The sequence below is a fragment of the Macaca nemestrina genome, chromosome 2 (assembly GCF_043159975.1).
Source record: "Macaca nemestrina isolate mMacNem1 chromosome 2, mMacNem.hap1, whole genome shotgun sequence".
Classification (NCBI taxonomy): Eukaryota; Metazoa; Chordata; class Mammalia; order Primates; family Cercopithecidae; genus Macaca; species Macaca nemestrina.
The window spans coordinates 181,921,306-182,032,330 of record NC_092126.1 but is presented as its reverse complement, the minus strand read 5'-3'; the positions used below and the strand labels follow the sequence as shown (position 1 = coordinate 182,032,330).

Below are 111,025 nucleotides of genomic sequence, written 5' to 3'. Positions count from 1 at the left end.
GCTCTGCTGTCTACAGATGGCGTTAAGTGTTAACTAGCTCAGTGCCCTCTTAGTACCTGGGTTCTTGTCCAGCATCCAGGAAGAATCAGGTCACATGGACAAACTGAAGGATGGTAGATGCGGGGGATTTTATTGCCGGATAAAGATGACTCTCAGCAGGATGGATGGGGAGCTGGAAAGGGGATGGAGTGGGAAGATGATCTTCTCCTGGAGTTTAGCTGTCCCATGGCTGATCTCCTCTCCCGCCGTCCCCAGCTGAACTCCTCTGGGCATTTAGATGCTCCTCTCTTCTCTCCTTCTCTGCCACACCACTCTTCTGCTCATGGAGCCTGGGGTTTAGGGTTTATATAGGTACAGGATAGGGAGGCATGGTGGACCAAAAGGCAACATTTGGACATCGAAACAGGAATGCCTGTTCCCATTTAGGGCCATGGGTTTCCAGGCTTTTGCTGGGGAACTGCCCTCTTCTACCCATTATTTCCTTGCCTCTTGTCCCTATCAATTATATTTAAGAGTAAGAAGTTTTAATATTAAGTGTTCCTCCAATTGTTATTTTTTAGTGTTTGATTTCCTTTCTCTTTTAAAAAAAAATTAACACATCAAGTAACAACTGATTTATGAACTGAAAATAGTAACAAGCTCAACTCCAAAGTCCATGCTTTTAAACAAGATTCAACATCTTTTATTTACATGTTTATGACGTACATTAATGGTCATATACAATTTTTAAACTAAATCTAGTAACAACAGAGAATGGAACATAAAAGACACAATTCCAAATTTTAGTCAGGTTGAAATGCTTTTTCACTAACTGAAAGATAAGATAAATGAGCAGCCATTATAAAGTTAAGGGCTGTATGTCAATTCACTTCTTAAAATTGAAAGTCAGCCACACAGCTGGTAAAACAATGGGAAATTTGCAAATGCAAATATATAATGCATGCATAGCTATCACATTTATTCTTTATCCTTAAAGCCATTTTTAAAGTAAACTGGGAGAGGCATCTTAATAATATATGTACATCAAGGCACATTCTTTTCTTGTGCTTTAGGAATGATTTACATGTGATCTGCTTATGTCTTAATTTTATACTTTATAACAGCTTCTAATACCTAAAAGCTTAATTTTTAACAATTATACTTTGAGTGGTAGTTTCCCAGAGAGAAATGTGGCATCTCTCATGGTTATTTTCAAAATCAGAAAATAGGATAGCTTGAGGAGGTGGGACTTAAAAATCAAACATATGAATTAATATAACTCAGTTTTCGTAACCTTTAAAAATAATTTATCTTCAACAATTTGGTGGAACTGTAATCAATTTCTTCAAGTATTATACTATGAGGGCTGCACTGAATAATTTTCAATATTCTGAAATTACCTGACAATTACATGGTATCCACAGAGCCGCTGTGAATATCTATATTGCTATCCGATTTCTCAACTGCAGTTTTTCAACCAAATTAAACAATTAAACATGATACAAAAGCTGAAAACATACCAAACATAGCTTGTTTGTTCATTAACTTGTTCATTCTTTGCAAATAATGAGAATTTTTTTTTCCATTAATTGTCGTATGTTATCAAGGAGAATTTTCCCATCAACAGTGTTAAATAACTCTGTTCTTTTCTCATGGTCAATTTGCTTGCCTTGAAGAAATAGTATAGTAAGGTTTTAATAAGCATTTCATGCATTTTAATGGCATTTTTAAAATTAGCTATTCATTTATGGGTTCCTCATATAGATAAATATATTGTGCAAACTTGATTACAACATGTAACTCATTAAGTGCTTTAAAACAGAATAAAGAATCCCTGACTTAAAAGGGGATAAAATAAATAGTCAAGAATCACAGATCTAAAGCATTTAAAAAACGTAATATACCTATGCATCCTATTGAAATGCTTTATATTAGAATTTTCTTTTTAATCCATAAACAGGGCAAATAAATCACAGAATCTCTATATTTTGAGAATAAAACAGAAGAAAAGCCAACTGGTACAGCCTTTTAAATGCAAAATGTATAATAAAGTAATGTCAAAATGCAAATGAAACTGTACAGTTTTAAATTCAGTACAGTCATTTATAAACATTAATTCATAAAAGGTATATCATGATAAACCACTGCCATCAAATATTAGGTTGCTGCAAAAGTAACTGCACCAACCTAATAGATTTGTTTTCAATTTCTTTACACTAAATGGACTTTTCTATAGAACCCATTGGCCAGACAAAATGTTTGGAAATGTTACGTTACCAAACAGCCGAGCTTTGATATGTAAACTCCAAGCAGACAGTCACATAGAATTGTAAACAAATGTTCTGTGAGTTCAGTGTACAAGAGATGTCACTTCTTTTTATCTTCATTAACATACTCATTCTCCTTCTGAAATATGTGCTACCTCTACTTTAACAGTTTGAATAGCTTCTGCAACTTCAGATAGCTTCTGTCCTTGCTGTTGTGCCAATACATAATTAACCACTTGCATAATACTTTGGTCAGAAAGTGTAGATACCGATGGATACTCTTCAGTAGCTGCAACAGCTTCCAGAGCTTCCATAGTTTCTCCTGTCACTACCACAGTCTCAAGTTCTTGAGGACCACTGCTTTCTTGTTCCTGCATGTCTGCTGTTAAGATGCTAACAGCATGTGCCACTTGAGTTCCTTGGTTATGAAACTGAAGGGTGTCTTTTTCCAGCATAATTTTGCAAGGCACATAGTCTCTGTGGAATTTTGTCATATGTTTACGGAGTGTTCGAGCATCTATGTAGGCTTCACTACATACAGGACAGACATAGGGCCGTTCACCAGTATGTGTTCTGACGTGGCGTTTTAGAGATCGGGCATCAGCCCAAGCAACTCCACATGTTAAGCACTCAAATGGCTTAACTCCTAAAAAAAGAAAAAAAAACATGTGTAGTGAGGTGCAAGCACCAAAATATACTTAAACTGCCTACCAAACTTCCTTTTATTAAAAAGTACAGTAGCTCATAAGCCTTCCTATCTTGACTGTGGCAATCTTTTATTTAGGACTCAATGGCTTTCCTTGGAATAAACAAGATTCTGGGCCGGGCGCGGTGGCTCACGCCTGTAATCCCAGCACTTTGCGAGGCTGAGGCAGGTGGATCACCTGAGGTCAGCAGTTCAAGACCAGCCTGACCAACATGGTGAAACCCCATCTCTACTAAAAATACAAAAATTAGCCTGGCGTGGTGGCGGGCGCCTGTAGTCCCAGAGGCTGAGGCAGGACAATCACTTCAATCTGGGAGGCAGAGGTTGCAGTGAGCCAGGATCGCGTCACTGCACTCCAGCCTGAGTGACAGACTCTGTCTCCAAAAAAAAAAAAAGAATAAACAAGATTCTGAACTATAAATCTCTCTAAAGATCTTCCTATGGACAGATGTGATTGAGACAAATTTTAGTTTCTGTGCATAATCTCATTTATTCCTTCACTCTTTCAAAGTAGAGGTTTCAAATAGTTTAGTTCAGCATAACAATGTGGATACCAATAGCAAAGACTTGGAATCAACCCAAATGTCCATCAGTGACAGATTGGATTAAGAAAATGTGGCACATATACACCATGGAATACTATGCAGCCATAAAAAAGGATGAGTTTGTGTCCTTTGTAGGGACATGGATGCAGCTGGAAACCATCATTCTTAGCAAACTATCACAAGAACAGAAAACCAAACACCGCATGTTCTCACTCATAGGTGGGAACTGAACAATGAGATCACTTGGACTCAGGAAGGGGAACATCACACACTGGGGCCTATCATGGGGAGGGGGGAGGGGTGAGGGATGGCATTGGGAGTTATACCTGATGTAAATGACGAGTTGATGGGTGCAGCACACCAACATGGCACAAGTATACATATGTAACAAACCTGCACGTTATGCACATGTACCCTACAACTTAAAGTATAATAATAATAAATAAATTAAAAAAAAAAAAAAAAAAAAAACAATGTGGATACAGAATTCAGCTCACTAAAAAAGGAACCTATTTATATATACACAATAATTAGGTACTCAGGTTCAGGATTACCTCTGTCATTTGAATAAAGATATGAAATTAATCTTTTACCAAGGAAGGTGAAAGAGCTGGTAAAGGGAGAATCACTACTGGATTGGATTTTATTCTATAAGGATACATATAATACCAAGTATAGTTACCTTCATGGTTGTTCATGTGTCTCCTATACTCTCTTAGCTGAGTGAATTTTCTTCCACATTTTTCACACACCCGTTCCAGGTTTTGCTTTGCTCTTCCTTTTTTCCCATGGGTAGCTTTCTTTACATGCCTTCTGAACAAAGCTTTTTCATAAAATTCTTTGCCACATATATTACACCTAAAATAGGGGAAAAGACTAAATTATTTTGTCCAAAGAAGCAGCAGTCATAATAATCAGAGTACACACATGTATCAATTAAGTTCAGCTCCTTCTCAAATTTACCCACCTATAAGGCTCAGTGACAGAATGAGACTTCACATGGGAATACCAATCTTTCTTCCAACTATAGCACTTATCACAAAATTGGCACTGGAATGGCTTCACACCAAGATGTTTGTTCATGTGCTGGCGAAGATCTCTAGCTTCAAAGAAACTTTTTTCACACCTGCAATAAAGTTCAGTTACCCAATTGGATAACCTTATTCCTTCAAAACAAGTTTCCAAGAATGCAGTAACTATTTTTAGTTTTTTAGAACTCCAAAAGATGATCTCAACTTAAAAGAATTCCCTAATTTTCCAATCTTGCATAAAGGCTACAGGGTTTTAGGTTCTTTTCATCTTAAGGCTACTAGAAATGTTTTAGAAAGAATCATGCATAGTTCCCAAAGGTTATTACAGAGGAAATTTACTATTATCTCTCTCTCCCCTAAGTGACCCCGCTTTGAGATCCCTATTCAACCCTCTCACTCTCAGTCCATGTGTTGAGGGGAGGCTTTACCTTTGACCCTAGGGATACAGCAAATGACTTGGGCCTAAGTTAACCACAACAAAGCATTCCCTTGGCCATAGTGATTAACTCAGGGATGACTGACTTAACTTGATGTAACTGGAGTAATCCTCAGGGCTTTGATGAACTACCAGAAAAGAAGTTTGACAATTTGGAATCTGAGAGGATGTGAGACTGAAATCACTGCCACTGTCTTGTCCATAGGGTGCCTCAGAGAAAACAAGTGCTAATGAATTTGAATCCAGTTTACATTAAACCACCCAGACTCCCAGACTTTATATTTAATTCAAACCTGGTCGGGTTGAGTGTACTTTCACTTATAACTAAAAATGTATTGATAACAAACTACCTTTGTTGCAGAATAAGACTAATTAGAGTAACATCAACAGATATGTCAAGTAGGAAGCTCCAAAAGCCCATCTCTCCACAAAAGCAGAGGATAAACTGGCAAACTGTTACAATCAACCTTACCAGGAACTCTGAAAACTAAAAGCTTACAGTGACCAGACATATGTTTAACAAAGAAAAAAAATTGTTGAATCTCTGTTAAGAGAGCTTTCTGATGTACCCCTGAACCTAAAAGTTAAAAAAAAAAGCAAAAGAGAGCTTCCTGGCTTTTTTTTTCCCCTAAGAGACAGGATCTTGCTATGCTGCCTGCCCAGACTAGTTTTGAACTCCTGGCCTTAAGCAATCCCCCCACCTGTTTCCCGAAGTGTTGAAATTACAGGCATGAGTCACTGCGCCCACCCTAAAATGACTTTTTTTCTTTTTCTTTTCTTTTTTTGAGGTGGGGTTTCACTCTGTCGCCCAGGATGGAGTGCAGAGGTGCGATCTTGGCTCACTGCAACTTCCTACCTCTTGGGTTCAAGTGATTCTCCTGCCTCAGCCTCCCAAGTAGCTGGGACTACAGGTGTGAAATACCACGACAGGCTGATTTTTGTATTCTTAGTAGAGATGGAGTTTTGCCACATTGGCTAGGCTGGTCTCAAACTTCTGACTTCAGATGATCTGCCCGCCTTGGCCTCCCAAAGTGCTGGGATTACAGGCTTGAGCTGTTGTGCCTGGCCCGACTAATTTTATGTTATATGAATTTTACCTCAATCATAACAGAGATTTTAGGAGGCTCTGGAAAATAAAGAGGACCCGGGAAAAGAAACTGGCTGGCAGTGAGACTTTTCTTTCCCACACCCCACTTCCAGGTAGTACATCTGAAAATCTTAACTCACTTTAAATGAGTGATTTGTATGGTAAATGATTTACATCTCAAAGACGTTAAAAATAGTAACCCTCAGGCAAGAAAAAAAGGACATTAAAATCAAGAGTAAACTGAAGTTACAGTTTAATATTATCTTCAAATATTTTTTGAAAACTAAGTAAAAACGTAATTAAATTAATTGAATGCCTCACATATTGAATACTTACTGAGTACAATGATAGCCTCGAACCTCAGGCTTTGGTTGGTGTTTCTTGAAGTGCTTGCTGAGTCCAGAGCCCCTATGAAAAGACTTTCCACAAACTGAGCAAAGGTACTTGGACTCTCCTATTAGAAAAAATCATAACCCTGTCACATATCCAGCAATCAGTCTTCTTTTAACAGAATTCTTTTTTTTTTTTCTTTTGAGATGGCATCTCACTCTGTTGCTCAGGCTGGATGGAGTGCAGTGGCGAGATCTCGGCTCATCACAAACTCCGCCTCCCGGGTTCACGCCATTCTCCTGCCTCAGCTTCCCGAGTAGCTGGGACTACAGGCACATGACACCACGCCCAGCTAATTTTTTGTATTTTTAGTAGAGACGGATTTCACCGTGTTAGCCAGGATCGTCTCAATGTCATGACCTCGTGATCTGCCCGCCTTGGCCTCCCAAAGCGCTGGGATTACAGGCATGAGCCACCACGCCTGGCCTTTAGCAGAATTCTTTATGTTATTTCAGAAGTAACTTTACCAAAGGGACATGGAAGCTGTAAGATTTGGCAGACATCTAAGAATAACAATAAACCATGTCAAAATCCCCATTTCCTCTCAACAACTATAGTACTATCAGAAGGTATGATCCAAAGAATGTGATACAGTTGTATGATCTACGGATTGTAATAGTAATAGAGTTGAATACAAGTTGCAGCAGATATCTACCCTTCATTGACTATTCCCACATTTTTGCTTTAAAACATCTAAAAATAAGTATGCATGGACAAAAAATATAAGCCAACTACTATGTTGACAATTATGTCTGCCTACCATTTAACTTTTTAAAAGCATGATCATTTCTTTATGCCTGGATTTAAATTACGCATGATTTTAATACTTAGTACACATTTTTCTACACTGAGGGAAACAACGAATATTCTATACACAAACACAGCTGTAAAACCAGATCTAAGAAAACGCTTTTTAAAATTAATTAATTAATTAATTTTTTTTTGAGACAGAGTCTCGTTCTGTCACCCAGGCTGGAGTGCCGTGGCGCAATCTCAGCTCACTGCAAGCTCCGCCTCCTGGGTTCACGCCATTTTCCTGCCTCAGCCTCCCGAGTAGCTGGGACTACAGGAGCCCGCCACCACACCCGGCTAATATTTTGTATTTTTAGTAGAGATGGGGTTTCACTGTGTTAGCCAGGATGGTCTTGATCTCCTGACCTCGTGATCCGCCCGCCTCGGCCTCCCAAATTGCTGGGATTACAGGCGTGAGCCACCGTGCCCAGCCTATGCTTTTAATTTTAAATACTGTCTCATACAAAATTGAGTACACATGACTATCAGTTTATGAATGCAATTTCTGGTATAATTAAAGCATAATCATTAATAGTTTATGAAATGTAACTATGTCAATATAAATTTCTCATTACCTGTGTGAATACTCATATGTTCTTGAAGACTCCGTTTGGTAACAAAAGACTTAACACATAGTTCACACTGGAACTGCTTTTGGGATTGATGAAGACTCTGATGTAATTTTAGACCATGCTTATAGATAAAAGTCTTTCCACAGACCTAAGACAGAACAGGGGTGATTAAGTCAAGAAAACAAAAAGGGAGATTATTTCTGAAGAACGAGGACAGAGAAAATGAATATATTATTTTAAATAAATATTTAAATTATTTAACTTAAACATAATGACAAAGTGAAAGTTGAAACCAACTTGAAAGCTGACCCCTCTTCTGATTCAGTATTCAACATATATTGTTATCTTAAAACCATGTGATTACCAGAGACTCTCAAAATAGTAAAAATCAGACAAATCTCATGCTATCCTTGAGACCGGTAAATAGTATACCTTATATTAAGGGACATGGAAGCTTAATCAAGAACAATGTATCATTTCCTGTTCCACCAACAGTGCTTTTCAAACTGTGATGAAGAACTAATTATTTTTTTCCTTTTCCACAATCCACTGGGAGAAATTTTTTTTAAACACAAAAATTTTTGTTAAAAATGATGTGACAATGCCAAATTGCTATGACAGTTTCTACATGCTTACTCTCTATTTCTCTACTTATCGTCCACAGACCACACATTCTAAGTAGTGCCACATGGGAAGACAAGAGGCCCAACTCATACTTGGTATTTAAATTTATGGCTGGGTGTGGTGGTTCACTCCTGTAATCCCAGTACTTTGGGAGGCCGAGACAGGCGGATCATTTGAAGTCAGGAGTTCGTGACCAGTCTGGACAACATGGTGAAACCCTGTCTCTACTAAAAAAAAAAAAAAAAAAAAAAAAAAAAAAAAAATTAGCCAGGTGTGGTGGCAGGCGTCTGTAATCCCAACTACTTGGGAGGCTGAGGTAGGAGAATCACTTGAACCCAGGAGGCGGAGGTTGCAGTGAGCCAAGATCGTGCTACTGCACTCTAGCCTTGGTGACAGAGCAAGAATCTTTCTCAAAAAAAAAAAAACAAACCCATAAATTTACAAATAAAGTAATCCTTAGGACTTGGCTTCAAAATAACTGGTGGAGCCAGGCACGGTGACTCATGCCTGTAACCCCAACACTTTGGGAGGCTGAGGTGGTTGGATTGCCTGAGCTCAGGAGTTCAAGACCAACCTGGGCAACATGGTGAAACCCCATCTTTACTAAAATACAAAAAATTAGCTGGGCATGGTGGCGTGCACGTGTAGTTCCAGCTACTCAGGAGGCTGAGGCAGGAGAATTGCTTGAACCCGGGAGGGGAAGGTTGCAGTGAGCCAAGATCGCACCACTGCACTCTAGCCTGGGTGACAGAGTGAGACCCTACCTCCAAACCAAACCAAACCAAACCAAACCAAACCAAACCAAACCTGGCGGAGTGGGGGTGGGGGTGGGAGTAGCGTAGTGAATAATAGTATACATAAAACACATGTACCATGAGCTGGTAACTACTGAGGTTGGGTGAAGGGTACATGTGGGTTCAGCCCATTCTCTTATAAAATAATAAAAAGGTATAAAAGAGAGAAATATAAAAAAAGTCTCACTGGAGGCCAGGCACAGTGACTTATGCCTATAATCCCAGCACTTTGGGAGGCCCAGATGGGAGAACAGCCTGAGACCAGGAGTTCAAAAGCAGCCTGGGCAATATAACAAGACCCCTGTCTCTATAAACATTAAAAAAAAAAAAAAAATTAGGTGGGTGTGGTGGCATGCACCTGAAGTCCTAGCTACGTGGGTGGCTGATGCAGGAGGATTGCTTGAAACCAGGAGTTCGAGTTTACTGTGAGTTAAGATAACGCCACTGTACTCCAGCCTGGGTAATAAAACAAGGAAGACCCTGTCTTTAAAAAATCTCATTGAAAAAGATACTTGCGGCCGGGCGCTGTGGCTCAAGCCTGTAATCCCAGCACTTTGGGAGGCCGAGGCGGGTGGATCACGAGCTCAGGAGATCGAGACTATCCTGGCTAACATGGTGAAACCCCGTCTCTACCAAAAATACAAAAAACTAGCCGGGCGTGGTGGCGGGCGCCTGTAGTCTCAGCTACTTGGGAGGCTGAGGCGGGAGAATGGCGTGAACCCGGGAGGCGGAGCTTGCAGTTAGCCGAGATCACGCCACTGCACTCCAGCCTGGGAGACACAGCGAGACTCCGTCTCAAAAAAAAAAAAAAAAAAAAAAAAAGATACTTGCACATGCATGTTTACAACAGCACAATTCACAGTTGCAAAAATATGAAACCAGCACAAATGCCCATAAATCAATGAGCAGATAAAGAAAATGTGTATATATATACCATAGAATACCACTCAGTCATAAAAATGAACAAAATAATGGCATTTGCAGCAACCTGGATGGAATTGGAGACCACTACTCTTTTAAAAATTAAGTTTTTTTTGAGATGGAGTCTCATTCTGTCGCCCAGGCTAGAGTGTAGTGGTGCGATCTTGGCTCACCGCAAACTCCGCCTTCTGGGTTCCAGCGATTCTCCTGCCTCAGCCTCCCCAGTAGCTGGGATTACCGGTGTGTTCCACCATGCCTGGCTAATTTTTTGTATTTTTAGTAGAGACTGGGTTTCACCATGTTGGCCAGGATGGTCTCGATCTCCTGACCTTGTGATCCGCCTGCCTCGGTCTCCTAAAGTGCTGGGATTACAGGCATGAGCCACTGCACCTGGCCAATTAATTCATTTTTTTTGAGATGGAATTTTGCTCTTGTTGTCCAGGCTGGAGTGCAGTGGCACCACCTCGGCTCACTGCAACCACCACCTCCCAGGTTCAAATGATTGGAGACCACCACTACAAATGAAGTAACTCAGGAATGGAAAACCAAACATCGTTATGTTCTCACTCATAGTTGGGAGCTAAGCTATGAATGATACAATGGACTTTGGGGACTTGGGGGAAAGGGTGAGTTGGGGGTGAGGCATAGAAGACTACACCCTAGGTATAGTGTATACTGTTCAAGTAATGGGTACACCAAAGTTTCAGAAAACACCACTAAAAAACTTATCCAAGTAAACAAACACCACCTGTTCCCCAAAAACTATTAAAATACAGAAAGAAAAAAGAAAAAAATCCCATTGGTTCCAAACTGTTTTTTAATAAAAATACTGAGTCAGGCCTGGCATAGTGCTCACGCCTATAATTCCAGTACTTTGCGAGCCTGAGGTATGAAGACTACTTGAGCCCACGAGTTTGAGGCCAGCCTGGGCAACATAGTTAGGCCCCATCTCCACAAAATATTAAAAAATCAGCCACGCACGGTGGTGCACACCTGTAGTCCCACCTACTTGGGAGGCTAAGGTGGGAGGATGGTATGTATAAGCCTCTGAGAGAGGGAGGCTGCAGTGAGCCGTGATCATGCCACTACATTCCAGCCTGAGAGACAGAACAAGACCTCGTCTCAAAAGAGACAAAAAGCCCCAAACTGAATCATACTCATATATAAGGCTACAAATTTCTAGTGCGACTAGAAATTTTTCACTGTTCCAAACAGCCCAAAACTGGCTAATCACAGGATTCATTGCCCTTGAGTAGTATTTTGGCATTTAGGTACTCTCAATCCTTAGCTCTAGAGAGGAACACAGCTTAGGCAGGACTTTTACGGACCACAGAGATTTGTTTAAGCCATGGGTTTCTTCCCAGTCTGGGTTGGTCCAGTTGAAGGTTAAGGAATGATGGGGGTGATAAATTGGTTATTTTTCACCCTATACATCTTCTGGACCCTAGTTAAATTTTCACAAACATCTTAAACAGATTCAAATTACAACTTCAGAGAGCAAATTAAAAAACACAATAGGGAATCACCTTTGGTCTAGGCAATAAAGAAGTCATAAATTTCCCTGACATTTTACAAAAATGAGAGTGACTTGAGAATACATATCCCACCAGTCTCTTTGGCACCCATAGTTAAGTTCTAATGTTTTTTAAATAGCAAAATAAACGTTATAGCTTTACCTGGCATGCATGTGGCTTTACACCTGTGTGCTTTAACATATGTATTCGGAGAGAATATAACTTAGGTAATGTTCTTCCACATATGGAACATATAAATTCCCGCTTGGTTCTGCCCTTCTCAGATGATGTTCCCGATGCTTCATTAGATGCAGAATTGGACGAGGATGAAGAGGGTGCATCTTTTCTGGTATGACGAATAAGATGTGCTCGCAAAGAGGCACTGTACTGAAACTGTTTTTTACACAACTAAAAGAAAAATAAAATTATCTCTAAATGTATTTCCATTACAAAATGTTAACTGAAGCTCAACTCATATTTGAACTTTTTGTTACAATTATATAAATCAATAAACACATATACTATGTAAAAAACAATAGGTACTAGATTGTAAAGATAAAAGGGGTAAGACTCAATTCCTATTCAGGAGAGGCTAAAGTCTAATGACAGCACAAGATTTGTATCAACAAGGTTGGGCTTGAAATGGGTCTTTCAGGAGTGGTAAAACAAAGAGAGAAGAATATTATCATTAGCATGAGTACTAATAGTTGTCAGGTGGAACAGAAGTAGGGGCTAGAAATAGAAAGGTAAGGCTGTGATTGATGGCCCTTGGATTTTATCTCATAGTTGAAGATTCAAGAAAATTTTATTCTTTTTAAAATCAAAGTTATATATGCTTAACCTGTGCAAAACCTATTTTTTAAAACAATAAGTAAAACTGGTCTCCTGGCCAACCATCTCCACCATATTTTGCTTCTCGAGTTATCTCTGACTTTGTTTTTAAGTGCAGCTGTGTTTGTATGACTCTCTCGATGCTTCTCTTTGTAACTCTATGTAACACACATAACGGAAGTTGATTTGCATTTTTACTCCTCTACTCCCTACTTAGATATGTAAATGATTTCCATTACCCCTCTTCATCAATATACCTATATCATATTCTTGAGTAGACCAATTTCAAGGCTTACATTTTTAGGATGTAAATATTATTACCACTGGGCCACATACAGTACACTGTAATTCTTTTTCCTTTCTTGCTTTTTGTTTTATTTCTCTTTGCACTTACTAATTTGCCAAACCCTGCCCCCAACGGCACTGGGAGGAGATTTAAAACCCATCACCTTTTTGGAAATCTCCGTCAAATCATTATGTCCTCGTCTGGGTGTGGTGGCTTACGCCTGTAACCCCAGCATTTGGGAGGCTAAAGAGGGTGGATCACTTGAGTCCAGGAGTTTAAGACCAGCCTAGGCAACATCGTAAAACCCTGTCTCTACAAAAAAAATACAAAAAGCCAAGAATGGTGGTGCATGCCTGTGGTCCCAGCTATTTGGGAGGCTAAGACAGGAGGATCGTTTGAGCCCGGGCTGTGGAGGTTGCAGTGACCTGTGATAGTGCCATTGCACTCCAGCCTGGGCTACAGAGCAAGACCCTACCTCAAAAAAAAAAAAAAAAAAAAAATTATGTCCTGGGCTAATTGTTCCCTATACCTGATACATAGCTTCATCCTGGGATCTCCCTTCACTATTGTCTTGATGAATCCCTTGGACTCTGTTGAACTGGATGCCGTGTTTTCCATTTAACATGTCTTGCTCATTTTAGTGAAACTGTCTGTCAACAGCTTCCTGAGAAAATTTGGGAGGTAATAATTTTGAGACCTGGCATGTCTGAAAATATTCTTACTCTACCATCATAAATAACTAAAAGTTTGACTGATTGGCTATAAGAATTCAAGTCAGAAATCATTTCTCTTTAGATTTTAAACACATGGTGGCTTTGTCTTCTAGTTTCTGTTGCTGTTGTTGAAAAACCTAAAGCCATTCTGATCCTTATCCTTTTTATGAGATTGACAATGTTATTGTTTTCCCTCTGGCAACTTATTTTATTTTTGTCCACTGATTCTGAAATTTTATAATGTACTTTAATACAGTTTGATTTTCATTCACCGTTCTGGGCATTCAGTGTACTCCTTTAACACAGAAACTTCTATCCTTAAGTTCTGAAATTTTTCTTTATTTTCTTTTCCATGTTTTGTTTGAAAGTAATACTTGTATACTGAATATCTTAGGCCAATAATATTATTTTCTTTCACTCCCAATTTCTAACTTGTCTTTTTGCTCTATTTTCTGGGAGATTTCATCAGTTATATTTTCCAACTTTTGTGAGATTTTTTTATATGCTATATATTTTATTCCTAAAAAACTCTTTAGTTATTTTAATGTACCGTTCATATTAATAATTTTTTTAGGCTTTTTTTTTTTTTTAACACTAGTCAAGTGCAGAAGTGAGAAGCGGGTAGAGTAGAACAAGGAGTTTGATCTGTAACTGTGAACAATCGAGATAACTCACTAACTTTGGACCAGCCAATATGACCATTTAAAAAAAATTTTTTTTGTAGAGACAGGGTCTCGCTATATAGCCTGGTCTTGAACTCCTGGGCTCAAGTGATTCTCCCATCTCTGCCTCCCAAAGCGTTCGGATTACAGGTATAGGCCACCACGCTCAGCCTCAATGTGTCCTTTTAAAAACATAGTACCGCTGGGCGCAGAGGCTCATGCCTGTAATCCCAGCACTTTGGAAGGCTGAGGCAGGCAGATCACCTGAGGTCAGGAGTTTGAGACCAGCCTGACCAACACGGAGAAACTCCATCTCTACTAAAAATACAAAATTAGCCGGGTATGGTGGTGTATGACTGTAATACCGGCTACTTAGGAGGCTGAGGCAGGAGAATTGTTTCAATCTGGGAAGCAGAGATCGTGCCATTGCACTCTAACCTGGGCAACAAGAACAAAACTGTCTCAAGAAAAACAAAAACAAACAAACAAAAAAACCATAGTACCTGGCTGTTTTGTAAACTTAATTTTTTCATTTATCTCTTATATAAATCATACGTTCTGAAGTTTTTTTCTTTTTAGTTTTTTTTTCTCGCTAGTCTTAGATTCCTCAAAGTTGCCTTTTTTTGGTTTGTTTGTTTTTTTTTTTTTTGGAGACAGGGTCTCACTTTGTGGGGCAATCTTGGCTTCCTGTAGCCTTGACCTCCTGGGTTCAAGCCATCCTCCTGCCTCAGCCCCTCACAAGTAGCTGGGACTACAGGTGTGTGCCACCATGCCTAGTTAATTTTTGTAGAGATGGGGTTTCACCATGTTGCCCAGGCTGGTCCTGAAATCTTGAGCTCAAGCAATCTGCCTTGGCCTCCCAAAATGTTAGAATTATAGGTACAAGCCACTGCGTCCAGCCAAAGTTGTTTTTCTTGAAATCTTTTGTCATCAGTCAATAATCCCTAATATCTGTTCATATTTCAGAATAAGACATTAAAAAATTCACTGGAATTTCCATGTAAATGGGGAGGGGACTGTTGTCAACCATGAGCTTTAGTCATTAGCTGTCTTTTGTTATTGGGCTTCAGACTTTTCATCTCTGAGAAATCTTTTTGCTTTATGGTTAAGGGTGTAGATGCCTATACCTTGGGACTTGAGAAAAGAACGAACTTGGGCCAGGTGCGGTAGCTCACGCCTGGCATCCCATACCTTGGGGAGGCTGAAGCAGGTGGATCGTTTGAGCTCAGGAGTCTGAGACTGGCCTGGCCAACATGGTGAAACCCTGTCTCTACTAAAAACACAAAAAAATTAGCCAGGCATGGTGGCTCATGCCTGTAGTCCCAGCTACTCAGGAGGCTGAGGCAGGAGAATCGCCTGAACCTGGGAGGTGGAGGATGCAGTGAGCCAAGATTGCGCCACTGCACTCTAGCCTGGTTGACAGAACAAGACTCCGTTTCCAAAAAAAAAACAACTTAACATTCAGTATGCTTTTACTCTTCCCTGTTTTGAGTACAGTACACTTAGCTTCACTAATTATAGTACTCCCCAGTGGAGTTATGGTTTTATCCTTTCCAGGGAGAAGATGGATCTTTGGCTAAGGGGACAGGGGTAGTGATTTAATTGCTCTACTTTCAAGGTAGCTAGCACTACTAATTCCTGAGACATTTTGGTGGTTCTACAATTCAATTTGGGTTGATTCTTAGCTTTCCCCACTGAAAACCTGGAAATGAACCCTTTCAAATCTGCTGAATAAGTTACTCCATCTATTTATTTGTATCCAGAATTTAGTTGTTTCAAGATTTCCTGTTCTCTCTGCCTTTTTATGAGTTACATTTTTAAAATGATCTTTTTACTGTTATTTTACTATGGTATCGGGAGGAAGCAGAGACAAGTTACTGAATATTTTGGGGAGGCAAGTAAATGACATGCATATTTAAATCAAAAGATGACTCTTATAGTCATAAAAGACATAGAATACAAGTGAAAAGATAACCAAGCAGTAAGCTGGATTCTATATATTATGAATTAGAGTTATCTTCAATTAGCTTTCCAAATACTTACCGGACATTTGTAATCTCTAGCTCTTTCATGTTTCAGTTTGTGCATTATAAGGGCGTATCGTCTCTGAAAAACCATTCCACATTCCCCACATTTATGAGATGCTTCTTCAGTGTTCTCTTTAGCATCTCTTTTTGGCTGTTTCATCTTCTTTCCTCTTTGAACTAACTTCTGAGCCACCTAATAAGGGATAGAAATCACAATCTAAGTAAATCTACTCAATTTTAATTTTGAAAGTCATGTTGTAAATTTCTAACAAAAAGATTTCAAATTCACATTATCTTATTAATACTGGCATTTAAAACATTAAGTTGCTACCTTGTACCTGTCTCACCTCCCAAACAATTTTCACTATAGCCGTAAGTTCATCAATACAATGCTTTCAACCTAAAGCTAAAACTACAAAGGCCAACCCTTCTTACATCATACCTGTTGAACTGCTGACTTGGGAATGGCTTTCCGTTTCTGCAGCTTTTTCTCCATTCCCTTGTGTAGTCGAATATATGCCCCTTCATTAACGGAACGTTGTCGAAGCCTGCTTCTGTAAGTATCATCATCAGGGCCAAAGTCTGTCTTTGCTGTTGATGCAACTAGATTTTCCTGATCTTTTAAAGGTTGGTCAACATTCTGCCTACGTTTTGGAATGTCTTCAGCACAGATATCCTCAGCTGATATATCATTTCCCATACCACTATCCTCTGGTGAACTACTAATTACATTCTCTTTTGAAAGTTTCGGGTATATATTAGAAACTGTGTTATTGTCTCTGTTGTTTGAAGTTTCCAGTTTTGTCTGGTTGTTTTTTGTTATTAAATCAACAGACTTCATTGCAGGATGGGAATCAGCTATACATCCTACAGATGACAGGGCAGCTTCAGCCTCTGAAGAAACCTGGGGCTCAGGCTGTCGTCCTAACTCTCCATTCTGCTCAGCTTCTGGCAATTCTCCATTTACCAGCAGTACAATTTCACAATCTCCAAGTTCAGTAGATAAAGTTGTTGTTCCCTCATTGCTAGCCACAGGAGGTGCTGTACCCCCATTCTGTACTGGTAAGTCCTGGGTGGATGCAACTGTTTGTACTTCACCCTTCTTATATACTGTTAGCTGCTTCTCTTCCATTAGCTTATGTACACTTTCACAAATCTCTAAGACTTCTGACATGAAAAGATGACGAGCTAAGATGGCTACATCAGCCATGCTACAGAAGTCAAAACTTAGTACAGAAGTATAGGCAAATTCCAGTAAAGGAAGGAAGCTGGCCTTACAAAAACCTGTATGAATTCAAAGAAGGTAAAGACAAAAAAGTCAATTACCAATGACACAATACAGAATTATGACAATATAAAATATAATTCAAAGGCAAATATGACCACTTGTTCTGTAACTAATCATCCCTGGATTTGCATTTTGTTCTGGTTTCTTATTAAACCTGGACTAACTCATTTGTATGAGCTGCGTCTCAGTACCTAATACAGAAAATAGTAGCAGACTTACTACCTCAAGAGTTGCTGTAAGGCAGTGATTTTCAAACCGTACTCCTTAGAACCCTGGGGATTCCTCAAATTCCCCTCAAGAAACAGCTGCTGGAGGATGGAGGGTTAAAAAAAAGAGGAAGGCAGGTGAGTGGCAGGGTTCAACCAACCTGTCCCCTAATCTCACTTCAGTAAATATACCTGTACTTCCAAGTAATAGTGGTCCATATAAAAATGTTATTGAACAAAGTATTCTATGACTAAAAGTAAAAAAACAATACCTAAGGGAGAGGTCAGCAACATTTTTCTGTTAAGAGTAAGATAATAAATATTGCAGGCCATGAGATGTCTGCTAAAACTGCTCAGCTTTGCCACTGTAGCTGGAAAGCAGATGTACACCAATGGACGTGGCTGTGTTCCAATACAACCTTCTTTACAAAAAGGGAAGGAAGGCCGGGCGCGGTGGCTCAAGCCTGTAATCCCAGCACTTTGGGAGGCCGAGACGGGCGGATCACGAGGTCAGGAGATCGAGACCATCCTGGCTAACACGGTGAAACCCCGTCTCTACTAAGAAATACAAAAAACTAGCCGGGCGAGGTGGCGGGCGCCTGTAGTCCCAGCTACTCGGGAGGCTGAGGCCGGAGAATGGCGTGAACCCGGGAGGCGGAGCTTGCAGTGAGCTGAGATCCGGCCACTGCACTCCAGCCTGGGCTACAGAGCGAGACTCCGTCTCAAAAAAAAAAAAAAAAAAAAGGGAAGGAAGGGAAGAGTGGTCCTTGGGCTGTAGTTTGCCTATACCAGGTCTAAGAAATTATACGTGAGGTATTACATTCTTCTGTGGGAAAACAAAGTCAGTTTCTTTTCTAAAATTCTCAGTGATTCACTTTCAAAAGCCATTTTTAATTCTTAATATTCATATGAATCAAAAATCAGAAAAAAGATTACACAGTGATAATTCTATGTCCAAAACCAGAATGATTAAGAATTTGTATAGCTCTCCAGAATTTCGTTATACAGCCAAGTCAATATTTTTATGTATTTATGTATTTACTTATTTTTTGAGACGGAGTCTTGCTCTGTGGCCAGGCTGGAGTACAGTGGCGAAATCTTGGCTCACTGCAACCTCCCGACTCCCAGGTTCAAGCAATTCTCCTGTCTAAGCCTCCTGAGTAGCTGGGACTACAGGCACAAGCCACCATGCCCAGCTAATTTTTGTATTTTTAGTAGAGACGGGGTTTCACCATATTAGCCAGATGATCTTGATCTCCTGACCTTGTGATCCGCCTGCCTTGGCCTCCCAAAAGTGCTGGGATTACAGGCGTGAGCCACCGCACCTCGCCTTACTTTTTCATTTAGGTACTTTGAGACAGGCCCTTGTTCTGTCAGGTTGAAGTGCAGTGGATTCATCACGGCTCACTGTAACCTGGACCTCCCAGGCTCAAGCAGTCCTCCTGCTTCAGCCACCTGAGTAGCAGGGCAGGCGTGCACCTGGTTATTTTCATATTTTGTAGAGACGGAGGTCTCCCCATGTTGTCTCGGCTGATCTTTACCTCCCGGCCTGAAGGGCTACTCCTGCCTCGGCATCTCAAAGTCCTTGGATTACAGATGTGAGCCACCATACCCAGACAGAGGCAAATATTCTAATTCTGCCTTCTCACACTAGGTGTCATATTACACATATTTTTCTGCACTTTGCTTTTCTCATACAATAATTTATCTTAGAGATTTTTAAATATACAATTGAGAGCCATTTTTGCTGTAATTTTCAGTTCTGACTCAAGGTATGTAAACTGTGGTACTTTATGCAAAAGAACCTACGAAGGATGAACAAGCATACAGAGAAGCCTTAAAATGTGAGATGTTAGGACTCAGACTGAAAACTGAGGGGACTCCACATCAACATTATCATTAGGGTGAATTCAGCCATTCCTGGGAAAGCTAATTCTTTTCTTTTTGAGATGGAGTTTCGCTCTTGATGCCCAGGCTGGAATGCAATGGCACAATCTTGGCTCATTGCAACCTCTGCCGCCCAGGTTCATGCAGTTCTCCTGCCTCTGCCTCTCGAGCAGCTGGAATTATAGGCGCCCGCCACCACACCCAGCTAATTTTGTATTTTTAGTAGAGATGGGAGTTCTCCATGTTGGTCAGGCTAGTCTCGAACTCCTGACCTCAGGTGATCCACCCACCTCAGCCTCCCAAAGTGTTGGGATTACAGGCATGAGCCACTGCACCCGGCCGGGAAGCTAATTCTTAAATAGGCTGAAACCACATTAATGCTGCTATAAATTATGAGACCAAGTTTAAGGTAAATCATTAAATTCCTTTAAAAAAATCACATACTAACAAAATAATGTACCCAATACCCTTTAAATTTCTTTTTTTCTTGAGACAGAGTCCTGCTCTGTCGCCCAGGCTGTAGTGCAGTGGTGAGATCTCAGCTCACTACAACATCCACCTCCTGGGTTCAAGCAATTCTCGTGCCTCAGCCTCCCGAGTAGCTAGGATTACAGGTGTGTGCCACCATGCCCAGCTAACTTTTGAATTTTCAGTAGAGACATGGTCTTGCCATGTTGGGCAGTCTGGTCTCAAACTCCCGGCCTCAAGCGATCCAACCACCTTGGCCTCCCAAAGTGCTGGGATTACAGGCATGAGCCACCGTGCCTGGCCTACCCTTTAAATTTCTAAGTTCAAATTCATATGAAAAATTTTCCATGAAAACATTAGCATTGCTCCAAACAGCATTTTAAATAGCTAATACCATTTTTACAAAGATACTGGTCATAGGTTTATTTTAAATACCATAAAAGAAAAAGAAACTAAAACAAAACAAAAAAATCACTTACAGGCTGGGTGCAATGACTCACACCTGCAGTCCCAGAGCTTTGGGAGGGCAAGCAGGGACATTGCCTGAGATCAGGAGTTCAAAAGCAGCTTGGGCAACATGGTGAAACCCTGTCTCTACAAAAATTACAAAAGAAATTAGCCAGGCATGGTGATGCGCACCTGCAGTTCCAGTTACTTGGGAGGCTGAAGTGGGAGAATCGCTTGAGCCCAGGAGGTCAAGGCTGCAGTAAGCTGATATTATGCCACTGCACTCCAGCCTGGGTGAGAGCAAGATGCTGTCTCAAAAAAAAAAAATCACTCACAATCCTACCATCAAAAGAGAACAGGCAAGTAATTTTGGTATTCCATGTTTACCTCCAATCTTTTTTTTTTTTTTTTTTTTTTTTTTTGAGACAGAGTCTTACTCTGTCACCAGGCTGGAGTGCAGTGGTGTAACCTCAGCTCGCTGCAACCTCCGCCTCCTGGGATCAAGGGATTCTCCTCCCCCAGCCTCCCGAGTAGCTGGCACTACAGGCGCCCACCACCACGCCTGGCTAATTTTTTGTATTTTTAGTAGAGACGGGGTTTCACCATGTTGGCCAGGATGGTCTCGATCTCTTGACGTCGTAATCCACCTGCCTCGGCCTCCCAAAGGGCTGGGATTACAGGCGTGAGCCACTGTGCCTGGCCACCTCCAATCTTTTTACATACACATTCCCTGCAGAACATTTAAATCAAATGAAATGGACAATTTTGCAAAATAAAAAGATTGTCGAGATCTATTACAGGACAATGTGAATACAGTTAATACTATTGAAGTGTACACTTAAAAAAATCATTATGGCCAGGTGCAGTGGCTCACGCCTGTAATCCCAACACTTTGGGAGGCTGAGGCGGGCAGACTGCTTGAGGCCAGGAGTTCGAGACCAGCCTTGGCAACACGGCAAAACTCCGTCTCTACTAAAATTACAAAAATTAGTCGGGCATTGTGGTGTACACCTGTAATCCCAGCTACTCAGGAGGCTAAGGCAGGAGAATTACTTGAACCCAGAAGGTGGATGGAGGTTGCAGTGAACCGAGATGGTGCCACTGCACTCCAACCTGGGCGACAGAGCAAGACTGTCTCAAAAAATAGTAACAGCCGGGCGTGGTGGCTCACGCCTGTAATCCCAGCACATTGTGAGGCTGAGGTGGGTGGACCACCTGGGATCAGGAGTTCAAGACCAGCCTGGCCCATGGTGAAATCTCATCTCTACTAAAAATACAAAAATTAGCCGGGTGTGGTGGCGGGTACCTGTAATCCCAGCTACTTGGGAGGCTAAGGCAGGAGAATTGCTTGAACCCAGGAGGCGGAGGATGCAGTAAGCCAAGACTGCACCATTGCACTCCAGCCTGGGCAACAAGAGTGAAATGCCATCTCAAAAAAAAAAAAAAAGTAATAATAGTAATAATAATAATAATCATTATGGAACTCTTATACATTGTTGGTAAACATGTAAATTAGTACACCAGGATGAAAAACAGTATGGAAGTGCCTCAAAAAACTAAAAATATAACTATCATATGATCCAGCAATCCCACTACTGTACCTACCCAAAGAAAAGAAATTATATCAAAGAGATACTTGCACCCCATGTTTATTGCAGCACTACTCACAATGGCCAAGAAATGAAATCAGCCTACATGTTCATCAACAGATGAATGGAAAAAAATGTGGTAAACATACACAATGGAATACTATTCAGCCGTAAAAAAGAATGAAATTCTGCCATTTGCAGCGACATGATAAACCTGGAGGACATTATGCTAAGTAAAATAAGTCAAGGACAGAAAGATAAATACCAAATGTCCTCACTCACATGGGGGAGCTAAAAAAAATCCTTAGATTATACAAGTAGAGAGAAGAGTTATGGTTATTAGAAGATAGGCAGGGAGAAAGGAGGGGAGTGTAGGAAGAGGTTGGTTAATAGATACAAAATTACAGCTAGATAGACAGGAGGAACATCTTCTAGTGTTCTATAGCACTGCAGGGTATATAGTTAACAACAGTTTATGGTATATGTTAAAAAAGGCACAAGAAGCCTGGCATGGTGGCTCACCCCCTGTAATCTCAGTGCTTTGAGAGGCTGAGGCAGGAGGAGTCCAGGAGTTCAAGGCCAGCCTGGGCAACAAAGTGAGACTCCATCTCTATAAACAAACAAATCGAAAAATTAGTTGGACAAGGTGGTGTGCACCTGTGGCCCCACCTACACCAGAGGCTGAAGCAAGAAAATTGCTTGAGCCCAAGAATTGCTTGAGCCTATGACTGCATCACTGCACTCTAGCCTAGGGTGACAGAATGAGACTCTGTCTAAAAAAAAAAAAAAAAAAAAGATGAAAGAATTTTGAATGTTTTCAACAAAGAAAGCTAAATGTTTGAGGTGATAGGTATATCCTAATTACCCTCATTTGATCATTACTAATTGTATACATGTACCAAAATATCATTTTGCACACCAAAAATATGTACAATTATTACATGTCAACTAACAATAAAAGGAGGGAGCCTCTCTGAACCTATTCTGTTTCAGGCACTATCTAAAAATAAATAAAAAGGAAAAATCATGAAAAGGGTAAATTTTGTTTTTTTTTTTACAATTTAAAAACTTTACTAAAAAATCTCCTCTCTCTCAAATGAAATGGACAATTATAGCAGAAGGAAAAATTATGGGGGGGACTTCAATATCCAGGGATATGGCAGACTAAGATACCGTAAATGACCCACTTAAGATAAAAACATTTTGCTGTTCAGACAGGGTCTTGCTCTGTTGCCCAGGCTGGAGTGCAGTGGAGCAGTCTCGGCTCACTGCAACCTCTGCTTTCTGGGGTCAAGTGATCCTCCTACCTCAGCCTCCAAAGTATCGGGGACTACAGGCATGTGACACCATGCCTGGCTAATTTTTGTAAATTTTGGTAGTCACAGGGTTTCACCATGTTGCCCAGGATGGTCTCGAACTTCTGAGCTCAAGCAATCCACCTGCCTCAGCTTTGAAAAGCGTTGGGATTACCTGCGTGAGCCACTATGCCCAGGCCTTATCTACTTAATATTTAAATCAAACATATTTGTAAAATAATGTCTATTTCACCTATGATTGGCTCACATATTTGCTGAACAATATACAAAAATATGCATACGGAATGAAGATTAAATGATGTATTATGTTGGAATATTAGGATGCTGTGCCGTAGTTTTTTTCAGGCAGACATTTCATTTGCTATAAATTGCTGAGAAACCAGAAAAGAGCAACACTATGCTTTCAGATGCATGAACTATAGGGAAAAAATTCCAAAGCAAACATATCAAATGAATAACCTGTGATGGGTTTTTATATTCAGATGGCTCAGTGTAAGACGTATTTTCTCCTTTGAGTCACCAAACACAGAAAAAAAAAACAAATACCACAAATCTAGAAAGTAATGCCAACTATAAGCTACAAAAAGTTTTCGTTCATATGTACATCCCCTGAGCCTAGGCTAGTTCTTTGCATGCAGTGGATGCTTAATAAATATTTATTTATATAGAGAAAATTGTTAGTGCTTTCTTTTTTTTGGGGGGGGGGATGGAGTTTTGCTCTTGTCGCCCAGGCTGGAGTGCAATGGCGTGATCTCAGCTCACTGCAACCTCCACCTCCTGGGTTCAAGCAATTCTCCTGCCTCAGCCTCCCGAGTAGCTGGGATTACAGACATGTGCCACCATGCCCAACTAATTTTGTATTTTTAGTAGAGATGGGGTTTCTCCATGTTGGTCAGGCTGGTCTCAAACCCATGACCTCAGATGATCTGCCTGCCTCAGTCTCCCAAAGTGCTGGGATTACAGGCATGAGCCACCGTGTCTGGCCGTTATTATTGCTTTCTCTAAATATAAAGCCACTACTAAGAAAAAATGTATCTTCCCAGAAGAGATAAGACTAAAAAGAATAAAGCATAAAAGGATCAGTGGTTAAATAATTAAGAATTTACCTGAATAAAGTCACTTTTTTGTTTCAAAAAGGAAAAAATACTTCAAAGTGATGTACATAATTCAAAAGTTACAGCAAGTTTTATATTATGAGAAAATGTATAAATAATGCTACCTATTTTAATTCTTCCTAAATTTCATTTGTTGACTCATAAGCCAATATATAAATTCTAGTGAAGCCAAAAGAAAGTCGAACTATTTATTTACAACAATAAATATGATACAAACAAAAAACCTGGAATTTTGACTTTTCTATATTAATAATTTGATTATTGAACTTAAACTCTAATAATTAATCTTTAAAAACCAAAAGACTTATAAAATACTCTACGATTACATGTCCCACAAAATAAGACATAAACAGTCAATTTTTATTTACTTTTTATTTTTAGAGGCAGGGTCTTGTTATACTGCCCAGTCTGCAGAGCAGTGGCTATTCACACGTACAATGACACACTAGTCTGGAACTTCTGACCTTAAGCAGGCCTCACATCCCAGCCTCCCAAGTAGGTGAGACTACAGGCGTGCACCACCACACCTAGCTTAAACAATCAATTTTTAAATAACATATTCATTTAATGTAATAATTTTGTTGCACTTATGGATTAAGCTCAAATTGTTTTTAACAGTTTAAATCCCAGAAATTCTTTTTCTGCTATAACTGTCTCACTTAAGAGGTAGTGAAAGGAAATGACACCCTTTTCCATAACTCTACCACAGAAATCTTGCTAAAAAGAACCTTTTCAGTTCAGCTTAGTCTACTGCTGTAAGTGGGCTTCTCTTACTTTGGCATAAAGTCTGTGTGGAAGACACACATAACCCCCTCTTCTAGAATGTCATTACAAGCAAAAAGCAAGAGTAATAGAAAACCCTTACCAGAAAGATCCACCACAGCCTCATGACTGGAAACAGCTCCTTTCTCAATAAAAAGATCTCGAAAATACTCGCTATTTGCTGACAAAACAGATTTATGCGCTTTGTACTCTTCTCCTTCAATTAACAAAGTAACATCACAGAACTGGTTGGAAAGTCTCTGTTCGTTCAGCTGTTTTAAGACAGCCTGACAATGTTTTGGAGAAGAACGTTTTACCACTCCTTTGGTGTCAACCTGTCAAAATAAGTTTGAGAGCAGAAGTAATATATTACCTGTATTTTTTACCCTTAACAAACTTTAAAACAAGACACATTACATGTTACCTTTTACCAGGTATGAATAATTTGATATTTTCTTTGTTACCTATGTATTTAAATAAAAAGATATGTTGTCCTATTCTCTCTATTTTCTGCCATGTTCATTCTACCTGGTCTAATGAAAACCCGTATCTCACCTCTGGCTGCCTCTTCTTACTGATCAGAAATGTGATGATGTATGAAACTGATGCAGGTGAAAAACAAAGACTTCGCCAGATTAATTTTACCTTGGGGCATAAACCCAGAGACTGCTTCCAGAAATGTAAATCTGTCTACTTGCACCAAGATATCACCACAAAAGAAGGGAGGGAGGATAATTAACAGCAAACCAACAGGTAATTATTAGTAAGTTCATTCTGAAAAAATAACAGGAACATTTATGGTAAATGAAGAGGCAGTTCAGCTTATATAACACAGTACATTGCCATTTTGTCTTATTCAATAAGCAGTCTTAGTGGTTCGAGAAAAATAAGTCACCAAGGCTGCAAATACTAGTACACTAGTTACACATCTTAAAGCTGACTGGAGAGTACCACTTACAAACACAAGTTCATGTTTGGATACTGGCTTCTTTTTTACAGGCTTGGAGGCTGTAGTTGGAGATGAAGTAAAGTTGCTCAGGTCATCTTCTGATTCATTACTTTCTTCTCCAGATTCAAGGTCTAGTCCCAATTCTTCCAACATTTCTGAAACATCTGATATTGGACGGGATCGATCTAGTTTCTCCTGGCATTTGCTACACTGTTTGATGTAATCTTTGACTTGCTTCAATATACCTACAATGAAAATATTAACAAGTCAAATTTAATACTGTTAACTGAAAACAGTAAAATATATTAATCTGTGTACATTAACATGTTTCAGTATATATCCCATGAAATATGTAGAGTTTATTAGAATGTAAAATATACTTTTTTCCAAAAAATATAAGGTTAGAAATGACGTTCTCCTGCTGAGGTAATTTTTTTTTGTTTATTCCCAGTTATGTGTTTCTCCAATCATAAGATGACTATATAGCTCCACTCATTTTCATGTGAGTTGCAATGTTTTCATGCAAGAGGAACTACATGAAACTGCCAATATTCACCAGTTTTTGACCTATGCAAATTAACACTTTAGGGCGTGATGGGACACACCTGTAATCCCAGCTACTCTGGAGGCTGAGGCAGGAGACTCACTTATAACCCGAGAGGCGGAGGCTGCAGTGAACTGAGAATGTGCCACTGCACTCCAGCCTGGGCGACAGAGCAAGGCTCTGTCTCAAAACAAAACCAAACAAATTAACAATTTAATATGGCTCAAGCCAATACTTCTCCACCCCAGTGACATTAGGCTTGACCATATGATTTGATCTGCACACATTATGTGTACCATATCTGAACACAACCTTAAGAGGTACTGAGTATTTTGCACCAGTTCTCTGATCTTTGTCCCCTCTCACAAAGAACAGCATGTCCCAGAGGGATGTTGTTCTTAAACCTGAATTTCAGATGAAAAAAGCTGAAACCAATCTGTAGCCTGGAACAAGCACTACAACCAAAACTTGTAATGAAAGTTTAAAATAAATCTTTTGTTTCAAAAAAGCTATGAGATTTTAGGGTTGTGTGAAACAACAGCATATGCAATCTAACAAAGGTTGACTGTATACAAGCCACTCACAAAAGACGATTTTGAATTTCAACTTCTAGCTCCCGGCATGCTGGGGTAGGGGTGAGGGAGCAGGGATAAAGTTTATATATATATATACACATATACACACACCCCACTACCATCCTTGTAAGACAGACAATTAATTCCCATTCTATACAAGAGGAAAATAAAGCCCTAAGAGGAACGAAACTTGTCCAAAGTCACATCTAGTAAAATGGCAGAGCTAGGCCTCCAGAAGTCACGGGATTTTCAGTATATTATTCTACTTATACAAGAGCATGCTTGTCCATACCTAGGGCAGAAAATTACCCTCAAATCTTCAAATAGGTACAAATGAAAAGGTTATTAGCTAAAATGATAGAGGTATACACTATATTCCTGAGAAGTGTTTTAAAATGCCGAATTATACAAAGCTCCTTATACTTTTTTTTTTTTTTTGAGATGGAATATCTCTCTGTCGCCCAGGCTGGAGTGCAGTGGTGGGATCTCAGCTCACTGCAACCTCCACCTCCCGGGTTCAAGTGATTCTCCTGCCTCAGCCTCCCGAGTAGTTGGGATTACAGGCCTCCACCACCACACTCGGCTAATTTTTTGTATTTTTAGCAGAGATGGGGTTTCACTATTTTGGCCAGGCTGGTCTCGAACTCCTGACCTCAGGTGATCTGCCCGACTCGGCCTCCTAAAGTGCTGGGATTACCGGCATGAGCCACCTTGCCCAGCCACCAAGTTCCTTACACTTTCAATCTTCATATAGTATTCAAGCAATATTTTCCAAATTATATTATGTCCCACACTGATTATAAAAGTATACACTGAAGTCATAAATTCAGAAAAATTTTAGCTATATACAATTGATATTATCATATCAGAACCTCTGACTTCTACGGTGAGGAAACCTGTTTAACCTAGGAATTTGCCAAATTTACTGGTTTACAGAGACTTTTTGTTTTTGCAGAACATAAAGAAACAGTGGGGCTTGGGGCGTGGCTCACGCACGGGAGGCTGAGGTGGGCGGATCATTTGAGATAAGAAGTTCCCGACAACTAGAGTGGCCAACATAGCAAAACTCAGTCTCTACTAAAAACACAAAAATTAGCTAGTTGTGGTGGAGCGCGCCTGTAGTCCCAGCGACTCCGGAGGCTGAGGCACCAGAATCACATGAGCCTGGGAGGTGAAGGCTGCAGTGAGCCGAGATCGCGCCACTGCGCTCCAGCCTGGGTGACAGAACAAGACTCTGTCTCAAAAAAAAAAAAAAAAAAAAAAAAAGAAAAGAAAGAAAGAAAAAGAAAGAAAAAAGGAAGAAAGAAACAATGGGTTCGAATTAAATATAACTTTTCTCCAAAAAGCATTTATATGAGTGTAGATTTAGAGACCAAAAGAGGTTGTACTGGCCAGGCGCTGTGGCTTACACCTATAATCCCAGCCCTTTTGGAGGCCAAGGTGAGCAGATCACCTGAGGTCAGGAGTTCGAGTCCAGTCTGGCCAACATAGTGAAACTCCGTCGCTACTAAAAATAGAAAAATTAGCCGGGCATGGTGGCGGGCACCTGTAATCCCAGCTACTGGGCGTGGTGGCGGGCACCTGTAATCCCAGCTACTTTGGAGAATCGCTTGAACCCGGGAGGCGGAGTTTGCAGTGAGCCGAGATCGCGCCACTGCACTCCAGCCTGGGCGAGAGTGACTCTGTCTCAATAAATAAATAAATAAAACATCGTCTCAGGTTTTTGTCTTTTAAGACACCGCACACTAAAAATTAAAAAAACCAACAAAAAACTGGATTGGAATCACTCACAGATAATCAACTTAGAAAAAGAAAATTCTGAACACAAAATACCACATAACACTGGGTTAAGAAAAGTGTAAGATCACAAAGGTCAGCTGTGTGACTTTTGTTGTGTTATTTAACATTCTAGTGCTTTTAGTTTTTTCATCTGTAAAACAGATAGAGGCTGAAATGGGAGGATCATCTGAGCCTAGGAGGTCGAGGCTACAGTGAGCTGTTTTCGTGTCACTGCAGCAAGAAGCAAGCCGCCCTACACTCTGTCTCCAGGGAAAAAAGGAGGTAAGTATTAAGGTTTTACGAAGGTTAAATAAATGCCAAGTGCTAACGACTATATCCTGCATATATAAGCTTGCAGTATTACCTGTAGTTAAAATGATCATCTTTAACAAATTCTGAAGTATTCAGTGTGAGACATTTGTTCAACAAATGTCTACCCAAACCCATCCAAACAATGCAGTGATTACTTCATTACCTCAAATTTACTCTTCGCATTTGTCTGTCCTTACAGGAATTTAATTCAGATACTGGTTTAAAATGGAAAATAAATGGAAGAATTTCATTATCCACTAGTTCGTAAACAAATAAACTTGACGTTTATAAACCGAAAATAATTTAGAAACTATTCAGTAATTTCCTTATTCACAGACGAAGTAACCAAGACTTATGAATTAACTTTTCCGTAGCCATATGGAGAGTGACAGAACTGTTCCTAAAAAACTTTCTTAAATGAGACTGTAAACTGTTACTAATTCTGACAGTTTGAATATTCATCAACTGTGGAGAGGGAAGATGGTTGAGAAGCCAAGGCACTTGCTCTCCTCCCCTACAACTGGTTCCCAAAGAGTCAAGTAACTTTAGAACTCTATTTTTTGACAATCAAAAAGTCACAGTAATCATATCTTTTCTGCGTATATACAATGCTACACAGTTCCCAAACGCGTTTTTCACATTAGGGGAAAGATTATTAAAACATCCAGAGTTACGAATATCAAGCTGGGCGCCGTGGCTCATGCCTGAAATCCCAACACTTTGGGAGGCTGACGCGGGAGGATCGTTTGAGGCCAGATGGAGACCAACCTGGGGAACGTGGCGAGACCCGTGTCCACTCAACCAACCAACCTCCCCTCACCGCAAAACCAACCAACCAACCAACCAAAAAAAGAGTATCTGGTATCTTTTACATTTAATTCTTGTTCTTAAAAAAAAGCTCAAGGCGATTTCCCAATCACTGCTTATCACTTCTGCAAATAATTGTGTTATCCCTTATTTACGCGGCAGCGACGAAATTTGAGGAACACTACCGAATGTGTCCAGAGCAGCTCATACTTGCTCGCCAAAACCCAAGCGTAGCACTAAAGAAACGGGAGACCCGGCTTCGGGTGACTAGTTCCTCCCTCCAAACGTCAGCACAGAGTTGAAAACGTGCACCCCGCAGCCTTCACTGCCGCGGGCCAAACGCCACCTCCGGAGGGCCGGGGCCTCAGCCTCCACGGGCCGCCCAAGGAGGCGGACCTGGCGCAGCCCAGGCGTCCGGCCCCTCCCCGCGGCAGGCCCGGCCTCCGGGGAAGCCCCCTTGGTCCCACCCTGGGCCAGGACCCGCCCCCAGCTTCGCCGGCCTCCTTCCTGTGGGAAGTGCGGCTCCTTTCGCGTCCCCCACCCTCTCGGCTCCGCCTGGCAGCAGCAGCTCCGACGCCCAGAGGCGTCCGAGACCCTCCGACTCGTGGGTGCGCAAACAGGCCTCGCCAGCGACCCTTGCCCAGGCAACGAGTCGCCAGCCCGCCCCCTTACCGCGGGCCAGGTCTCACCTCGCCACCAGTACGTCTTGGACAGGTAGTGCCAGGTCTGATGCCGGGTGTGGTGAGTGCCGCCGGGACCCAGGTGCGCCGCCTCGATGAGGTCCCGGCGTCGCTCCGGCTGTAGCACCACCTCCAGCTCCGCGAAGGTCTTGCGGTGTCGCTGCCGCCGCTGGTAATACAGAGTCCCGCCGCGCACCACGTAGCAGGCGGCAGCTTTTCGGATTTTACGCTTGACATTGCCTTCGGTGCCCGGCGCGTATGGCTCGCGCTCGTTCGTCAGGTAACGCAGGATGGCCCGGTAGCTCTCCTCGCTTGACATCGCGGACCGCGGCTCCCTGAGGGCGCCTGTCAGGGACAGGTGAGAAAAACGGCCCACTACCTACGGGCGGCTGCAGCAGGAACGGCGGCACCGCAGGGAGAAACGGCTGCGCCTTTGGCGAGCACTCTTCGACGGCTCCCTTAGTCCGAAGGAAAAGGGGACGAATTGGTAACCAGGGGGAACTGCACTTCCCCAGCGCGCGGGATCCGCTGGCGACTGACAAAATGGCTGCTGCACCACCGGAAGTGACGCAAGCTAAGGGCGGGGACTGAGCCCTGATTGGAGCGCACTCTCGTTTTCTGGCTTGATGGAGCCGATCCAGTGACGTCAGGACTGCGGGTGGACATTTTGGAAGCGGGTAGGCCTTTCATTGCAACTCGAAAGGTCTTCAAAGCAGACATCTTAAGTCCTGGCAGTTTCTCTCTTCATTTTTCCCCTTTCCACGCTTTTTAAGGAGCCACGTGAAGGGGGAGCTGGTGGACAGTTGTGAGTTCATGGGAGACATCCGTAAGGGGTAAAGGAGTCCGTTTTTACGTTTACCTTGAGACTCCCGATATCATAAAAGCATATTTTCAGGCTTTTGGAAAAATATTAGTCTCTGGACAGGGGACCAGAGACAGCCCATTCACATGGAAATTTAGATTTCAGTTAACAGTTGTAACATTTTCAGTGCACCTGCTAGCTCCAGACTACTCAAGGAAGAGTCGAGATTTTTCTGGAATGATCAGCATATGTAGTCAATCTTATTGCGAGTGGAAAAGGGGGTCAGTAACACTATTATAAAGCTTTATTTACATATATTTTTACACAAACGTAGGGGAAAAGGTTCTCCATTTTGCACCAAATATATATAAGGGCACAAGAAGGGGAGCAGACTTGAACTGTGTCTCCCAGCGCGTGCTGAGGATGCTAATTCAGATATTTAGCTGGTGTTCCCGGAGCAGCGACCCCGGTCACCCTTCTCTGGAACGAATCTGCAGCGCTCACAGGAGCCCAGGGCTGACATCCCTCCTCGGGGACTGGGGTTGGACACTGTCGCCTCTTTGTTAAAGCCAGAACATTTTAGGCCGAGGGCTCCAGCTGCAGAAACGGCCAGTACACTTCTCCACCAGGGGATCTGTAGTCTCTGGGTGACGCCCTTTGACCCTTGTAGAAGTAGCTGACGGGCAGACAGGTGAATACAGTAGGCTCGAAAACAGAATGATACACCCAACCTCTGGTGTTAGGGGCGTGTTTCTGTGTGTGTGTGTACACGCAGCAGTTCCCAGATGGCCCGGACATCCTTGAAAAAGATTCCAGGTGCAGGGACATGAGCCATCAAGTCCCGAAAGAAAAACTACAGGCCTGGGACCTACTTAATTGCTGAGTTTGCCACTATAGCTCAAAGGAGGAATTTAAACATGGAGATGCACGTCTTCCCCCATGGGGTGGGGCGGTGAGAGCGGAAGACCAAATGCACCTTCTGTGCAGCTGGTCTACGTGTTGGGCCAGCCCCAGTCTCCTGTCATATTGACTGTCTTCAAATATTTTGGTCGGGCGCGGTGACTCACGCCTGTAATCCCAGCACTTTGGGAGGCCGAGGCGGGCAGATCACGAGGTCAGGAGATGGAGACCATCCTGGCCAACATGGTGAAACCCTGTCTCTACTAAAAATAAGAAAATTAGCTGGGTATGGTGGTACACACCTGTGGTGCCAGCTACTCGGGAGGCTGAGGCAGGAGAATCGCTTGAACCCGGGAAGCGGAGGTTGTAGTGAGCCGAGATTGTGCCACTACATTCCAACCTGGGTAACAGAGGGAGACTCCGTCTCAAAAAAAAAAAAAAAAAAAACATTTTAAGTTAATTGATATTAAATATTAAACATTTATTAAGTGAATACATTCAAATCTGTAAACAATACAGATAGGATGTAGAAGAGTTAAAAAAAAATCCCTTTTTTGCCAAACCACCACCTGTAAGCACTGACAAGCCTGCTGATGCACGCATTATCTCTTGGGCCAATAGAAACACACGTTTTAATAAAATGCTTTCCCAGTGGCCAAGTTGCCTTCCTGAGTAAAGCTAAACTTGCTGTAGTGAGAACAGGTAGTGTTTATTTCTAGCTTCTTCTGGGTCCCAGGTTACCTAAGACTCAAGGGTAATGAGAATGGGCAGCTCCACTTCCTTAAAAGCCAACATTTAGCCCAGAAAAGCAATACTTTAAGGGGCCATTTTATTCTCCAAATATTAGCAAGCATAGCTTTACATTCAAGTTGGGTATAATGACTTTATTTTCCCGGTAATTCCCTAAATAAAACATAACATTATTACAAAAAGATTCTTAACCATGCAAAATCTTAACATTTTGCTTTTATGAGCAAAAGCCTGTATTTTCCATTTCTTATATTGATTTTAGTTTACATTTTCATGTTCTCAAAAGGACTTACTCATTTTACCCATAACACTTGGACGTCTGAATGTTAACATGCACTAGAAAAAAAAAAAATTCTATCACCTTGGATAGGATAGGGATGGAGGAAAATATTGACATTCACTATATACCCTCACCTAGTATATGTGTAAAATCATGTTTCCCTATGGCCGGGCGCGGTGGCTCAAGCCTGTAATCCCAGCACTCTGGGAGGCCGAGACGGGCGGATCACAAGGTCAGCAGATCGAGACCATCCTGGCTAACACAGTGAAACCCCGTCTCTACTAAAAAATACAAAAACCTAGCTGGGCGAGGTGGCGGGCGTCTGTAGTCCCAGCTACTCGGGAGGCTGAGGCAGGAGAATGGTGTGAACCCAGGAGGCGGAGCTTGCAGTGAGCTGAGATCCGGCCACTGCACTCCAGTCTGGGCGACAAAGCGAGAGTCTGTCACAACAACAACAAAAAAATCATGTTTCCCTAAAGAGGACTGATTTGTCCACTGTTGTATCCTTGCAAGTTGGCACAGGTTGGCAGGTAAAAATGACTTACTTTCTGTAGAAGTAGAAGCCTATTCTTCACATGTAAGCTGTGATTACTATTTTATCACATCTTAAATATGTAAATCTCAGGCTGCGGGTGGTGGCGTACACCTGTTAATCCCAGCACTCTGGGAAGCTGAGGCAGGAGGATCACCTGAGGTCAGGAGTCTGAGACCAGCCTGACCAACATGAAGAAACCCCCTCTCTACTAAAAATAGAATTAGCCAGGCATGGTGGCACCTGCCTGTAACCCCAGCTACTCAGGAGGCTGAGGCAGGAGAATCACTTGAACCCAGGAGATGGAGGTTGCCGTGAGCTGAGATCGTGCAGTTGCACTCCTGCCTGGGCACCAGGAGACTCCATCTCAAAATAAGTAAATAAATATCTTGCATATCAGTTTATTCAGACATTTTTGTAATTTAACATGGCTCTGGCAAGCCCCCAGCTCAACAAACTACTCTGGGAATTTAGCCAAGGATACTTTTTTTTGTTTTTTTTTGGTTTTTTTTTTTGAGACGGAGTCTTGCTCTGTCGCCCAGCCTGGAGTGCAGTGGCCGATCTCAGCTCACTGCAAGCTCCGCCTCCTGGGTTCACGCCATTCTCCTGCCTCAGCCTCCCGAGTAGCTGGGACCACAGGTGCCCGCCAAGTTTTTTTTTTTTGTATTTTTTAGTAGAGACGGGGTTTCACCGTGTTAGCCAGGATGGTCTCGATCTCCTGACCTCCTGATCCGCCCGTCTCGGCCTCCCAAAGTGCTGGGATTACAGGCTTGAGCCACCGCGCCCGGCCAGGATACTCTTTATTCAAGCAGCAGTGCTTTTCATTTAGACATTACTTTCTGAAAGCAAGAGCAGATTAATAAAGCTGATAGTTTTTAGCACCTTCAACTCAGCTATTAGCAAATGGTAGGCGAGATAACAATGACTATAAGCAAACCAATATAAACTAAATTTGTCTATCATGGGAAAAGGTAGTTTAACAAGAGAATCATTTTTAAAGTACATCTTTCGGTTTTTTGATACAGGGTCTTGTTGTCACCCAGGCTAGAGTACAGTGGCACGATTTCAGCTCACTGCAGCCTTGACCTCCCTGGCTCAAGTGATCCTTCCACTTTCCACACTCCCAGCTTCCCAGCTGAAACTACATGCACTCTCCACCATACCTGGCTCACTTTTGTATGTTTTTGTAGAGATGGGGTTTTGCCATGTCACTTAGGCTGGTCTTGAACTCCTGAGCTCAAGTGATCACCTGGCTTTGGTCTTACAAATGCTGGGATTACAGGTACAGGCGTAGGCCCCTGCACCAGCAACATCCTAATACTTACAGCATTGTAACCAAAGAGTTAAGGCAATGAAGTTTTTGTAATGTGCCCTATACACCCCAGCCAAGCAAAGGTAGCATCTGACCATACCCATCTTCTTACATCATTTTGCTTAACCTCTCTCCAAGGAAGAGGCTTACTTTATAGGATGCATTATTCCTGAGGAATAGACTTTTTAATAAAATACCTATGTCTTACATTCTTTACTAGGTCACCTATGACCATGTAAATCCAACATGCCTGTTACAAGAAAAAAAAAAAATCCAGCACAACCTAGAGTTATAATGCAATCTTTATTTAAAAATCGAATCTGCCAGTTTAGCGTTTTCCACCAACTCGGGGAGCTGAAACTTTCACAGGCTTCACAATCTTTTGCTTAGGTGCTGCCTTTGTAGGTGCCTGTAAAAAGGTAACGTGATATTACTCCACAAACCTTGTTACCCCATTATTACCCATCTCTCACATCCAGATTGTTTATGTAGCTTAGATCACTGTCTTAGTAATTTAACTGCATTCCTAATGACAATCTTTTAATGTGACTCCCCTTAAATATTTAAAGCCCATCTTTACAATGAAAAGACAAAGACTAAGAGACCATCACAGATTGGAGGAAAGTAAGGAGACACAACCAAGTGCAGTGTAGGATCCTGAAATGCATCCTAACAGAACCTCACAGAAAAGTTCTCAGTAACAGTACAGTGTTTACTCAACTTTTCTCAATGTTATCAATGTAGATAACCATAGTAACTTTCAAAACCAGGCAGGGTGCAGGGGCTCATCCCAACACTTTGGGGTGCTAAAGCAGGTGGATCGCTTGAGCTCAGGAGTTTGAGGCCAGCCTGGGCAACATGGCGAAACCATCTCAACTAAAACACATATTAGCTGGGCATGGTAGCGCTTGCCTGTAGTCCCAGCTACTTAGGGGGCTGAGTCAGGAGGATCACTTGAGCCCAGGAGGTTGACGCTGCAGCAAGCCGTGACTGTGCCACTGCACTCCAGCTGGGCTACAGAGTGAGACCCTGTGTTGAAGGGAAAAAAAACCAAAAGCCAACCTTTATTTTTCCCAATTCCTAACAGTAACAGATACTTTGGCTTATGGAGAGGACGAGCCCTCTGGAGACCTGAACCAATTAATTGGTTACCAACATCATTTCCAATTGAGCCTTGCAATCAATACCTTAAAACGGTGAAACTTTCATTATCACAATTTAGATTGAAAACAAATTTTCCAGCTGGGCGCAGTGGTGCACACTTATAATCCCAGCACTTTGGGAGGCTGAGGTGGGCAGATCACCTGAGGTCAAGAGTTCAAGACCAGCCTGTCCAACATGGTGAAACCCTGTCTCTACTGGGAAAAAAAAAAAAAAAAAATTAGCCAGGTCTGATGGTGTGCACCTGTACTCCCAGCTACTAGCGAGGCTGAGGCAGGAGTATTGCTTGAACCCGGGAGGCAGAGGTTGCACTGAGCCAAGATCAGATCATGCCACTGCACTCCATATCCTGGGCAACAGAGCAAGACTCCGTCTCAAAAAACAAGAGAGAGGGAGGGAAAAAAAAAAAAAAAGAAAAAGAAATTTTCCTGTTGTATTGTTCAAGAAAGTCAAGAAACCCCATAATTACCTTAGCAGCAGCCATTGCAGTCTTTTTAGATGCTTGCTTAGCCTTTTTTGCTTCCTTAGCAGCCCTGTGGGGTAAAAATAACTTAAGGTAAAAGCACTTTACTCCTTAGTGGTACAACTTACTATTAGAGTTAGACTGTACTGGACAAGTACAATGACCATATTCCTTCCTTCCCCTCCTGCATTTATTTGTAGGCTAAATCCAAAGAGTTTGTCAATAATTTTCATTAACCACCAAATCACCTTAAAATATATTAGACTATATGGTAACTTTAATTACTGAAGACCCAAACCTAAAATCCATCCCAATAGGTGAAACGCTCATAATGAAAGCATTCCTCACCTGATAGCTTGTTCTCGTTGAGCCTTTCTAACTTCAGGTTTCTGATTCCTCTTGGCCATTATATCAGCAAGAGATGCACCAGTAATGGCCCTCTGGAATTTGACTGCTCGGCGGGTTCTTTTCTTTTGAATTTCTTCCTGTAAAACAAAGATGAGGGGCACACTTAGGAACCTTCCTTCAAGAATTTAGAGGGAGGAAAAATTAAGTCTTTTAAGACACGGCAAATGAAGTCTTTTAATATTCATATTCAACAAAAAATAATTCATACAATTATTTGAAAATAAAACATGTTTTCCACTTATGGATTAAGCTATTACAAATCCTAGCCATTTTTTACCTTAAAGAGACACACAAAAAATTGAACTCTAAGGAAAATGGTTATTCCATGAACTGCATAGTATAAATGAAGACTATTTCTACTTTTAATAATTTACTTATTGAAAAAAATTATCAAATTCAACTGTTTTATCTCAAAGGACTGTCACTAGGAGAAATACTCAAGTTAGACAATGATTTGACAGGAGAGGCACCAAATGTTAGGTAGGATATGTCTAAGAAGGCGTTGTGGAATCTAACATTTCCTGTACATTCTATATTGGAAACCTGTACTACAGTATTTATGAGAAAAAGATCTTGCAGTGCACCTTTAAGTCCAAGAACAAAGTATATGTGAAAAGTTGTTTATTAAGGCACAGAAATGCAAAAGTACCTTAAAAACTTTTAACAAAAATAAAGCACATTGGTTTACAGACATCCCAATTTTAAACTTTTTAGAAAGATGAAATCTTGTTTCTACAGTAAAATGGCAGTTTTTCTACAGTAAATGGCAGTATTTACCTGCTTAATATTTTTGTCTCAAACCAACACAAACATTTTTCTTATTGTGGTAAAAATGTAAAGTTGACAACTTTTTTTTTTTTTTTTTTAAAAAAAAAAAAAAAAAAAAAAAAAGACCAAGCCTTGCTCTGTTGCCCAGGCTGAAGTGCAGTGGCATGATCTTGGCTCACTGCAGCCTCCACCTCCCGGGTTCAAGCAATTCTGCCTCAGCCTCCCAAGTAGCTGGGATCACAGGCACCTGCCACCACACCTGGATAATTTTTGTATTTTTAGTAGAAACCAGGTTTCACCATGTTGCCTAGGCTGGTCTCGACCTCCTGAGCTCAGGCAATCCGTCCGCCTCGGCCTCCCCAAGTGCTAGAATTACAGGCATGAGCCATCATCCCCGGCCTGTTTTCTATTTTTTTAAATAGAAACTGGGTCTTCGCTACTACATTGCCCAGGTTGGTTTCAAACTCCTGGGCTCAAGCTCAAGGGATCCTCTTGCCTGGGCCTCCCAAAGTGCTGGAATTACAGGCGTGAGGCACTGCATTAGGCCCATTTTAACTTTTTTTTTTTTTTTTTTGAGACAGAGCCTCACTTCATCATCCAGGCTGGAGTGCAGTGGCACAATCCCAGCTCACTGCAACCTCTGCCTCCTGGGTTCAAACTATTCTCCTGCTCAGCCTCCCAAGTAGCTGGGACTACAGGTGCCTGCCACCACACCCGGTTAATTTTTTTTGCTATTTTTAGTAGAGATGGGGTTTCACTCTGTGGGCCAGGCTGGTCTTAAACTCCTGACCTCGTGATCCGCCTGTCTCGGCCTCCCAAAGTGCTGGGATTACAGGCATGTCAGCCACCATGCCTGGCTTCATTTTAACTTAAGGTATAATTTAGCCGTGCAGGATGGCTCGCACCTGTAATGCCAGTACTTTTGGCGGCCAAGGCAGGAGGATTACTTGAGCCCAAGAATTTGAGACAAAACTGGGCAACATCGCAAAGATTTCTGTCTCCTCAAAATATATTTAAAAAATAGCTGGGCCATGGTGGCATGTGCCTGTGGACCACTGGGTAGGCTGAGGTGGGAGGATCACTTAAGCCCAGGTTGAGGTAGAGTGAGCTGTGATCCTGCCACTGCTCTCCAGCCTGGGCAACAGAGAACCCGTCTCAATAAAAAAGTATAGTGGCCTTAGGTACATTCATAGCGCTGTGTAGCTATCACCATTATCCATCTAAATAACTTTTTTTTTTTTTAAAAGGTCTCCTATGTTGCCTCAAACAATCCTCCCACCTTGGCCTCGGGAGCAGCTAGAGTACAGCCGCTGCCACCAACCCCGGATTTGCTATGACAATGATGTACAAGTTATGAGTCCCCGCTTTCAACTGTTTTGGGGTATAACTTACAAGTGGAACTGCTGGGATAATTATGTTTACCCTTTTGAGAAAGCACCAAACGGTTTTTCACAGCTGCCACATATTTAGCAATGCACAAAGGTTCCAATTTCTCCCCATCCTCATCAACACCTGTAATTCCTGTTTTGTTTTTTCTTAATAGTCACCCTAACAGGTGTGTCATATGCACTTTTAAGTTTCTCCTTCCTCTGAACTTTCAACATATTTTATGTCTGATGGCATTTATTTCTCACAATACCTAGAAAAGTCCTTCATACAGAAGGTGCTAAGTATTCCCAAGCCTACTGAATACTAGTCCCACCATGGCACTCAAACTTGTTCTCATGTATAACCCAGCTAAAAGGACACTTAACAAGGACCAGAAAAACCACTGTCTTGAGAATGAACCAGTATGGTGGACTGGCTACGTTAGGACTAATCCTGTAAATACTCCAATCAACACCAAATTATGGTTAAGTTCTCAATTTCCTCCCACTGGAAAACTAAGCCTTTCCACCCTGCCCTATAACCCAATGTGCTTAACGTAATTTATCTGACTTTAAAATTTCAACTTGGTGTTGCTGCTAGCCTAAGATGTATAGAGACAGTTTATAATATCTTTTGCATTTCGCTGATGCTTTACAGTTTAAGAATTCTTTCGCATACAGTCTGATTTAACTTTACAGAGCAGAAAACCAACGTTCAGAGAGCTCAGACAACTTAAGAGATAGCTCCCAATATCAAGGCGTATTCCACTTACCGACTGACCCTTTTTGTGCTTCCTTCTGTAGAGGACAGTCCAGTTTATCTGCCGAGGATTCCTCTTGGAAAGGAACGCCGACTCGCATTTTGCATTAAGAAACTGGAAAACCTGGAGTGACAAATTCAAAGGAATTACCTATTTATACAAAATACAAGAGGCTGAATGAGCTTGGAATCCTTAGAAGATCAACATGCTAGTTCTGGCTTATTTTACAAAACTGAAGCCCACAAGAACCAAAAGGCTGTCACGTAACTGGCAGGTAACTGTGCGACACTATGAAGGTCCTTGCGTTTAATCTTTTCTCGAGAGCAGGAAATCTAAACTTATAGCAAACGACAGGGTGGTGCATCCTTCTGGGAAGCATTCTGCTCTTGTCCATCCCGGGATTCCAAGGGGAAACTACCAATTATCTCGGTACCTCAGTTATTTCCCTTACACAGGGACATCAGTTACATAAACCCCTCCTGACGTCCGACCTGGCTCACAGTAAGTAATCAACGCTGGTTCACTTAGAGGTGTCTGGTCCTAACGACCAGTCCACAGAGCGTCCACGAAGCGTTCCAGAGGTCAATGGTGATGTGGGGAATGAACCCGTCTAAACCGAATTAGACCAGCCTTTCCTCCTCGGAGTACAAGAAGCTAGGTTAAGCCGACGCGGCTTTTTACCTTCCCGTCGGTCCTGGCGTAGCGCCTCCCGTGTCCGGGGTAGATCTTGTACCCGCTAAAACTGCACAGCTCCACCCTGCAACAAAAAGTGAAAGTCCATCAGGGAGGGTGTCTACAGCCATGCCAGGGACGACAGAGAGGCGTTCTGCCCGAGGATGTAAGCGGATTGGGAACCACGGGCCGTGCTTACTTCATGGCGACGGATTCACGGGAAAAGAAGAGATGGCGAAGAGAAAGAGAGAATCATGGGAAGAGACCTTATAAGGTCGTGGAGGGGCTGGGGGCCGGAAATCTCCTCCCCCAAAATCCTTCGATGTTCCGGGCGCTCCTTGATGACGTATCATCGCGAGGCGGAAGATCTCGTTTTCCGTGACAACTGACTTCCTCTGGCGGAATTCTTCCAGAGGCTGCTGGAGGATTCTCGGGCCCAGAGGGCCTGCCAAAAAGGGCAGTCAGACAGTTGGTATCTGAGTCATTCTATCTCTGTTTTTTTGTTTTTTTTTTTTGAGACGGAGTTTCGCTCTTATTGTCCAGGCTGGAGTGCAATGGCGCGATCTCGGCTCACCGCAACCTCCGCCTCCCAGGTTCAAGCCATTCTCCTGCCCCAGCCTCCCTAGTAGCTGGGATTGGCATGTGCCACCACGCCCGACTAATTTTGTATTTTTAGTAGAGACGTGGTTTCTCCATGTTGGTCAGGCTGGTCTCGAACTGCTGACCTCAGGTGATCCCCCTCGGCCTCCCAAAGTGCTGGGATTACAGGCGTGAGCCACCGCGCCCGGCCCATTCTGTTTTACTGCCGAGTATTCTAGAGCCATCTTACGGCTGCAGGGAATGTGAACTGAAGAGAAAGGTGTCCTGTCTCTTATCATAAAGAGATCCAAAGACGAATGCCCCGCAGGTAAAACAAGTCACGTTTTGCCTTCCCTGTTGGCCCATTTCCTCAACCAAACAAATTAATAGTTTAACCATTTGAATAATTTAACCATAAGAAAGTAATGACAACCGAACTGTTTCCCAGGCTGTGCGAATCAAACAGTGCACGTTGGCGCTTTGCATTAATTATAATTAACATTCATTGAGCGCTTTCTCTGTGCCGGGAATTACGCCAAAGGCTTTGCAAACATGAGCTCATTCAGTTTCCAGAATTCCTATTAAGTACCCGCCTAAAAACTACAATTCGGAGCTGGTGTCTAGTGAAGCTGAGGGGGTCGGTGGAGCCCCGCTTGGAGGCCAAGGGCTCAATCTGTTACATATTTCATCGTATGACAAGGAATGGCCAGAGGCAATTCTTGAATTCTGTGGGAGGCTGCTGCAGTATATGACTAGGAAACAAATGTAATGATTGATTTCTGCTGTCTATGTATGCAAGTCACGCTAAAAAGGTTTTGTAAGATAGCTGGTTGAAGAGATTTGAAATGTCTAACAAGTTGGCTGACTAATGTTACGCAAACTGTACAAATGTGTTGGAGCCAGTCTTTTTTGTTTTTTTTTCTTGAGACGGAGTTTCGCTCTTTCACCCAGGCTGGAGTGAAGTGGCGTGGTCTCAGCTCACTGCAAACTCCGTCCACCGGGTTCAAACGATTCTCCTGCCTCAGACTCCCGAGTAGCTGGGATTACAGGCACCCGCCGCCATGCGCGCCCTGCCTGAAACCAGTATTAAGAATGAGTTAGGTGGCCAGATGCGGCGACTCACGCCTGTAATCCCGGTGCTTTGGGAGACCGAGGTGAGTGGATCACCTGGGGTCAGGAGTTCCAGACCAGCCTGGCCAAAATGGTGAAACCCCGTCTCTACTAAAAATAGAAAAATTAGCCGGGCGTGGTGGCGTGTGCCTGTAATCCCAGCTCCTTGGGAGGTTGAGGCAGGAGACTCACTTGAACCGGGGAGGCTGAGGTTGCATTTAGCCAAGATCGCGCCACTGCACTCCAGCCTGGGCAAGAGGAGCAAAACTCCATCTCAAAAAAAAAAAAAAAAAAAAAAAAAGGGAGGTCGGGCACAGCGGCTCAGGCCTGTAATCCCAGCACTTTGGTGAGTCAGGAGAATCGCTTGAACCCCGGAAGCGGAGGTTGCAGTGAGCCGAGATCACACCACTGCACTCCAGCCAGGGCGACAGAGCGAGACTCCTTCTCAAAACAAACAAACAACAACAACAAACCCCAAACAAAACATCTTTCGGAAATAGTCCTGGCTTCTGCAAGATCCAAGGCACAGCTGAGTTTAGGTAGCCAGTGGAACCAAGATCCATCTGAAGGAATGCAGTCCTTTTTGCTCCACAGAACCTCAGAATTTATAGTCCCTTCACAATATTTTAGAAAGATTTTGTTTTATTGTTCTTTGAAATTACGTTTGGCCTGACTGGTTCTGTGGAAGAAATGCAGGAAACGGGGCCTTAGGGATTTTGGCAGTATTTTACTCTTTACTGGAGGGCCTTCTTGAGTTGGTATGCCAGGGTTCCTTGTAACACTCCCATAACAAACAAATTGTGCTCAAAATGCTCTTAGAATAGGCAGAAATTTTGCAGAGAGAGACCCTTAAATGAATTTAGATTATACAGTGTCATAAAGTAGAGCTTCTGACACTACATAAATTATTGCTGACTTTATCCATGCTTTCTCTTTTATCATAGGCAAAAGGTTTAGCTACACTCTGTTCTCTTTTTATTCATTTATGGAGCAATACTGAATCAAACTTGGTGCCCTTTTCAGCCTCTGTCCCTCTAAGAACAGTGTATGCTTCCCTTCACAGTTTCTTCACCCATTTGTACATATTTCCCTGCTATATTAGTTTTCTGTAGTTGCTGTAACAAATTACTATGGACTTGGTAACAACACAGGTACATTTTTTCTCACAGTTTTGGAGGCAGTAAGTTCAAAATTAGTATCACTAGGCTGAAATCAAGGTATCTGTGTGCCTTCAGGATCAAGGATCTAAGGGAGAACCTGTTTCTTGCTCTTCCAAGTTCCACTCATCTAAACCACTCTTGAATTCCTAACCCATAGAAACTGTTAGATTATAAATGTTTGTTGTTTTAAGCTATATTTTGGGGAGTAATTTGTTAACATAGAAATAGGTAATATAGGAGGTAAGGAAAAATTGACAGTGGGGACTTGGTGAATGGTGGTATCATTTGTCAAGAGAGGATAGATAAGAGGAAGGAAGTAGGTTTGTCAGGAAAAGGGTAAATTTTTTTTTTTTTTTTTTTTTTTTTTTGAGACTTGTTGCCCAGGCTGGAGTGCAATGGCATGATCTTGGCTCACCACAATTTCTGCCTCCTGGGTTCAAGTGATTCTCCTGCCTCAGACTCCCAAGTAGCTGGGATTACAGGCATGCTCCACCACGCCCAGCTAATTTTGTATTTTTAGTAGAGATGGGGTTTTTCTATGTTGGTCAGGCTGCTCTCGAACTCCTGACCTCAGGTGATCCACCTGCCTCGGCCTCCCAAAGTGCTGGGATTACAGGCATGAACTGCTGCACCCAGCCTGAAAGGGTTAATTTTGAAAAGGCTGGGTTCAAGATGCTGATAGGGATATTAAGGTACAACTGTGTAGTGGGAAGTTAAACATGTTCAGAAGAGTGTTTGTAATATGATTTATTTTATTTTTTATTTTTTTGAGATAGGGTCTCACTTTGGCTCCAGGCTGAAGTGCAGTGGCACGATCAGGGTTCACTGCAGTCTCTACCTCCTGGGCTCAAGTGATCATCCCATCTCAGCCCCGTGAATAGCTAGGACTGTAGGCGTCTGCCACCATGGCCAGCTAATTTTTTGTATTTTTAGTGGAGATGGGGTTTCACCATGTTGCCCAGGCAGGTCTTGAACTGGACTCAAGTGAGCAGCCTACCTCAGCCTTCCAAAGTGCTGGGATTACAAGCGTGAGCTACCATGCCCAGCCAAGGATATATTTTAGTAGTAATGAACTTATGGTGACAGAATATGTGGGATAATGTCACCTACTGTCACAAGCTGGCTTCTGTGGAAACAGTTACTGAGACTGACTTTGGGGTTCAAGATATTTGTTACAGATCAAGTCTTGTGAAAGGATGGGGGAGAGAACAGTGTTAGGCAGAGAAAGAAGTCGTATACGTTATAGACCCAACTAAACCTCAGTCAGGCCATGTATGCTGGCTTATGCCTGTAATTCCAGCACTTTGGGAGGCCGAGGCGGGAGGATTGCTTGAGCACAGGAGTTTGAGGCTGAAGTGAGCTATGATTGTGCCACTGCAATCAATCAATCAATCAATAAACCTCAGTCAACCCTGCCAGGAGCTATGGAACAATTATTGTTTGTTGGAGTGTTCTGTGTTGGGCTAAATGGTGAAGCCTCTTTATACTTCTGCCTTACTCAGTCACCACATGGGGGCTGCCCCAGGGAGGTCACGACTTCAAGTGAGGGGGTACTCAGCAGCTGAGCCAGGCCCTACTGATAGCTGGAGGATGCTGCTGCCCATGCTGCCCACTGTGAGGCAGCAAGCCCTTGCTTGAAGGGGGATCTGGATAGTATGTTTCTGTGTCTACCACCCCTAGAAATGGTGCCTAGAGTAAGTCATCAAAAAAAGAATCAGGATAGCTGGGCATAGTGACAGGCACCTATAATCCCAGCTACTCAGGAGACTGTGGCAGGAGAATCACTTAAACCAGGGAATTGGAGTTTGCATTGAGGTGAGATCACATGACTGCACTGCAGACTGGGTGACAGAGTGAGACTCCATCTCAAAAAAAAAAAAAAAAAAGAAAGAAAGAATCAGGAAATACTAATATTTAAAGGATAGGTGAATGGAGGAAAATAATAAATTGAAGGAGGCTGAGCAGATGAGGTCAAAGAAGATAGAGATCCATAACAGTAACCTCATAGAAATTTATGGAAGCGTCTTAACAGTGCTAAAAGTCACATAAAGTTCAAGTAAGACAATTTCGGAAATGTATAAACATGAATGCCTTTGCAGTGACTTAAGTGTGAGTCTGGTGTTTCCTTCTAAAAATACTGCCTTCTCAGGTGTGGAAAGGATTCTATCTTTTTAGACTTTACCACCATAGTTCTCTGAAGGCTTGCAATCCTGAATCACGCTTGACTTCAGAAAGTGCTTTAAAAGGGAGGCCGGGCGCAGTGGCTCATGCTTGATATCCCAGCACTTTGGGAGGCCGAGGTGGGTGGATCACCTGAGGTCAGGAGTTCAAGATAAGCCTGGCCAATATGGCGAAACCCCATCTCTACTAAAAATTCAAAAAAATTAGCCTGGCATGGTGGCGGGTGCCTGTAATTTCAGCTACTTGGGAGGCTGAGGCAGGAGAATCACTTGAATCCAGGAGGTGGAGGTTGCAGGGAGCTGAGATCAGTCACTGCACTCCAACCTGGGTGACAAGAGTATGACTCCATCTCAAAAAATAAATAAATAAAAACTCTAAATCTAATCAAGCCTTTATATCTAACTACTACAGTAACCTTCCCTGTAGGAAATACAGGTGACAGAGGAACATGTGAAATGACCCCAGAGGGATGCAGTTGGCAAAATCTAGTGTTTGAGAAACAGAATAAATAAATTTTTCCAACAACATGTGAATTGAAAGGAGAGATAGATATTAAAATGTATAGACAAGGGGTGGACACATGGCTCATGCCTGTAATCCCAGCACTTTGGGAGGCCTTGTGAGGGGATCACATGAGGTCAGGAGTTTGAGAGCAGCCTGGCCAACATGGTGAAACCCCATCTCTACTAAAAATACAAAATTACCCAGGCGTGGTGGCAGGTGCCTGTAGTCCCAGCTACTTGGGAGGCTGAGGCAGGAGAATCACTTGAACCTGGGAGGGAGAGTTGCAGTGAGCCGAGATTGCACAACTGCACTCCATCCAGCCTGGGGGACAGAGTAAAACTCTGTCTCAAAAAAACAACAAAAACCCCACCTATAGACAGGACTAGCTACATAAATAATTTGCAGGGCCCAATGTAAAATGAAAGTGTGAGGTCCCTTTTTCAAAGACCTAGAAGGCTGGGTGCGGTGGCTCATGCCTGTAATCCTAGCACTTTGGGAGGCTGAGGCGGGCAGGTCATGAGGTCAGGAGTTCACCACCAGCCTGACCAATATGGTGAAACCCCATCTCTACTAAAAATACAAAAATTAGCTGGGTGTGGTGGTGGGTGCCTATAGTCTTAGCTACTCAGAAGGCTGAGGCAGAAGAATTACTTGAACCCAGGAAACAGAGGTTGCAGTGAGCTGAGATCGTACCACTGCACTCCAGCCTGGTGACAGAGCGAGACTCTGTCTCAAAAAAAAAAAAAAAAAAAAAAAAAGACCGAGAAAAGGTGCTATTAAAGATACCAAAATATAAGGCATTTTCCTTTATTCTGCAATCTGTCTCTCCACTTTTCATAGTATTTTTTCATTTGTTATTTAACATCATGTTTTGTCAGGTGAGGACATTTACTCAGCCAGTGCAGGACTCACTGGTATCCAGGGGCCATAGGTGATTTGATGCATCCACATGGCCCACCAGCTGTTGAGTTCCCCCTCCAGCCAGCCACTGGACCAACATGCAGTGCCCTGGCTGGGGGCAGGAAAGTCTAACCAACCATTTCATTCCACTATCCTCCTGGCCAAACCCACAGAGGACAGGTAACCCCCCTTGGATGTGTTTCGTACTTGGATCTGGGGTGGGCATCAAGTCACTTGCAGAATGTATGATGGTGCTGCCAGCTTGGGGGAAGGAGGAGGGCAGCCATAGTATTGGAGGGGAGGGGCAAGACAGGCTATTGTCAGGGAACTGCAGACTCAGCCTGTGGAGGCAGCTGGGAAAGCAGCAGAAAGCGAGACTGCACAGTTAGCTGAGACACCAGCCCTAGGCACATGCTCTATTGTTCTCTTGTACTACTTCACTGATAAAACACAAAATTAAAGATAGAATTAGACTTTCAAGACAGCAACTGCAGAAAATTAAACCTCAAATATGGGACCCTCCTTAGCACAGTGCCCTATGCAACTGCACTGGTCACACAACTTGAAGCTGGCTCTGCCTTTAGATTACAAGAAATTTGGGCAGGGTATGGTGGTTCATGCCTGTAATCCCAGCACTTTGGGAGGACAAGGCCAGAGGATAGCTTGAGGCCGGGAATTTGAGACCAGACTGGTCAACCTAGAGAGACCCTGTTACTACAAAATCTAAAAAAAAAATTAGCTGGGCATGGTGGTGCATGCCTGTAGTCCCAGCTACTTGGGAGGCTGAGGTGGGAGGATCACTTGAACTCAGGAGTTTGAGGCTGCAGTGAGATGTGATTGTACCACTGCACTCCAGCCTGGGTGACAGAGCAAGATCCTGTCTCAGAAAAAAAAAAAAAAAAAAAAAAATCTAGTGACTTTGTTATTAACCAGTTACAATGTATGGATTTCATTTAAGCCCTGCTTAAATAAGCTGGATAGACCTGGGGTAATTAGAGTACTTACTGGATTTTTGTTATTAAGATTTACTGTTAATTTTTTAGGTTTTATGATTGTACTGTGGCTATTTTTCAGTTATTTTTTCAAGGTACATACTAAATATATTTACAGATGAAATAACATGTCTGAGCTGGGCATGATGGCTCATGCTTGTAATGTCAGCACTTTGGGAGGCTGAGGTGGCTGGATCACTTCAGGTCAGGAGTTTGAGACCAGCCTGACCAACATGGTGAAACCCCATCTCTACTAAAAAAATACAAAATTAGCCAGGTGTGATGGTGCATACCTGTAATCCTAGTTACTTGGGAAGCTGGGGCAGAAGAATTGCTTGAACCGGGGAGGTGGAAGTTGCAGTGAGCCATGATCACGGCCATTGTACTCCAGCCTGGGCAACAAGCGAAACTCCATCTCAAAAAAAAAAGAAGTAATATATCTGAGATTTGCCGTAAAATAATCTGAAGGTGGAGTTAGTGGGTGTGATAATTAATATTTGATATCAAATTGATTGGATTGACAGTTGCTTAGATGCTGAATCATTGTTTCTAGGTGTGTCTGTGAGGGTGTTTCCAGAGGAGATTGACTTGTGAGTCAGTGGACTGAGAGGGAAAGACTCACCCTCAAGGTGGGCAGGCATCATCCAATCAACTGGCCCAACTAGGACAAAACAGGCAGAAGAAGGGGGATACTCAGCACATACTGCTTTCTTTCTCTTGCTGCCTTCTCGAGTGGGATGCCATCTTTCTTCTGCCCTTGCACATCGTACTCCAGGTTCTTTGGGTTTTGGACTCTGAAACTTGCACCAGCAGCCTCTCAGGGACTCTTAGGCCTTCAGCCACAGATTGGGGACTACACTTTTGTCTTTCCTAGTTCTAAGGCTTTTGGACTGGAATGAAGCCACCAGCTTTTCTGGTTCTCCAGTTTTTGGACACCCTGTTAGTGAGACTTCTTCACCTTTGTGATTGTGTAAGCCAATTCCCCCTAATAAAATCCCCATATATCTATATCTATGTATCTCTCTATATATAGAGATATATAGATATAGATATCTCCTATTGGTTCTGGCCCTCTGGAGAACCCTGACTAATACTGTGTGTAAGTCATTTATGAAAAATGATTCGTGGGTAGGATAGCTCATTCCTGTAATCCCAGTGCTTTGGGAGGCTGAGGTGGGAGAACTGCTTTAAGCCAGGAGTTCAAGATGAGCCTGGGCAACACGGTGAGACTCATCTCTACAAAATTGCATGAGCCGAAGAACTGCAGGCTGCTCTGGAGCTAAGATCATACACTCTAGCCTAGACAACAGAATGAGACCTTGTCTCTAAAAAGAAAGAAAGAAAGAGAGAGAGAGAGAGAGAAAGAAAGGAAAGGAAAGGGAAGGAAGGAAGGAAGGAAGGAAGGAAGGGAGGGAGGGAGGGAGGGAGGGGGGGCGGGCTAGTCATGGTGCCTCACACCTGTAATCCTAGCACTATGGGAAGCTGAGGAGGGCGGATCACTTGAGGTCAGGAGTTTGACACCAGCCTGGCCACACTGGAGCTAAGATCATACACTCAAGCCTAGACAACAGAATGGAACCTTGTCTCTAAAAATAAATAAATAAATAAATAGATAAATAAATAGATATTTAAATAAATAAATAAAGGGCTAGGCATGGTGGCTCATGCCTGTAATCCTAGCACTTTGGGAGGCCGAGGCGGGAGGATCACTTGAGGTCAGGAGTTTGAGACCAGCCTGGCCAACAGGGTGAAACCCCATCGCTACTAAAAATACAAAAATTAGCTGGTCATGGTGGCACACACCTGTAATCCCAGCTACTTGGGAGGCTGAGGCAGGAGAATTGCTTGAACCGGTAGGCAGAGGTTGCAGTGAGCTGAGAGCGCACCATTGCACTCCAGCCTGGGCAACAAGAGTAAAACTGTGTCTTGGGAAGGGAAGGGAAGGGAAGGGAAGGGGGAAGGGAAGGGGGAAAGGGGAAGGGAAGGGGGAAGGGGGAGGGAAGGGGGAAGGGGGAGGGAAGGGGGAAGGGGGAAGGGAAGGGAAGAGAGATGGTGGCCAGAAGTGGGTAATGGTTGAAGCTGGATATTAGGTACCAGGGTTCATTAAAATAGTCTCTATATTATTATATACTTTTAAACTACTTTTCCATGATAAAAAGTTTCAAACAATTATTATGTGTCTTGGGATTAATTTATGTCCCACAATTCAGTCCTGAAAAATAAAGTAAGAACCACTTGTATTACTTTGTAATTAAAAAAATACGGGAAAAAAATCCCCATACTTAGAGCAGCTGTATTCATAATAGACACATACGGGGAACAGCTTAGGTGCCCATTAATAGGTGAATATATAAGCAAACTATAATACATATCAATGTACTACTACTTAACAATAAAGTAGAATGAACTGTTGATTTACACAACATGGATGAGTCTTAGACATTATATTAATTGAAAGACTTACATTAAAAGTACATACCATATGATTCCATATATATCAAATTCTACATTATGCAAAATAACCTATGGTGGGGGAAAAAATCAGAACACTGGTTGCCTTTATCTAGAAGGGAAGGACTAACTGGAAAGGGGTAGGAGGGAACTTCCCATGTGAATAATAATTTTCTATATCTTTTTTTTTTTTGAGAAGGAGTTTCGCTCTTGTTGCTCAAGCTGGAGTACAATGGCGTAGTCTCGACTCACTGCAACCTCTGCGTCCCAGGTTTAAGCGATTCTCCTGCCTCAGCCTCCCAGGTTGCTGGGATAACAGGCACCTGCCACCAGGCCCAGTTAATTTTTGTATTTTTAGTAGAGACTGGGTTTCACCATGTTGGCCAGCCTGGTCTCGAACTCCTAGCCTCACGTGATCCACCAGCCTCAGCCCCTCAAAGTGCTGGGATTACAGGTGTGAGACACTGCACCCGGCCAGTTTTCTATATCTTGATGAGTTTTAGTTTAATAATACAGTTTGTCAAACTCAGGGGATGCTCATTTAAGATTTGAAAATTTCAGTGTATGTAAATTTTACTTCAGCAGAAAGGAAACTAAATAAATATTGAACACTAGTTAATGAAATACATGCTGAAGTATTTAGGGAGAGATGTACTTGTCCACTGAAAAATATAGTGGGCCCAGTGCGGCACTTTGGGAGGCTGAGGTGGGTGGATGGCTTGAGTCCAGGAGTTGGAGACCAGCCTGAGGAACATGATGGAACCTTATCTCTACAACAAATACAAAAATTAGCCAGGTGTGGTGGTATATACCTACAGTCCCAGCTACTTGGGAGGCTGAGGTGGGAGGATGGCTTGAGCCCAGAAGAGGAGGTTTTAGTGAGCCAAGATCGCAAGATCGTGCCACTGCACTCCAGCCTGGGTGACAGAGCCAGACCCTGTGTCATAACAAACAAACAAACAAAAAAAGCACCACCATAAATGACTGATAAATGACTGATGTATGGATAGATGGATACAAAAATTAGCTGGGTGTGGGCCGGGTGCAGTGGCTCATGCCTGTAATCCCAGCACTTTGGGAGGCCGAGGCAGGTGCATCATGAGGTCAGGAGATCGAGACCATCCTGGTAAACACGATGAAACCCCATCTCTACTAAAAATACAAACAAATTAGCCAGGTGTGGTGGCCGGCGCCTGTAGTCCCAGCTACCTTGGAGGCTGAGGCAGGAGAATGGCGTGAACCCAGGAGGCGGAGCTTGCAGTGAACCCAGATTGCGCCACTGCACTCCAGTCTGGGCGACAGAGCGAGACTCCATCTAAAAAAAAAAAAAAAAAAAATTAACTGGGTGTTATGGCGTGCTCCCTGTAGTCCTAGCTACTCAGGAGCCTGATTTGGGAGGATCACTTGAGCCCAGGAGGCAGAAGTTGCAGTGAGCCTTAATTACACCACTGTACTCCAGCCTAGGTGATAGAGTCAGACCCTGTCTCCCCAATCACCCCCAAAACATAGAATCAAAGTGTAGGTAAATGAATGTTCATTGCACAATTGTTCGAATTTTTATGTATGTTTGAAATTTTTCCTATTACTCAGGGAAAATAAAGGGAGACATCTTCTGCAAGAAATTGGTATTACTGATTGGCTCAGAAAGGCAAGTGCAAGAAAACATGGTGGGTTTTTTTTGGTTTGTTTTTGTTGTTGTTTTGAGACAGTGTCTCCCTCTGTTGCCCAGCTGGAGTGCAGTGGACAGATCCCAGGTCACTGCAGCCTCAAATTCTTGGGCTCAAGCGATCCTCCCACCTCAGCCTCTCAAGTAGCATGTGCCTAGCTAATTATTTTTATTTTCATTTATTTATTCATTCATTCATTCATTCATTCATTCATTCATTCATTCTTTGAGACGGCGTCTCGCTCTGTTGCCCAGGCTGGAGTGCAGTGGCGCGATCCCCGCTCACTGCAAGCTTCGCCGCCTCCCGGGTTCACACCATTCTCCTGCCTCAGCCTCCCGAGAAGCTGGGACTACGGGCACCCGCCACCACGCCCGGCTAATTTTTTTTTTGTATTTTTAGTAGAGACTGGGTTTCACCGTGTTTGCCAGGATGGTCTCGATCTCCCGACCTCGTGATCCACCCGCCTGGGCCTCCCAAAGTGCTGGGATTAAAGGCGTGAACCACCTCTCCTGGCCTAGTTTTATTTTTTGTAGAGGTAAGGGTTTAGCTTTGTTGCTCAGGCTGGTTTCCAACTCCTGGCTTCAAGCAATCCTCCCACCTCAGCCTCCCAGTGTTGGGATTACAGATGTGAGCTACTGTGCCTGGCCAAAACATGGTTTAAAAATATGATTTGGTATGGAATGATAGCTTAGTTTTTACATACCCCATTGGTTCTTTCTCCTGTGCCCAAGCTGAAAATCTTTCTTCTCTTCCACTGTCTCACTTCTTACTTAGATTTTACTTTCCGTAGAATAAGAATCAGTAAACTTTTTCTATAAAGGGCAGAAGGTAAATATTTTAGGCTTTATGGGCTAAGGGGCAAAATTGAAGATATTATGTAGATACTTGTAGAAAAACGGAAAACTAATTTCCACAACATTTTCACTGATGAAATTCAAAATATAATAATACTGAGTACAAGTTTTTGTAAATCAGGTATGCTAACCAGAAGAATGAATTCTTTTTGTGGGGAGATGGAGAATAACATTTTTCTTAATTAGGTTTCAAAGTTCTTATTCCCTATCAAAATCTATTGCAAATGTTCATCTGTCAATCATGATCTGTAATGAAATTTTACAGATTTTATCTTTGAAAAATATATTTTCATACATACAGGCACTGCCCAATATGATGTCAACCCAAGGGCATATGATTTAAATTAAGTATATTATTCTCTTGGAAAACAATTACAGAAGCACATTATTCTCTTCATATCTGCCTTTTAGCATGTCAGATGAATCATTTCTAACTGATGGTTAGGTGGAAGCTCCTCAATTGCACAGTTAAATGGATTTTGAAATATGGAAATTTCCTTTGTGTTTGCAGAGATCTGCAAAATACCATTAAAACTGTAGTTTGAACTTGAAAAATATAACCGCTGCAAACTTATGTGAGGATAGAGAGCTTGCTTTTTGTTTTAACTTGTGACTCAAATAATGTTGGTTGTCAAAATGACTTCATCACAGTAAGTTTTGCGTGTCAGTACGGTTTTGCTTTGTAATTTATGTTGACTTTATTAGGAAGTATCATTAAATCATCAAAATTAGCAAACTAGCAAAAATGAATTTCAAAGTCATTCAGTCAGTGGTGTAAACTAAAAATAAAATCCTGAGCCCTCTGCCAACTGCATGAACATACCCTCATGGCCAAGGGGACCCCAGAAAACCCTTTAAAATGAAGTTCCTAATCGTAACAGGACAGGAGGTTAGACATGCCTCATTACACTCCCTCCCTTTTGGAGTTTAGACACGACAACCGATCAGCATTGATGTTAAAGAAGAGAAGATCCTAAGACTGACAGAATGGACTTTTTGTGTCAATAAGATATCAAAAACAAGACCCCAGGCCATGCCAGGTAAGAGTTAAGTCATATATCCCCACACTTAAATAATAAACTGTGTTCTAACTGCCCCAGGGTTTTTCCTTTTCTATAACAGCTAAACCATCACTGGCCTAGAGGTAAGCAATATTAAAACAACCGTAGCTCACCATCAGACACTGAGTAACTGATCTTTGTTCCACCAGCTTTGATTGGATAAGAGACTGATTTCAGTAACTTTCTCCTGATAAGACCGCCAACCATGGACTGATTCTGGGAAGCTTGCAGAGGCTGCACACTTGCATGACTTCATGTATTCAAAAGAGCTTTTGACGTATAGGACCTAATTATAATACATTTAAGTATTAAATCTCCACTCCAAAGTGAACATCGGTCATATGTTACATGCATGTTTGTTCAATACCTATGTGTCAGGATCACCTTTATAAATATTCAGAGTTTCTCCAGTAACCTGTTGAATGTGTACGTTTAACGAAACTGTTCAGCATAAAGCTCCTACCCCAACCACTCCTCCTTTGAAGTCCCCGTCTCCAGTCTCTCTGGAGGCTATTCTTCTCAGCCTATGGGATGGACACCTTGCAGGCTGTAAGCCTTTCTTTTGTTTTGTTTTGAGATGGAGTTTTGTTTTGAGATGGAGTTTTGTTCTTGTCACCCAGGCTGCAGTGCAATGGCACAATCTCGGCTCACTGCAACCTCCTCTTCCCAGTTTCAGGCTCCCGAGTAGCTGGGATTACAGGCACCTGCCACCATGCCCAGCTAATTTTTTTTTTTTTTTTTTGTATTTTGTGTATTTTTAGTAGAGATGGGCTTTCACCATGTTGACCAGGCTGGTCTCGAACTCCAACCTCAGGTGATCCACCTGCCTCAGCCTCCCAAAGTGCTGGGATTACAGGCGTGAGCCACCGTGCCCGGCTGGCTGTAAGCCTTTATAAAACATAAAGTCTTCTTTCTAAATTTATAGGTCTTGTGATTTGTAAAGGTAACAGTGGTTAAGAGAAATTCTTTTCATTTAGAAAAATTTCAATCTTTGCTTTAAAAAAATCACAATAAAATGTTATCACTGCTAAGTCATCAAATGCTGTGTGGCAGGGCAAGGTAGGATATTCTGCTATTTTGACCAAAAATTCATGGACTGACAACAGTTAAGTCCATGAGGATGAATTAATTTTATCATTGATACTGCAGATTCAATAATACCTGTACATGGTAAGTTCAAATGTTTTCCACAAACTATCTGTTTTTTAATAATCCAATGATGTTATAACCACAGGATTTAAACACCTTACATTTTCATAAGCATTGTAAATTTGTCAAGCTAAGCCTTTCTCTTTTTATATCATCAGTTGCAATATAGCAGATATTCTACTTCAGGTATACTTAATTAGTGTTTTTTCACCTTCTTTAAAAATGTTCTCACCTGTTTCTGGAGCTAATTATTCAGTCAATTCAATCATTGACTCCTTGAATATATAGAACAAATGAGCAACATCAACAACACCTGTCAATTCAGTACAAGCTAAGAAAAACCATTCAAAGTCACTTGCCTTGCTTTTTTTTTCCTAATTAAAAACAAAAATTTTTTTTTTCAGTGTTGGGATCTCCTGTGTTGCCAGGCTTTGAACTCCTGGGCTGACTCAGTTCCCTTAGTAGCTAGGACTACAGGCATAGGCTACCTCATGTGACTAACTTGCCTTGTTTTACTATTGATGTTGTTTCCTGTGTCCTTAACACTTTAAGCAGCTGTTTTCACCTAAAGGCTAATGCTTTTAAGCAAGTTTTTCTTTTTTAATTAAAATTTTTTTTTAATTTAATTTTTTAAATTTTAATTTTTTAATTAAAATTTTATTAATTCTTTTTAAAAGACAGGGTCTTGCTATGTTGTCCAGGCTGGTCTTGAACTCCTGGTCTCAAGTGATCCTCCTGCCTTGGCCTCCCAAAGTGCTGGGATTACAGCATGAGTCACTACACCTGGACAAGTATACAGTTCTTCAGCCACTTCAATCAAACATTTAATTAACATGCTGTAATAAATGACTTTTCTTGCTAGGCTAACAAATGAGGCACTTGAAAACTTACTTTAGTTGCAGCCTCACTTTCTTTTGTAAGGAAATTCTGTGTTGACACACTCTTTAATTTCTTTTTACGTTTTCTGACTGATTTTCTGTAATTTGGGAATATTATGATGACTGCTTATTCTAATAATATTAACATATGGCATTCTTTTAGCACATATATAGTTTCATTTGCATAATAAGCACCATGCTTTGCCATCGAATTTGATAAAATAATCCATGCTTCACTGCACCTTAGAGATGAGATATTTTAAGTCCAATTCTCTCTCTCTCTCTCAGTTTTTTGTTTTTAGAGACAAGGCCTACCGTTACCCATGCTGGAGTGCAGTGGTGTGACCATAGCTTCCTGCAGCCTTGAACTCCTGGCCTCAATTGATCCTGCTGCCTTACCCTCTGAGTAACTGGGACTACAGTGTGTGCCACCACACCTATCTTTTTTTTTTTTTTTACATGATGGATATATGCTAGTAATAAAAATAAATAAAATTTCAAGGTATGGCATTATGCATGCTACTCAAAATGCTGCCAAGTTACAAAGTGTAGCTATGATTTGTAACGGATAGCAGCAGTGGCAAGTGATGAGAATGGTCTCTTGTCATTGACTACTCTGTTATAGTGTAAAAGCAGCCACAGACACTAGATAAATGAATAAGCATGGCAGTATTCCAATAAAGTTTTTTTTTTTTTTTTTTTTTTTTTTTTGAGACAGAGTCTTGCTCTGTTGCCCAGACTGGAGTGCAGTGGCACAATCTCGGCTCACTGCAAACTCTGCCTCCCAGGTTCACGCCATTCTCCTGCCTTGACCTCCCAAGTAGCTGGGACTACAGGCACCCACTGCCACGCCCAGCTAATTTTTTGTATTTTTAGTAGAGACGGGGTTTCACCGTGTTAGCCAGGATGGTCTCGATCTCCTGACCTTGTGATCCGCCTACCTCGGCCTCCCAAAGTGCTAGGATTACAGGTGTGAGCCACCATGCCCGGCCTCCAATAAAGTTTTACTCATGGACACTGAAATATGAATTTCATATACTTTTGTGTGTCACAAAATACTAAAATTTTTTTCTAGCCATTAAAAATGTACAAAGCATAATTAGCTGTGGACTGTACAAAAGCAGGAAGCAGGTTGGACATGGCTGTCAGGCCATAGTTGGCCAACCTCTGCTAGAGAACATCTATACATAGCAGCTTTTTGAGTATTTTTGTTCATTTGAGGTCATGAAAAAGAATTAGTATCGGCCGGGCGCAGTGGCTCACGCCTGTAATCCCAGCACTTTGGGAGGCCAAGGCGGGTGGATCACCTGAGGTCAAGAGTTCGAGACCAGCCTGACCAAAATGGAGAAACCCTGTCTCTACTAAAAATGCAAAAAAAAAAAAAAAAAAAAAAAAAAATTAGCTGGGCGTGGTGGCGCATGTCTGTAGTCCCAGCTACTGGGGAGGCCAAGGCCAGAGAATCACTTGAACATGGGAGGCAGAGGTTGCGGTGAGCCGAGATCATGCATTGCACTCCAGTCTGGGCAACAAGAGCAACACTCCGTCTCAAATTAAAAGAAAAAAAAAGAAAAGGAATTAGTATTTTAAAAGAGATTATTCATATATTCATATTCCTTCTGTGCTGTAGATTTTGTATTGTAGTTAAATAAAAAGTTTTAAAAGTCCAATTTCTAAACAGAAAAACACATTTGCCTTTCTCAGCATACTCAGCACATCAATATACATTACACATTTCTGTGTTTGATATTATCTTCTCTTCACTGGAAGGTAAAATTTGTTTTGTTTTGTTTTGAGGCAGAGTCTCGCTCTGTTACCCAGGCTGGAGTGCAGTGGCACAACCTCGGCTCACTGCAACCTCCGCCTCCCTGATTCAAGTGATTCTCCTGTTTCAGTCTCACGAGTAGCTGGGATTACAGGTGTGTGCCACCACACCCGGCTGATTTTTATATTTTTAGTAAGAGACGGGGTTCCACCACGTTGGCCAGGCTGGTCTCGAACTCCTGACCTCAGGTGATCTACCCACCTCAGCCTCCCAAAGTGCTGGGATTACAGGTGTGAGCCACTGCACCCGGCCTGAAGGGTAAAATTTTTTTTTTTGTGATGGAGTTTCACTCTTGTTGCCCAGGCTGGAGTGCAATGGTGCAATCTTGGCTCACTGCAACTTCTGCCTCCCAGATTCAAGTGATTCCCTGCTTCAGCCTCCAAAGTAACTGGGATTACAGGCATGCACCACCACGCCCGGCTAATTTTGTATTTTTAGTAGAGCTGGGGTTTCACCATGTTGTCCAGGCTGGTCTTGAACTCCTGACCTCAGGTGATCCATCTGCCTCGACCTCCCAAAGTGCTGGGATTACAGGTGTGAGCCACCACATCCGGCATACATTTTTAAAGGCTATATAACATGACCAAAAATAGGTCACAGAAAAATGTTTAAGACATATTACTTGAAAATAGGTTGGGCACAGTGGCTCACGCTTGTAATCCCAGCACTTTGAGAGTCCATGGCAGAAGGATTGCTTGATCCCAGGAGAATAGCTTGGGCAACAGAGTGAGACACTGTGTCTGTTTAAAAAAAAAAAAGGGTCTTGACTACAAGTTGTCCAGGTTATTGGCGTTTTGAACAAAGAATTGGACAAAGTGCACAGCAAAGCAAGGAAAGAATGAAGCAACGAAAGAAGGAAAGCAGAGATTTACTGAAATGACAGTACACTCCACAGTGCGGGAGCTGGCTGGAGCAGCGGCTCAAGGGCCCCAATTCAGAATCTTTCCTGGTCCAGTAACCCACTAGAGGCTTCCCATTGGCCACTTGGTGCTCGCCTCATGTAAATGAAGTGGTGGCCCGCGATCAGTCTGATTGGTTATGGAATGCAGCCAATCAGAGGCTGAAGTTACAAAGGTCACACTTCTATGCAAATGAAGACATGGCCCACTATCAGAGGCTGAAGTGCAGTTACATAGTTACACTAGCATGCTTTTTGCAACCAATCAGAGGTGCTTTCAATTTCCCATCTGCCGCACATAAAAGGTGGGGGTTTGCAAAGGGAGTACCCTCTGGTCGCTTTGCTACTTAGGCATGGAAAGTTAGGGTTTTCCTTTAAATTTAGTTCATGAAACGGCCTTAGGTTCCCTGCCTCCAAACCGTATTCTCCTGCATCACCATGCCTGGCCATGCTATTTTATTTATTTTTTTGAGAGCGAATCTTGCTCTGTCGCTCAGGTTGGAGTGCAGTGGCGCGAACTCGGCTCACTGCAACCTCTGCCTACCAGGTTCAAGGGATTCTCCAGCCTCAGCCTCCCGAGTAGGTGGGATTACAGGTGCATGCCACCACACCCAGTTAATTTTTGTATTTTTTCGTAGAGATGGGGTTTCGCCATGTTGGCCAGGCCGATCTCAAACTCCTGACCTCAGGTGATCCGTCTGCCTCAGCCTCCCAGAGTGCTGGGATTACAGGCATGAGCCACCGCATCCGCCCTATGCTATGTTATGTTTTAAAATAATGTATATCTTGAAGGAGGAAAATAAAGTCTAAAATTATATTTCAACTCCTTTGGAGATTTTCCTTCAGATTAAATTAGGTTTTAAAACTTGTGTAACATTCTACACACAAGTAGATTTGTAAGAAAGCTGTTCTAATAATCATTGTGGTTAGAATGCTTAGATTAGCTAGACCCGTATATGCCATAGTGGATCAGCTCTTTTGTTATGAGAGGCACATAATTCACCTATACTGTGAATTTTCTTTCTCTTCAGAGAAATTATCTTCATTAATTGACCAAATTTTTCTCAGCTCTAACTGATGTCAGTCAGTGGAACCCCAAATGAGGTGGACGATTACATATAATTACTGAAGGAAATTTAAATGCTGTTTAGAAGTTGATTAGCCCATTGTATACCACCTTGTGTATTAGTCAGGGTTCTCCAGAGAAACAACCAATGGGATAGGTATGTGTGCATATGATTTATTTAGTTATTTTTTGAGACCGAGTCTGGCTCTGTCGCCCAGGCTGGAGTGCAATGGCATGATCTCGGCTCACTGCAACCTCCGCCTCCCTGTTTCAAGCAATTCTCCTGCCTCAGCCTCCCAAGCAGTTGGGATTACAGGCACCCGCCACCAGGCCTGGCTTTTTTTTCTCTCTCTTTGAGACAGAGTCTCGTTTGTCGCTCAGGCTGGAGTGCAGTGGTGTGATCTTGCCTCACTGCAACGTCCGCCTCCTGGGTTCAAGCGATTCTCCTGCCTCAGCTTCAGGCGTGAGCCACCACGCTGGGCTAGTGTGTGTGTGTGTGTCTGTGTGTGTGTATGTGTATAGATGGGGTTTCACCATATTGGCCAGGCTGGTCTTGAACTCCTGACTTTGTGATCCACCCACTTCGGCCTCCCAAAGTGCTGGGATTACAGGCGTGACGCACCACGCCTGGCCAATTTTTTGTATTTTTTAGTAGAGACAGGATTTCACCATGTTGGCCAGGCTGGTCTCAAACTCCTGACCTCAGATGATCCCCCTGCCTGGGCCTCCCAATGTTCTGGGATTATAGTGAGCCACCGTGCCTGGTCTGTGTATGGTTTGTTTTAAGAAATTGGCTCATATTATTATTATTATTATTTACTTGAGATGGAGTCTCACTCTGTAACCCAGGCTGGAGTATAATGGGTGGTCTGGGCTCACTACAACGTCCGCCTGCTGGGTTCAAGCAATTCTCCTGCCTCAGCCTCCAGAGTAGCCGGGATTACAGGCGCCTGCCACCATGCCTGGCTAATTTTTGTATTTTTAGTAGAGACGGGGTTTCACAATGTTGGCCAGGCTGGTCTCAAACTGTTGACCTCGTGATCTGCCCACCTCGGCCTCCCAAAGTGTTGGGATTACAGGCGTGAGCCACTGCACCTGGCTAGAATTGGCTCACATTATTATGGAGGCTGGCAAATTCAAAAACTTCAGGGTGAACCAGCAGGCTAGAGACCCAGATAACAGCCAATGCTGTGATTCAAATCTGAAAGGCTGTCTGTTGCAGAATTCCTTTTGGCTCAGGAGAGGTCAGTCTTCTACTCAGTTCAACTGATTGGAAGAGGCACACCCACATTATATCGCCAGACCACCTTCACAGAGACATTCAGAATAACGTTTGACCTCATAGATGGGCACCATGGCCCAGCCAAGTTCACCCATAAATTTACCATCATTCCTCATCATTAAAAAAAAAAAAAAAAAAAAGGTCGGCCGGGCGCGCTGCTCACGCCTGTAATCCCAGCACTTTGGGAGGCCGAGGCAGGCGGATCACGAGGTCAGGAGATCGAGACCATGCTGGCTAACACTGTGAAACCCTGTCTCTACTGAAAATACAAAAAATTAGCCGGGTGTGGTGGCGGGCGCCTGCAGTCCCAGCTACTTAGGAGGCCAAGGCAGGAGAATGGCGTGAACCCGGGAGGCGGAGCTTGTAGTGAGCCCAGATCCGGCCACTGTACTCCAGCCTGGGCAACAGCGAGACTCCGTCTCAAAAAAAAAAAAAAAAAAAAAGGGCCAGGCTAGCGGTGGCTCACGCCTGTAATCCCAGCACTTTGGGAGGCCAAGGCAGGCAGATCACCTAAGATTGGGAGTTCAAGACCAGCCCGACCAACATGGAGGAACGAGGTCTCTACCAAACATACAAAATTAGCGGGGCGTGGTGGTGCATGCCTGTAATCCCAGTTACTTGGGAGGCTGGGGCAGGAGAATTGCTTGAACCCAGGAGACAGAGGTTGCGGTGAGCCAGATGGCACCATTGCACTCCAGCCTAGGCAACAACAGTGAAACTCCGTCTCAGAAAAGAATAATCACCGCCGGGCGCGGTGGCTCACGCCTGTAATCCCAGCACTTTGGGAGGCCGAGGCGGGCGGATCACAAGGTCAGGAGATCGAGACCACGGTGAAACCCCGTCTCTACTAAAAATACAAAAAATTAGCCGGGCGCGGTTGTGGGCGCCTGTAGTCCCAGCTACTCGGGAGGCTGAGGCAGGAGAATGGCGTGAACCCGGGAGGCGGAGCTTGCAGTGAGCCGAGATCGCGCCACTGCACTCCAGCCTGGGCGACAGAGCCAGACTCCGTCTCAAAAAAAAAAAAAAAAAAAAAGAAAACAATAATCACCCAGGTGTGATAGCTCATAGCTGTAATCTCAGCACCTTAGGAGGCTGAGTCAGGAGGATTGCTTGAGGCCAGGAGTTCAAGACCAGCCTGGGCAACATAGTGAGACCCTGTTTCTATAAAAATAATAAATTAAAAAATAAAAACAATTTTAATTAAAAAAACGAATCAAGTCAAAGGTGGGAGGAAAGAGCAAAACTACCACTCTTATAATGTGCCGAAGCTTTTAAGCACTAGAAATCTTCCAGGTAGAAATTAAAGTTAGAATTAAAAATATATATTCATATTGTTCTGTAAAAAATAAAGAACTTATTCACTTAATTTTCTTTGTTTTTCTTTTCTGTTTTTTTGAGATGGAGTTTCATTCTGTCGCCCAGGCTGGAGTGCAATGGCGAAATCTCAGCTCACTCCCCTCCCACACCCTGTGCTGGGTTCAAGCGATTCTCCTGTTTCAGCCTCCCAAGTAGCTGTGATTTTATTTTATTTTTTTTGAGGCAAGGTCTTGCTCTGTTGCCCAGGCTGGAGTGCAGTGGCCCAATCTCGGCTCACAGCAACCTCAACTTCCTGGGCTCAAGCAATCCTCCCACCTGCCTCCTGAGTGGCTGGGGCTATAGGCACACACCACTATGCCCAGCTAGTTTTTGTACTTTTACTACAGATGGAGTTTTGCCATGTTGCTCAGCCTTGCATTCTTATTTTTAATTAAGTCTTTGAAATCCGGTGTGTATTTTACACTTATAGCACATCTCATTTAGGACTAGCCACATTTCCAATGCTCAGCAGGCAAATGTGGATATTAGCTACTGTATTAGACAATGCATCTCTAAGGGGTGAGATTATAAAAACTTTTACTTTGTATTTTATGTATTATTTTGTTTTCCTGAATGTTGAAAAAAAACCATATATTGCTTATACAATCAGAAACCACAATAAAATAAAAAGTCAATTGCTCTGAAGTCAGAAAGAATGATGCTTTTGAGTAGGTGTTATACAATAGTAAAAACCAAACAGTAGGAAAGGATATATACTGACAGTTTTATGTGTGTTCTCCGTGCACTTGTCTAGAAGAGGGGCCACAACTTTTGTAGATTATGGTCTTTCAGAAGTGGTCAGTATACCAAAAAGAAATTTAAAACCAAAGTCAAAGAATTTCAACAACAAAATTCCACAGTATTTAGACAGAGGGTTAATTACTTTGCTATGTTAGGCCGGGCGCGGTGGCTCAAGCCTCTAATCCCAGCACTTTGGGAGGCCGAGATGGGCGGATCACGAGGTCAGGAGATCGAGACCATCCTGGCTAATACGGTGAAACCCAGTCTTTACTAAAAATACAAAAAACTAGCCGGGCGAGGCGGCGGGCGCCTGTGGTCCCAGCTACTCGGGAGGCTGAGGCAGGAGAATGGCGGGAACCCGGGAGGCGGAGCTTGCAGTGAGCTGAGGTCCGGCCACTGCACTCCAGCCCGGGCGACAGAGCGAGTCTCCGTCTCAAAAAAAAAAAAAAAAAAAAAAAAAAAAAAAAAAAAAATTACTTTGCTATGTTATAATGAGGTTCTATCCAGGCTTCTTGCATGACAAACAGGAAGCTCTTTGAGGGAGAGAAAAACAATACAGGTTGGGGGACCAGTGAATAACTGCTTTCACTACTCCTCTAGAGGTAAACTACCAACCTGTCATCCCTGAAACCAATGAGATTTCAGGAGGATGGACAGAACAGTTTTTTAGTTTTGATACAAGATCTCACTCCATCACCAAGGCTGAACTGCAATGGTATGATCACAGCTCATTGCAGCCTCAAACTCTGGCCTGAGCAATCCTTCCACCACAGCCTCCCCAGTAGCTGGGCCCACAGGCTCGTGCCACCATACTCGGCTAATTCATTTTAAGTTTTGCAGAGACAGGATCTCTCTATATTGCCCGGGCTGGTCTTGGATTCCTGGGCTTAAGCGATCCCCTGCCTCGGCCTCCCAAAGTGCTGGAATTATAGGCATGGGCCACCGCATCCGGCCTAGTCAGAACATGCTTAAAGCAGGAATCTTAAATAGAATGCAATGTCAGCTGGGCATGGTGGCTCAGGCCTGTAATGCTAGCACCTTGGGAGGCTGAGGCGGGCAGATGACTTGAGGCTAGGAATTCGAGACTAGCCTGGCCAACATGGTGAAGCCCCATCTGTAGTGAAAATACAAAAAAATAGCTGGGAGTGGTGGCTCACACCTGTAGTCCCAGCTACTTTGGAGGCTGAAAGGAGGATTACTTGAGCCTGAGAAGTGGAGGTTGCAGTGAGCGGAGATTGTGCCACTGCACTCCAGCCTGGACTGTTGGGAGACTGTCTCAAAAAAAAAAAAAAACAAAACAGAGTGCAATGTCAGGGCCAGAAAAATGAAGAATTACCCAACTCAAGATGAGATTCTAAAATATTCATTTTATTTTCCCCCTTGTATATCAGCTAAATATAAGAAAAAAAGAGTTGGATGTATAAATTAATTTCAAGAATATTTTTCAGGTTATTTAGGTAAACTAAATAAATAATAAAGTAAACAAACCAGAAGTTGTGTTTTGTTTAAAAGAATAGTAAAGGAATCCTTGACGTTTCTATTTAATCTCTTTTGAAGTTTTTCTGAAAGGCAGTAGAACTTTTATAAAAATGATTCATTATATTCTCAATTGAAAATTTAGGGGCTGGGCACAGTGGCTCATGCCTGTAATCCCAGCACTTTGGGAGGCTGAGGTGGGCGGATAACTTGAGGTCAGGAGTTAGAGACCTGCCTGGCCAACATGGTAAAACCCTGTCTCTACTAAAAATACAAAAATTAGCTGGGCATGGTGTCGCACAGCCTGGAATCTCAGCTACTCGGGAGGCTGAGGCAAGAGAATCGCTTGACTCTGTGGGGTGGGGACGGAGGTTGCAGTGAGCTGAGATTGCTCCATTGTACTCTAGCCTGGGCAACAAGAGTGAAACTCCATCACAAAAAAAAAAAAAAAAAAAGAAAAAAAAAATTAAAAGAATGCAAAATATCTCATTTTTAATATTGTTTATATTTTGAAATGCTAATATGAATAAATAAAATATATTTTGTCTTTTTAAAATATGGCTATTAGAAAACTTAAAATTTCATATGAGGTATACCTGTTTCTATTGGACAGTGCCACCTTAGCAACAATTTAAAAATCGGTACCTTTTCCCGGGCATGGTGGCTCACGCCTGTAATCCCAGCACTTTGGGAGGCCGAGGCGGAAGGATCATGTGAGGTTGGGAGTTTGAGACCAGCTTGACCAACGTGGTGAAACCCCGTCTCTACTGAAAATACAAAATTAGTCAGGTGTATTGTGGTATGCCTGTAATCCCAGCTACTTGGGAGGTGGAGGCAGGAGAATTGTTTGGACCTGGGAGGCAGAGGTTGCAGTGAGCAAAGATCGCGCCATTGCACACCAGCCTGGGCAACAATACTGAAACTCTGTCTCAACAACAACAACAACAACAACAAATCAGTACCTTTTAATGAGTATTTTCCACATGTTAGGCACTATTTGGATTTCTAACAGGATTTAATTGATTGGATTATCACAATAGTGATATAATTGGGGAATGATTAATATTACCATTTTTCACAGGGCAGACCACAGAGTTTAAATCACAAGTCAAGATTACGCGGCTGGTAACTGACAATAATGGGATTCTTCCATGGTCTAGCTTTGGAGCCAAGTGCTCCTTCAGTATGCTAAATAGGCTCTGTGTCTGGGGTCTCCATCGTTCAGACTTCGTTAAATTTTTTCACACTTTCCTGATATATAATTTTTTTTTTTAAAAACTAGAATCATAGTATACTCACTGTATTGCAATTTGCTGGAAAAAAAAAAAGACAAAAAACTTACACCTTGGTTATCTTTCCATTAACCAGGTGTGCTAGTTGGTACCCAGCAAAACATCACCATTCCCATTCTGACTCAAACATAACTGTTCACAAGCATTTCTTACATTGTGGTTTCTTTCCATTGTCATGGATTTTGGGCTCTAGTTTCTCTGGGGCCTTTTGTTAGCCATAGACACTGCAGTGATAATTTTTTGTCTGCTGCCATTATGAAAAACTGATTTTTAAAAATTATTATTATTTTTAGAGATAAGGTCTTACTACTTCCAGTACCATTCAGTTTTTCCTAATCATTTGCAGGACAAGAATGAAGATGAGATTTAATCTATAATCGGAGAAGCAGAAGTTGTAGCTTCATGCTATGTGATTCAGGCCACATAGCCACATTCCTCTCAAGGCGGAAAATATTTTAAATTTCCAACAGCTTTAAGTTTAAATTATTTAATTTCACACTGTGTTGCGCAGGTCATGGTGCAGGGGCCTTTCACAGGCATGATCGTGTGGCTCTACACCTCAGACTCCTGGGGTCAGGCGTTCTTCTTGCTTCAGCCTCCAGAGGAGCTGGGACTATGGTTGTATGCCGTTGTACCTGGCTTGCAAAACTGATTTTTCTTTTCTTTTCTTTTAAAATGTAGTATTTTGAATAGGCAAAATATTCATATGATTTAAAAATACGTAAATATATTCAGTGAAAAATTTCTCCCCAGCTCTGTTCCTCATCAATCCCTCTGTCCCCATTTCCATTTCACCCTTCCCTCAGGCAACTACAGTTAATAGTTTCTTGTGGCTCCTTCCAGAATTCTTTCTAAACACAAATATGAATATATATATGTCTATAAACATATTCATTAAGGCTATAATTACGAAAGTAAAGTGTGCATCTGTCCAGGTGTGGTAGCTCACACCTGTAATCCTAGCACTTTGAGAGGCTGAGGCAGGAGGATTTCTTTTTTTTTTTTTTTTTTTTTTTTGAGACGGAGTCTCGCTCTGTCGCCCAGGCTGGAGTGCAGTGGCCGGATCTTAGCTCACTGCAAGCTCCGCCTCCCGGGTTTACGCCATTCTCCTGCCTCAGCCTCCCGAGTAGCTGGGACTACAGGTGCCCGCCACCTCGCCCGGCTAGTTTTTTGTATTTTTTAGTAGAGACGGGGTTTCACCGTGTTAGCCAGGATGGTCTCGATCTCCTGACCTCGTGATCCGCCCGTCTCAGCCTCCCAAAGTGCTGGGATTACAGGCTTGAGCCACCGCGCCCGGCCTCAGCAGGAGGATTTCTTGAGCCCAGGAGTTCAAGACTGGCCTGGGCAATATAGTGAGACCCCATGTGTATTAAAAAGTTAAGAAATTTAAAAAAAAATGCAGCAATAATATTTTTACATCAGTCATTGGAAAGTTTATTTATTTCTTTTTTTGGTTTGTTTGTTTGTTTTTGAGATGGAGTCTTGTTCTGTTACCCAGGCTGGAGTGCAGTGGCAAGATTTCAGCTCACTGCAACCTGCCTCTCAGGTTCAAGCAATTCTCCTGCTTCAGTCTCCAGAGTAGCTGGGATTACAGGTGCCTACCACTATGCCCGGCTGATTTTTGTATTTTTAGTAGAGACAGGATTTCACCATGTTGGCCAGGCTAGTCTCAAACTTCTGACCTCAGGTGATCCATCCACCTAGGACTTCCAAAGTGTTGGGATTACAAGTGTGAGCTACTGCGCTTCACTGAAAAGTTTAACATGTAGTTGAACATGAATTCAAAATTCTGGCTGGGCGTGGGGTGGCTCATGCCTGTGATCCCAGCTACTCAAGAGGCTGAGGCTGAGGAATTGCTTGAACCCAGGAGCCGGAGGTTGCAGTGAGCTGAGATTGCGCCACTGCACTCCAATCTGGGCGACAGAGTGAGACCCTATCTCAACAAAACAAAACAAAACAAAACAAAACAAAAACAAACGTTACCCGGGCATTGTGGTGGGCACCTGTAGTCTCAGCTACTTGGTAGGCTGAGGCAGAAGAATCTCTTGAACCCGAGAGGCAGAGGTTGCAGTGAGCTGATATTGTGCCACTGCACTCCAGCCTGTGCTACGGAGCAAGACTGTCTCAGAAAACAAACAAAACCAAAATTCTGTCTGTCCTTCTTTTTAGGTTGCTGTAAATTAACGAAATAAATATAAATGCAAATAAAAATATAAGACACCAGTTGAATTTGAATTTTGGATAAACACTTTTCTATGTATAGCTATGTCCTAAATATTGCATGTATTACATAAGATGTATACTGCAACAAAACATGAATACTTGGGACATACTTACATTAAAACATTATTCACTGTTATCTGAAATTCAAGTTTAACTGGGTGTCCTATATTGTTTCCAACAACTGTAACATAACCTCTTGGCGTCTACTTGTAAGGATTTTGTGAAAATTAGAGTCGATATATGTAAACTAGTTACCACAAAGCCTACCACATAGCAGGAGATAAATAATAATAATAATAACTTATAATGAAGAAGGTTAATCTCATTTGGGGCACCTGGATAACCTGTGAATATTGGCAATCTCTCTTTCCATTCCATAGGTCATAGATAAGGAAGCAGGACCAGAAGAGTCTACATATGAATATTAATCAAGGAAGGAGATATTTATAATTTTATGCACCTAAACCTTTGCATGAAGATTTTTTATTGTTAAACCAGGCATGGTGGCCGCCTATAATCCCAGCAATTTGGGAGGCTAAGGCAGGAAGATTGCAACATGATGAGACCTCTGTCTACAAAAAAAAAAAAAAAAAAAAAAAAAAAAAAAAAAAAATTAGCCAGGTGTGGTGGTGTACACCTGTAGTCTCAGCTACTCAGAAGGCTGAAGTGGGAGGATTGTTTGAGCCCAGGAGGTTGAGGCTGCAGTGAGCCAGGACTGTGCCACTGCACTCGAGTCTGGGCAACAAAGCAAGACCCTGTGTCCAAAAAAATAAAAAAATTAAAAAAAAAGATTTTTTATTGTTAAAAAAATTCTCATAGTTTCCAAATCTTTACAGTGTCAAAATTCTTTACATTAGTAACTTCTTCATTTTAAAACTTGAATGAAAACTCCAAAGTTATATTTACTTCTTTCAAATATGATTTCAATCCTAATTAGAAAACCACCTTCATTTTCTCAAGGTAAATTGTACCATCCACAAATGTTCCAGTTTCTTGTCTACCTAGTCTCTTAACTTCCTGTTCTCTAAACTTGTTTATAATACTCTCCTGAAACTGCCGTTGAAGGTTACCAGCCTCTATTACGACAATCTCCTTACTGCCTTCTTCCTTTCAATTCGTCCTTGTTATATGAGCAGTTTAACCTTTCTACAACACAAGTATCATTATATCAATCCCTCACTCAAAAACACCAAATGAAAACCAGTGGGATGAACGGTGGGAGGTAAGGTGAAGCCAGATTATGGTGGCCCTTGCAAGTTGAACTTCAAGTGAGAAGTTTCTGAGAGGGGAGTAACATGTTAAAAGGCATTGTTTTACTTAGATCATGCCAGTAACTGTGGGCAGATGAATTAGAGATGGCAAAGATCAGGGTAATCAGCTGTTGTAGGGATCAAGTATACTGTGTGGATAGGAAAGTCTTTCTCATAGGGCCTGGGCCTGCCAGAGAGACGTTACCTTACTGAGAGGTTCATAGTCTTAATTAGTAGAATCCTAATTTGGTTTGAGCTTATAGGGTTTAACATACATACAAAATGAGGCAGTTTAAAGTGTAGCAATTTGATTTTGGGTGTAAAAGCTATTATTTGAAGCGGAAAAGAATTTCTGTGCAGTAATTTTAAAGGGTTGCTGAGTCACTTGGGCATGGGAGAACTTGCCCAGGAACATCTGGCTACTCACTTTAAAAGCCGTGACTATACTTAGCTGCATAAAAAGAGTCCTTTGGTCCTTTCCTCTGGATTCCAGGGCAGATGAACCAGGCAAACAATGTTTCTGCTATTGCTATGAACTTGCAGGAACCTGTGCTTCTTCAGTACCTTTGAAGCTTCCAGGACCTCCCTACCAAGTAATTACCTTGCTTAATTGGAAAGAACTGTAAACCCTTTCCCCCAGATCCCTATGGCCTATTCCAGGGAATAAGGGTTAGCAGAGGCAGTATTCAGGCTTGCTTTTTCCCTTCCCTTCCTTTTCCTTCCCTTTCCTTGCCTTCCCTTCCTTTCCTTCCTTCCTTCCTCCCTCCTCCTTCTCTTCCCCTTCCCCTTCCCCCCCCCCTTTTTTTTTTGAGATGGAGTTTTGCTCTTACTGTCCAGGCTGGAGTGCAGTGGCATGATCTCGGCTCACTGCAACCTCCGCCTCCGAGGTTCAAGCGATTCTCCTGCCTCAGCCTCCCAAGTAGCTGGGATTACAGGCATGTGCAACCATGCCCGACTAATTTTGTATTTTTAGTAGAGATGGGGTTTTGCCATGTTGGCCAGGCTGGTTTCGAACCCCTGACCTCAGGTGATCCTCCCGCCTCAGCCTCCCAAAGTGCCGGGATTACAAGCGTGAGTCACCATGCGCAGCCTGAGATTTGCATATTTAAGATGTGATAAAATAGTAATCACAGCTTACATGTGAAGAATAGGCTTCTACTTCTACAGAAAGTAGGTCATTTTTACCTGCCAACCTGTGCCAACTTGCAAGGATACAACAGTGGACAAATCAGTCCTTGCTTTGTTCTTACACATATAGTAAGATTGTGTTTTCTAGGTAAGGAGTTTCTTGGTTAAAAGGAAAACAATCCTAGTCTTAATTACCCCTTCAGAACTAGGAAATTTGTCTTTAGACCAAAACAGCAGGAAACAAGAATTGAAAGGAGTTAAAACAAGTGTAGAGAGATAGGAGAACCCAGGAAAGAGGGAATGCTCAGAGAATCCAGTGCCTGGAAATCTAGAAGCATGAGTTACTAGATTTTCCCAAGCAAAAATGATCAGACTTTGGAGACGGCTGTTTCAGAAACAGAGGAGTTCAGAATAAAGGCCGGGCGCGGTGGCTCAAGCCTGTAATCCCAGCACTTTGGGAGGCCGAGACGGGCGGATCACGAGGTCAGGAGTTCGAGACCATCCTGGCTAACACGGTGAAACCCCATCTCTACTAAAAAATACAAAAAAAAAAAACTAGCCGGGCGAGGTGGCGGGCGCCTGTAGTCCCGGCTACTCGGGAGGCTGAGGCAGGAGAATGGCGTAAAAACCCGGGAGGCAGAGCTTGCAGTGAGCTGAGATCCGGCCACTGCACTCCAGCCTGGGCGACACAGCGAGACGCCGTCTCAAAAAAAAAAAAAAAAAAAAAAAAAGGTTGCAAGAGGAAATCGGAGAGCTGGTAGTAGAAAGCAGAAGCTTTTTGTATACTCTGTTTAGTTTCTCACTTCCTGTGAGCACAACTTTGTTACCAACTGCAGCCTGTGCTAATCTTTTCACCTTTTACTTTTGAACTGTTCAGAGTCTACCCATCAAAAGATGGGTACATTTTACTTCCTCCATCAAGTCTTCACTGAAGATTCCAGATTCCATTTCTTTCTCCATTCCTTGAAATCTTACCGAGTTCAGTCACAATCACACCATTTAGCACGTAACAGTTGTGTCAAAAGAAAGAAGGCTCGGCACAGTCGCTCACGCCTGTAATCCCAGCATTTTGCGGGTCTGAGGCAGAAGGATTACTTAAGCTCAGGAGTTCAAGGCCAGCCTGGGCAAAAAAAAAAAAAAAAAAAAAAAAAAAAAAAAATTCTCTCTATTAAAGAAAAAAAAAACGTGTGAGCCTGCTTCCTTCCAACTAGGCAATGTAATTCTTGAATTTGGAGACTATATAAAAATATATTTATATAAATAATATATATATTATATAATAGATCATTATATATATATATTTGGAGACATAGTTTCACTCTTGTTGCCCAGGCTGGAGTGCAATGGTACGATATCGGTTCACCGCAACCTCTGCCTGCCGGATTCAAGCGATTCTCCTGCCTCAGCCTCCCGAGCGCCTGGGATTACAGGCATGCACCACCACGCCAGGCTAATTTTTTTGTATTTTTACTATAGACGGGGTTTCTCCATGTTGGCCAGGCTGGTCTCGAACTCCTGACCTCAGGTGATCAGCCTGCCTCGACCTCCCAAAGTGCTGGGATTACAGGCGTGAGCCACTGCGCTCGGCCTGGAAATTATATTTTAAAGTTATTTTGAATACTCCCTGGAAAAGTTATTGGTTCATATTTATACCCCTAAGTCAAAATATTTGTCAAATATTCAAGAACAATCACTTAAACATACTGTATAAAAGTTTGTATTTCGGCATACTTTACTTTTACTTAACTAATTTTTCAAATAAAATGTATCCACTTTTATGATCTCAACAAGATCGGTCATTCCTATAGCGGAGTTGAAAACTTTCAATTTATTCACAATTGTCAAAAGAATGGAGCAGCCCCCACAGAGACTTCCAGCAATGAGTTGTCAAATTCAGTCTGCATTAAGTAGCTTCCTTACAATCATCTCGACAGTAAAAGTGTCAAATTTCGCAAACACCTGGACAAGGAAGTGACATGATCATCTAATAACGCAGTTAATTCATCTGTCAAATAAGCGAGTGGGCCAGCGTCCCTGAGCTCACTACCCTCAGATTCTAACCCCAGCTTCACATCATTAGGCGTAAGCAGCCAATTGGGCCGTCTGGGAGCCGTGCATCCTGGGAGTTATAGTTTCCGGCTCTCTCCTTCAGACTACAAGCTCCACAAAGCCGCGGGAGGACGGTTGCCTGGTATTATTAGCAAGCAGCAAGTATGGCGGTGGCGCGCGTGGACGCGGCTTTGCCTCCCGGAGAAGGTAAGGCGATCACTACCCGAGTCCTAAGGTTTACTCCATGGAACTGAATTAAACAGTGGAGAGGAGAAAGCCTAGGTTTAGAGGTGCAGTTCTGGACCAGTTCTTTTGATGCGGATCTGTGGTCGTCGCGGGGGCGCGCTACCCTCTGGGAGTTGTAGTTCGCCTGCAGTGCCCAGCTCTCCGGTGTCGCGGTGAGGGCCGAGCGGGGAACTACAACCCCCAGAAGCCTTCGCGCGGCCCGGCGCCTTGGCTCCCGCGCTCCCGATGCTGAGGAGGCGGTGGATTTCGGGCTGTGATGACCTTTCTTGGCCATTTACTTTGAGTCCTGGGTGCCTAAGCGAAATGTTTGGGATCTCCCTCTTTCGCTTCACATATTCCCCTCTATTCTTGGTTCCTGGAACGTTCAGGAAAACCTTCCCTCAGAGACCGCTGACTAGACTGGATTTGAACCCTGTCTCGCAGGTGGCCAGTGGCTGTGATAAAATCTAGGGGATGATCCAGAGCCCACAGTTCTGTACTCCTTGTTCTACACACGGGTCCTAGGATTGAGTTTGGTCGCTGCCAGTGTGTGGGTGCTTCTGTGGCCTGAAGATACCTGCCTCTTTGGGGCGCCGGACGCGAGCTCCTTTTGTTTTGGTTACAGCTCCGAGGCTTGGCAGCAGTCAGTCCTAAATCGGGGACAGGGCCCAGGGGTCGAGGCCCGTTTTCATGGCTTAGACCAGGAGTGCATTTTCTGGGAGCCGTAAATTCTTGGGGGAAGAGTTGGTGGATGGTTCGCAGACCTCTCTGTCGACCCCTTGGAATTGTGTACAAAGGCTGTGCACTTTTCTGAGGCAGCACACCCCTTTCATCAGATTTTCAGAGGGGCTCACAACTCCTCACATGTTAAGAACCATTAGACAATGGGAAAACGTTGAAATCCTCCACGAGAGCAATCTGGTATAATTATTTCCTGCAGTAGTCCTGATCCGGGTGTAAATTTGAAATTGGCCGTTTCTCTGGTCCCGCCCTCTTTGGAGATCGGCTTTTCTTAAACCACACCTCTCAAGCCCACCAAGGCTACTTAACTGTTAATAACAGTTAACCCTTTTACAGAGCACTTTGTATGACCCAGACAATGTTCTCAGTGCCTTTTTTTTTTTTTTTTTTACAGTATCTCATTTTCTCTGTAGAACTACATTTATAAGGCAGGTATTATCCCCACTTTACAGAGTAGAAAAGTGAGCCCAAAAGAAATCAGTAATTTGCCTAATATACCACAATGGTTAACTGGTGGAACCAGGGTTTGAACATCTATGTTATTCTAAAGTGCTTTATTGAGTGCCCTGTGGCAGGAACGGGGCTAAGTACTATTCATATGGTTTCTCTTTTAATTCTCATATCAAGCTAGCAAAATGGGTGTATTATCCTATTTTATGGGAGAATTAGTTGAACTATACTTTGATTTTCAAAATCACAGTTTGGGCACTTTAGGGTATGTTGGTAGTTAGGTTGTAAGCTGATGGATCGCAGTCAAAAGTTTAGTAACATTTAAACAATAGTATCTTTACTTAGGCACAACAAATGGAAGTAATCGTTCATATTTAAATGTATATGAAGATTTCCAAAGTATGGAAACTTGAGGAGAATATCACAAATGTTTTAATTTGATATTTCTGAAGAAAAATGAGTAATTCAATCTGGTCATGTAGAACTCAAGATTGCTTTAATTTTACAATGTTGATATTATGCTCTACTTTTTTCTTAACTTGAAATGGCATAGATATTTTATAATTCCACCCCTATGCTCAGCTGTTGTACATGTTTTGTTTTATTTGTGTTTTCTAACATTTCCGTTTCTTTTCAAGGATCAGTGGTCAATTGGTCAGGGCAGGGACTACAGAAATTAGGTCCAAATTTACCCTGTGAAGCTGATATTCACACTTTGATTCTGGATAAAAATCAGATTATTAAATTGGAAAATCTGGAGAAATGCAAACGATTAATACAGGTAGGTATTGCAATCTGGGAAATGGTGACATAGGATCAATTTATTATTAAACAAAACAATAAAATAACCTGACAAAAAGTAACTGTGCAGGCCTAGAAAGCAGTGATTGTTGCCTTAAATTTTTACATGACAGTTTCTTCTGAAGATGAACATACATGTACTACATTGAGAGTAAATTAGAAAAGGAAGCATTGTTAAGAAAAGGAAGCATTTTACTTTTGGCAAAATACTGTGTTACTAAGGTAACCTTTTACCTCGTGATGGGGGTAAAGAGTTCATTCATTCTTTCATTCAAGAAATGGCTACTGGCCGGGCGCGGTGGCTCAAGCCTGTAATCCCAGCACTTTGGGAGGCCGAGACGGGCGGATCACGAGGTCAGGAGACCATCCTGGCGAACACGGTGAAACCCCGTCTCTACTAAAAAATACAAAAAACTAGCCGGGCGAGGTGGCGGGCGCCTGTAGTCCCAGCTACTCCGGAGGCTGAGGCAGGAGAATGGCGTAAACCCGGGAGGCGGAGCTTGCAGTGAGCTGAGATCCGGCCACTGCACTCCAGCCGGGGCGACAGAGCCAGACTCCATCTCAAAAAAAAAAAAAAAAAAAAAAAAAGAAATGGCTACTGAGTCCCTCTTATATGTCTGGCACTGTATTAAGTTTTGACTGAGAGTTTAAGAACACTATTCTCGTGGAACTTACATTCTCAAGTTGTTGCTGTGTTAAATGTCTTAGTAGTTGGAGGAGGTCTGATTGCTCAGCTTTATCTGTATTTTCTATTGCCCAGGAAGAATAACAAAAAACTGATAGTCATACTGTAGAATATTTAGACAATATGTGTGAAATGTACAAAAGGAGTTTGAGAGTGTTTGGCCGTCTAAAACCTTTTAAATCACTTTAATGTGAAATATTTTATATATGTTATTCCTAAAAATAACAATATGTTTCCTTTTTACAGTTATCAGTGGCTAATAATCGGCTGGTTCGGATGATGGGTGTGGCCAAGCTGACGTTGCTTCGAGTATTAAATTTGCCTCATAATAGCATTGGCTGTGTGGAAGGGCTAAAGGAACTAGTTCATCTGGAATGGCTGAATTTGGCAGGAAATAATCTTAAGGTGAATGGTTTCTTTTTTGTTTACAAAACTATTCTGCATAAAAAAAAATTCAAGCAGTGTAGAAATAAGTCAAATTAAAAAGTGAAAGTACCCATTCCTACTCTGCAGCTTTAATCTCTATTTTTTTTTTTTTTTTTTTTTTTGAGACGGAGTCTCCTTCTGTCACCCAGGCTGGAGTACAGTGGCCGGATCTCAGCTCACTGCAAGCTCTGTCTCCAAGGTTTATGCCATTCTCCTGCCTCAGCCTCCCGAGTAGCTGGGACTACAGGCGCCCGCCACCTCGCCCGGCTAGTTTTTTTGTATTTTGTAGTAGAGACAGGGTTTCACCGTGTTAGCCAGGATGGTCTCGATCTCCTGACCTCGTGATCCGCCCGTCTCGGCCTCCCAAAGTGCTGGGATTACAGGCTTGAGCCACCGCGCCCGGCCAATCTCTATTAAAATAAACTAAAAATAAATCTCATTTTGAAACATATAATATGGCATAATATTCTTTTAAATGTGAACAAAGAATCTATATTGTACCTAGAAAAAAGTAGATCAAACCAGAGTGTTTAGGAGGGAGACTATATCATGCTGAATTAAGCTTTAAGTAAATGTTTAATGCTATACGGGAGAATATACAGTTTTAAAAGTCAGAAGATCTGAATTCTAGACCTACTTCCACTGCTTAGTAACTGTGTAATTTTGGGTAAATCAATGCATATTTCTGTGTCTTATTTTTTGGCATGCTAGCTAAGAGGACTAGATTAAATGATACCAATAGCTGCCTTTTATTAAGCCATTAACGTGTATGAGCTACTGTTCTAAGCATTTATCTGTATTAACTTATTCAATCTCGTGACAGCCTATGAAGTAGATATAGACATTATGCATGTTATAAAGGTGAAGAAACTGAAGCACAGAGAAGTTAAGTAACTTGCTCAAGGTCACATAGCTAGGAAGTCGCAGGGCCAGAATGTAAATCCAGGCTGTTTGCTTTTAATCTAAACTTGTAAACTCTGTTCTATACCACCAACTGTCATATATTATTACTATGGTTTCTTTTTTTTTTTTTTGAGATGGAGTTTTGCTCTTATTGCCCAGACTGGAGTGCAGTGGCGCGATCTCAGTTCACTGCAACCTCCGCCTCCTGGGGCCTCCTGAGTAGCTGGGATTACAGGCACTCGCCCACCACGCCTGGCTAATTTTTTGTATTTTTTTAGTAGAGACAGAGTTTCACCATGTTGGCCAGGCTGGTCTCAAACTCCTGACCTCAGGCTATCCACCCACCTCGGCCTCCCAAAGTGCTGGGATTACAGGCATGAGCCATAGCGCCTGGCCATTACTTTGGTTTCTTCAAGCTGTAAAGATCTTGGATGATATGAACTACTTGGTAGCCGTCTACTCATAGAGAGATAATGAAAGTGTAAGTTTATAACCTGACAATCTACTAAATTCTGTTAGTACTGTCCCTTTTTTCTTGCTAAGTTGTTCTACTCTGCTTCTAGTAATAAGAGGAGGTAAGACACTCTTTCAGCTGCAAAGAACTAGGGAATAATTTTATTTTTTGATTTTGTTTTCATTAAATAATGCGATGCTTTTCTTGTGATAGGCCATGGAACAGATCAATAGCTGCACAGCTCTACAGCATCTCGATTTATCAGACAATAACATATCCCAGATAGGTGATCTATCTAAATTGGTATCCTTGAAAGTAAGTATGTTTTCTATGTTATTTGTGAAGTTTTATAGCAAAATACCAAGAGAACGTAATCTCATTGACCAAAAATTAGCCTGCCGTGTATGAACAGATTGCTTGCTTTATGCTAAGAATTATGGGCTGGGCACGGTGGGTCATGCCTGTAATCCCAGCACTTTGGGAGGCTGAGGTGAGTGGATGGCTTGAGCTCAGAAGTTCAAGACCAGCCTGGGCAAGATGACAAAGCCCCATTTCTACTAAAAATACAAAAAATTAGTGGGGCATAGTGGTGTTAGCCTGTAGTCCCAGCTACTCAGCTGAAGCAGGATTAGATGAGCCCAGGAGGTGGAGGTTGTGGTGACCCGAGATTGGGTCACAGCACTCTAGCCTGGGCAACAGAGTGAGACTCAGTGTCAAAAAAAAAAAAAAAAGAAATTATGTTAGAATACCAGAAATTAAGTATGAAACTTTTTGTTGTTAGTTCTGTAACTGATTTATTTTATGTTAAACTGGTCATTGTAGTTAAGGTTAATTTTATTTACCATTCTCTGAACATGATGGAATTCCCTCTATGCCCAACCAACCAATGCTAGTAGCTTTAGTTACTATATATACATAATGTTTGGTGAGGTTGTGATTAGTCATTCCTGAATTTGAGTCTGTCTGTATTTTTTTTGAAACAAACAGTCTTGCTCTGTCACCCAGGCTGGAGTGTGGTAGTAGAATCTCACTCGACCTCCCAGGCTCAAGTGATCCTTTTACCTCAGCCTTCCCAGTAGCTAGGACCATAGGCATGTGGACATCACCACACCCAGCTAATTTTTTGAGTGTTTGTAGAGATGAGATCTTTTTTTTTTTTTTTTTTTTAGATGGAGTTCTGCTCTGTCACCCGAGCTGGAGTGCAGTGGTACAATCTTGGCTCGCTGCAGCCTCTGCCTCCTGTGTTCAAGTGATGCTTCTGCCTCAGCTTCCCAAGTAGCTGGGATTATAGGCGCCCACCACCACACCTGGCTAATTTTTTGTATTTTTAGTAGAGGCAGGGTTCATCACATTGACCAGGCTGATCTTGAACTCCTGACCTCACATGATCCTCCTGCCTTGGCCTCCCAAAGTGTTTTGATTAGAAGCCTGAGCCACTGCATCTGGCCAGAGATGAGATCTTACTATGTTATCTAGACTGGTCTCAAACTTGTGGAATCAAGCAGCCCTTCTGCCTCAGACTCTCAAAGTGTTAGGATTACAGGCGTGAGCCACTGAGCTGACCAAGTCTGTTTTTTTTTTGTTTTTTTTTTTTTTTTGAGACAGAGTCTTGCTCTGTCACCCAGACTGGAGTGCAGTGGTACAATCTTGGCTCACTGCAATCTCTGCCTCTCAGGTTCAAGCGATTCTCCTGCCTCAGCTTCCCGAGTAGCTGGGGCTACAGGTGCATATCACCACGCCCAGCTAATTTTTGTATTTTTAGTAGAGATGGCATTTCACCATGTTGGCTAGGGTGGTCTTGAATTCCTGACCTTGTTATCTGCCTGCCTTGGCCTCCTAAAATGTTGGGATTACAGACTTGAGCCACGGCGCTCGGTCCTAAGTCTGTTTTTTTTTTTTTTTTTTTTTTTTTGCATTCAGGATTGCTGTTTTTAAAGTAATAGGTGTTAGTTAATTGTCAAAATTAATTTCACTTAAAAGAAAAAACATGTAGCATATAGCACTTTTTATGGAGGGGAATGTATCATGCAGTCAAATAAGTAACAGTTGAAATCACAGTCTTGAAAAACATATGTAGGACGTTTTAAATATAGTTGCCTCACTGTATATTATTAGCATCAGATAGCATCAGATATATTCATTAAGCCCTAGAAGCAGTATCTTAGTTCAGTTTTTCCCAGACTTTAGCAGAAATCATTTTTAGCAATAATTATTCTAAACAATTTGATGTAGCCAGATACTGTTCTGATAGATGCTAAGAGAATTCAAATGAACCAAAGATGATTGAATTTTTTTTTTTTTTTTTTTTCTGGAATAGAAGCCTGTTTATCTGATCAGAATCCTGAGTGTTCAGTTTTGGGTTTATTCTTGGTTGTTGCTGACTTAATATGAGTCAGCTTTATCTGCAAGTAACACATTCTACCTTCCCCTGGTTTTTAGTTACCTAGAGAATACAGTTGCAATTATGGTTGTAGGTTATCACTCTCTTTTTTGGAAAATTTGCTTTATATGTGGTTTTAATGACTTTTTTTTTTTTTTTTTTAATTTGAGACACCAGAGTCTTGCTGTCACCCAGGCTCAAGTGCAGTGGTGCAGTCATGGCTTATTGTAGCCTCGACCTCTTGGGCTCAAGCGATCCTCCTACCTCAGCACCCCCAGTAGCTGGAACTACAGGTGCACCCCATCATGCCTGGCTAATTTTTTGATTTTTAGTAGAGACCAGGTCTCACTATGTTGCCAGGCCAGTCTGAAACTCCTGGGCTCAAGCAATCCTCCCTCCTTGGCCTCACAAAATGCTGGGATTACAATGCAAGTGGGTGGCATGAGCCACCACTTGTGGCCTCTATTTTGATATTTTAAAAGAAAATGAACAAGTGTGTTAAAAATTGCTCAGTGTCTCATAACTTAAATCTCACAGCATGCCTAGTTGCTATGCGAAGCATATGTTTTTGGACAAGTCTTTAAAATATCGTTAGGATGTTGATATGAAAGCAGAGTTGGACCAGAAGATCATCAAGGACCCTTGTAGCATTAACAGTCTTTGATTTGTGTGTGATGAGAAATAAAATAAAGTAGATTCCTTTATTCTTATATGTACCACTTTGGTGTTGTCACAATAGGCCAATTTATTTGTAATCTTTTCGTTTGTAATTCATACTGTTTTTACTTTCAAGACCCTGCTTTTACATGGAAACATCATCACCTCTCTTAGAATGGCACCTGCTTACCTACCCAGAAGTCTTGCTATACTTTCTTTGGCAGAAAATGAAATCCGAGACTTAAATGAGGTAAAATTTGAGGGTATTTTGTGAGATTCAGGAAGTTGGAAAGCCTAGGAAAGACACAGGAAAGAGTTGTGAGCTTACTTTTAGACTGTGAGCATCTTGGAAGAAACTGCCATTCAGATGAAACGCTTGACTCTAGATGATCGTTATTTTTCTTTCCACTTTTCCTTAGTGTCAGTGGGTTATTAAGGTCTAATTTCCTTTGTAAAGCTGTAATTATCATTCCACTGGGAGGCAACTGATGGTAGAGGGACATCTACGTTATAAGGGTTTATAAGACTCCCTGTCCGCATTTCCTGGCTGCTGTGATGTTTTTAAAATAGGGTTATTTCTGCTAGGAAACAGTGCTGATACTCGCCAAAGGATTTTGTGCAGCAGGGATAGATGGCTGTGCTGTTGAAACTTTGGAAGTCAATGGACACTTGTCACTTTTCAGAACAAGAGGGAAATTATCACATTCTCAAATGCTGCCAAAGATGTGTAATCAGTGGAAACCTTGTGCTTGACACTGAATAGTCCTTTTGTTCAACAAAAATATCTTTTGTTCCAGATCTCTTTTTTGGCATCCTTAACTGAATTGGAACAGTTGTCGATTATGAACAATCCTTGTGTGATGGCAACACCATCCATCCCAGGATTTGACTATCGGCCGTACATCGTCAGCTGGTGCTTAAACCTCAGAGTCCTAGATGGATATGTGATTTCTCAGAAGGAAAGGTGAACATGCCCTCTTTAACATCACAAATGTTACTGAAAAGACCATTTCTAGTTTACTACAGATTAATAGAGTATTTCTTAAAATGTGCATTTAGAAATCAAGAGTATTAGTGCAGTCATATAGCAGACTCTGTGCTGGTCATTTAGGATTTTTTTGTCATTTCCAAAAAAGGATAAGAAATAAATATTGGCCTGGTGCAGTGGCTAATGCCAGTAATCCTTGTGCTTTGGAAAGCCGAGGCAGGAGGATCGCTTGAGCCCAGGAGTTTGAGACCAGCCTGGGCAACACAGGGAGAACGCATCTCTAAAAAAAAAAAATTAGCTGGGCATGGTGGTACACACCTATAGTCCTAGCTGCTTAGGAAGCTGAGGTGGGAGGGTTGCTTGAGCCCAGGAATTTAATGTTAACAGTGAGCTATGTTTGTATCATTGCACTCTACCTTGGGTGACAGAGTGAGACTCTGTCTCTGAAAAAAAAAAAAAAGAAATCTCGGCCCCAGAGGTTGGAGCTAGTAGTCTTAGTGCCCTACATACAACAATTTGATTTCTAAAAATTCTTTTTTTTTTTTTTTTTTTTTTTTTTTTGAGACGGAGTCATGCTCTGTCGCCCGGGCTGGAGTGCAGTGGCCGGATCTCAGCTCACTGCAAGCTCCGCCTTCCGGGTTCACGCCATTCTCCTGCCTCAGCCTCCCAAGTAGCTGGGACTACAGGCGCCCGCCACTTCGCCCGGCTAGTTTTTTGTATTTTTTAGTAGAGACGGGGTTTCACCGTATTAGCCAGGATGGTCTCGATCTCCTGACCTCGTGATCCGCCCGTCTTGGCCTCCCAAAGTGCTGGGATTACAGGCTTGAGCCACCGCGCCCGGCCTCTAAAAATTCTTTTGTTAATCAGTTGTTTGGAGCTTGGAACACTTTTGCTTAAAACCATCATGTTATAGATCCTGTGTAGGATCTCAGATCAGTCTCGCAAAAGCTTGTAATATATTAATCTTTCACATATATAGGGGCTGTATTTTTTTTTTTTTCATTTTATTTTCTATTTATCTTCCAGCCCCAAATGTTATGTAAGGGCAGTATTAGTAACATCGTAGAATTCTCCAAATACCCATTATAATGATAACTCTGGGAAAATGCAGAGTTTTAATTTGGAACTAGTAGCAGACATGGTGATTGGTCCACCTCTCCTTTTTTCTTTTATTGAGCTGGAGTTTCACTCTTGTTGCCCAGGCTGGAGTGCAATGGCGCGATCTCCGCTCATTGCAACTTCCACCTCCCAGGTTCAAGCGATTCTCCTGCCTCAGCCTCCTAGGAAGCTGGAATTACAGGCATGTGTCACCACGCCCAGCTACTTTTGTATTTTCAGTAGAGACAGGGTTTCTCCATGTTGTTTAAGCTGGTCTCGAACTCCTGACCTCAGGTGATCCACCCACCTCAGCCTCCTGAAGTGTTGGGATTACAGGTGTGAGCCACCGCACCTGGCCAGGTCCTCCCCTTCTTATACCTGTGAGGCAGCAGAAGCAAGATTTCCCCTATCTGTAGATCATTAATAGTTTCTGTGGCTTGGAGCTGGGATCCCTGCAGAATGGAGTCTTCTGGATCCTGGTACATGATCAGTGGAATGAGAGCTTTAGGGGAGGTAAGGAACTAGGATATGGGAAGGAGGGAGTGGAATTGGGATGGTGAGAGTTGAGATGACTTTATTCTCTCTACTATGCTTCATTTCACTTTTTCCTCTCAGTACATACACACATGCATTATGGACTCAACACATACATTCTCCGTCACCTTTTTTTGTTCTTCTCTACTACAGACAGTAGTTATTTCAGGAGTTTCCTGATGGGAGGATGGGTGGTAGATTACAGAGTGTGTCTCCCTTCTCTGTCTCTCTGCTGTTTTGCATAGTTTCTGAGTAAAGCAGGGGGCCGTGAGGAATAGCAGCCAAGAGCTAGATAGTGGTGGTGCTGGTGTAGGGTGAGGGACATATGTCAGGTCTAGTTTGCCTACCAGAAAGGGTGGCTTTTTTTTTTTCCTGCTATTAATGTTGCTCGGAGAATAAACCTTATTTTGTTTCAAACTGTGACTAGTTCTAGATCTGGAATATGGGTTTACTTGGATAATCCTCTCTACAGTTGTTGACTTTTTCTATTGGAGTAGTACTGGCAACATTTTCATGTCTGAGAGGCAGCATGGTGATGTGGGCAGAGATAAAGGGTTTGGTGTAAAGAGAGACCCACAAAGAGGTGAGACCTGGTTACGAGAGACAGGGGAAAGCTTCACTTTTTTCTCTGCTATCTATTAACTGTGTGGCCTTGTCAAGTTCCTTAGGGCTTTTCTGAGCCTAAGTTTCGTCATCTGTAAAATGTGAATAGTAGTACTACCTAGCTTTCATGGATGTTAGGATTAAGGATGATGTATAGAACATAGGACTGGTCATATAGTAGGTGCTTAATAAATGGTATTATTTTATAAGGATAGAGACTAAAGGTTGAAGAGTTTGTTGAAACTAAAGAGAGTGTTAAAGGAGGTAGAAAATATTTGTTGATTGGATAAATAATGATAAAAAAGTCTGTGTTTCTATACCATGGAAATGGTTTTATTCCAAGTGACTTTAAAGTGAATTTGAATTGGCCGGGCGCGGTGGCTCAAGCCTGTAATCCCAGCACTTTGGGAGGCCAAGACGGGCAGATCACGAGGTCAGGAGATCGAGACCATCCTGGCTAACACGGTGAAACCCTGTCTCTACTAAAAAATACAAAAAAACACTAGCCGGGCGAGGTGGCGGGCACCTGTAGTCCCAGCTACTCCGGAGGCTGAGGCAGGATAATGGCGTAAACCCGGGAGGCGGAGCTTGCAGTGAGCTGAGATCCGGCCACTGCACTCCAGCCTGGGCGACAGAGCAAGACTCTGTCTCAAAAAAAAAAAAAAAAAAAAAGTGAATTTGATTATTTTTTGAGCTTTCTCCATAATGCTTTGCAAACATTTAATTTCAGAGACTTCAGGAGATAGGGAAGAATGGGCTCCCACCTGGGGTAGCCTCTCTGGGGTCGTCCAGCACTAAAGAAGTGTTGGCGGGTGGCTGGCAAGATGGCTGAATAGCAACAGCTCTGGTTTGCAGCTCCCAGCAAGATCAGCGCAGAAGGCGGGTGATTTATACATTTCCAACTGAGGTACCAGCTCATCTCATTGGGACTGGCTAGACAGTGGTGCAGCCCACAGAGGGTGAGCAGAAGCAGGGTGTGGCGTTGCATCACCTGGGAAGCACAAGGGGTCAGGGAACTCCTGCCCCTAGCCAGGGGAATCTGTGAGGGACTGTGCTGGGAGGAACAGTGTACTCTGGCCCAGATGCTAGGCTTTTCCCATGGTCTTTGCAGCCCCGCACACCAGGTGCCTGTGCCGCTGGGGCCCTGGGTTTCAAGCACAAAAGTGGGCGGCTGTTGGGCAGAGACCAAGCTAGCCCTACGAGTTTTTTTTTCATACCCCACTGGTGCCTGGAACACCAGTGAGAAAGAACCATTCACTCCTCTGGAAAGGGGGCTGAAGCTAGGGAACCAAGTGGTCTAGTGCAGCGGATCCCACCCCCACAGAGCCCAGCAAGCTAAGATACACAGGGATGAAATTCTTGCTGCCAGTATAGCAGTCTGGAGTCGGCCTGGGATGCTTGAGCTTGCCGGGGGAGGGGCATGTGTCTTTACTGAGGCTTGAATAGGTGGTTTTCCCCTCACAGTGTAAACAAAACCTCCTGCAAATTCAAACTGGGCAGAGCCCACCGCAGCTCAGCAAAGCTGCTGTAGCTGGACTGCCTCTTTAGATTCCTCCTCTCTGGGCAGAACATCTCTGAAAGAAATGCAGTAGGCCCAGTCAGGGGCTTATAGAGAAAACTCCCCATCTCCCAGGGACAGAGCACCTGGGGGAAGGGGCAGCTGTGGGCGTAGCTTCAGCAGGCTTAAACATTCCTGCCTCCTGGCTCTGAAGAGAGCAGTGGATCTCCCAGCACAGCACTTCAGCTCTGCTAAGGGACAGATTGCCACCTCAAGTGGGTCCCTGATCCCCGTGCCTCCTGACTGGGAGACATCTCCCAGCAAAGGTTGACAGACACCTCATATTGGAGAGCTCCGGCTGGCATTTGGTGGGTGCCCCTCTAGGATGAAGCTTCCAGAGGAAGGAACAGGCAGCAGTCTTTGCTGTTCTGCAGGCTCCGCTGGTGATAGCCAGGAAAACAGGGTCTGGAGTGGATGTCCAGCAAACTCCAGTAGACCTGCAGCAGAGGGGCATGACTATTAGAAGGAAAACTAACAAACAGAAAGGAATAGCATCAGCATCAACGAAAAGGAAGTCCCCACAAAAACCCCATCTGAAGGTCACCAACATCAAAGACCAGTGGTAGATAAATCCACGAAGATGAGGAAAAACCAGCGCAAAAAGGCTGAAAATTCAAAAAACCAGAATGCTGCTTCTCCCCCAAAGGATCACAACTCCTTGCCAGCAAAAGAACAAAACTGGATGGAGAATGAGTTTCACGAATTGACAGAAGTAGGCTTCAGAAGGTGGGTAATAACAAACTCTGCCAAGCTAAAGGAGCATGTTCTAACCCAATGCAAGGAAGCTAAGAACCTTGAAAAAAGGTTAGAGGAATTGCTAACTAGAATAACCAGTTTAGAGAAGAACATAAATGACCTGATGGAGCTGCAAAACACAGCACGAGAACTTTGTGAAGCATACACAAGTATCATTGGTTGAATTGGTCAAGAGGAAGAAAGGATATCAGAGATTGAAGATCAACTTAATGAAATAAAGCATGAAGACAAGATGAGAGAAAAAAGAATGAAAAGGAACGAACAAAGCCTCCAAGAAATATGGGATTATATGAAAAGACCAAACTTACATTTGATTGGTGTATCTGAAAGTGACAGGGAGAATGGAGCCAAGTTAGAAAACATTCTTCAGGATATTATCCAGGAGAACGTCCCCAACCTAGCAAGACAGGTCAACATTCACATTCAGGAAATACAGAGAACACCACAAAGATACTCCTTGAGAAGAGCAACCCCAAGACACATAATCGTCAGATTTGCCAAGGTTGAAATGAAGGAAAAAATGTTAAGAACCAGTGAGTAAAGTCGGGTTATAAAGGGAAGCCCATCAGACTTAACAGCATATCTCTCTGCAGAAACCCCACAAGCCAGAAGAGAGTGGGGGCCAATATATAACATTCTTGGAAGAATTTTCAACCCAGAATTTCATATCCAGCCAAACTAAGCTTCATAAGTGAAGGAGAAATAAAATCCTTTATAGCAAGCAAATGCTGCGAGATTTTGTTACCACCAGGCCTGCCTTACAAGAGACCCTGAAGGAAGCACTAAACATGGAAAGGAAAAACCGGTACCAGCCACTGCAAAAACATACCAAATTGTAAAGACCATGAACACTACGAAGAAACTGCATCAACGAACGGGCAAAATAACCAGCGAATATCATAGTGACAGGATCAAATTCACACACAACAATATTAACCTTAAATGTAAATGGGCTACTAGCCCCAATTAAAAGACACAGACTGGCAAATTTGATAAAGAATCAAGAATCATTGGTGTGCTGCACTCAGGAGACGCATCTCACGTGTAAAGACACACATAGATTCAAAGGGATGGAGGAATATTTACCAAACAAATGGAAAGTAAAAAAAAAAAAAAAAAAAAAAAAAAGCAGGGGTTACAATCCTAGTCTCTGATAAAACCGACTTTAAACCAACAAGTATCAAAAAGACAAGAGCATTACATAATGGTAAAGGGATCAATGGAACAAGAAGAGTTAACTATCCTAAATTTATTTGCACCCAATACAGGAGCACCCAGATTCATAAAGCAAGTTCTTGGATACCTACAAAGAGACTTAGACTCCCACACAAAAATAGTGGGAAGCTTTAACACCCCACTGTCAAAATTAGATCAATAAGACAGAAAATTAACAAAGATATTTAGGACTTGAACTCAGCTCTGGACCAAGCAGACCTAATAGATATCTACAGAACTCTCCACACCAAATCAATAGAATATACATTCTTCTCAACACCACATCACACTTACTCTAAAATTGACTGCATAATTGGAAATAAAACACTCTTCAGCAAATGCAAAAGAACAGAAATCATAACAGTCTCTCAGACCACAGTGCAATCAAATTAGAACTCAAGATTAAGAAACTCACTCAAAACCACACAACTACATGGAAACTGAACAACCTGCTCCTGAATACTACTGGGTACATAATGAAATTAAGGCAGAAATAAGTTTTTTGAAACCAATGAGAACAAAGACACAACATCCCAGAATCTCTGGTACACATTTAAAGCAGTGTGTAGAGGGAAATTTATAGCACCAAATGCCCACAGGAGAAAGCAGGGAAGATATAAAATCAACACTGTAACATCACAATTAAAAGAACTAGAGAAGGAAGAGCAAACAAATTCAAAGCTAGCAGAAAGCAAAAAATAACAAAGATCAGAGCAGAACTGAAGGAGATAGAGACACGAAAAACCCTTCAAAAAAATCAATGAATTCAGGAACTGGTTTTTTGAAAAGATCAACAAAATAGACAGACTGCTAGCAAGACTAATAAGAGAGAAGAATCAAATAGACATAATAAAAAATGATAAAGAGCATATCACCATTGATCCCACAGAAATACAAACTACCATCAGAGAATAAACACCTCTACACAAATAAACTAGAAAATCTAGAAGAAATCGATACATTCCTGGACACATAGACCCTCCCAAGACTAAACCAGGAAGAAGTCAGAGCCCTGAATAGACGAATAACAAGTTCTGATATTGAGGCAATAATTAATAGCCTACCAACCAAAAAAAGGGTAGGACCAGATGGATTCACAGCTGAGTTCTACCAGAGGTACAAAGAGGAGCTGGTACTATTCCTTTTGAAACTATTCCAAACAATAGAAAAGGAGAGACTCCTCCCTAACTCATTTATGAGGCCAGCAACATCCTGATACTAAAACCTGGCAGAGACACACACAAAAAAGAAAATTTCAGACCAGTATCCCTGATGAATATTAACGCAGAAGTCCTCAATAAAATACTGACTGACCAAATCCAGCAGCACATGAAAAAGCTTATCCACCATGATCAAGTTGGCTTCATCCCTGAGATGCAAGGCTGGTTCAACGTAACGCAAATCAATAAATGTAATCCATCACATAAACAACCAGTGACAAAAACCACATGATTATCTCAATAGTTGAAGAAAAGTCTGTCGATAAAATTCAACACCCCTGGCGGGGCACAGTGGCTCACGCCTGTAATCCTAGCACTTTGGGAGGCCGAGGTGGGTGGATCATGAGGTCAGGAGTTAAAGACCAGCCTGGCCAAAATGGTGAAACGCCATCTCTACTAAAAATGTAAAAATTAGCCAGACGTAGTGGTGGGCACTTGTAATCCCAGCTACTCAGGAGGCTGAGGCAGAGAATTGCTTGAACCCGGGAAGTGGAGGTTGCAGTGAGCTGAGATCAAGCCACTGCACTCCAGCCTGAGCGACAGAGCAAGACTCCATCTAAAAAAAAATTCAACGCCCTTTCATGCTAAAAACTCTCAATAAACTAGGTAGTGATTGAACGTATCTCAAAATAATAAGAGCTATTTATGACAAACCCACAGCCAATATCATGCTGAATGGGCAAAAGCTGGAAACATTCCCTTTGAAAACTGTCACAAGACAAGGATGCCCTCTCTTACCACTCGATTCAGCATAGTATTGGAAGTTTTGGCCAAGGCAATCAGGCAAGAGAAACAAATAAAGGGTATTCAGATAGGAAGAGAGGAAGTCAAATTGTGTTTGCAGATGACATGATTGTATATTTGGAAAACCCCATCGTTCCAGCCCAAAATCTCCTTGAGCTGATAAGCAACTTCAGCAAAGTCTCAGGATACAAAATCAATGTGCAAATATCATAAGCATTCCCATACACCAATAATAGACAAACAGAGAGCCAAATCATGAGTGAACTTCCATTCACAATTGCTACAAAGAGAATAAAATACCTAGGAATACAACTTACAAGGGATGTGAAGGACTTCTTCAAGGAGAACTACAAACCAGTGCTCAAGGAAGTAAGAGAGGACACAAACAAATGGAAACACATTCCATGCTCATGGATAGGAAGAATCAATATTGTGAAAATGGCCGTACTGCCCAAAGTAATATATAGATTCAGTGCTATCCCCATGAAGCTACCATTGACTATTTATTTTTTTGAGATGGAGTTTCACTCTTGTTGCCCAGGCTGGAGTGCAATGGCACAATCTTGGCTCACTACAACCTCCACCTCCTGGGTTCAAGTGATTCTCCTGCCTCAGCCTCTCTAGTAGCTGGGATTACAGGCATGCGCCACTACGCCTGGCTAATTTTGTATTTTTAGTAGAGATGGGGTTTCTCCATGTTGGTCAGGCTGGTCTGGAACTCCCAACCTCATGTGATCTGCCCGCCTCGACCTCCCAGAGTGCTGGGATTATAGGCATGAGCCACCATGCCTGGCTGGAGTTTTCAGTTTTTAAAGTCTGCCCATCTTGGATGTTATTTGCTAAGAACCCCCAGGTTAAAGTTCTCCATTTTGAAATGTATCCTAGATTCTTTGATAACGTCCTGTAGCGAGATCTTGATTTGAGTGTATGTGTCACCCAAAAGAGTAATTTGAGCAGTAACCAAACCTTGTGGTGCTTTGGCTGAGCCGTTTCTCAGAGTTAAGCACACCTGTGGAGAGACGAGCATCTTCGTGTGGCACCTCAGTGTTTGGAGTTCTTTCCGAATGTGTTTAGATCTGTTTTACTATTGACAGGACCTTGCACAAAGCTATAACTCTATTGCTTAGTTGGAGATCTTATGGGAGCAAAACCTTGGAGAAAGTTAATATTCCTTTTTAAAATTATTTAAGTTGAAATTCCTAGTGCTAGATATTTTTCTTCTTAATTTTTAGAGATAGGGTCTCGCATTGTTGTCTAGGCTGGAGTGCAGCGACAAGATCACAGCTTACTGCAGCCTCAACCTCCCAGGCTCAAACGATTCTTCTGCTTCAGCCTCCCGAGTAGCTGGGAATACAGATGCTGCCATCAAAAAACCATTAGCCTAATTTTTAAAACTTTTTTGTAGAGATGGGTTCTTGCTATGTTGCCCAGTCAGGTCTGGAACTCCTGGGCTCATCGGATCCTCCTGCCTCAGCCTCCCAAAGTGCAGGGATTACAGATACAAGCCACTACACCTAGCCAATATTCTTTTTTAAAAGGGATATTTCAAATACATAGGAAGTTAGAATAACATAATGAACATCAGTGTACCCACCGTGCAGCTTCAACAATTGTCAATATTTTACCGGTCTTGTTTCATTCCACGTTTTTTGTTGGAGTATTTTTAAAGCAAATATCAGATATCCTTTTATTCAGTACTCCTTTTTTTTTTGGAGACAGAGTTTCGCTCTTGTCGCCCAGGCTGGAGTGCAGTGGTGCTGTCTCGGCTCACTGCAACCTCTGCCTCCTTGCTTCAAGCAATTCTCCTGCCTCTGCCTCCCTAGTAGCTGGGATTACATTTTTTTTTTTTTTTAAGACACATAGCATGTTGTTTTAAGTTCCCTTTCTTAATAGTTGTTGCTTCTTGTTTTAAGTAAACAGTACCTTCACTTTCAAGAGTGGAGTCATCATCCAGTGACTTGAAATTAATATGTTAGAGGCCAGGCATTGGTGGCTTATGCCTGTAATCTTAGTGCCTGGGAAGGTCAATGCAGGAGGATCACTTGAAGTCAGCAGTTCAAGACCAGACTGGGCAACATAGTGAGGTCCCATCTCTAAAAAAATAAAAATAAAAAATGAAAAAATTAGCTGGGTATGGTGGTGCATACCTGTAGTTTCAGCTACTTGGGAGGCTGAGGTGGGAGGATTGAGTGAGCCCAACAGTTTGAGGCTACAGTGAACCATGATAGTGCCATTGCATTCCAGCCTGGGTGGCAGAGAGACCTTGTCTCAAAAAAAAAGAAGATTAATATATTAGAGCTGAATGAGTCTTAATTTTGTTTTTTGTTTTTTAATTGAAAATGGTATTTTAATTGACAGGGAGGTTTTTTTTTTTTAATTTTGTTTTTTTCCTAGGATTTAATATAATTTGTGTAGGGATATCTTTATTGATGAACTCATGTGAAGCAAAGTGGAAAAACATCTTATAGCAGTTGATGATCTACAGTTTGTGTTTTTTTTCCCACAAATACTTAAACTGGAATATTCAAGCTCGAGCCCTTAGTCTAGTCTCTTAGTTTCGCTTTTCTGTCTTCCCACGGTACAGATCATCTATAACTTAGAAATATTGCTTGCTGGGAAATACTAAAGTTGGTGATTGTCTTCTACTCTGGACCTATTTTTGTACAACCTTTCAACAAGCCATTTGTTTGGCAGGAGAATGTATGGAAACTTAGAGCGGATTTCACGAAGATTCTAAATGATTTTGATTTAGTCCACAGGGATGTTTCCATGGAAGGAATGCTTCTCTTTTTTTTTTTTTTTTTTTTTTTTGAGATGGAGTCTCGCTCTGTCACCCAGGCTGTAGTGCAGTGGCGCGATCTCGGCTCACTGCAAGCTCCACCTCCCGGGTTCACGCCATTCTCCTGCCTCAGCCTCCTGAGTAACTGGGACTACAGGTGCCCGCAACCACACCCAGCTAATTTTTTTGTATTTTTAGTAGAGACGGGGTTTCACTGTGTTAGTCAGGATGGTCTCAATCTCTTGACCTTGTGATCCATCCACCTCATCCTCCCGAAGTGCTGGGATTATAGGTGTGAGCCACCGCGCCCGACCCATGGAAGGAATACTTATAATTATTTTTATTAAATAAACTGAACTTTTTTTTTTTTTTTTTTTTTTTTTTTTAAGGAAAACAGAGTCTTGCTTTGTTGTCCAGGCTGGCTTCAAACTCCTGGGCTCAAGCAATCCTCCACCGGCCCTACAAAGTGCTGGGATTACAAGTGTAAGCCACCACACCCGGCCCTTGCTTCATCTTATACCTTCACTCACTCTCTCTTCTATACTATTTTGAAGCCAATCTCAGATTAGATATCATTTCACCTGTTAGTATTTCAGTATATGTCTCTAAAAGAGAAGAACTCTTAAGGAAACAACCACAATGCTATTATCACATCAAAAAAAATTTTAAAAAGTGCCCTAATATCAGATATTCAGTGCTTACATTTTCAGTCCTTATAAATGAATTTCGTAGTTTAGAAACAGAATTCAAATAAGGCCTTATGTCACAATTGGTTGATATATTTCTTAAGTTTCTTTCTTCTCTGTTTAGCATCTTAAAGCAGCAATATATTATTATGGCATGCTCTGTAGGTTGGCTGTGCTGACTGAGTGGTTCTTCCTTGGGGCCTCCTGGGCTTGCACTCAGATCACAGATGGGGCTAGAGTCATCTGAAGGCTTAACTTGGCTAGATGTCCAAGATGACTCTCTTGAATCTCTCAATCTATCTGTCTCTCTTCTCTTTTATTTTCCTTGCTTTCTTTTCTCTCGCTCTCCCTTGCTTTTCTTTTTTTCTTTTGGTTGTAGTTGAAGAAGTCAGAGTATTTGTCCTATAGAGTTTCCCATTATCTGCTCATTTTGCCAGCTATATCTTGTGTCCTTTGACATGTTCCTCTCTCCTGTATTTTCTGTAAATTGGATATGGATGTTTGCTCCGATTCAGGTTTTTTTTTTTTTTGAGGGGAGGACTATAAGGTTGGTGCAAAAGTGATTGGAGTTTTTACTTAGTGGGTTCTGTTGGGAGGCATACAGGGTTAGTTTTCTCTTGTGTTATTAGTAGCTATTAATGATCAATGCCTAAATCTGCTAATTCATTAAGGGTTGCAAAATGGTGACATTCTATCATTCTTTTTTTTATTAGTTGGAATACTATGAAGTAACTATCTGGTTACGCATTGGCATAGTTTGTGTAGGAAAGATAGAATTAATAAAGAGTTGGTGGTTCACTAGTATCCTCTAACTGTGACCAGTTCACTTTTGTTTGTTTTTTTGTCTTTTTGGTTTTTTTTAGAGATGAGGGTCTTGCTATGTTGCCCAGGCTAGAGTGCAGTGACTGTTGACAGGTATGATTATAGAGCACTATAGCCTCAGACACCTGACCTCAAGTGATCCTCCCACCCCAACCTCCTGAGTAGCTGAGATTACACATGCCACCATGCCCAGCTAGTTGTTTTTTTCTTTTAACTGTCATTATGAACTAATGGATTTAAATGCAGTGCATCTATTTAGGCATTTCAGTGTGACAGAGTGAATGGAGAGAATACTCATTGCTTCCTTGAAAATGATTTAAAAATATTTGGGACCATTAGTCCAAGCTCAATGGAAGTGCCCCTAAGCAAGAAAAAGGGTTTAAAACATTGTTAGAATGAGGAATATGAGTCAGAATGGTAGATTAAAAAAAAAATCGAGTGAATTTTATTTATGAAAATCATCCAGTGGTGTTATAAAGGTAAGTTAAGAAGGAAGATCATTGTTGCCTGACAATGTATATTGACTATTCTCGTGCCCTCTCCTCTTCTTTATGTTCCTCAATTCCAGCTTGAAAGCTGAATGGCTCTATAGTCAAGGCAAAGGGAGAGCATATCGGCCTGGCCAGCACATCCAGCTTGTCCAATATCTGGCTACAGTCTGCCCCCTCACTTCTACACTAGGTCTTCAAACTGCAGAGGATGCCAAACTAGAGAAGATTCTGAGCAAACAGAGGTGAACACGTTTATTTCTAACAACTGATGAATTCACAAGTTAAAATATCTCTGAGTCTTTGCTATGGTGATAGTAAGCCTGAGGCAAGTGCTGTGGTCCACATTTCTGGATACTCAGTCCCCTTGTCACTGCAGCAATTTCTGTAGGGAAGCTGAATCGTGCACTGCAAACAGCCAAACAATCTGGCATGGGGGGAATACAGGGTTTTTATGTTTGTTTTTTGTTTTAAAGACAGAGTCTTGGTCTCTTGGTCTGTGAGTAAAGCAGCGCAAAGATAGGTCACTGCAGCTGCAACTACATGTACATGCAACCGTGCTTGGCTAATTTTTTGTAGAGATGAGGTCTCACTTTGTTCCTCAGGCTGATTTTAAACTCTTGGCTTCAAGCAGTTCTCCTGCTTCAGCTTCCTAAAGTGCTAGGATTACAGGTATGAGCTACTATACCAGGAAACGGGATGGGATTTTTAAAAAATATATTTGTTCTTTTTTTTTTTTTCTTAAGACATAGTGTCGCTCTGTTGCCCAGGCTGGAGTGCTGTGGTGTGATCTCGGCTCACTGCAACCTCCATCTCCCGGTTCAAACGATTATTGTGTCTCAGCCTTCTTAATAGCTGGGATTACAGGCATGTGCCATCACACCTAGCTAATTTTTTATTTTTAGTAGAGGTGGTTTTTCGCCAGGTTAGCCAGGCTGGTCTTGGACTCCTAATCTCAGGTGATCTGCCCGCCTTGGCCTCCCAAAGTGCTGGGATTACAGTCATGAGCTACTGTGTCTGCCCTTGGCCCGCCCCGCCCGCCCGCTTTTTTTTTTTTTTTTTTTTGAGGTAGGGGCTCACTTTGTCACCCAGGTTGGAGTGCAGTGGTGGTCTCAGCTCCCTGCATCCTCAGTCTCAGCTCCCTGCATCCTCAGTCTCCTGGGCTCAATTGATCCTCCCTCTTCAGACCCCCAAGTAGCTGGGACTATAGGCATGCACTACCATGCCCTGGCTCATTTTTTATATTTTTTGTAGAGATGGGGTTTCATCATGTTGCCCAGGCTGATCTTGAACTCCTGAGCTCCAGTGATTCACCTGCCTTGGCCTCCCAAAGTGCTGAGATTACAGGTGCGCGCCACCATGCCCGACCTACTTGTTCCTTAATGTAGGTGTTTCTTGTGGGTTTTTGGATACTTAAGAGGTGTATCTGCCTTCAAAGGTACAGTGAAAAAAAGAGAAAAAGTATTGCCAGAAGCATTTTTTTTTTTTTTTTTTTTGAGACGGAGTCTCGCTCTGTCGCCGGGGCTGGAGCGCAGTGGCCGGATCTCAGCTCACTGCAAGCTCCGCCTCCCAGGTTTACGCCATTCTCCTGCCTCAGCCTCCTGTATAGCTGGGACTACAGGCGCCCGCCACCTCGCCCAGCTAGTTTTTTGTATTTTTTTAGTAGAGACGGGGTTTCACCGTGTTCGCCAGGATGGTCTCGACCTCCTGACCTCGTGATCCACCCGTCTCGGCCTCCCAAAGTGCTGGGATTACAGGCTTGAGCCACCGCGCCCGGCCAGAAGCATTTAATATTTACTTTCTTTATCAGAGATCCTGCATTTAAATGTTTTTGTATGTGTATATGTGTGCATAGGAGGGTATCTTCTTTGCAATTACAAAATAAGTTTCTTAACCTTCTCTATGCAGTGCTTTCAAATGAGGATTTATAATTTGGCAGTAATTAAAAGTACCTACTTTGAGAACTTGTAAACTTCTGCCTTTTTGACATTGTTACTTAGGAAGCAGAAAATCTTTCTTTTTTTGGTTTGTGTTAAATCAGAACAGATGTTATTGATTTTTAGGTTTCACCAGAGGCAGTTGATGAACCAAAGCCAAAATGAAGAGTTGTCTCCTCTTGTTCCTGTTGAAACAAGGGCATCCCTTATTCCTGAGCATTCAAGCCCTGTTCAAGATTGCCAGATATCCCAGGAAAGTGGTAAGAAATTAATTTATCTCTGATCCCTTTTCTCCAAGTTGTTTAATTTTCCTGGCATCATAAAGCAGAAAAAGGTGCATATTTTCATAATTTTTTGTTAGTTTGCTAACTTCAGTAATCATTTAGATCTTATACATATCTATGTATATGCACACCTATATATGTATGTATATTATAGCTGCTATATTTCTAATTTTAAGAAACATTTCAAGGACTGCTACCTTTTGTATAGACCTGATGCTTTGATGAATATTCTAATTATCACAAGAATTCATTTTCTTAGAAATGTTTGGTTTGATGTTTTAGGCATATTGGAAGAAATCACTGGGGATTTTTTCGCATTTTACTCTATTTCAAGGAATAGATTTCATTAAAGGGACATAACTAAAATGTAAATATTTAGTGGTTTAAATGATACTCTGTTGATTCTTCTAGAACCCGTCATTCAAGTCAATTCTTGGGTTGGGATAAGCAGTAATGATGATCAGTTATTTGCGGTTAAGAATAATTTTCCAGCCTCTGTACATACTACAAGATATTCTCGAAATGATCTGCACCTGGAAGACATACAGACAGATGAGGACAAGTTAAACTGTAGTCTTCTCTCTTCAGAGTCTACTTTTATGCCAGTTGCATCAGGACTATCGCCACTATCGCCTACAGTTGAGCTGAGACTGCAGGGCATTAACTTGGGCCTAGAAGATGATGGTGTTGCAGATGAATCTGTGAAAGGGCTGGAAAGCCAGGTGTTGGATAAGGAAGAGGAAAAGCCTTTATGGGCTGCTAATGAGAATTCTGTTCCAATGATGAGAAGTGAAATCAATACAGAGGTAAATGAGAAAGCTGGACTATTACCTTGTTCTGAGCCAACAATAATCAGCGCTATCTTGAAGGATGATAACCACAGTCTTACATTTTTTCCTGAGTCAGCTGGACAGAAACAACCAGACATAAAGAAACCAGAAAATATACAACCAGAAAATAAAGAAACCATATCTCAAGCAACTTCAGAGAAAGTTCCCATGATTTTAACCCAGAGATCTGTTGTTTTGGGACAAGACAAAGTTGCCCTTCAGAAATTAAATGATGCAGCCACCAAGCTTCAGGCCTGTTGGCGGGGATTTTATGCCAGGAACTACAACCCTCAAGCCAAAGATGTGCGTTATGAAATCCGGCTACGCAGAATGCAAGAGCACATTGTCTGCTTAACTGATGAAATAAGGAGGTGGGTCAGAAGTCCTTTCGATGTACTGTTTTGCTGGTTTGAGGGTGTTAGATTCTTACAGTTGATTCAGAACACTGTGCGTCTGTGATTATAACACTTTTCATACCATGTAGCCACTGTTGGTTTGGTTGTCTCCTACAGTGTACTGAAAGCATCTGGAGAGCAGAGACCATCTGTTCTGTCTGCTGCATCTCCATCCCCAGCAGAGGACTTGATCCATAGATGCAGTGTAGTGGTAAATGTTCAGTGAACGTGAGCTTTATAGGGATCTGTAATTCTAAACATAGAAAGGTACAGAAAACATTGAAAAACTAAGTATAAAAATGAGAAAATGATGAAGTCTACATGGAATTCAGTACATGACATAAAAATTAATAGCAGGGATTCAGAAGGGGCTAAAATTCTATAGGACTACAATAGGATTATTCCTTAATCCCATGGCTCATATGTTTTACTGACTGCTAACCCGGGAAAGTTAGGATTTCATTAATATTGCGACTAGTAATATTTATTGGTATTATCAGGTAGAAGAGGAAGAGGCAGCAAAGGATACTGAGAAAGGGCAGCCAGAGTGGTAGGAAAACTAGGAGAGTTCCACCTTCAACAGGAGAAACTGTTTCAGGAGAGATCGGAGGTGCCATAGAGAGGACACAGGCATTAGACTTGGCAGTTGGAGACTATTGGTGACTGTATTGGTGATTCTCCAGACTATCCTCAGGTTGGGTGATTTGCTAAAAGGACTCACAGAACTTGGGAAAATATTATTCTGTTCGTCATTATAGTTTGTTACAGCAAAAGGATACAGATTAGAACCAGTAAAGAAAAAAGGTGCCTAGGGCAGAGTCCAGGAGAGATGAGGTGCAAGCTTCCAGTTGTTCTCTCCCAGTGTTGTACAGACAGGGCTTAATTCTCTCAGCAATGATGTATGATAACACATATGAAGTATTGCCAACTGGCAAAAGTTACCTCATCTTTGATGTCCAGGGTTTTTATTGTGGGCCAATCACATAGGTAATGAGTACCCATGTAACTGATCTTAACTATTTAGACCTCAGGCCACTTAGAGGTCACACTGATAACTCCGTGGCTCAGGACCCCAGGTGAACACAACAGATGTTGACTAGAAATCATTGATTGCCTAAACTACCTAATGTGGACCAAGACCCCAGGTGTATAAAGATATTCTATTTCAGTCAGGATATTCCAAGGGCTTGGAGATCATCTCCCAGGAGTCAGTCAAGGACCAGTCTTCTTATCTTTGCAATGTACAGTGTTTGAACATCCCAGTCCTGCTGAGTTAACTCTTTACTGCACAATGACCTTCCCAAGAGCAGCTTCAGTGGTGTAGGGGGATGAAGGCCATTTTGGAATGGGTTGAATAGTGAATAAGAGGTAAAGAGTTTGAAGGATGAGTGTAGCCAATTCTTGGAAAGAGTTGTTTTGAGGAAAACATGAAAAAAGAGAGTTAAGTGGTATCTGGAGGAGAAATCTAGATTAAAGGAACATTCTCTTTTGGAGATGAGAGATACAGAGTGTGTTCATGTGTTGATGGAATGAATAAATAAGGAGGGAAAAACTGATGGTGCAGAAAAAAAAAAAGAGGAAGAGCAGGATTGCAGTTCTTTTTTTTTTTTTTTTGAGACAGAGTCTGCTCTGTTGCCTAGGCTGAAGTGCAGTGGCGCCATTTCGGTTCACTGCAAGCTCCGCCTCCCAGGTTCAGGCCATTCTCCTGCCTCAGCCTTCAGAGTAGCTGGGACTACAGGCGCCTGCCACCACGCCCAGCTAATTTTGTGTATTTTTAGTAGAGATGGGGTTTCACTGTGTTAGCCAGGATGGTTTTGATCTCCTGACCTTGTGATCCACCCGCCTCGGCCTCCCAAACTGCTGGGATTACAGGCATGAGCCACCACACCCGGCCAGGATTGCAGTTCTTGAGAAGGTAAGAGAGGAAGAAATGCAGTGTTGAAGTAGAGGAAGTGGCCTCAGATGGGAGCAGGAGCAGGTAAGGTGGTAGGTTTGATGGTGGGAGATGGGAAAAAGTCCTGTCTGCTGCTGCTGCTTTTTCAATAATGTATAAGATGTGGTCAGCGCCTGAAAATGAGGAGGGGGTGAAGGAGGTGTAAGGAAAGAAGTATGAGGTGTGAGGTAGTCATCTTAAGGATGACCTTATGAGGAAAATGGAGGAGGGTTGCTGGACGATGTGAGAAAATGCTTAAAAGTGTAAAATAATAGGTCAGGATGTATGATTTTCATCGGCAATTCTTAGCTGTTCTGTTCTGATTCAGGTGTGGTTAATTTGGTTCAGCCAGGAATGATTTTTTTCCTAGGTGATATTGTAGAGAGAGCGGGGGAAGGGCAAGAGAGCTGAAGATATTTGAGAGGGAGTAATAACGGTAGATCTTAGATTTTATATTTTTTTGAGACAGGGTCTTGCCCTGTCGCTGAGGCTGGAGTGTAGAGGCATGATCATAGCTCACTATAACCTTGAACTCCTGGGTTCAAGTGATTCTCCCACTTCAGGCTCCCAAGTAGCTGGGACTATAGGCATGCACCACCATGCCCAGCTAATTAAAAATGTTTTTTTTAAAAGAAATGAAGTCGGCCGGGCGCGGTGGCTCAAGCCTGTAATCCCAGCACTTTGGGAGGCCGAGATGGGTGGATCACGAGGTCAGGAGATCGAGACCATCCTGGCTAACACGGTGAAACCCCGTCTCTACTAAAAAATACAAAAAACTAGCCGGGCGCGGTGGCGGGCACCTGTAGTCCCAGCTACTCGGGAGGCTGAGGCAGGAGAATGGCGTGAACCCGGGAGGCGGAGCTTGCAGTGAGCTGAGATCCGGCCACTGCACTCCAGCCTGGGCGGCAGAGCGAGACTCCGTCTCAAAAAAAAAAAAAAAAAAAAAGAAATGAAGTCTGTGTTGCCCAGGCTGGTCTTGAACTCCTGGCCTCAAGCAATCCTCCTGCCTCAGCCTCCTAAAGTTCTGGGATTACAGGTGTGAGTCACCTTGCTGGCTGGAATTTTTTTTTTTTTTTTTTTTTTAAGATGGAGTCTCGCTCTTGTCACCTAGGCTGGAGTGCAATGGCGCGATCTCGGCTCATTGCAACCTCTGCCTCCCGGGTTCAAGTAATCCTCCTGCCTCAGCCTCCCGAGTAGGTGGGATTACAGGAACCCACCACATGCCCAGCTAATTTTGTTTTTTTTTTCATTTTCAGTACAGATAGGGTTTCACTATGTAGGCCAGGCTGGTCTCAAATTCCTGACCTCAGGTGATCCACGTGCCTTGGCCTCCCAAAGTGCTGGGATTACAGGCGTGAGCCACTGTGCCCAGCCTGGCTGGAATTTTAAATGAGGTAAAAGGGAACTGAAGGCAGGAGGGAAGGATCATTGGACTGGAGGATTGTTGCAGTAGGGTACAATAGCAAGTGAACTGGGAAGATAGGAAGTGGTGGTTGGTGTTGGGTGCTTAGAACCATTTCTGAAAGTGGTGTAGTCAAAATGATTTGGTCTAGGGTGAGACTATGAGAATGGGTGACTAACATTATTGTTAGAGCATCCATGTGAATGTTGAGTTCTCCAAAAATTATGACAGGTATGGGGCAAAGAGAAAGCCTGGTGCTGAGACTTCAGTGAACGGGAGCAGATGGTGGGAGGTCAGTACTTGACAAATAATTTTGGGAAATTTAGCAGGATGGCAGGAGTTAAAGGAGGGAGATGAAGAATCATTTGGAAACAACAGTCAGAAGCAATCTTTCAACCCTGATGTGTGAGAGGGAAAAATAGCTTCTACTTCAGAGGGCTATAGTGCTCTCAGAAGTGGGTCTGCTTTGGACAAGGAAAAGTTCAGAGAGAGATGCAGTATATAAGGGATTTTGCTGATTATAATTCAGGAGTCCTAGATGGCACAGGAGAAAGGCTTGGGGGGCTAGAGAAAGTGGAGAATTGGGTCAGAGGTGTGGAACAAAATGGTGTTGACAGTTTGGGTGATAATGGATCACTAAAGGAGGAGTCTTAGGTTGGTGATAGGCCTGAGTATGGAGACAACAGCAGTGAGCCCAGAGCTAAGACTTTAATGAATGAGGAATAATGGATGGGAGGTCTCTTATTAGCAGGGAGTAGGTCAGAGACTTGGGCAAACAGAATAGTGAAGTTTGATGGGATTAGTCTTTAGGAGAGGGTGTTTCAAGCTGCGATCATGAATACTTAAGTGTGACCCTTAATTGTTTTGGGGGCTTTGGATAGCCACTCCTTTTTTGCACTCTCTGTTGCTTCGGTTTGTTTGGCTGAGAAACTGAAGCCAGACAAAGAGCCATTTAACATTTTATTACTGGAAATACTTTGTAGAACTAATACCTGTATTTCAGTCATATCTAATTTGGCTTCTACTTTGAGTCACAGTTCAAAATTAAAGTTTATAATGTCACTTATAAAACTGTTACATTTTGATTCTGAGTTTAAAAAAATAAAAATAACATAAGGTTTTAATTTAGATATTCTGAAAGTGGTAAAGACAACTATTAGATTATTAATCTCTTTGCAATGCGTGTGTTTATTAGTTGTAACAGGAAGTATGAGTCAAAGCACCCTTCCTTATGTCAATAATGTGTTTTGAATTATTGTAGATTACGAAAAGAAAGAGATGAAGAACGTATTAAAAAATTTGTACAAGAAGAAGCTTTCAGATTCCTTTGGAACCAGGTAAACTCCCTCCTGACTTACCTCATATGTGATCAAATAAAAATTGTATATTCATTGAGATAATCGTAGAGTACTCAGGTGTATTAAGCACTCTTGTTCAAGGTTAAGGGTATGGCTTGTGTTCTTTGCCACTAACTCTGAACTAGGACAGTGAATTTTGTTGCATTTTATTTAATCTGAAGAAAAATATTCTGACAGTTTTGACAAGAAAAATAAAATAGTATAAAGCAGGAGGAAAATGGCTTAATTGAAGGCTGTTAGAGCTTTCCAGTAGATACAACATCCCCAATTTGAAGTTTCATGTAGCTGTTGATCTGTCTTTTGGGAATATTTGAATGAATGATGATTAAGATGGTATATGGCTACAATATGCATGTCCTAAAAAGTATACATAACTGTATGGGAGAGTATTTGAATCCTATAATAGCATATTTTAGGGATAATTTAGGCAGTTGGTTTTACTAGCATTGTATCACATCAAATACTTCTTGATGATAATTTCTTGAAAATATTTTAATACAATTTTCATTTCTTCTCTTTTATAGAAATTGGGTCTTGCTATATTGCCCAGGCTGGTCTCAAACTTTTGGGCTCAAGCAATGTTCCTCCTCAGCCTCCTAAAGTGAGCCACATCACCTGGCCAAATTTGTTATAATAGGATTTGACCTATAAAATGAAAACATAATTATTGATTTGTAAGGTTTTGTAGTTACCAACAATAGAGGAATGGTTAAATTATAGAGTAATAATACTGTGGAATACCATGGAACAGTTAAAAAGAATAAGGTAATAGTATTGACCGACATGGAAAGATCTCCAAAATAATACTGTTTAGTAAAAAAAACAGCACTAGCGCATTACAGCCTTGAACTCCCCAAGTGATCCTTCTGCTGCAGCCTCCCAAGCAGCTGGGACTACAGGCACAGACCAGTGTGCTCAGCTTCCCTGTGTATTTGAAAATACTACCTAGAAAAAAGTATGGAAGGATATGCATCAAGTTGCTGTCAGTAATTACCTTGGAGGGGGATCAAAGGGAAACTAAAAACTGTACATATTGCTTTCCTGTTTGCAGTTTTTACAGTAAAATTTTGGAATTTTTGTTATACTTTAGAAATGTAGAGGTCGGCCGGGCGCGGTGGCTCAAGCCTGTAATCCCAGCACTTTGGGAGGCCGAGACGGGCGGATCACGAGGTCAGGAGATCGAGACCATCCTGGCGAACACGGTGAAACCCCGTCGCTACTAAAAAAATACAAAAAACTAGCCGGGCGAGGTGGCGGGCGCCTGTAGTCCCAGCTACACAGGAGGCTGAGGCAGGAGAATGGCGTAAACCCGGGAGGCGGAGCTTGCAGTGAGCTGAGATCCGGCCACTGCGCTCCAGCCCCGGCGACAGAGCGAGACTCCGTCTCAAAAAAAAAAAAAAAAAGAAATGTAGAGGTCATATTATCAATAATTTGGTATATTTTTAGGTATTTTAGAAAGTTGCATATACTGTATTGTTAGATAATACTTAAAAACTCTAATCTCTACCTGGGTATCTAAAATGAGACTTATTTTACAGGGATCTACTTATATCAAGGGCTCTAACTTGTCTTATTGAATAGATCTCATTATATCTTGAATACATTATTGACCCCTTAGTCAGCTAGACATGTACTGTTGTGCATTATTGACCCCTTAGTCAGCTAGACATGTACTGTTGTGCTTCTGGCTGTTTTTCTAATAGAAGCAAGGGAATTGCTTTGGCCCATCCCCACTCCTGGTGAAGGCCTTTTGTTACCAGGGATATGTACCATTTGTGCCAGTCTGGTTTTAGACTTGGGATGCTATGGAAAAGATAAAGGGAGTCAGCAGTTTCTGGCTCCAATTCTACCATTTGCCAACTTCATGACTGCTGGAGAAAAGAGCTCAAAGGAAAATTGTAAAATAGACAGATGGGGTGCAGTGGCTTCTGCCCGTAATCCCAGCACTTGGGAGGCCAAGGCAGGAGGATTGCTTGAGCCCAGGAGTTCAAGACTATCCTGGGCAACAAAGTGAGACCCCATCTCTACAAAAAGATTTTTTTAAATTAGCCAGATGAATGGACACAGTGGCTCACGCCTATAATCCCAGCACTCTGGGAAGCCGAGGTGGGTGGACCACCTGAGGTCAGGAGTTTGAGACCAGCCTGACCAACATGGGGAAACCCTGTCTCTACTAAAAATAGAAAATTAGCCACGTGTGATGGTGGGCGCCTGTAATCCCAGCTACTTGGGAAGCTGAGGCAGGAGAATTGCTCGAACCTGAGAGGCGGAGGTTGCAGTGAGCCGATATTGCGCCATTGCACTCCAGCCTGGGTAACAAGAGCGAAACTCCATCTCAAAAAAAAAAAAAAAAAAGGAAAACAAATAGCCAGACATGGTGGTGGGCACCTGGAGTCCTAGCTGCTTAGGAGGCAGAGGTGGGGTGGGAGGATCACTTGAGCCCAGGAGGTTGATGCTGCAGTGAGCTGTGATTGTGCCACTGCACTCCAGCCTGGGTGACAGAGCGAGACTCTGTCTCAAAAACAAACAAAAAAGACACTTTTTATTTTATAATACAACTGTATTCTCTGGTTTATAGGTAAGGTCTCTACAGGTTTGGCAACAGACAGTGGACCAGCGTCTAAGTTCCTGGCATATTGATGTTCCTCCTATATCAAGTACTCTTGTGTCATCGAAACCTCCATTATTTACCCAAAGCCAGGAGTCCTCTTCTGATCAAAATGCTGATTGGTTCATTGCTTCTGATGTAGCTCCTCAAGATAAATCATTACCAGATTTTCCAGACTCTGGTTTTCATTCCTCTCTAACAGAACAAGTTCATTCTTTGCAGGATTCGTTGGATTTTGAGAAAAGTTCCACAGAAGGCAGTGAAAGCTCCATAATGGGGAATTCCATTGACACAGTGAGATATGGCAAAGAATCAGATTTAGGGGATGTTAGTGAGGAACATGGTGAATGGAATAAGGAAAGCTCAAATAATGAGCAGGACAATAGTCTGCTTGAACAGTATTTAACTTCAGTTCAACAGCTGGAAGATGCTGATGAGAGGACCAGTTTTGATAGAGAGACAAGAGATAGTAAACTTCACATTGCTTGTTTCCCAGTACAGTTAGATACCTTGTCTGACGGTGCTTCTGTAGATGAGAGTCATGGCATATCTCCTCCTTTGCAAGGTGAAATTAGCCAGACACAAGAGAATTCTAAATTAAATGCAGAAGTTCAAGGGCAGCAGCCAGAATGTGATTCTGCGTTTCAGCTATTGCATGTTGGTGTTACTGTGTAGCATGTTGTGGTCTTTTGGGAAGCAGATACCCACTTAACTTTTCTTAAAAATACTTTCAGTTGCCTTTTTTTTTTTTTTGGAGGGGAGTACTCCCTACCCCTAATTTTGTTACTATTTATATAGAATTTGTATTCATGTCTCATATTTTTCAGATTCTAGATATTGAGCTGAGTTTTCATTTTGATTTTGTTAGCTTTTTACTTAGCTGCAAGGTACCAAACTATTTATATTGACAGCTATATGCACTTTATTTCTTAACTGAATTACATCAACAATGTTCCTGTTTCTTTCATGTACTCATTTACTTTCAAAAATAAGCTAGCATATATTAAAGAAAATAGAAAAAAAATACCTTAAATATATAAATAAGAGAATTTTGGCTCTTCTGTGTCTGAGAAAATTAATTATATAGTAGGGAATGAAATTTGATAAAGCAAATATAAATGAGAAATATGAGGATTGTGAACTATTGAAATTTGCCAGTCTCCCTGGTGTAAAATGTTTTTTTAAAGCCTTTTCCCCTCCTTTTGGAGTCAAGGAAAGCCTTTCTATAAGTAAATTAAGAAAAGGTAGGATTATAAGATTTCTCAATGGGAATGATTAAATTGTCTCGTGGAAAACTTCAGTTAATGTCATGCATCAGTTTTAACATATGAAGTAAAGTGTTCTATCCAGAATTAAAGTCAAGTTTACTTATACAACATAAGAATATTTCACTTAGATATGAAGAAAGGAAACACTAGTCTCCACTCGAAATACTGTCATGGCAAATATTTATCCTTTCGTTAAGTGCTTTTTCACCCTATAGATAAGCATTTATGTGCCAATATGTTGTCAGAAATTAATGTATGTTCATCTCCTCTGTTCCTGCTTATATTATGTATTTCAACAGAAGGTCTACGGCCATTCACTTCAATTTTGACCTCTGTCCCATAGAGAAGAACATTTAAAGTAATACTAATGGTCGAATATGAATGACTTTTTAGGAACTGCTTTTTGTCTAACCTGAAAAAGTGCCACATTTGGAAGACAATTTAATGATGGTGAAGAAATAATAAACCTCCCTTTACTTGTTAAAAGGGATATATATGTCTGCAATAAGGGAGAAATAAGATTTGTGTTTGAATATTGTAGGTAGATGCTTTTTTTTTTTTTTTTTTTTTTGAGACGGAGTCTCGCTCTGTCGCCCAGGCTGGAGTGCAGTGGCCGGATCTCAGCTCACTGCAAGCTCCGCCTCCCGGGTTCCCGCCATTCTCCTGCCTCAGCCTCCCGGGTAGCTGGGACTACAGGCGCACGCCACCTCACCCGGCTAGTTTTTTGTCTTTTTTGGTAGAGACGGGGTTTCACCGTGTTAGCCAGGATGGTCTCGATCTCCTGACCTCGTGATCCACCCGTCTCGGCCTCCCAAAGTGCTGGGATTACAGGCTTGAGCCACCGCGCCCGGCCGATGCATTTGTAATTAAGGATAATATCATTGAACAATATGTATTTGGTTTCCCTCAACGTACAGATATACAGCTATTTAAAACTATGGCAATACTTAAGTGTTCTCTAAATTTAGGTGCTAAATATCTATTAATTATTCTGTTGTAGTCGTTAGGTGCCCTTCTTTGAAGTTATATAAAATAAAAGCATCTGATCCTTCAAGGATAAAGTTGAGGATTACATGGTACGTGGCATTTGTTGTTGTTGTTTTTTAAAGAGATGGAGTCTGGCTCTGTTGGTGCAGAGCCATGATCATAGTTCACTATAACCTTGAACTCCTGGCCCAAGTGATCCTCCCACTTCAGCCTCCTGAGTATCTGGGATTATAAGCAGGAGCCACTGCTCCCAGCTCATGGTATTTGTTGATAGTCATAACATTTTTCCTGTATGGTAAGATGTATTTTTCTCAGTTTATAAATGCGTAGCACTCAGGTTGAGACGACTTGGATTTTATTCTTAGAAATCCAGAATCCCTTGAAAAGGAAATATTTTCTGTTTCTTATAAATAAAACAATAATCTTACCTTCAGAAGGATTTTCCTTAGTGAAACGTGTAACATTGAATGCATGTTAAATAAAAATGGAATTTCTAACTTTTTTTCAACAGTGCTAATTATCTTTTCAGAATGATTTTGAATGTCTTTTAAAATATACCCTATTTTTCTATTTTACAGTTAAGTGCCTCACTTGCTGTCCATAGTTATACAAAGAAAAACCAATCTGCACTGCACTAGTACCAAAATACTACTTTATACATTAGTTTTTCATAAAAGCTGCTGGAATGTCATGATTCAGTATTACCTAAATAGGTTTCTACTAAAATCCTCTCCCTCCTGTCTTCTTTTAAGTAATGGCGTAACATAACTAAATTCATTTGATCATCAGCACTTGTTAGCAGGATTTCATTTTTTACCTTTGCCTTGTTTCTCTAGCCCATAAAGAGTACTCAGCATACTTCCATTAACAATTTGGCAGAATATGATAATTATCAATATTCTGTTTTTCGTCTGTGTCTTATTTAACTTTTACTAGTGTTTAGAAGTGCAAGAATATTAAATAGCCCCTTCCTTAACTGTACATATTATCTTGAATGTAGATAAAATGAAAATATTGTAAATTAGAATGTAGGAAAACTGGCATAGACTTAATATATTTTAATGGGTTTACGTTATACTTTAAAAGTAATTTATATAATTAAGATATTTGGTTTTAACCCTATGGGCTATTCTTTGGTCTGGCTGAAGAGGGACTGGGTCTAGTAAGGTTTGGAAAGTTGAGCTTTGAACATGGTCTTTGTGTTTTTTTCCTAACAAGGAGAGGTTTAGTTCAGCTGTGCTATTTTAGTACACATCAGTTCTCTTGATTTATGGAAGACTCAGTTTATCAATTAAGAATTCCTGCAGAAGCACAGAATCATACTGTGTAAGAGTTGGAAGGAAGCTTAAGAATTTCTGTTCGAATCTCTTTGTTTCAAAGATGAAACTAAAGCACAGCATGTTAAATGACTTGTCTAAGTTATAGCTAGTTAGTAGCAAATGAACTGAAAACCTATATGCTACTGTAGTCCAAACTTTTATTATGTCCTCTTAATCTTTACATTTAGTGAGTCAGTACGGAAATCTCTGCATATTTCTCATTCTCTTTGAAAGAGGGAAAAAAACTTCTAAGAGAGCTACAACTCTTATCACTCATGACAGAGTTGCTTGTAGAAAATAACTAATTCCTTCAGAACCCTGAGTGAATTTTCTTCAAGAAACGTGACTTGATTAAAATGATTTCAAAAGAGCAATAGTGGAAATTAATGTTTTAGAAAAGAGACTGGGTGTGGTGGTTGACGACTGTAATCCCAGCGCTTTGGGAGGCCGAGGCCGAAGGATCACTTGAAACCAGGAGTTCAAGACCAGCCTGGACAACATAGCAAGACCCACCTCTCTACAAAAAAAATTTTTTTCTGAAAAGAATAATTACATTTTAGAGTCCATTTATTTGATGACAGGCAGTATGACAGGTTGCTGAGGGATATAAAATTTTCTAGAGAAATGCTGAGTTTGATGACATTTTATCTTCCGTTTTGTAGAACAACAGATGTTAAAATTTCAACTCTCCTGGTGTGCAGAAAGCTCTAATCATGACAGTTGATAATATGCAATTTAGTTTGATTTTAAAAGTTTAATTATAAAAGACTTCACAATATGCATGTTTTAGGAAAATGTTCATTTATTTAGTCATATAATTGTATATATGTAAATAACTTTATTCTGGAATAATGTGGGTGCCATCTTGAGCATGTGTTTTTATTTGGATTATTTTTTGTATACAAACACCATAATACTGTGTTTTCCTGTTATCTACTTAAGTCTAGTTCTACTTTTTACCAATAATTTCAGGAAAATACAAGCTTAAGATACTATACTATCTCCCTTGGTATTTTTTTTTGTGCAAAGTCTTAGAATTAGATTTATAACATTGATAATAAAAATATAAAACGTTTTTTCTCAAGAATTAAGACAGTAAAAAGGAAAAATAGAATGCATAAGATCATTTCCCCATCATAAAGGAAAGAAGAGACTTCATTGTTTTTTTTGTTGTTGTTGTTTGTTTGTTTGTTTTTGAGGCAGTTTCACTCTTGTCACCCAGACTGGTCTCGGCTTACTGCAACCTCCACTTCCTGGGTACAAGTGATTCTCCTGCCTGAGCTTCCTGCATAGCTGGGATTACAGGTGTGCAACCACAAGGCTCGGCTAATTTTTTTGTATTTTTAGTAGAGATGGGGTTTCACCAGGTTGGCCAGGCTGGTCTTGAACTCCTGATGTCAAGTGATCCGCCTGCTTCCGCCTCCCAAAGTGCTGAGATGACAGGTGTGAGCCACTGTGCCCGGCCGAGGCTTCATTGTTTAATGTATATTTTTATTTTTTCCGAACACCAGCTCGAACCAGAGTGTATTTTTATTTTGCCACATACCTTTAAAAGATATTTATTGCATCGTAATGTTTTAAATGTTACATATATGATACCCTCATTCATGAAGTGAAGCGGAAAGGGTCTGTAAGGAACATTTTAAACATTTTTAATAATATTGCTTTTACTGATCAAGCTTGTTGTGCCATATTAAAATTAAAAGTCAAATAAACAAAGCAGTCCTCACAACCTTGGAAAGAAATAGATAATTGTCTTCTTAAAATGAGGTGCTTTTTATCTGTGGATGAATGGAAATCACATTGAATTTTAATTCTTATTTATTTTAGTGGATAGCAGGAATCACTCTGTAGTAGTTTTGTTCATTTCCTTTTTTTTTTTTTTTTTGAGACAGAGTCTTGCTCTGTCGCCAGGCTGGAGTGCAGTGGCGTGATCTCGGCTCACTGCAATCTCCACTTCTTGGTTGAAGTGATTCTCCTGCCTCATCCTCCCGAGTAGCTAAGACTACAGGCACACGCCACCATGCCCAGCTAATTTTTATATTTTTAGTAGAGTTGGGGTTTCAGCATGTTGGCCAGGATGGTCTCAATCTCTTGACCTCGTGATCCACCCACCTTGGCCTCCCAAAGTGCTGGGATTACAGGCGTGAGCCACTGCACCTGGCCTTGTTCATCTTCTAATTAAATCTCTTTGAATGTTTTGTAATAATTTTAATGTTGACAATAAGAGTTTAAAAATAATTTGATTTTGGACTGTATTTAGGTTTCTCTTTAATTTTGTTGTAGAAATAGTAAATGATTTAAAGTGGTTATGATCTGTTTTATGAAGGCTTACTATTTTATAT

At 42.0% G+C, this 111,025-nt stretch overlaps 3 protein-coding genes and 1 long non-coding RNA gene across 9 annotated transcripts; 2 read left to right on the top strand and 2 right to left on the bottom strand.

The window, feature by feature from the left end:
• Nucleotides 1-647: 647 nt before the first annotated feature.
• Nucleotides 648-31,695, bottom strand: LOC105477501 (zinc finger and BTB domain containing 11). Of its 3 annotated transcripts, none has more exons than XM_011734055.3 (11): nt 30,911-31,695; nt 26,214-26,449; nt 25,359-25,590; nt 16,620-17,461; nt 16,194-16,370; nt 11,821-12,066; nt 7,809-7,953; nt 6,388-6,505; nt 4,465-4,623; nt 4,180-4,355; nt 648-2,892 (listed from the first exon to the last, which is right to left on the bottom strand). In XM_011734055.3, the coding sequence occupies exons 1-11, from the start codon at nt 31,218-31,220 to the stop codon at nt 2,375-2,377; spliced, it is 3,159 nt and encodes a 1,052-aa protein (XP_011732357.1). In that variant the 5' UTR covers nt 31,221-31,695; the 3' UTR covers nt 648-2,374. The 3 variants fall into 3 exon arrangements, with proteins under 3 accessions (XP_011732357.1, XP_011732358.1, XP_070948611.1); XM_011734056.3 differs by lacking the exon at nt 30,911-31,695 and adding an exon at nt 30,407-30,542 and having other exon boundaries at nt 649-2,892; XM_071092510.1 differs by lacking the exon at nt 30,911-31,695 and adding an exon at nt 29,578-29,596 and having other exon boundaries at nt 649-2,892.
• On the top strand, nt 31,656-61,981 carry LOC139362076 (uncharacterized). 2 transcript variants are annotated; one of them, XR_011620385.1, is made up of 4 exons: nt 31,856-31,984; nt 39,525-47,691; nt 54,407-54,515; nt 56,852-61,981. It is a non-coding gene; the product is annotated as an uncharacterized lncRNA (long non-coding RNA). The 2 variants fall into 2 exon arrangements; XR_011620386.1 differs by lacking the exons at nt 31,856-31,984; nt 56,852-61,981 and adding an exon at nt 31,656-31,734 and having other exon boundaries at nt 54,407-56,844.
• On the bottom strand, nt 33,900-41,413 carry LOC105477500 (ribosomal protein L24). 2 transcript variants are annotated; one of them, XM_071092511.1, is made up of 6 exons: nt 41,277-41,413; nt 41,087-41,162; nt 40,418-40,528; nt 37,450-37,586; nt 37,108-37,171; nt 33,900-34,073 (listed from the first exon to the last, which is right to left on the bottom strand). In XM_071092511.1, the coding sequence occupies exons 1-6, from the start codon at nt 41,279-41,281 to the stop codon at nt 33,915-33,917; spliced, it is 552 nt and encodes a 183-aa protein (XP_070948612.1). In that variant the 5' UTR covers nt 41,282-41,413; the 3' UTR covers nt 33,900-33,914. The 2 variants fall into 2 exon arrangements, with proteins under 2 accessions (XP_070948612.1, XP_011732356.1); XM_011734054.2 differs by lacking the exon at nt 33,900-34,073 and adding an exon at nt 35,767-35,886.
• Nucleotides 61,982-72,867: 10,886 nt separating the features above from the next.
• On the top strand, nt 72,868-110,568 carry LOC105477502 (centrosomal protein 97). 2 transcript variants are annotated; one of them, XM_011734058.3, is made up of 11 exons: nt 72,868-73,353; nt 75,201-75,343; nt 76,295-76,453; nt 78,045-78,146; nt 81,005-81,118; nt 81,666-81,832; nt 94,440-94,604; nt 96,423-96,556; nt 97,169-97,781; nt 102,402-102,477; nt 105,077-110,568. In XM_011734058.3, the coding sequence occupies exons 1-11, from the start codon at nt 73,311-73,313 to the stop codon at nt 105,779-105,781; spliced, it is 2,421 nt and encodes an 806-aa protein (XP_011732360.2). In that variant the 5' UTR covers nt 72,868-73,310; the 3' UTR covers nt 105,782-110,568. The 2 variants fall into 2 exon arrangements, with proteins under 2 accessions (XP_011732360.2, XP_011732359.2); XM_011734057.3 differs by having other exon boundaries at nt 72,870-73,353; nt 96,992-97,781.
• The last annotated feature ends 457 nt before the right edge of the window (nt 110,569-111,025 follow it).

Bases quoted from the DNA above. Each gene is read 5' to 3' on its own strand.
- LOC105477502 (XM_011734057.3), top strand. From the start codon at position 73,311: ATGGCGGTGGCGCGCGTGGACGCGGCTTTGCCTCCCGGAGAAG. The intron at 75,344-76,294 runs GTAGGTATTGCA...TCCTTTTTACAG, and splicing joins AATGCAAACGATTAATACAG to TTATCAGTGGCTAATAATCG. The intron at 81,119-81,665 runs GTAAAATTTGAG...CTTTTGTTCCAG, and splicing joins AAATCCGAGACTTAAATGAG to ATCTCTTTTTTGGCATCCTT.
- LOC105477500 (XM_071092511.1), bottom strand. The intron at 37,587-40,417 runs GTAAGTGGAATA...TTTGTTTTACAG, and splicing joins AGCACAAAAAGGGTCAGTCG to GAAGAAATTCAAAAGAAAAG. The intron at 34,074-37,107 runs GTAATTATGGGG...TTGTTGTGACAG, and splicing joins CTGCAATGGCTGCTGCTAAG to ACTCTCGCTTTGTCGCCCAG.
- LOC105477501 (XM_011734055.3), bottom strand. From the start codon at position 31,220: ATGTCAAGCGAGGAGAGCTACCGGGCCATCCTGCGTTACCTGACGAAC. The intron at 7,954-11,820 runs GTAAAGCTATAA...GTTCTGTCTTAG, and splicing joins TAAAGCCACATGCATGCCAG to GTCTGTGGAAAGACTTTTAT. The intron at 4,356-4,464 runs GTGGGTAAATTT...CCCCTATTTTAG, and splicing joins TCTGTCACTGAGCCTTATAG to GTGTAATATATGTGGCAAAG.